Genomic DNA, 144,179 nt, shown 5'->3' with positions numbered 1-144,179 from the left:
AAAACAGTCCAGCAAAATCTGCCTTCCAAAAACTGTATGGCATTCCTTTCCTTTTGCGCCCTGCCGTGTGCCCGTACAGTGGTTTACAACCACATATGGGGTGTTTCTGTAAACTACTGAATCAGAGCCATAAATATTGAGTTTTGTTTGGATGTTAACCCTTGCTTTTTAACTGGAAAAAAAAATTAAATGGAAAATTTGCCAAAAAATTGCTGTTTTGGCACTGATTTTATTTTTTATTATTTACAACGTTCATCTGACAGGTTAGATCATGTGCTATTTTTATAGAGCAGGTTCTTACGGATGCGGCGATACCTAATATGTTTACTTTTTTTATTTATTTAGGTTTTGCACAATAATATAATTTTTGAAACAAAAATTCTCCATAGTCTGAGAGCCATAGTTTTTTGTTTTTTTTTGGGCGATTGTCTTATGTAGGGTATCATTTTTTGTGGGAGGAGGTGACGGTTAGATTGGCACCATTGTGGGGGGCATACGTCTTTTTGATCACTTGGTGTTGGTGGCGTAAGGTGACAAAACAAATGTTTATTTTAGCACAGTTTTTATTTTATTTTTTTGGTAGTGTTCACCTGAGGGGTTATGTCATATGATATTTTTATAGAGCAGTTCGTTATAGACGTAGTGATACCTAAAATGTATACTTTCTTTTATTTTTTTAAGTTTTACACAATAATATCATTTTTGAAACAAAAAAAATATCATGTTTTAGCATCTCCATAGTCTGAGAGTCATATTTTTTTTCGTTTTTGGGGGCGATTATCTTAGGTAAGGTTTAATTTTTGTGGGGTGAGATGACGGTTAGATTGGCACTATTTTGGGGGCATATGACTTTTTGATCGATTGCTATTACACTTTTTGCGATGTAAGGTGACACCGTTTTTTTTTTGTTTTTTTTTACGGTGTTCACCTCAGGGTTTAGGTCATGGGGTATTTTTATAGAGCAGGTTTTTACGGACGCGGCAATACCTAATATGTCTAGTTTTTTTTATTCTTTTTCTGTTTAACATAAAAAGCATTTTTGAAACAAAAAAAAATGTTTTAGTCTGAAAGCCATAGTTTTTTTATTTTTTGGGCCATTGTCTCATGTAGGGGCTCATTTTTTGCGGGATGAGGTGATGGTTTGATTGGTACTATTTTGGCATACATACGACTTTCTTGATTACTTTTATTACCTTTTTTGAGGAAGTAAGGTGGGCAAAATTTCAATTTAATCATAGTTACTATATTTTTTTTTTATAGCGTTCACTGTGCAGGGAAAGTAACATGACCCTTTTTATATATCAGGTCGTTACAGATGCGGTGATATCAAACATGTGTAGGAAATTTTATTTTTTTAATTTTTAATCAGTGATAAATGTGTTTTTTTTATTTTTACTTTTTTACCGCCCGCACCCTCCCCCGCACAGCCCCCCTGCACATCACAAAGAGGGCTGCAGGATGAGAGGTTAAACATAAAATAAAGTATTTTGAAGTTTCTGATCCGCAGGGATCAGAAACTTCCAAAAGCGCTGCAAACCGCAGGACTGAATTGACCTGAGGTTTGCAGCGATCGCCGATACGGGGAGGGACGGGGTCACAGGACCCACCTCAGCATTGACCCAGGGTGCCTGCTGATTGATTTCAGCAGGCACCCAGTTCCACCCACCGTCCACCTAAAGTACCAGGACATCACCTGTGTCCGTAACAGGTTAATGGGGAATACTAGGAATTGATAGCAATTTTATGTTTTGGTCAGAAAAGACAGATTTATGTGATAGATAGATAGCAGCAAGAATTCCTCCCAGAATAAGCTTCAATAAGCTTATTCACACACGCAACTTTTCAGTCCTCTTACTGGGACTTTTCTTTGTTTTTTCATTTAGATAGATAGATGGACAGGTAGATAGGAAATTCATAAAAGTGAAGTTTAAAATGTGCTTCTTCCTTGTTCATACAAATTGCAGAAATGGAGACATACAGTATGAGAAGCAGAGATGGATTGACAGAACAAATCATTTTCCAGTAAATGTCTGCTATAGGTATGAAAGGACAAGCATATTTTTCTGAGATACTTTACTATATGTGTTTAGTAAACACTGATCTGCATGATTTAATTTATGTGGGCAAACGTCAGAATTTCTGATTTATTATTTGGTTCAGTAATTTAATGTTACATTGCTGTTTGTGGCTTAACATATTGTTTGATAGAAAAGCAACACTGCATAAAAATATCATCCATACAACCTGAAAGTACTAACAGCTCTCAAGCCAAATACATGTCTTTTCAATTAAGATCATCCACGCTGAGGTATGAGACCATTTGCTATGCTGTAAGGAATCTAGATATTGCCCGGGGATCTTTCAGAAATCGTCAGCTGGAGATGCATTCAACTGGAAAATGCAGCTTGACTACAAATCTAAGTGTCTAAGATATTAAGTCGCTTTAAGTAAACTGTAAAGCAGCAATTTTGCATTTATTATCAGTTACAGAACGTCTGCCCTGGGGCACTTAACAGCGGCGTGATAAATGAACCAGTGCTTCAGACACAAAGACACACGAACAATACATTTGTCTCGATATGTTCCTAAATTCTGCAATTTACTCTTAAACACAAAAGTCCAGTCTCAGTAGCCAGGAGTCTGGTCAACAGAATCCTCACCCTGATACTTCTTACTCCCACCATGGAGAGTCTTGGCAAACAAGTGATCCCACACTCAGATATTCTGAGGAGCTGGACACGTGGCACGAACTGGCGCTCTACGCCTTGGAGGTGTTGGCCTGCCCCGCGCCAGCGTTTTGTCAGAGCGGGTATTTAGTGCTGCTGGGGGCATAATAACTGATAAGTGCATCTGCCTGTCAACTAAAAATGCTGACCGGTTGACTCTTCATTCTAAAAATGAACAAGGCCTGGATTGCCCCTGACTTCTCTACTCCACCAAAGGAAAGCGGCTAAACATAAAGGCACTCTAAATGTGGCTTTTATGGTGTATTGAATACACTGTATTCCTATGCACCCCTTCCACCACTAAAAAGGGTACATGGTTCAATGTCCCTTTTCTTGCCCTCCTCCTCCATCATATGGGTCACCAGCAGGCCCTCACCCATAATGTTTCAGAGGGTCACCAGCAAACCCTTGTCCATAATGTTTTAGAGGGTCACTAGAAGGCACTTGTTCTTAATGTTTTAGAGGGTCACCAGCAGGCCCTCACCTCTAATGTTTTAGATGGTCAGATCAGCAGCAGGCACTCACCCCTAATGTTTTAGAGGTTCAGCTCAGCAGCAGACCCTCACCCCTTATGTTTTAGATGGCCACACCAGCAGCAGGCCCTCGCCTGTGGGTGTATTGTAGTGCCAGTTCCTTGTAATTTTTGGCACCCCTTTCACTTAGTGCATAGGCTTTATGAGTGTAGAAGTCCCACTACCTGAACAATTGTACTACAATGTGAATGAGGCCCACTAGCAGGCCCTCGCCCTTAATGTTTTTGAGGGTCACATGCAGGCCCTCGCCAATAGTGTTTTTGAGTCACCAGCAGGCCCTCGCCCATAGTGTTTTTGAGAGTCACCAGCAGGCCCTCGCCCATAATGTTTTAGAGAGTTACAAGCAGGCCCTTGTTCTTAATGTTTTAGAGGGTCACCAGCAGGCCCTCACCCCTAATGTTTTAGATGGTCAGATCAGCAGCAGGCACTCACCCCTAATGTTTTAGAGGGTCAGCTCAGCAGCAGACCCTCACCCATTATGTTTTAGATGGCCACACCAGCAGCAGGCCCTAACCTGTGGGTGTATTGTAGTGCCGGTTCCTTGTAATTTTTGGCAGCCCTTTCACTTAGTGCATAGGCTTTATGAGTGTAGGAGTCCCACTACCTGAACAGTTGTACCACAATGTGAATGAGGCCCTCCTTTATGTGATATACAGGTTGTATTGGAGTACCTCTTCCTTGTAATTTTTGGCAGCACCTGCACTTTATATACAGGTAAATATGCATGACAGAATGTTTCCTAACAATGTTGCCTCTAAAATCTATTTTATCTTCGGTTTTGTGCGTATTATTGTCAGTCTGTAAAAGTGGCGTACTACTCAGACAACATCGTTCCCAGCAGCGACCTGGGAGTCCAAGATGCATCCAGACATCCTCCCCATGCTGTTCCTGAACCATTTCAGTGGTGTTTCCATCAATTTCTGACCTTTACCTGTGAACCAGACACACTCCCCTCTTCAGAGCAGGGGGTGCCTGGTTTAATGCTCGGGTTCTCCCATTGACTTGCATTGTGCTCAGGTGCTCGTTAGAGCACCCGAGCATTCCGAGGTGTTCTACTTGAGCACCCGAGCACTTTGGTGCACGATCAACACTAGAATGTACCTAATAACACACTGAGTTATTAGGGAATGTGAGAACAGGTTGTAATTTGTATTATGCAAGACGAAAAAGATTATTCCACCACCAGGCGCAAAACAGTAACAGTTACATGACAAGAATCTGCATAACTAATCATATGCTTAATAGTTGCAAGTCCAATTTATGTTAGGGATAATATTATCTATAAAATGATGGTAGTCTCACGTTTGAAGCTGTAGTGGATGGTGAGATATGGAGCCTGAAAGTCAAAAGTTCAAAACATTGTTACCCCCATCAGTATATGGATAGACAGACAGATTCTAGATAGATAGATAGATAGATAGATAGATATTTATGGGGGGGTTAAGCCTGCACAACCCTATGCAGGTGCACATTGCTATGGCAAAATACAGATACAAACGCAAAAATACAAATGCAATCGCACTCTGCAAACCAGCACTCTGCCCTGCCTTTATGCTGGATATTGAATAAGGCATTGGTGTACATTTTGGCCAAAGCGTAATAAGCCACTCACCACGTCATGGTCGCCTTCATTAGTGGTCCCTAACACTAGTTCCTACCTGTTATGGGCCACATAGATATTTAGCTTGACTGTAGCAGTTGAACAGCCATTTCAATATTGGACCTAACTCCAAACATATTACTTTTTTTATCAATAAGAGGCTGGGCACTCGCTATACCTGGAGTAAGTGGCACTTTAATTTTGAGAATAGTTATATAAGATAAAAAACATAAGGAACCATATGCAATGTTTAAAAACTCACAGTAAATGCAAATAAAAAACTCTCAATAAATGCAAATAACCTATATAAAATTAAGGTCTTACCAGACTTTGAAACAATGTTCTCCAATAGGACCTGATTTTTGGGAGGATCCATCTTAAATCTGTTCTTACTGCAGTGTAGCCTTCGATCTAATAATTGCAATGTAATTATTTATCACATAGAATTTCATGTGTTTTCGCAAGAAATGTTCGCATAAAAATTCTGTGGATATCCACCGTCAATATTCAAATCTTCTTAGAACCATATCAATCGATTAAATATTCAATTGCAATATTCGAGTCAAGCTGGAAAATCAACTTCACAACCAACACAATTACTTAAGTTATCCTTTATACGTTTATGCTTTCAGTCACATCCAGATCGGCAGATCCACTGAGGAAGGGGCCTCTTAGAGCCCCGAAACGTGTTTGGTTTGGATCCTCCTGTACAACACAAAGACCACCGCAGTCTACAGCCATTTTTTATATTCATGGAAAAAGATCGCAAATATATTTCAAGTTCGTGATATCCTAAGAACCGGAAATACGTATGAAGTCACTGGAGCCAGTTGGGAAAACATTCGTTTAAAGTGGATGTGGATAAAGATTACTGCAATCGAGACTTTTTCGACATTACAATAGAAACCAACACTTTCGATACCCTACATACCTCTGGTGAAACTTTTGACACTCACGTGAGTAAGCATGAGCGGGGGGCGTGGTGCAACTACCATGCGGGACGCCGTGGTCTATACACCGAAATCCGCCCGTGATTGACCTGGCTTGTGAGTAGACACACCGTATAGAGGATAACTAAAGTTATTGTGTTGGTTGTGAAGTCGATTGTCAAGCTTGACTCGAATATTGCAATTGAATATTTAATCGATTGATACAGTTCTAAGAACGTTTGAATATTGACGGTGGATATCCTCAGAATTTTTATGCAAACATTTCTTGCGAACATTGTTACCATTGTGAAAACGCATGAAATTCTATGTGATAAATAATTACATTGCGATTATTAGATCAAAGGCTACACTGCAGTAAGAACAGATTTAAGATGGATCCTCCCAAAAATCAGGTCCTATTAGAGGACATTTTTTTAAAGTCTGGCCAGACCTTAATTTTATATAGGTTATTTGCATTTATTGTAAGTTTTTTATTTGCATTCACTGTGAGTTTTTAAACATTGTATATGGTTCCTTATGTTTTTTATCGTATCTGACTATTCTTAAAATTAAAGTGCCACTTACTCCAGGTATAGCGAGTGCCCAGCCTCTTTTTGATATTTAGCTTTTTTATAGATTGGGTGAATCTGTTGGCTGAGAGCACCCATCCAGGAGACCTGACGCAGTAGTGCTACCTGTACAGTATTTTCAATCATATAACTTTTTTAGACCACAGATATTTGTTGATTTTAAGGCATCTGAGAAGCAGAGAAGAGAATATCCACTGGTGGCTGATTAATTAGCAATATGAGCTCAAACAATAAGTCAATAATGTCACCCTTAGTGCTCTCTACAAAGCCCTACACAGTAGAGTTGAGCGGACACCTGGATGTTCGGGTTGGCCGGTTCGGGACACGAACTTGACCCCGAACCCGAACCCCATTGAAGTCAATGGGGACCCGAACTTTTTGGGCACTAAAATGGCTCTAAAATAGTCCTGGAAATGGCTAGAGGGCTGCAAAAAGGCATCAAAATGTGCTTAAGAGCATGGCAACTGTTCTGCAAACAAATGTGGATAGGGAAATGACTTGAAATAACATAAAATACAGAAAAATTTAAAATAACAATCTGGATCTAGGAGTAAGAGGTTGAGGAGGCGGTGGATGGGTGGATGTGGCGGTGTAGGTTGACGTGGCGGTGAAGGTGGAAGCGGCGGTGAAGGAGAAATAGGTAGCCAACACTGATTTGTATTATTTATATTTTTTTAAATTGGGGTATCCCCCAAAATATTGGGACATATAACAAAATAAAACTAACAATAAGTGCACTTTAGTACAAGAATAGATGGTTGAGGCTGGTATAAATGTCTATTCTGCACAAGGTATGGACAAGTCCTGTGGGATCCATGCCTGGTTCATTTTAATAAACATAAGCTTGACCACATTGGCTGCGGTCTGTGATAATGCTCTCTGCCGTGCTAAACACACGTTCACACTATACACTGGCTGCAGGTCAGCACCTCCAAAGCTGCTAAAGCTTTTCCACATTTGGCCATGATAACCCTGCCTTCTCAGGTGCTGGCGGTGCACCAGCTGCGTTGGCAATCTCTTCCTCCTCCTCTGCCTTCGCCTTGTGCTTCCACTGTGCCCCCGCTGTCAGGTGGGAATGCCATCAGCAGCGTGCGCTTGTATTCGCGCATCTTCCGATCAGTAACAGATATTTTCACTAAATTTAGTTCCCTGTCAGCAATGCAGAGCAGGGGTTCATTCACGGCAAAAGGGGGTTCATGTCACTCAGCAATACAACAGAGGATTTTGAGAGATTTAGGCCCCTATCACCCAGGCACAGCAGAAGTTCATTCACGGCAAAAAGGGGTTCTTGTCACCCAGCAATAGAACAGAGGATTTTGAGAGATTTAGACCCCTGTCACCCAGGCACAGCAGGGGTTCATTCATGGCAAAAGGGGGTTCTTGTCACCCAGCAATAGAACAGAGGATTTTGAGAGATTTAGGCCCCTGTCACCCAGGCACAGCAGGGGTTCATTCACAGCAAAAGAAGGTTAATGTCACCCAGCAATACTCTCTTTAATAAACAGGGCTCAACGCGTTTCGGGGTGTACATAAAAGACCCCTTCCTCAGGAGCAGAATATTAAATGGTTTAATATTCTGCTCCTGAGGAAGGGGTCTTTTATGTACACCCCGAAATGCGTTGAGCCCTGTTTATTAAAGAGAGTGGAGAGAAGCCCTGGAATGTGTGTGCTGCCTTCAACCTCTGATACACTATAAGCGAACCTGGTCGGGGGTACTGTCTCAGGCGTCTTAAGGTTAACCGGTTTGACAGCTTCCCAGTGAAGTGAGTAGCAATTTTCCAAAGTGTGTGTTCATTTAAGATTTCATGTGCTGACTTCAACGTTTCAGATTCTTTAGGCAACCTTGGCCGGGGGGGTACTGTCTCTGGTGTCTTGAGTATAACCTGTTTGACAGCCCCCCAGTGAAGTGAGTAGCAACTTCTAAAGTGTGGGTGGCTTTATAATACTAATTCGCCATTCATGACATTAATGATTTTTAAAAGTACTATATAGAGATACAGTACAGACCAAAAGTTTTGACACACTTTCTCATTCAAAGAGTTTTCTTTATTTTCATGACTATGAAAATTGTAGATTCACACTGAAGGCATCAAAACTATGAATTAACACATATGGAATTATATACATAACAAAAAAGTGTGAAACAACTGAAAATATGTCATATTCTAGGTTCTTCAAAGTAGCCACCTTTTGTTTTGATTACTGCTCTGCACACTCTTGCCATTTTCTTGATGAGCTTCAAGAGGTAGTCACCTGAAATGGTCTTCCAACAGTCTTGAAGGAGTTCCCAGAGATGCTTGGCACTTGTTGGCCCTTTTGCCTTCACTCTGCGGTCCTGCTCACCCCAAACCATCTCGATTGGGTTCAGGTCCTGTGACTGTGGAGGCCAGGTCATCTGGCGCAGCACCCCATCACTCTCCTTCATGGTCAAATAGCCCTTACACAGCCTGGAGGTGTGTTTGGGGTCATTGTCCTGTTGAAAAATAAATGATAGTCCAACTAAACGCAAACCGGATGGAATAGCATGCCACTGCAAGATGCTGTGGTAGCCATGCTGGTTCAGTATGCTTTCAATTTTGAATAAATCCCCAACAGTGTCACCAGCAAAGCACCCCCACGCCATCACATCTCCTCCTCCATGCTTCACGGTGGGAACCAGGCATGTAGAGTCCATCCGTTCACCTTTTCTGCGTCACACAAAGACACGGTGGTTGGAACAAAAGATCTCAAATTTGGACTCATCAGACCAAAGCACAGATTTCCACTGGTCTAATGTCCATTCCTTGTGTTCTTTAGCTCAAACAAGTCTCTTCTGCTTGTTGCCTGTCCTTAGAAGTGGTTTCCTAGCAGATATTCTACCATGAAGGCCTGATTCACACAGTCTCCTCTTAACAGTTGTTCTAGAGATGTGTCTGCTGCTAGAACTCTGTGTGGCATTGACCTGGTCTCTAATCTGAGCTGCTGTTAACCTGCGATTTCTGAGGCTGGTGACTCGGATGAACTTATCCTCCGCAGCAGAGGTGACTCTTGGTCTTCCTTTCCTGGGGCATTCCGCATGTGAGCCAGTTTCTTTGTAGCGCTTGATGGTTTTGGTGACTGCACTTGGGGACACTTTCAAAGTTTTCCCAATTTTTCAGACTGATTGACCTTCATTTCTTAAAGTAATGATGGCCACTAGTTTTTCTTTACTTAGCTGCTTTTTTCTTGCCATAATACAAATTCTAACAGTCTATTCAGTAGGACTATCAGCTGTGTATCCACCTGACCTCCACAACGCAACTGATGGTCCCAACCCCATTTATAAGGCAAGAAATCCCACTTATTAAACCTGACAGGGCACACCTGTGAAGTGAAAACCATTTCAGGTGACTACCTCTTGAAGCTCATCAAGAGAATGCCAAGAGTGTGCAAAGCAGTAATCAAAGCAAAAGGTGGCTACTTTGAAGAACCTAGACTATGACATATTTTCAGTTGTTTCACACTTTTTTGTTATGCATATAATTCCACATGAGTTAATTCATAGTTTTGATGCCTTCAGTGTGAATCTACAATTTTCATAGTCATGAAAATAAAGAAAACTCTTTATTTGTGTGAAGGTTGTCCAAACTTTTGGTCTGTACTGTATATCAAGAAATTTTACTGATTCTTATCATTGATGTTTGTGGGGATTAGGCGCTTTCTGTGTAGCTGTTGACTAAGAAGGTCTTTAACACTATAGACCCAATCTTATATGTATATTTTTATTTTACTTTATTTTTCTGATGATTGAAGCGTTAGCCTATTGCTAACGCTATTTTTTAGCAGCCTCCCCTATTGTTTTTAGAGATCTATATATTAATAATTCACTAATAGTCCTATCACCATTGGCACCTTTTGAGTGGGATATTCCTTGTCTAAAGGTCTTCCTAACCTCCTTTTTTTGTTTTGTTTTGTTTCATGTCACTCAGCAATACAACAGAGGATTTTGAGAGATTTAGGCCCTTGTCACCCAGGCACAGCAGGGGTTCATTCGCGGCAAAAGGGGGTTCTTGTCACCCAGCAATAGAACAGAGGATTTTGAGAGATTTAGGCCCTTGTCACCCAGGCACAGCAGGGGTTCATTCGCGGCAAAAGGGGGTTCATGTCACCCAGCAATACAACAGAGGATTTTGAGAGGTTTAGGCCCCTGTCGCCCAGGCACAGCAGGGGTTCATTCACGGCAAAAGGGGGTTCATGTCACCCAGCAATACAACAGAGGATTTTGAGAGATTTAGGCCCCTGTCACCCAGGCACAGCAGGGGTTCATTCACGGCAAAAGGGGGTTCATGCCACCCAGCAATACAACGGAGGATTTTGAGAGATTTAGGCCCCTGTCATCCAGACATAGCAGGGGTTCATTCACGGCAAAAGGGGGTTCTTGTCACCCAGCAATAGAACAGAGGATTTTGAGAGATTTAGGCCCCTGTTACCCAGGCACAGCAGGGGTTCATTCACGGCAAAAGGGGGTTCATGTCACCCAGCAATAGAACAGAGGATTTTGAGAGATTTAGGCCCCTGTCACCCAGGCACAGCAAGGGTTCATTCACGGCAAAAGGGGGTTCATGTCACCCAGCAATACAACAGAGGATTTTGAGAGATTTAGGCCACTGTCACCCACGCACAGCAGAGGTTTGTATACGCCAAAAACGGTAAAATGTTGCCCGACAATTGAAAATAAGAATTTTTTCAATTTAGGGCACTAAAATTGGCACTTTTTTGCATTAAAATGGCTCTAAAATAGTCCTTGAAAAGGCTAGAGGGATGTAAAAGGCAGTAAAATGTGCTATGTCAACTACTCTGCAAATGTGGATAGGGAAATAACTTAAAATGAAATAAAATAACAAAAAATTACAAATTATTAACCTGCAACTCAGAGAAGGAGATGGATATGGAGTCGGAGGTTGAGGAGGCGGTGAATGTGGTGTTGTAGGTGGAGGCAGCAATGGAGGAAGAGGAGATAGCCAACAATGTTTTTTTTGTTTTTTTTTTTATTGGGGTAGGTAGCCCCCAAAATTATTGGGACGAATAAAAAAAAGAAAACAAAGAATCATTGGATTTGACTTGAGTACAAGAATGTATGTTTGATGGTGGTATAAATGTCTATTCTGCACAAGGTACAGACAAGTCTTGTGGGATCCAAGCCTGGTTCATTTTAATAAACACGAGCTTGTCCACGTTGGCTGTGGACAGGCGGCTGCGTCTGTCTGTAATGACGCCTCCTGCCATGCTAAATACACGTTCAGAGAGTACACTGGCTGCAGGGCAGGCCAGCACCTCCAAGGCATACAGGGCAAGCTCTGACCATGTGGACAATTTAGAGAGCCAGAAGTTGAATGGGGCAGAACCATCAGTTAGTACGTGTAGGCATGTGCACAGGTACTGTTCCACCATGTTGTTCAAATGCTGCCTCCTGCTAACATGCTCCACATCAGCAGTTGGGGCCGGTTGTTGCGGCGAGGTGACAAAGCTTTTCCACATGTCGGCCATGCTAACCGTGCCTTCTGACGTGCTGGTGCTGACATAGCTGCATTGGCGACCTCTTCCTCCTCCCCTGCCTTCGCCTTGTGCTTCCACTTGTCCCCCGGCGTCAGTCAGGAATGCTCTCAGGAGCGCGTCTACCAGCGTGCGCCTGTAGTCGCGCATCTTCCGATCACGCTCTAGTGAGGGAATTAAGGACAGCACATTGTCTTTGTAACGGGGATCCAGCAGGGTGGCCACCCAGTAGTCAGCACACGTTAAAATGTGGGCAACTCTGCAGTCGTTGCGCAGGCACTGCAGCATGTAGTCGCTCATGTGTGCCAGGCTGCCCAGAGGTAAGGACAAGCTGTCCTCTGTAGGAGGCGTATCGTCTGCGTTCTCCGTATCCCCCCAGCCACGCACCAGTGATGGGCCCGAGCAGCGTTGGATACCACCCCGCTGTGAACATGCTTCATCCCCATCCTCCTCCTCCTCATCCTCCAGTAGTGGGCCCTGGCTGGCGAAATTTGTACCTGGCCTCTGCTGTAGTAAAAAAAATCCTCTTTCTGAGCCACTTCTAAAAGACTGGCCTGAAAGTGTTAGAGATGACCCCTCTTCCTCCTCCTCGTCCTGGGCCACATCCTCTTCCATCATCGCCCTAAGTGTTTTCTCAAGGAGACATAGAAGTGGTATTGTAATGCTGATAACGGCGTCATCGCCACTGGCCATGTTGGTGGAGTACTCGAAACAGCGCAACAGGGCACACAGGTCTCGCATGGAGGCCCAGTCATTAGTGGTGAAGTGGTGCTGTTCCGCAGTGCGACTCACCCGTGCGTGCTGCAGCTGAAACTCCACTATGGCCTGCTGCTGCTCGCACAGTTTCTCCAGCATGTGCAAGGTGGAGTTCCACCTGGTGGGCACGTCGCATATGAGGCGGTGAGCGGGAAGGCCGAAGTTACGCGCAGACGGCCCGCACTTTATGGCGCAGACGGCCCGCACTTTATGCAGCAGCTCTGACATGTTGGGGTAGTTGTGAATGAATTTCTACACCATCAAATTCAGCACATGCGCCACGCAAGGGATGTGCGTCAAACCGGCTAGTCCCAGAGCTGCAACGAGATTACGCCCATTATCGCACACCACCAGGCCGGGCTTGAGGCCCACTGGCAGCAACCACTTGTCGGTGTGTTGTTCTATACCCCGCCACAACTCCTGCGCAGTGTGGAGCCTGTCCCCCAAACACATAGGTTTCAGAATGGCCTGCTGTTGTTTACCCCTGTCTGTGCTGAAGTTGGTGGTGAAGGTCTGTCGCTGACCAGATGAGGAGGTGGTAGAAGAGGAGGAGAAAGCCGAGTAGGAAGAGGAGGAAACAGGAGGCAAAGAATGATGCCCTGCGATCCTTGGCGGCGGAAGGACGTGCGCCAAAAAGCTCTCCGCCTGGGGCCCAGCCGCCACTACATTTACCCAGTTTGCAGTTAGGGAGATATAGCATCCCTGGCCGTGCTTACTAGTCCACATATCTGTGGTAAGGTGGACCTTGCCACAGATGGTGTTGCGCAGTGCACACTTGATTTTATCTGATACTTGGTTGTGCAGGGAGGGCACGGCTCTCCTGGAGAAGTAGTGGCGGCTGGGAACGACGTACTGTGGGACAGCAAGCGACATGAGCTGTTTAAAGTTGTCCGTCTCTACCAGCCTGAATGACAGCATTTCAAAGGCCAGCAGTTTAGAAATGCTGGCATTCAGGGCCAGGGATCAAGGGTGGCTAGGTGTGAATTTACGCTTTCTCTCAAAGGTATGTGAGATGGAGAGCTGAATGCTTCCGTGTGACATGGTTGAGATGCTTGGTGACGGAGGTGGGGGTGTTGGTGGTACATCCTCTGTTTGCTGGGCGGCAGGTGCCAACGTTCCTCCAGAGGCGGAGGAAGAGGCAGGGGCGGCAGCAGCAGAAGAGGCCGAGGCGGCAGCAGCAGAAGAGGTAGCAGGGGGAGCCTGAGTGAGTTCCTTGTTTTTAAGGTGTTTACTCCACTGCAGTTCATGCTTTGCATGCAGGTGCCTGGTCATGCAGGTTGTGCTAAGGTTCAGAACGTTAATGCCTCGCTTCAGGCTCTGATGGCACAGCGTGCAAACCACTCGGGTCTTGTCGTCAGCAAATTGTGTGAAGAAGTGCCATGCCAGGGAGCTCCTTGAAGCTGCCTTTGGTGTGCTCGGTCCCTGTTGACGGTGGCCAGTAGCAGGCGAACTGTTTTGGCGACGGCTGCTCTGCCTTTGCACCCTGCTCCCGCTTTTGCTACGCTGTTGGCTCGGTCTCACCACTGCCTCTTCCTCCAACCTCTGAAAGTCATTGGCACGACCTTCATTCCATGTGGGGTCTAGGACCTCATCGTCCCCTGCATCGTCTTCCACCCAGTCTTCCTCCCTGACCTCCTTTTCGGTCTTCACACTGCAGAAAGACGCAGCAGTTGGCACCTGTGTTTCGTCATCATCAGAGACGTGCTGAGGTGGTATTCCCATGTCCTCATCAGGAAACATAAGTGGTTGTGCGTGAGTGCATTCTATGTCTTCCACCCATGGGGAAGGGCTAGGTGGATGCCCTTGGGAAACCCTGCCAGCAGAGTCTTCAAACATCATAAGAGACTGCTGCATGACTTGAGGCTTAGACAGGTTCCCTGTATATGCACGTGGGTGATGTGAAAGACTGATGGGCATGTGTTTCAGGCGCCACCTGTGCGCTTTCTGCAGAAGACTGGGTGGGAGATAACGTGAACGTGCTGGATCCACTGTCGGCCACCCAATTGACTAGCGCCTGTACTTGCTCAGGCCTTACCATCCTTAGAACGGCATTAGGCCCGACCAAATATCGCTGTCGATTCTGGCGGCTTCTGGAACCTGAGGTAGTAGGTTCAGTAGGACGTGTAGCTGTGGCAGAACGGCCACGTCCTCTCCCTGCACCAGAGGCTCCACCAACACCACCACCACAACTATGACCGCGTCCCTTATAAGATAGCGTTCATAGCGTTCACAAAGCAAAGTAAAAAGTGGTTAAGTATGTTAAAAATAATTAACTGCCAATATAAACCCTAATGTAGGGTTTTGCACTCAATTATTATTATTTTTACTCTATATGACAGCGGTATTTGTGGCCAAAATGTGACACTCACTTATGCACATCTTATCCCAGATGTGAAGTATATCAGAGGCATTTTTCACCCCAGTAACCAAAAAGCCGTATTTCTGGCCTAAATGTGACAGTCACTTATGCTTGTCTAATCCCAGATGTGCAGTATATCACAGGCTTTTTTTCACCCCAGTAACCAAAAAGCCGTATTTCTGGCCTAAATGTGACAGTCACTTATGCTTGTCTAATCCCAGATGTGCAGTATATTAGAGGGTTTTTTCACCCCAGTAACCAAAAAGCCGTATTTCTGGCCTAAATGTGACAGTCAATTATGCTTGTCTAACACCAGATGTGCAGTATATTAGAGGCTTTTTTCACCCCAGTAACCAAAAAGCTGTATTTATGGCCTAAATGTGACAGTCGCTTATGCACGTTTAATCCCAGATGTGCAGTATATCAGAGGCTTTTTTCACCCCAGTATGCCAAAGCCGTATTTATGGCCTAAATGTGACAGTCACTTATGCACGTGTAATCCCAGATGTACAGTATATTAGAGGCTTTTTTCACCCCAGTAACCAAAAAAACGTATTTCTGGCCTAAATGTGACCGTCACTTATGCATGTCTATTCCTAAATGTGCAGTATATCAGAGGCTTTTTTCACCCCAGCATCCAAAAAGCTGTATTTTTGGCCAAAATGTGACAGTCACTTATGCTTGTCTAATCCCAGATGTGCAGTATATTAGAGGATTTTTTCATCCCAGTAATCAAAAAGCCGTATTTCTGGCCTAAATGTGACAGTCACTTATGCACGTGTAATCCCAGATGTGCAGTATATTAGAGGGTTTTTCCGCCCTAACCAAAAAACAGTATTTCTGTCCTAAATGTGACAGTCACTTATGCACGTGTAATCCCAAATGTGCAGTATACCAGAGGCTTTTTTCACCCCAGTATGCCAAAGCCGTATTTATGGCCTAAATGTGACAGTCGCTTATGCACATGTAATCCCAGATGTGCAATATATTAGAGGCTTTTTTCACCCCAGTAACCAAAAAGCCATATTTATGGCCTAAATGTGACAGTCACTTATGCTTGTGTAATCCCAGATGTGCAGAATATTAGAGGGTTTTTTCACCCTAACCAAAAAGCTGTATTTCTGTCCTAAATGAGACAGTCATTTATGCTTGTCTAATCCCATATGTGCAGTATATCAGAGGCTTTTTTCACCCCAGTATGTTAAAGCTGTATTTCTGGACTTGCAGATAGCCTGTGCTGGTGCACTATCGTTGCATAAAATGGCTGCCGATCATGTATTGATATTGACTAACTGAAGAAAAAAAAGTTTGTTTTTAGCAGTAGTTGGCTCAGGGCAGGGTAAAAAAATTGTGCACTGAACCCACAAAACACTTTTTCTGTAGATCGCTGAGTGCATAAACCAGTTCTTGATAAGATTGCTCCCTGATCTCTCCCTCACAGCAGCTGCAGCCTCTCCCTACACTAATCCGTGCAGAGTGACGGGCGGCGCTACGTGACTCCAGCTTAAATAGAGGCTGGGTCATATGCTGCAGTTGGCCAATCACAGCCATGCCAATAGTAGGCATGGCTGTGATGGCCTTTTGGGGCAAGTAGTATGACGCTTGTTGATTGGCTGCTGTGCAGCCTTTCAAAAAGCGCCAAGAAAGCGCCGAACACGAACCCAAACTTTTACATAAATGTTCGGGTTCTGGTCCGGGTGCCGAAAAACCTAAAGTTCGGTACGAACCTGAACTTTACAGTTCGGGTTTGCTCAACTCTACTCCACAGTGCTGCCCCCCCCCCCCCTTCCTACATTTCTTCCCTAATTTCTGTCTACTATCCTACTCATGCTCTACGTTCAGTCAATGATTATGACTAAGATCTACTATAATACACAGTTTTAGGCGCACTCTAAAACCACATCTTTTTAGGTTAGCCTATTGCATCCCCTGATCTAACTCTCCTCCCTTCACTGCGCCCCCCCCCCCCCCCATACTCTCCTATAACATCATTCTTTTGAGCCTTCTCCATCATCTATCAGTATCCATCACACCCCATGCACTCAGAAGCACTACAGATATTGGCTGGTGACTGGATCATGCAGTGTTATATCTACTCCTCTATTGTGTTAAGATGCCTGGACACTTGTACAAAACAAGCACATTTTATCTTCTGTGCCACCCCTATCTCCTCATAGATTGTAAGCTCTTGGGAACAGGGCCCTCATTCCTGATTTGATGTATTTTTCTGCATTACAGCTGCCATGTATAGTAGTGGACTCTGCCCAACTTACCATTTGTTTAAAAAATAGACTGTCTCTTTTCTTTTGGGACGTTTTCATGAAGTCAGTGTTTGGTCAGTGCTTGACCGGTGACTTTCATCAGTGATTGTTAGCCAAAACTAGAAGTGGGTCCAAAACATAGAACAGGTGCAAATCTTTCCATTATTGTAATGTAATGTGAATTCAAAAAATTTGAGAATTATTAAACTTATGCAGGCTAAGTGAAAAAATATATTTACTAAGTGTGATTAAATAAGAGATAACACAGACAAATCACATACAGAATAATAAAGAGTAAATTAACATCACTAGCCTAAATATGCAACATGCAATATGGGGTAGCACTCTGGTCGCCATTTCTTAGCATGTGGACGACACCCCAGGGTGTACAAGAGATATTTTCCTAACACCTTTACCTTCATATTCTTAGTGCTAACCACACATCTACTGGCACACACTAGGTACAATACTTTTTCATTAACTGATACAGTCTCTGAAATATCACACTTGGGCTACTTTCACACTTGCGGCAGTGTGATCCGGCAAGCAGTTCCGTCGTCGGAACTGCCTGCCAGATCCGCCGATCTGGATGTGACTGAAAGCATTTGTGAGACGCATCCGGATGCGGATTCCGTCTTACAAATGCATTGCAAGGACGGATCTGTCTCTCTGCTTGTCATGCGGACAGATAGATCCGTCTTGCATCTTTTTTAACATTTTTACCGGTCTGCGCATGAAAAACGCCGGATCCAGCATTCAGGCAAGTCTTAAGTTTTTTTGGCCGGAGATAAAACTGTAGCATGCTACGGTTTTCTCTTTTGCCTGATCAGTCAAAATGAATGAACTGAAGACATCCTGATGCATCCTGAATGGATTGTTCTCCATTCAGAATGCATGGAGATATACCTGATCAGTTCTTTTCCGGTATAGAGTCCCTGTGACGGAACTCTATGCCGGAAAAGAAAAACGCTAGTGTGAAAGTACCCTTACCATCCTTTACTACTTATATTTGTTAGGGCTCTTTCACACTTGCGTTGTCCGGATCCAGCGTGTACTCCATTTGCCGGAATTACACGCCGGATCCGGAAAAACGCAAGTGAAATAAAAGCATTTGAAGACGGAGCCGTCTTCAAAATGCATTCAGTGTTACTATGGCAGCCAGGACGCTATTAAAGTCCTGGTTGCCATAGTAGTAGTGGGGAGCGGGGGAGCAGTATACTTACAGTCCGTGCGGCTCCCGGGGCGCTCCAGAATGACGTCAGAGCGCCCCATGCGCATGGATGACGTGTCTGGCGATCCCCTCATCCATGCGTGTGGGGCGCCCTGACGTCACTCTGGAGCGCCCCGGGAGCCGCACGGACGGGAAGTATACTGCTCCCCCGCTCCCCACTACACTTTACCATGGCTGCCAGGACTTTAGCGTCCCGGCAGCCATGGTAACCATTCAGAAAAAGCTAATGCACTAGCAGAATGCATTAGGATAAAACTGATCAGGATTCTTCCAGCATAGAGCCCCGACGACGGAACTCTATGCCGGAAGAAAAGAACGCAAGTGTGAAAGAGCCCTTACAAATAAATTAATCTACTCTCTAATGCTAAAGTATTAGGGTACCAACATTTCTGAACATTTGTTAACACAAATGCCTTCTGATCATTGTAGACACTTGGGCTCTTTCTCTAGTGTCATAACTTAACTCTGCCTTAAAACGCTGATCTGTTTTCCAACTTATCAGAACCGCCCTCAACATCATAGGAGCTCTGTTGTCCACAATCTGCAAGCTCTAACTTCACAGAGTCTTACAGATTTTCATTCAAATCTGCTCAGTTCTACAACTTCCAAAATAACCTTGCTAGATTACCTACTACAGCTCCACTCACAGCTTATAGCAGATTTTCACAATACATGCAACCCTAACAATCCACCTGCAGATTATTAGTTCCAGCGAATGCCCGGGTTCCCATTCCGAGTGGCAGGTCCAAACTACTCTCTCACTCTTATCAACGATAAGCATATTTATATGCTCAAATCCCACTTTTGACACCAAGTGTAACGTAAAGTGAGTTCAGATTTGAGAATGAACAAACTTATGCAGGTTAAGTGAATAAAAATATTTAAGTGATATTTAAATCATATACGATAACACAGATGATTCACATACAGAATAATAAAAAGTAAATAAACATTGTTAGCCTAAATATGGGCTAGGGATCTGATTGATCATGCTATAACACATGGCTGTCTACCAAGTTATAACACATGACCGACACCCCAGTGTGTACAACAGATAGGGAAAATCAGCACAATGGGGGATGGGTACTACATTTACGAGGCACATCATTACACAGAATAGTAATAATAGAAGGGAACAGAATTAAAGGGACAGAAGCAATCAGTACGTTAAAAATAACCTTACAATACAATTATACTTTATCTCTGTGAAGGCTTCACTCCTGATTTTGGCTCACAATTGATCACTGATGGAAATCACTGACCAAACACCGATTGTGTGAAAGTGACCTTACATCTTAGTTGTAGCTGAGTTTGGTACTTTTTTTTTCTTTAGTTTTTTTTTATCTCCAAATTTCAAAGCCATTTTTCCCTCAACATAGCCATATGAGAGTTTGTTTTATGCAAGGAAAGTTGTATTTTTGTAACAGCACCATTTGGGGGTGCATCAGGTGAATTGTGTAACTTTAAAAAATGTGGGAGTTGAAAAGAAGCTTTGTGTAGCCATATTCTGACACCCATAACTTTTAAAGTTTTCAGCCAATGGAGTTTTGTGAGGGCTCAATTTTTTTTGTGAGGATAGCTATAGTTTTTATTGATACTATTTTGGGATACATGTGACCTTTTTCATTCAATTTTTTAGGGAGACAAGGTAACCAACCAAACAGACAATAAATCAGGAAAGGGAGTGCTTAGATTTTTTTTTTTTAGTTTTTACACTTTTTTTTAGCCCATTTAGGGGACTTGAACATGTGATCTTTTGATTGCTTGTGCTATAAAATGTAATACTCTCGTGTTTCTGTGTATAGTAATTCTGACAGACACATTAATACATCATGCCAAAGGCAGCCAGGATATGGCAGGCCTGGGGCCCATCAAAAGGCTCTGTACTGCCATGCCAAGAATTCCCCACCCTATAATTGCGTTCGCTCCCTCCCCGTCTATTGTCTATATGGTTATAACTGTCGTGATCAGAGTAATTAACTTCTATGAAAAAAAGCTTTAATCCACTAGGTTTTGTCACTCAGTCTCCAGACCTTGAGATATATCTGTGCGGGTGACTATGAAGTAACCTCTTTCTGATAAAGTAGGTCTGCTGTTAGTGGAAGCATCCAGAATCTGCCTCTCAAGAGCTACCACGCAAAAAGGACCAGGTGCTAGAGGGTTTTCCTCAGGATCTTCAGTTGTGCCATCTCCTCCAGACCCACAGCATGGGCACACCAGCCAAATCCAAATTCCTAAAAGCTGAAGAATCAGGGATTTCCAAGACAGGAGCTGCCCTGGATTGAATCAATATTTGAGATGTTGAAATGTGAAAGGAATAGTCAGAAGAGCCGTCTCCAGAGAATTGTGACATCTGTTGAATGAGTTGAAAATTTTATTGTGAAGGGACCTTATAACCATATTATAAGGGAAAATAATACAACCTACAGAATACCTAACTCAAACCCGAACTTCTGTGAAGAAGTTCGGGTTTGGGTTCCAAACATGCTGATTTTTCTCACGCGCGTGCAAAACGCATTACAATGTTTTGCACTCGCGCGGAAGAATCGCGCATGTTCCCGCAACGCACCCGCACCTTTTCCCGCAACGCCCGTATGAAACCAGCCTTATGATCAAGCCCAAAAGTGCTGCAGACTGACAAACAGGGAGGGAATAAATTATTCTTGTTTATTTTTAGCATTCATTTCTAGTTTTATTGTTCCTGTAAGAACAATAAACCTTCTGAAGAAAAAAAGTTCTTTGATAATTTTGCTACTGACATCTACCTTAGAAGTAGAATCCAATTCCTCTGTAAATTTTTCATCTAATTTGTAGGTGGACTCGAAAGCAGGAACCTAAATCACACATTTTTCACAGTTATGTTTGATTCATTCTTTTAAGTCCAGATGTCCAGGAACTATTTGGCAACATGGGAAGTAAAAACAATCTTTCCCTTTTGGGTTTATACAGTTCATCTGCAGTGTCCCAATACAAGGCAGTAGTACCCCAAAAAGTTTTTTTTTTTTTTTTTTTTTTTTTTTATGTGTGCATTTATATATGCTGCTTTAAGGTCAAAACTGTGATAAATGTTTATTGCTGTGTAGTCATTCATTTACATATAAATGCCCAGTATGGGGTAAACAGGTCGTAACCTCAATTAGGCTCTTAACCCACTTGCCATAAAGGGAGGAGAAATTAGGTTTACCTTAGGTCAATCTAGCTCTGCCTAGTCTGGTGAAACCTGCTCTGGACTGAACCAGCTAAAATTATACGCACTACACTACGTGCAGAATTATTAGGCAAATGAGTATTTTGACCACATCATCCTCTTTATGCATGTTGTCTTACTCCAAGCTGTATAGGCTCGAAAGCCTACTACCAATTAAGCATATTAGGTGATGTGCATCTCTGTAATGAGAAGGGGTGTGGTCTAATGACATCAACACCCTATATCAGGTGTGCATAATTATTAGGCAACTTCCTTTCCTTTGGCAAAATGGGTCAAAAGAAGGACTTGACAGGCTCAGAAAAGTCAAAAATTGTGAGATATCTTGCAGAGGGATGCAGCACTCTTAAAATTGCAAAGCTTCTGAAGCGTGATCATCGAACAATCAAGCGTTTCATTCAAAATAGTCAACAGGGTCGCAAGAAGCGTGTGGAAAAACCAAGGCGCAAAATAACTGCCCATGAACTGAGAAAAGTCAAGCGTGCAGCTACCAAGATGCCACTTGCCACCAGTTTGGCCATATTTCAGAGCTGCAACATCACTGGAGTGCCCAAAAGCACAAGGTGTGCAATACTCAGAGACATGGCCAAGGTAAGAAAGGCTGAAAGACGACCACCACTGAACAAGACACACAAGCTGAAACGTCAAGACTGGGCCAAGAAATATCTCAAGACTGATTTTTCTAAGGTTTTATGGACTGATGAAATGAGAGTGAGTCTTGATGGGCCAGATGGCTGGATTGGTAAAGGGCAGAGAGCTCCAGTCCGACTCAGACGCCAGCAAGGTGGAGGTGGAGTACTGGTTTGGGCTGGTATCATCAAAGATGAGCTTGTGGGGCCTTTTTGGGTTGAGGATGGAGTCAAGCTCAACTCCCAGTCCTACTGCCAGTTTCTGGAAGACACCTTCTTCAAGCAGTGGTACAGGAAGAAGTCTGCAAGGTAAGAAAAACATGATTTTCATGCAGGACAATGCTCCATCACACGTGTCCAAGTACTCCACAGCGTGGCTGGCAAGAAAGGGTATAAAAGAAGAAAATCTAATGACATGGCCTCCTTGTTCACCTGATCTGAACCCCATTGAGAACCTGTGGTCCATCATCAAATGTGAGATTTACAAGGAGGGAAAACAGTACACCTCTCTGAACAGTGTCTGGGAGGCTGTGGTTGCTGCTGCACGCAATGTTGATGGTGAACAGATCAAAACACTGACAGAATCCATGGATGGCAGGCTTTTGAGTGTCCTTGCAAAGAAAGGTGGCTATATTGGTCACTGATTTGTTTTTATTTTTGTTTTTGAATGTCAGAAATGTATATTTGTGAATGTTGAGATGTTATATTGGTTTCACTGGTAAAAATAAATAATTGAAATGGGTATATATTTGTTTTTTGTTAAGTTGCCTAATAATTATGTACAGTAATAGTCACCTGCACACACAGATATCCCCCTAAAATAATTAAAACTAAAAACAAACTAAAAACTACTTCCAAAAATATTCAGCTTTGATATTAATGAGTTTTTTGGGTTCATTGAGAACATGGTTGTTGTTCAATAATAAAATTAATCCTCAAAAATACAACTTGCCTAATAATTCTGCACTCCCTGTATATAGCAAGGTGGAGAACAGCTCTGGTGCTAATGCAAAGGAGTATGCAAGATGCCAAGGGGATGCGTGGTGACATCTGGAGAATTGCTGTCTGATCAGTACCACTAGCTTCCATAACAATGTGGCAAGGATTGCAGAATAGGAGAATGTGAATCTTAAATGTTATGGCAGCGATCAATGCCCGCCACTGTCCCGCTATACAGGGAAGGCACAGATGCCATATCTCTCACTCTTCTACTGCATCCGATGCCACCGGGTCCTATGTGTCTCCTGCCTGCAGTCCACAGCCTGTTCCAGCTGGTAAAGTTCCTCCCTTTGTACTCAGGATGCATGCACTCTTGCTCACTCTTAAAGGGCCAGCGTGCATGCCCTGATTTGTTCCAGACTATGACTGGCCACCTGTGGGTTTATAAGGCACTTTCCCTTGGAGGCAGGTACCTGAACTTTAGGTTATCTAGTGTATGAGTACAAAGTAAAGGTGTTCTCTTCATATTATATGCTAATGTACTGACATCTCCCTGTTTAACGACTCTGAGCTTACGCTGCCTGACCCATTGTTGCCTACCCTGATGTCACGGCTGTGTCATGGTCTGGTGTAGTGGACCATGACAATTTTGCTGTGCATGCTTGTTGCTGGTGGCAACATGTTGTTTTGCATGTTTTGACACTTCCCTTTTAAGTTGTGTGTCCCTTCTCATCCTGGTGTGTTCAGGGTTAATAATATAAGTGCTTGGTGGAGCTGAGTGTGGCCTCTGGCTCTTCTTATACTGTGTTGTGAGCCTGAAGGTCAGATGGTTGTTTGCCTGCATATGTGTAGGAGCTCTGCTCCTTTCTGGATGTCTAATCTTACCTGTGTGAGGACATCCTAGTTGGACATCGTTTGTCTCCCTTTGTCTTCTTTCCCTTCCTCACCTGTTATGTTGTTTGGTGTGGTTCATGTTGGGGTTTAGTTGTTTATGTCATGTCTGGTGTTCTATGTCAGGTCGGTTTGGTGTTGTGATCTGCATGGATGTTTGATATTTTCCCCAGTCTGTTGTTGAACCATAAGCCTGTATGCAGCGCTGCCTGGAGCTTCCATGCATCTGGTGTTTGCATGGAGGTCCGGGTAGTGGTTTGGCGCCGTCTTTTCATCTCTGCTGCAGCAGGTAAGTGTTGGTTGTTGCTAGTTTTCTGTTGTTGCACAGCCGCCCAGTTGCTGCATATGGTCTTTTCCCTTCTGTAACTAGGCCTGTGGGAGACTTCAATTTATCCGTGTCGTGGATGAATCGGCCGTCTCTTATTCCTGACTTCCATATTGCAGGGACCGATAGGGTTAGTAAGGCCCAGGCTCGAGAGTATGAGCCCCCCTACCATCGAGGGTGGCTCATACAGTCAGGTGGTCAGGGATAGGATTAGGGTGGCTGTAGTAGGTGACCTGCTCCCTATTCCTGTTTCGTGGCCTAGTATCAGTTCCCATTATACGGTGGGGGGTTTTCCCCACTCCCCACCATGACACCTGACCTCGGACTAGTTTTCTGGATTTGCATGAACTCTGCTCAGCTCAGACCTCTGCCTATTTCCTGACTATAAGTGACTTTGCACTGGTGTCTCTAGGTCAGCAGCCAACCATACCGGGACTACTGCAAAAAGTAGCAGCCCTGGTGGCTCCCCTGCAGTGATCCGTGTATAGGAGTTAAAGGGATTCTGTCACCTCGTTTTAGCTTATAGAGCTGCGGACATGCACGGCTAGATCGTCGCTAGCATGTCCGCAATATACCTGTCCCATAAAGCTGTGTCCTTTTATTTTGTTTAAAAAAATGATTTTAGAGATATGTAAATGACCCTGGAAATGACCTTGGTAAGGGGCTATACTAACCTTCTTGGAGACCAGCCACGCCCCCCTGTGAAGGAGCCCAGCACCGCCTGCGTCCTCCGAATCTCCTCCTTGCTCACAGTTAGATTGCTGTAATCTCGCGATGCGCTGGGCTCCTTCACAGGGGGGTGTGGCTGGGCTCCAAGAAGGTTAGTACGGCCCCTTGGGCTCCTAACCAGGGTCATTTACATATCTATAAAATCATTTTTTAAACAGAATAAAAGGACACAGCTTTATGGGACAGGTATATTGCAGACATGCTAGCGGCGATTTAGCCGTGCATGTCCGCAGCTTTATAAAACGAGGTGAGAGAATCCATTTAAAGGGTGAATATCGGAGGACTGGCAGATTAATGCCCTTAGGTCTAGCCCTAAGTCAAACCATTAAGTTGGCACAGTGGTTCCAGTGTCCATTAAGCTAAGCAAAATGTATTAGGCAAATTGTCATACAAACACTGATAACATTTTCTACAAAGTCTATTTCTTGATTTTATTTTATTTTGGCTTCTTTCCCCAGACATTGTGCTGCAAACAAATATAACAGTATATATATATATATATATATATATATATATATATATATATGTTATATAAGAAGCATCCCCCAAAAAGATACAGAATGACCAACATATGAGGCTGAGTCAAATGTTAATTAGAAGACCACCTTACTTACCTCAGTTAGCAGACAGCCTAGCCGTTGGCATAGACCTGGCTTTTAACTGGTCCGGAAATTATACCCCAGCATAAGCAAGCATCAATGATCTAGCTTCTTTCTGTTGTATGGCACATGGTTCTATAGAGGTCCCAATAGACACTGCATAAGGGAATGAACAGCACTATATCCATGTAGCCATAAAAGTACAAGTGATAAGAGGAGAGGGCACCATCTTGGTACAACTACATGCAAAGGGACAGGGATTTCTCTCTGTATACAGATTGGGGAAAAGAATATCTATAGTATATAGAAAGCTTCTTGTAATGGGCAATGGATGTGGACCCATTGTACCAACTAACCAATTTGAATTTGGGCTAATCCCTGGTTTTCACCCTTTAATCCCTATAGATGGATCTGGCCGCTACCTCTTGGAATAGTCCCGGTGTAGATGGCAGCTGACCCACATAAATCAGAGACACCAGTGCAAAGCACCAAGGGGTCGGGCAATACTTATAGTGGTTAAACAGGCAGAGGTCAGGGCAGACAGACTACATGCAATTCGGTGAAACTAATTCAAGGTTAGGGCAAGCAGCAAAGGCTCAGTATGGTAGACAGGCTAAAGTCACAGCAGGCAGCATAGTGTCAGAGTAAATTAATAGTCAGAAGTTTAGTACAAGGGAAGACAATCAGATTAACACACGTTCACTGGTAAACGAGGAACCTAAACTCTGGCAAGGAGTACCAGGGCAGTCCAGAATTTATAGCAGAAGCTGATCAATTGTGAACAAAGCTAATGCAGTAAAAGCAGAACAAACTACAAGGACAAGCCATGTAAGTAATGTTAGTTATTGCTTATTTAACACAACAATTACTATTCTGTATCTGGAGTGCTAGCTGGATCTGTTACAATTGTATTTACACATTTAGTTCAACTCTCTGGAGATTTTGCACTGTACAAATTAGTTTGCATGATTTAATATTGAAACAACGCCTCTCTCCTGCTGTTTGAACTGACTTAGTACAATCAGTGGCTTACATTATACATGACTGAGCTAAAGCTTTTCATTTTCCTCCTAAAGGCCATGTTTCAACTCATTATAAGAAGTGATTAAATCAATTTAAAATGAACTGTTAAATAATATGGCGGTTTCAAACCCCACTGTAATGCTTTAGTATTTTTTTAACTAATAAAATGGCAAAATGTAGCTTAGCATGTGGTTTACATTATAATACAGTATGTAACATGTAATACCCTAGAGGGCATTATCTGCAGGCAAGATATGACTAGTGATAGGAGACATTAGAGGTCCAAAGCCTAAACAATACTAGAATATTCTGCAGACATAGGATATTCTGCCTTAGGCCTCTTTCACACTACCGTTTTTTTTTTCCGTTTTGCGGTCCGTTTTTTGTGTTCTGTATACGGTCCGTATACGGAACCATTCATTTCAATGGTTCCGCAAAAAAAACGGAATGTGTTCCGTATGCATTCCGTTTCCGTTTTTCCGTTCCGTTGAAAGATAGAACATGTCCTATTATTGCCCGCAAATCACGGTCCGTGGCTCCATTCAAGTCAATGGGTCTGCAAAAAAAACAGAACACATACGGAAATGCATCTATTGAAAATGTTATGCCCAGCCCAATTTTTTCTATGTAATTACTGTATACTGTATATGCCATACGGAAAAACGAACGGAAACGGAACCACAACGGAAGCAAAAAAACGGAACAACGGATCCGTGAAAAACGGACCACAAAACACTGAAATGGACATAATGTAGTGTGAAAGAGGCCTTACTAGGATATTTTTTAAAGCTGTATAGAGAGCAGATGGCTGGCAGGAGATAAATAGTAGCATACACAAGCTTCAAGAACAGATACACAGGAGACACAGAAGTGATCAAGACTGCTTGTGAGCTGGAAGATGTTGCAGATTCCTGTGCATAGCTAGCTAGAAGTGGAGGTGAGTGACACTAGCCATAAAGTTGCACCATATCAGGGCAAAGATGAAGTTAAGTATTCCAGAAAAGTTGAGGCTGAGGAGCTGAGGGTTAGAAAGAAGCCTCCTAGCCCATGCATCCATATAGCAGCTAAGGCTAATAGTCAGACCTGTGATCAAGACCAGTCAGCATGTCACCTGTAAGCAACCCTGTGTGAGAGACTGCAATACTGTGTGTCACAAGGAGGCGCATTGGGACTGTGCACATTATACTGTACTAGGCCACATGAAAAGGAAGCCATGGTGATAACTTCATTGATGCCAGAGACCAAAGTCAGAGTTGCGATGCTCTTGTTAAATTTCCTTTTTTATTATTAAAACATTCTTCCACGTAATAAAAAAAAAAATTGTATTTGTATAAAATTGTCTGCAGTCTGACCGCTGGGCTACTCGTGTTGTATGTGTTGGACTACAAGTCCCAGCTGTATAGTACAATGACATTGCTAAAACACACAGGGTCTTCCCCCTACCTGTTTTTGTTCAATGCTCTGCAGACAGCAGACAAGTACACTCCTCCAGTCGTTGTCAGCTCTGTGTTAGCAGGGTGAGAAGTTTAGGGAGATTGGCCAGCAGATTGGGAAGTGCAGGGCTGTGGCTTGTCACTCCAACCAGCACAGCCTTCACATTGGCGTTCCGTGCACAGACAGACCTGCTCCGTTCTGCTCCCTCAGGCTTGTGCACGGAACATCATCAGAGCAGGGAAAGAAGCCGACATCACAGGTCATGTGATGCTCCGCTAACTAAGAGAAAGGGGCCACTGTAGATGAAGTAAGTGAATTGAAAACCCCTTACATTTCCTTAGTTAGAAACATACAAAGAACAAAAAAATAACTTGGATAACCCCTAATCCACTCCTAATTGTCATCGCACTGACTGGAGACACCTGACTGTATTTCACCTAAAATGATCTGCTAATCCTAAACGTTCACCTACGTATATTGGATTGTTTTCCTATTATTTTTGACCTATTAGTTTGTGATGTATTTTTAGGACTTCTGATGTAGTTTTAAGTCAAGCTTATGCAGAAATATAGAAAGCTTTAAAGGGTTAGCAAACTTTCAATCACCACTGTAGAAATATATATACGTAGATACATCTGTAAAATAAAGTGTAGGGATATGTATGAAATATAAACATGGTGACACATTGCAGCTTATAGATACTGTAGTTGGGTTTGCTACAGCCTATAAAGATGGGAGTCGACACAAAAAAACTACCAGTACTGATGAAAAGCTACAGCACGGGTACTTTATTTTTCATACAGTCCCTGAGAAATGAGGCCTAGTGGTGAAAAAAACCCATAATTGTAAATGAATGACAGCCTTGAAGCCTATACCAAAAAAAATGTAAAGCAATGCAAAAGAGAATCTCTTAAGCAATCCTGCCACAAAGTGCTTGGCCATTCTCACCTACAGTACAATAGACATAAGAGGCTATTTCGGCGCCCACTTGTATTGAATTCCTGGATTGTACATGTGGAGTTAGTATTTCTTGTTCTGATATGTCACAGATGATTGTGACAAAGCTGCTGAAGGATAATCAGCTCAGGCATAGACCGGCAATGTAATCACACCTTCAATCTAGAGGCTTCCAATTCAGCTTCCTGTTAGGGTCAAACAGGGCATCCTGATATCCATGTTCCATATGATTACTTGTCAGACCCTAAGACTATTATTATTTTCACTTCTCTGCTTTGGAGTTATTCCAGCTATGTGCTGTACAGAGTGCTAATGTGATTCACGAGCCATCGATAGACGTCTGTAGCTGCAGGCCATTCTACAATTTCAGATCCATTAAAGGAAGCAAGTCATCAAACGCCGTGTAAAACCATCTGCGCGGGATCATGGTGGAATAAGACAGAGCTGCATGTATGGTCGTTTCTGGTCTAGCTCTCACCCTCCATAGCTATTTATCACCCTTCCCCCCCATCTTGACAACTTCCAAAGACTCTATTATCAATCATTTTCAGCCTACCAGATCATAGCTGTGATATATGAGGCCCTCTGTATGTAATACTAGAGAAGAAGAAGCATAGTCAAGCCCCACTGATTTTGGGAAGCAAGAGCCTCCAAGTCAGCATACACTTGTTTAGTCCATACACAGGTCAGCATATCTGGGTAATATTCAGGCTCTGGGCAGACTATGTTTGAGCTCTATATTTGGCGTATACCCTGGGAAAAGCCAAATATATCCATAGGACTCCATTCACCTGAAGGAAACCAACAGAGTGATCTTTGTGCTGTGCTTTCCTATAGAAAGGGCCACCGCTAAACAACGTATACCGCGCAGACTGGAGTCAAAGGATGACGCGTTCCATTGTATGGCTATACAGTGACATATGTCGAAATCTCTCATCTGAACTATACATGTTATAATCTTCCAGGCTGTTCTGTATACATTACAAAATCTTCCTGGCCGTACTGTATACCTCTGGCAAATGGCTCAATGGATTGCGTTTGCTATAGTAAGATTAATTAGACATAATTAAATCTTGGTTGCCTATTTTCTTTAGACACTGAACCTAATGTTTTCTGAATCATATATAATAGTCGTTGTTATGGTATAGAACAGGCTGAGAAGGTAAAGGGGGGGGGGGGAGGGGGTGGAAAACTAATGTCAAGGGTGATAACAAACTTATTGCCAGAAGGGAACCTTGAGATCCAAGATTTGAAATGATGTTTAAGAAGAGGTAAATGATATAGGAAGATAAATTAAAACATAATTAAATCTTGGTTATCAATTCTTTTAGACCTTGAACATATTTTCTGAATAATGTATAATACATGCTATACTAGGAAAGGTTGCGATATTTGGTATAAAAGTAAGATGGCGACAGAGGGACACTCATTTCAGACCAAGAAATTCCTCGGAGACATATAGGTCCATGTTTTAATACATGTTTTAATGTGATTGATTTGTTATTCTAGGCCAGTGGTGGCGAGTGCCAGAGGTGGCACTCACAGCCCTCTCTATGGGCATCAGCACTCTGGAAAAAGTCTATGGTGTACCAATATGCCTTAGACTTTTCCTGCCATTCATCAGCTCAGGGTGTGATATGATTACCACAGGCAGTGCTATTATAGAGTGTATGCAGGTTATTATAGCTAAATGATAAAATACATGGAAGATATACTATATTGGTATTCAGGTTAAATTGCTGTGTTGGCACTTTGTGGTAAATAAGTGGGTTTTGGGTTGTAATTTGGACACTCGTCTCTAAAAGGTTCACGATCACTGTTCTAGGCTGTAGGGGTAACACACAGGTCTTTCTCTTTAATCAAACAAATATTCTGGCAGTTTTGTTCAGAAGACTCAAATACCATCAAGAGTCATCCCTTCTCATTCCCTTACCCTTAGAGGGAATTTTAAGGTCTAGGCCAAAAAGGAAAGATCCCTTTTGTTTAGGGATCGTACAAAAATTCTATCACGACAAATCTTGTTTCTTATCCACAAAAGGGTTGTCTGCTTTTTTTAAAATTTTGATGACGTATCCTGGGGACATGTCAATAATATCAGATTGGTCGACTCCCGTCACCCCCGCTGATGAGCTGTTTGAAGTGACCCCATCGCTCGTATGAGTGCTGCCTTCTCTTCACCGTTTACCTGCTCGCTGTCGCAATTGCAGTGAAGAGCAGTTGTCGTTACAATTATATTTCCCTTGAATAGGAAGGAGCCGACCCAATGAAGTGAATGGGGACGGTAGAGTTGTAATTACACCTCCTTGCCACTGCACTTGTGACAGTGAGCATGTAAATAGTGAAGAGAAGGCAGTGCTCGTACAAGTACTGCAGTCTCTTCAAACAGCTGACCATCAGGGGTGCCAGGAGTCAGCCCCCCGCTGATCTGATATGGAGGAGAGATCACCAATATAAAAAAAAAAAACGGACAACCCCTACAGCCATACACATGAGACAGCTGATCTCTGCTTATCCTCCCATACTTATAAACCTCTAGTGGGTAACAAAATGACGGTGCATTGAAATCCAACATGTCTTATTGTTCTCTCCCCATCAGTAGCCAAAGGGTGAGAGTCGAAAGGCCACCATACACATTAGAAGATTGTCCGAACGGTTGTGGCTAATACACATCTGTGTATGGCCAGCTTTAGACACACTTGAAACCCTGAAATCCACCACCTCTCTGATCAAATGCTTCAGTTGTGCTATTCCTTCCTACATGCTTTACACTACAGCCCCACATTTGTCTTATCTGAACACAACACTATTCAGGATGAATATGCATCTGGGGGCAGATCTACATGTTGTACAAAATATAATGATACAGGTACGTGGCGACATGTGCAGCCTGCTAGTTCCCATGACCAAACATGTCGGGATATGGGTATATGTGGCTAAAAAGTGATGGCGGCTGAAGAATGGAACCCAAGCAACTACCAGAATGTCCAGTCTCCTAGGATGCTGCTAGCATGGTGTCAGACGACTTGCAGCCATAGACTTGCGACCCATATGCATTCTGGACATCAGTATACTAGCAAAATAATTTAATTGAAACACTATAAAAATACATTTACACCAATAACATGAAAGAAAAAAAAAAAAAAAAACACATGATGTCAAGATACAGGTCATTTATATGTTCCAGGATGTTATTTCATACAATAATGCTTTCAGTTGTCTTGCTTCATAGGTAACAGTGTTCTTGCCAATGTGCATCTTCTCTTCTTCCAGTGGTTGCTCGATTATGGCTGGGGTGTTCTTGCCATAAACTGTCAAAGAAAAATAATAAGTTCACTGTATGGTATTGTTGTGATAGTATTTTACAAAAGTTTTATACCATTAATACATAAGTTTAGAAATGCTGATTTCTGCTAATTAAAAAGGCGGCATCAGCAACAGTACTCTGGGCCAGGTATCAAATAGTTCGATCCCATTCCGAGTAGCTACAGTAATATGTTTTACTGGTTGTTAGCCAAGAGTGTAGAGACAAGGCTCAAAGGGCATGTGCCTAGGTACTAGTGTTGGTGCGGATCTTATTTGTACCAGTAGAAAGGATTTTTTTCTATTCCATTACATGAGGGTGCACCAAACTGAATCTTTGCTCCAGGTTAAAAAATCCTAGCGTCATCTCTGCCCTTAGTTATTCTGGAGAGGTTATGTCACACACACCCTCCCTAAACTTATGCTAGTGGACAACATTTTTGAATCCCTAAAGAGAATTTAGGCTGGCGAGAGAGGGCCTCAAGTGGGTGCATTTTGTATCATTGAAAGGAGGTCTAGTTTTACCTCTTTAAAGGGGTTGTCTTATCTCATAATCTCATACACTACTGTCAGATAGGTACGGGTCCCACCTTCGGGACCTGCACCCATCTCTAGAACGGGACCCCTGCAGTGAACGGAGAACAGTCGTGTATGTGCGGCCCTCCTCTATTCATTTCTCTGGGAGTTGCGAATATAGCCGAGCAATGGCTCAGCTATATCGGTCAGTCCCATAGAGGTGAATGGATTAGTGGCAAAGCTTGTGTGGTGCACTCTCCATTCAGTCCTATGGGACGTCTGAAAATAGCTGGCTCTGCTATGTTTGGAACTCCCATAGAAATGAATGGAAAGCTCGGTGCGCCTTCGTTAACTTTGGGAGCCCCTGTCTAGAAATAGACGTGGGTCCCAGAAATGGGACCCGCACTTATCTGACATTGGTAGCATATCCTAGTGATATGCCACCAATGTCTCAGATGACATAACCCCTTTAAATTGTATTCTAAGTGATTCCTGATCCTTTACAAAATAGGTAAAACACATGTACGTCGGCTCCATGATCTGTGTTCACCTTTGCAACCCTGTCCCATAACCTTTTAAAACTTACTTTCACAATGTTCCAAAAACTGAATACATTCATAGATGACACTGTCCTGGAGCATGATCATGTGCTTTGACATGTTCTCCAGCAAGGATAGGAAGCACCTCTTTGCATAATACCATGTGTCTGTTCCAAGCTGTAAAGCAAATCAAGAGATATTGTCAAGAAAATCATTATGTACAGTACAAGCAGCTACCATATTGCTGTAAAAGAAGAAGAAGAACATGTACCTAAAAATTAGACCCCCTTTGCCAGATCAAACATTTATATTTATAAAATGCACAAAACGCATTTATAAAATGCTCCAAATTGAAGTATGATGAGACTGTTACACTATGAGCCCTCAGGCCAATCATAAAAAAATTGTAGTTAAAGGGATTCTGTCATCAGATTTAACCCCTCTACCTAAACATATGCTCATGTCCAGACTAATAAGAAGAATCATAAGCTGGCCTTATTAAACCTCACTGTGTTTCTATTTGCCCAAAAAACAGGTTTTTATAACCTGTCAATCACTTACTTAAGGTGCCCAAGGGGGGGTCCGTTAATACAGGGTGCCCAGCCACCCCCCCTCGCTGTCCGGTCCCAGCGCCGCCTTCCCCGTCTTCAGCATTGCTTATAGCAGTGTTTCCCAACCAGTGTGCCTCCAGCTGTTGCAAAACTACAACTCCCAGCATGCCCGCACAGCCAAAGGCTGTCCAGGTATGCTGGGAGTTGTAGTTTTGCAACAGCTGGAGGCACACTGGTTGGGAAACACTGGCTTATAGCACAGACCTGTCACTTACCAGTAGGAGGAGCGCCCGGCCGGTCACAGACATGTAAGTATAATGCTTCTAAAATTTCTAAGTAACCATGGCAGCCAGGACAGCAGTAGCGTCCTGGTTGCCATGGTTACCGTTCGGAGCCCCAGCGATTAAACTGGGACTCCGATCGGAACTCTCCACTGCCACCAATGAGGTGGGGGGGGGGGGGCGCACTGGCCACCAGTGAATTTAATACAGGTGAGGGAGGGAGGAGGGGCCGCACTGGCCACCAATGAATTTAATACAGGGGAGGGAGGGGGGGCCGCACTAGCCACCAATGAATTTAAAACTGGGGAGGTTGGGGGTCTGCCCCCTGCTGCCTGGCAGCACCTGATCTCTTACAGGGGGCTATAATACGCACAATTAACCCCTCAGGTGCGGCACCTCAGGGGTTAATTGTGCGGATCACAGCCCCCTGTAAGAGATCGGATGCTGCCAGGCAGCAGGGGGCAGTCATGTACACAGTTCTTAGTATATTCTAACTTGAAGCGTCCATAGAATATACTGTCGGATCTGAGTTTTCACGATGTGAAAACTCAGCTCTGAAAAAGCTGTATGCAGACGGATCTGCGGATCAGTCTGTGCTAAAGTAGCCTACGGACACGGATCACGGACGCAGATGGCAATCTTGTGTGCCTCCGTGTTTTTTCACAGACCCATTGACTTGAATGGGTCCGTGAACCGTTGTCCGTCCAAAAAATAGGACAGGTCATATTTCTTGGACAGACAGGAAACACGGATCACGGACGCGGATGACAAACGGTGCATTTTCCGAGTTTTCAACGGACCCATTGAAAGTCAATGGGTCCACAGAAAATCACGGAAAACGGAACAACGGACACGGATGTACACAATGGTCGTGTGCATGAGGCCTATTACTCATTTTTGGCTACAAAACCATTTTTTCCATTAGTCTTCATTAAAAATGTTCAGCCATTTCTGAGATACAAGAGTTAAAAATCAGTCTATTTGCTCCAATCATTTGATGGCTCATGTGTAGCTCTTATTTCTGATCGCCTAACTTCATAAACACTTAGAGCTCAGTGCTTACCAGAGTGTTTATGAGGTCAGGAGATCAGAGATAAGAACTACATATGAGCAGTCAGACGACAGGATTCAAAGAAAACATGAAGTAACTGTGACACTGGCAGTCTGTGCCCGTCGTGGTCTTGCTGTCCCGGGCAGGTGTGGATGTTGCTCTGCTTTCCCTGTGTGACTTAGGATTAGAGCTCTGTGAACTTTCCTTCAGCACTGAGAGAGTTAATGCTTCCCCCTGCCCCTGTCCAGATGCTGATTAAGTTGCTGATCAGTCTCCCTATTTAGCCGAGTTGTGGTTCTACCTCATCGCCTAAGCTTTGAGGTTATTCCTTGCTGGTAACCAGTGAAGGTGATCTCGTGTGGATATCAGTGTACCGAACCTTGCTTGTCTTCCGTTTCCGCTCCTTGCTGCCTGCCCCGACCTTGGAACTGTGACCTGGATTACACTTGTATTCAGACTACGCTTTTGCCTGTGTCCTTGGTGCTTCACACTTCTGATTCCTGTGGGTCAGCAGCCAACTACACCAGGACTACTCCAGGAGGTAGAAGCCTGGTTGGTTCCTTGCGGCAAAGTCCAGATCCCTGTACAGGGTTTAAAGGGTGAATACCAGGGAACCACCAGGACAATGCCCCTAGGCTTAGCCCAAAGCCAAACTGGTTAGTTGGCACAGTGGGTGCACACTCACTGTCTGTAACAGTGACAGCTTGTAACAGACTGATTTTTAACTCTTGTATCCCAGAAACGGCTGAACATTTTTAATAAAGACCAATTGAACCAAATTATTTGTAGCCAAAAATAAGTAAAATGCCAAAAGAAAAATGCCACAAAAGGTGTACATAACCTTTAAATAAGAGTGTCACTGTGGTTGGCCCAGCTGCCCATGAAGCTGGACCCCAAGTGATCTTGGCTGGTTTTTCATAAGACAGACTTTTCTAAAGCGGTATTTCCAACCTAGATATTTGATATATCCACAGAATGCGCCATAGACGTCTCACAGATGTTGGTTCCACCTCTGGCATCCACACCTGTGTACATACTGGGGGGGTCCCTTAACCCGCTTAGCGAAGCAACCATTCATTTTCCACCAGGATGCAGTGGTGGTCACTTCACCAGGTGGGGTAAGGGACCCCCAATCTTCACACAGGTGTAGATTTGAGAGGTAGAGCCTACATCTATCAGACATTCATGGCATATTCTGCATCCATAGAGTTCAATTATTTTATTAAAGAGCAGATAGCTTTACAGGACTATAAGAAAGAGAGAGGGACACACTTTATTTTTTATATTTACAAAAATGATATGATGTAAAAAAGTACAGCTTTTTACTTCCCTAATAGACTAAATGCCTGAGGTCTAGTTCATATATTTCGACTTGCCTTTTTGTTGTACGGCTCCAAGCTTTTGATAACTCGTGATATGCCAAATTCATAATTCCCTTTGGCGCAGTAAAGAGTTCTGCAGAAAAACAGAAAACACATAAATCATTAGGAAACGCTCTAAAAATACCAGATGCTGAGAAAAACTTTGCAAGGACCATACATAAAGCGTTCTTCTACAGTACATGATGAGTCTACTATTGTGGACAGTTTGTAGGAGCTGATGATGTATATGGTTTGGTTTGGAAATTCTATGTCAACTTCTTGCTTAGTATATTTTCTGTTAAACTGCAGATGTATGTTCTACAGACACGCCATCTAGAGGGGAAAAATATACAGCCTCCTATCTGCATGCATTGTTATACACCAACAGAGACAGGGGTCTGCATATGATCCCCCAAGGAGGTGGATGTGCATGTTAAAGGGGTCGTCTCACCTCAGTAAGTGGCATCTATTATGTAGAGACAGTTAATACAAGGCACTTCCTAAAGTATTGTGATTGTCCATATTGCTTCCTTTGCTGGCTTGATTCATTTTTTTCATCACATTGTACACTGCTCGTTTCCATGGTTACAGCGTGCTTGCACACTATAGGAAAAACCGCCGGACTCACTGGTGACTGGGACAGCTGGAGTGCGCATAGGCCATCACTTCTTCCTATAGTGTGCAATCACGACCACTGCTGCTGGATTGCCGAGTGGTCATAACCATGGAAATGAGCACTGTAAATTATGATGGGAAAATGAATGAAGCCAGCAAAGGAGGCAATATGGACAATCACAATACATCAGTAAGTGCCTTGTACTAATGTTGTCTACATGATGAATGCCATTTTCTGAAGTGAGACAACACCTTTAACATAGAAACATAGAATGTGTCGGCAGATAAGAACCATTTGGCCCATCTAGTCTGCCCAATATATCTGAATCCTATGAATAGTCCCTGGCCCTATCTTATATGAAGGATGGCCTTATGCCTATCCCATGCATGCTTAAACTCCTTCACTGTATTTGCAGCTACCACTTCTGCAGGAAGGCTATTCCATGCATCCACTACTCTCTCAGCAAAGTAATACTTCCTGATGTTACTTTTAAACCTTTGCCCCTCTAATTTAAAACTATGTCCTCTTGTAGCAGTTTTTCTTCTTTTAATTAGTCTTTCCTCTTTTACCGTATTGATTCCATTTATGTATTTAAAAGTTTCTATCATATCCCCTCTGTCTCGTCTTTCTTCCAAGCTATACATGTTAAGGTCCTTTAATCTTTCCTGGTAAGTTTTATCCTGCAATCCATGTACCAGTTTAGTAGCTCTTCTCTGAACTCTCTCCAAAGTATCAATATCCTTCTGGAGATATGGTCTCCAGTACTGAACACAATACTCCAAATGAGGTCTCACTAGTGCTCTGTAGAGCGGCATGAGCACCTCCCTCTGTCTACTGGTAATGCCTCTCCCTATGCACCCAAGCATTCTGCTAGCATTCCCTGCTGCTCTATGACATTGTCTGCCTACCTTTAAGTCTTCTGAAATAATGATCCCTAAATCCCTTTCCTCAGATACTGAGGTTAGGACTGTATCACTGATTCTATATTCTGCTCTTGGATTGTTACGCCCCAGGTGCATTATCTTGCACTTATCAACATTAAATTTTAGTTGCCAGATTTTTGACCATTCCTCTAGTTTTTCTAAATCCCTTTCCATTTGGTGTATCCCTCCAGGAACATCAACCCTGTTACAAATCTTTGTGCCATCAGCAAAAAGACACACCTTACCATTGAGGCCTTCTGCAATTTCACTGATAAAGATATTAAACAATATTGGTCCCAGAACAGATCCCTGAGGTACCCCACTGGTAACAAGACCTTGGTCTGAATATACTCCATTGACTACAACCCTCTGTTGTCTGTCCCTCAGCCACTGCCTAATCCATTCAACAATATGGGAGTCCAAGCACAAAGACTGCAATTTATTGATATGCCTTCTATGTGGGACAGTATCAAAAGCCTTACTAAAGTCTAGCTATGCGATGTCTACTGCACCTCCTCCATCTATTATTTTAGTCACCCAATCAAAAAGAAATCGATAAGATTCGTTTGACATGATCTCCCTGAAGTAAACCCATGCTGTTTTTCATCTTTCGATCCATGGGATTTTAGAAGTTCCACAATCCTCTCCTTAACTATGGTTTCCATTAATTTCCCCACTATTGATGTCAGGCTTACTGGCCTATAGTTGCCCGATTCCTCCTTACTACCTTTCTTGTGAATTGGCACAACATTTGCTAATTTCCAATCTTCTGGGACGACTCCTGTTGCCAGTGATTGGTTAAATAAATCTGTTAATGGTTTTGCTAGTTCACCGCTGAGCTCTTTTAATAGCTTTGGGTGTTTCCCATCAGGCCCCTGTGACTTATTTGTATTCATTTTAGACAGCTGACTTTGGTAAAGACACATGCATCAAAAGAATCATTAGTCTTCTTTCCTAACTGAGGTCCTTTTCCTTTAACCACTTCCCGACCACCCATTGACTATTAACGTCCTGGGCGGTCATGTTTATCTCTGAATGGACATTTTGGAAGATTGCAATTCAGAGATTGTCAGTGACAGCAGGGCACCCTAGACAGAAGGCAGAGAAGGTTCCTGGGTGTCCCTGCCTTCTAGATCGCTATATACACTATGCTGCTTCCTGTCCCAGCTGTCGGATCTTCCATACACTTCGATCAGCCCTGCACCGAGGCTGTACAGCGCTGCATTATGCTGTACAACCTCTCTGGGGGCTTTATTTCACATGTAACTGGGGCTACTATGTCAGCCTCAGTTAAAGGAGAAATCAATAGTAAAAAAAAAAAAAAAAAATATATATGAAGTTAAATGTCCCCCAGAGGTCTTGTATAACCTTATGAGGGACACAAAGTGTAAAAAAAAAAAAAAAAAAAAGTTTCTCATTTTAATTCCCCCCCCCCAAATCAGTTATTGAAAATTTTTTAAAAATAGAAGAAAAATTAAATACATTTTTGGTATCACAGTGTCCACATATGATCTACCCAATTAGATGAATACCATAAGAAATAAATAAACATTATGCCAAAACAGATTTTTTTAGTTAGCTCACCTCAATTGGCTCTACAAAAATATCACATGATCTACCCCATCAAATGAATGGTGTAAAAAAAAAAAAAGATGCCAAAACAGCTTTTTTTTGTCACCTCACAAAAAACATACTATCAAATCAATCAAAAAGTCATATGTACCATATGTACCAAAGTCATATGTGTAACAAGCCCTCACACAAGACTATAGCCAGAAAAATGAAAATAATAATATGGCTGTGAGAAAAAATATAATTAAATTGAAAAATATTACACCAAACAGCTTTTTTGTGACTTCACCTCCCAAAAGATTTTGATAAAAAGCAACCAGAAAGCCAAATGTACCTCAAATGGTGCCAATAAAAATCTACAGCTTATCCTACACACACCTAGTGTGCAGCTCATTAAACAAAAAATATAAAAGTTATCGCTCTTCAACTATGGCAGAAAAGTCCATGTTAGAAAATCCAGATGCCGCTCCTTCCCTTCTGAGCCCTGGCATATCCCCAAATAACAGTTTACGACCACAACTGAGGTCTTACTGTATTCAGGAGAAAATGGGTAGCAAATTGTGTGTGTGTGGGGGGTATTCTCCTGTTATCTTTTATGAAAAAGAAAGTTTGAGCCTAATGCACCATTTTCTTGTAAAAAAAAAAACATTTTCATGAAACATTTTCATGAAACACCTGTTGGGTCAAGTCCTCATTACACCCCTTAAAAATTCCTTGGGTTGTGTAGTTTACAAAATGTGGTCACTTTTGGGGGGTTTTCACTGTTGGGATACCTCAGGGTCTCTTCAAATGCAACATGGTGCCCAAAGACCGTTCCAAAAACCATATGGTGCTTCTTGCCTTCTGAGCCCATCTGAGTGCCCATACAGTGAGTGGTATACGACCACATATGGGGTGTTTCTGCAAACTGCAGAATCAGGGTAGTAAATATTGAGGTTTGTTTTGTTGTTAACCCTTGATGTGTTCCAGGAAAAAATTGATTAAAATGGAAAATCTACCCAAAAAAAAAGAGACATTTTGAAATTTCACCTCTATTTTGCTTTAATTCCTGTGGAATACCTAAAAGGTTAACAACATTTCAAAAATCAGTTTTGAATAGTTTGAGGGGTGTTTCCAAAATTGGGTCATTTATGGGTTGGTTCTATTATGTAAGCCCCACAAAGTGTCTTCAGAACTGCACTGGTCCTTAAAAAAAAAAGCTGACTTTGGAAATTTTCTTTAAAATTTCAAAAATTGGTTCTAAAATTCTAAACCTTTTAAAGTCCTAAAAAAATAAAGCCAATATAAAGTAGACACACGGGGAATGTTAAATAATGAATATTTTATGAGGTATCACGATCTGTCTTAAAAGCAGAGAGATTCAAATTTAGAAAAATGTTTTACATTTTTGTTAACTTTTGGATTTTGTTTTATAAATAAAGGTAAAACATATTGACTCAAATTTACCATTAACATGAAATACAATGTGTCACTAGAAAACAATCTCAGAATGGCTTGGATAAGTAAAAGCGTTCCAGAGTTATTACCACATAAAGTGACACATGTCAGATTTGCAAAATTCAGGCCTGGTCAGGAAGGGGGTAAATGGCCCCAGTCTGCAAGTGGTTAAAGAATATTAGCAGAATCTGGACAGGCTCTTGGAAAGTTGCACTTAGGCCTCAAACTGCCGGCCGTATGCACCACGCATCACGTATGTGGACCCATTCACTTGAATGGGTCCGCAATTCTGGAGATGCCGAACGGAGTCACAGAACGGAACACCGGAAGCACTATGGAGTGCTACGGAACGGACATACGGATAGCACACGGTGTGCTGTCTGCATTTTTTGCGGACCTATTGAAATGAATGGGTCCGCATCCTATCCACAAAAAAACGGAACGGACACAGAAACAAAATACGTTTGTGTGCATGAGGCCTAATTCAGTACAATCTGCATGTGATAGAGCGGGAGACACTGAGCAGATTAATATATAGTTTGATGGGAAAGAGTCAGCATAACTTGTCATTTATTGAAATTTCTACTTTTTTATGCTTAGCAGTCGTGGGCTTTCCTACTCACTGACTGACAGCTAACTCTATTCTCTACGCAGAGTTAGGTAGGTGTCATCAACCACATGACTTCCGAGCAGAAAAACAACAGAAATTTAAATTAAAGTAATAACATGTTTTTCTGAATCATTTCCCAGAAAAACTATACATCAATCTGCTCGGCTCCTCCTGGAGACTGCATTGCATTTAATGGTGACAGGTTCCCTTTACGGGGAAGAACTTCATGCTCACTTACCCAATAACTAAGTTCACGATACAAAGATGGTAAATTTTCTTATCTGGGTAGTCATAAGCAATCTGCTCTTCTTCTTTCTCTATCTTTCTCATAAATTCTTCGGCCTTGATGAACAAAGAACAGAAGGTTATACATAAAATCCTCTCGCCTGGTGACTGCTGTCCTCCACGAGGAGCTTAATCTGCATATCATCAAATGTTACAAATATATATAATATAGTCCTATAGAACGCTTTAAAAAATATGTCTAAAGATGTGCCAGTTATTATGTAAAGAACCAGTATTTATTCTTCCTGGCACCAATTATGTGTCCTGCATGTTCTTTTATACAGGGTGGCCCACGAAAATGTAGCCCAACTCCAGCGATAGTATGACAGGATGAATGAGCAAGTGGATTGTTTTTTTTTTTAAATACTGTGGGGGATTAGCTCTTCTTAGGGGGTCATTCTCACAGGTTACTTCGCCAGACACGGATATAATGTCCAAACAGTGCATTTATTGTGCAACACCAGCAACAACAAAATAATAAACACTCGCCTGTCCAGGCTCTAACTAAACAAATGGATCCCTGACTCACCTAAGTCCCTGTTCACACCCTGATGCTGCGGGTAGTGTTTGGGAGGTTTTCCTTGAGCTCATCCAGGGGATGTGGATTGTTAGCGGACACTTTCTGTTTTGAATTTCCCCACAGATGAAGATCACATGTGGAAAAAGTCTGGGGAAGGTGGCGGCCATAACCTTATGCTCACAGTTCGCTCCTCCGTAAACAGTTCATGAACCCGTGCCAGTGAGTTCCCTGGGGTGTCGCATGTTGCCCCAGGACATTTTTTCTTCTGGTATTAGTTGGTTGTAAAACTGTTCAAAGGTGTTCAGGTAAACTGCGGTATTCACAGGTGATTTGAAGAAAATTGGGCCCACTATTCATGTTCCTGACACTGCGCACCAAATGGCAATTTTCTAGTCATGAAGTGGTGTTTTAAGAGTCAAATGAGGATTTTCAGCGGACCAGTACCTCGTATTCTGGGAATTTACGTGACCTGATAAATGAAACCAAGCTTCATCCGTCATTAAGTACAGCAATGGGTCCAAATGTCTGTCAGCAGTCATAGTCAGCCCCCAGGTACAATAGTTTACACGTTTAGCTTTGTACTTTGGACGACTAAGACAGATTCACTATGTTTGATTTGGACATATTGGAGACGGGCTAATTTTTTCATGGGCCACCCTGTATTTTACATGATTTTGAGGATTGTATGTAAGATCTAATCAAGGTAATTCAGCAAACGTGTGTAAAGCTTTTGCTAATAAAGTTAAAAACATAGAGAGTGCATCCAGAAAAATCACTTACGCATTTTGAACTTCTAAGTGCCCTCCATGTTTTTAACATTGTTAGAATAAAGCTTCATCACGAACCTTTTTCCTACACATTTGCTGGATTACCTTCATTGGATGATTGACACGAGTTCTAAGCTTGCCTGGTGCCTCTTCCATGCCATCTGTTGGTTTAGTCTGGGAATTAGCTTTGTGTTTTTCAGTAACTCTTAATGTAAAGATCCACCTTTAACACTCATCTTGCTGTTTTCCATTTTCATTTACACGCAGTGTAGAAAAATATATGACTACATGGAAACCATCAAGCAGGATACCCGCTAATGATGGATTCATTTGTACTGGAATCTAAATATTGCATAACTCTTCTAACTGGTTCTTCGCACGTATACCTGTAGCAAGTATAAGGGATCCATAAACAGCAGCTTATCGACAGTTTCCAAGGAGCAACACAATTTCTTTTTGCAAGATACTATTTATATCGCAAAGGTTTTTAAGAAACCTTAAAAGATTTTAGATTTTACATATGATAGGCTGGACAAAGGAGGCAGTTAGTGGTCTCATCAGAACTTACCAGATCATTTTGGCTCGTCATGATGTAGGACACACATAGATTTGCAAGGACAATAGCGCTGACATTCAGGATCTGGAGAGGAAGACATATGTAATTTTTAGCTTTTTTGATAAATACAAAGGCTTTTATGAAGAAGTGTATGGCACATATATTCCAATGTCCTTTCTAATCTGAATAATGAAAGGATGACTATTGAGGACCTTGAATGAAGGTGGTGGAAAAGCATGTTCTCCGAAATAATATCCAACACACATTGGCAACATTAAGCATTACAGATCATATATGCAAACATTACAAGCCCATGCACCAACTATTAAAAACTATGGTAAGTGAGGCAGTATCCCCCAAGTAACACATCAGACCTATATACTATGTCCTATATGGTTTACAGCTCAACATAAAGCAATACACCAGCGGACGCCCTGGAATGCACACCCTTGACTGCCCCAATCTTTTTCTTTGCTGTCATTTGTTTACTATCAGGTGAAATCCTGGTTATACTTTCAATTTTGTCCAGCTAGTCTGGTTTTATTCCATTGTAGGCCTGCCGAAAAAAAACACTTATACATTATATGGCAGATTTACGAAACAGTCTAAAAGAAAAACTGTGTCTGTTGTCCATAGCTATCAATCATAGCACAGCCGGATCCTGGATGGGTGGTCACAACTATGGAAACAGTAGAGCGGGCTGTGCTGCACTGTTTCTATATGTGCCATATGGGTGAACAGGAGTTAGGGAAACAGTTTTGCATAGTGAGCGCCTCTATCTGCACCTCACAGGTTTCAGAAACAGGGTAGCTAGCTGTGCTATACTGTTTCCCTAACTCCTGCTTACTCGTATGAGAGATACAGAAACAGCAGAGCAAAGACCACTACGAGGTTTCAAGTAGTCTCACCCAACCCTAGCCACCACATCCAGGCGTTAGGATGAAAATACCCCGTTATATCTGCTTAGGAGAATGCTTGTGACAACCAATATGCCAGTGCACATTTATTAAAGCTTCTATGGGGATTGTCAGCTTTCCTGCATATGTAGCAAGTTATAGGGTAATTCAGACAGTAGAAAGGCATCATGCCGAGCTTCAGTCCAAGGAGGCCGTTCACAGTATGCACACGACCGTTGTGTGTTTTGCGGTCCGCAAATTGCGGATCCGCCAAACAAGGATGGTGTCAGCCATTGATATAACTGCCTATTCTTGCCCGCAAAATGGACAAGAATAGGACAGGTTATATTTTTTTGGGCGGACCACGGAACAGAGCAACGGATGCGGACAGCACACAGAGTGCTGTCCGCATCTTTTGCAGCCCTATTGAAGTGAATGGGTCCGCATCCAAGCCGCAAAAACTGTGGCTAGGATGCGGACCAAACAGGAGTCCACACAACCTTTAGGGTCCATGCACATGCCCGCAACTGTTTTGTGGTCTGCAAATTGTGGATCCGCACAACACGGACACTATGATGGAAATGCCTTTCCTTGTCCGTGGCTGCAGACAAGAATAGGTCATGTTCAAATTTTTTTTTGCGGGGCCGCGGAACAGAAGTGCGTATGCGGACAGCACATGGTGTTCTGTCCGCATCTTTTGTGGCCCCATTGAAAATTAATGGGTCCGCACCCGTTCTGCAAAATTGCGGAACTGATGCGGACCCATTTTGTGGACGTGTGAATGGACCCTTAGACTGGGTTTACCATAAGATGACGCATAAAAAGATGAAGACAAGGATAGGAACGTGTCCCTTGCTCGTGGGGCATTGCATGGTAAGGATGCATCCAGCACATCAAACGCACATTCATGGTAGTAAAACCACAGAGCAATAACAGAGAAAGGTGCAACCACTGACGCGTTTTAAACCACGGTAGGAAGCTGTAAGTGTCCCTCCTGACTTTTTGACTGCGCTGAGGATTTACCACAATGAAGCACTGAACATGAATCAGGATGTATCTATGTTGACATGTAACCAGTGGCATGTCCATATGTGCACCCCATATTTCATGATTTCCTATGGAAGATACAAGAGATTGGGCTGATGTGATTGCTACACACTTTTTCCGCTAATCACATTGACAGCTGTCACTGTATGCCTTAATTGTCCCCTGCTACTTGCGTTCCACATGTAATAACAATTCTGGAGCATCTATTCTTCTAACTCTATGTTTGCCATTCTTCTATTATTCCTACTAGAACTTTATGAATAAATTGCCAATAGTCTGTAATAAAGGTCCATCTGGGTGTTACCCATTTGGGACGTGTCCCTGCACAGTCTGACATTATCCAATCAGCGCTACCAGTGATAGACTGTGAAGAGAACACCCAGATGGACCTTTATTGCAGACTGCTTGCAATTGTTTCAGAAACTTCTTGCAGGAATAATAGAAGAATGGCACAACATACAGATCTGGCACAAGATACAGAAGAATTGATGTTTCAGAATTTTTACATGGGGAACGCAAGTAGTTGCTAAAACAGACATGTCAGGAGAGGTGACGGGTCCTCTGTTAACAATATGAAGGCTGAGAATGGAGGTCACTAGGGTTGGATACACAGTGAAAACGGCAGATTGGAGGCAAAGCAACACACTATAATAGAGGCAAACACTCAGAAACTCCATGCAACCAAAGCAATGGAAAAATGCATAAAAAGAGACAAACGCTCAGTTTACCGAAACTTTTCTCTTGCAAGGACATTCTTCAATGTTACACTGTCCCAGCTAAGACACACAGGAGAAAAACGGTGCAGAGGTGATGTGTACGCCTCAGTAATCAGCGAGGGAACAGAGCATTTGTCAAGAGTTCAAGAAATGCTTAGTTTATCAAATATTTGGTAAGAATCTAATTTAGCATTGTATTCATTGACCATCAAAGCTAAGGAAAAGTGCTGCATTTGCTTTACAGTATACCTGGCACTTCAAAATAAATGTGCCAGGTGCTGTGCCACATATCCCTAAACAAGGGTCTGAGCGCTGTCTCTCCTTGCCAGCTGAAGATGAGCTCAATAGAAAGTCTATTGAATCTGGCGTAAAAGAAAACTGGCTTAGTTGCCCATAGCAACCAATCAGATTCCACCTTTCATTTTTTTTCTTTCGAAGGAGCGCGGAAAAATGAGAGGTGGGATCTGATTGGTTGCTAAGGTCTACTAAGACAGTTGTACTTTATACCAGTTTTGATAAATCTCCCCCAGTGAGCTAAAGAGGAGAGACAGCGCAAGTCTAAGCACTTCTTAGTCATTGGTGGGGGTCTCCCACGCGGTCTTCCCCCTTTGGCTAGGGTTACATTGCGATTTTGGACGTCACAGGTGTCACAAGACCAAGGATCCCAGTGTAGCACTGCAGCCTTAGAAATCAATGGGTTTCCGTGCGCTTCCGGGTCCACCAAAGATGAGACATGCCCTATTCTCTACTGCCTCTTGCAAATCGGGACCCATTGAAGTCAATGGGTCTGCACGGGATGAAGGGTGCACAAGGCCTGTGTCCATGGTTTGCAGTCCGCAAAAAGAAAGTGATTGTGTGAATGGACCGCAAAGCAGCTTGGACATGCTCCTGTCAGACTGTGGGAAATGAGCACTACTCTACATGGGCAGAACCATGCCACTGCTTGTAGGCTATCATCTTACCTTTTTTCGTAAGCCACTAGAGAACTTCCATACAGTGACTGCACTATAACCTAATTAGTGATATCAGTGCACCGATGCAGACACTACTCACATTGTCATAGTGTTTTTTCACAATGGGCTCATAAAAGCCAATGGCCTCCTTGTACTTATTTTCTTGCATGAACAAGACATGGGCTACATTCAGTTTCCAGACATCATGCTCGTTACAAAACTCCACCGATTTACGGAAGATTTTCTCCACCATCTGATAGTTCTCCATGTTCCAGTATATTTTTGCCTGGGCCATTAAAACAGGAATATACCTAAATAAAATACAAAAGTATTATTAACATGAATATAGGATAGGGGATATGTGTCTGATTGGAGTGGATACAACAGTTGGGCCCCTCCGCGCTCCCTTGTTAAAATGGAGCAGTAGTCATGCACGCGCGCTGCCATTCCATTCACCTCTATGGGACTGTGGGGGATAGCGGAGTACTTGCTCTTGGCTATCTCTGTCAGCTCCCTACAGTTGAATGGAGACACACATCCTCATCTGTCACTCAATTCAAATAGGGAGCATGGGACCCTGTTCTCACGATCTGTGGGGACCCCAGCAGTCAGACCCCTGCTGATCAGACACATCCCCTATCCTGTGGATTGGAGATAAGTTGTCTTAATGGGACAACCCCTTTAATTATGATATCATGATGCAATAATTGAATCATCATAAGACACCATTATGATCTCATAATGTATTCATTATTCAGTCACACCAGGGGAAGCCATGATAAAGCGGTATTTGTACAGCGATACGTGTGGATCATCATACCCCACAGGGACTTCAGGCCATTACCACGCTCTCATGACATCATAATGCATTATAAAACACCTTATTACATAATAATGTATTAGGACATCATAATGTACTAAGTATGACATCATGAGAGACCATTATAACATCATAATTCTTTACTTCTTACTTTATAATGCATTAAAGTTTCGGTGTAAAGAGACAGGAGCAGACATTTTCCACAGTTTGTGGCAGTGCCAGGTGATACAATCTACACATTTACCACCACCCATTTGACATCAGCAGCACCTCTGGACCCTATATGGGCCATCTTTGGATACATTGACCCGACCAGTACACGGTGCACCCCAGGTAATAGGAAATTGCAGCAGGAATCAAGACTATCCTCCACACGTGGATCGACCCCACACCCCCACCGTTTAAGCTATTTCTTGAGAAAGTCTCCTTCTTAATGAAGATGGACTAGGTAGAGGCGTCTTCCAGGAAGGAGATCAATGTAAAGCAATTCTTTGCATGCTGGGAGAGCTTCCTAATCCCCCATAACTCATCCTTTCCCCTTCCCCTCTCCTTTCCCCCTCACCCCCCTTCTAAAAACCGACTGATGTCGGAAGGTTGACGTAATAGCTCCTATATACTACTCTGATTGTCTATGTTGGGACTTTTACCAAAGACTTGCTGTAAACGATGCTGTAAAGTACTACTTATCACATCACACTGTATGTACTTTTGTATTATGTCAACCTGAAATAAAAACATTTGAAAATATAATGCATTAAATATGAAGAAAAAAAAAACTAGTGGAGTTTCATTCGCCAATCTTAATCCATACTTCATTAGAGCAACATCGGACAAATTTATTAACAAATCTTTGGCTGTCCTTATGCCAGAAACCGAAATATACACCTGCTATGAGCAGGCAGATTTGCACTATAATTTGCACCAGGGATAGAAAATCTGTTGATCCACATGAGGCCTGGTGTCTCCTGCTGAACCCCACTCTCTTATTAAAAGTGGCATTGAAAATCTCAAATTATAGCTCAAATACGTGTTATAATTTGCAACTTTTCTATAGGTTGATCTCTAGAAGAGGAGCAAGATGATCACAGAGGTAAGAGGCATGGTAAGGGAGCCCCATGTTTCTTGCAAAAAAGTAAGAACTGTCATTTGGTCACAGGTTCTTCAGTCATGAAAAGGTCTGGAAATACGATTTCAAGTTCACAAAATTAAAATGCCCCCTTCTTTCAGAAGACAACAACGCCATGAAATCATCTTACTTTTCTAGGGCTTCATCATATTCACTCACAGCCTTTTTCACTGCTTCATCATCCCGGTTTAGTCTCGCTTCTTGTACCTTAATAATGTAAATTTAAAAAATTAACACACAACTTTTATAGAAAAAAAAGTTATCATTTTTATTTGAGGCGGGCCATAACACCCCACAATGAGAAAAATGGGTATTTTAAGACAGTTTCTGCTCCAGTGGATCTACTACCCACCTCACAGTCGTGACCAGACTGCATCCACTCACCGTCTTATAATAATAATTATCTTTATTTAGCGCCAACATATTCTGTGCTTTACAATTCAGGGGGTTCATGTACAAACAGACAAGTTAATAATTAGAACAAGAAGGAATGAGGGCCCTGTTCCCAAGACCTTATAATCTATGAGGACATAGGGGTGACACATTTGTGCAATGGTCCAGCCGTCGTGAGAAAATAGGGGAGCAGATATAAAGATGCATGAGCCAGTCGCCAGCCGATATCTGAAGTGCTTTTGGGTGCGGTGTAGAGTTTGGTGGAGGATCAGCTTCAGGAAATGATGATAAATGGGCTATATACTGTATAGAGAGGAGTTAGATCACGGGATGTGATAGGCCACCCTAAAAAGATGTGTTTTTAGGGAGCACCTAAAACGGTGTGTGTATTGGGACTTATCCTAATTTCTTGGGGTAGGGAATTCTAAAGAACTGGTGCAGCTCAGGAGAAGTCTTGGAGCCAGGAGTGAGAAGTTTGGATTATGGTGGATGTCAGTCGTAAATTGTTTGCAGAGTGTAGAGAATGGGTAGGGTGGTAGACAGAGATGAGGAAAGAGATGTAGGGGGGTGGAGAGCTTTGTGAGTGAGAATGAGGATTCTATACTGTATGAGCAACCAGTGCAATGACTGGCACAGGGCAGAGGCATCGGAGTAGCGGTTAGACAGATAGGTGACCCTGGCTACTGCATTAAGGATAGATTGGAAAGTCTGGTGAGGGGTAGGCCAATTAATTGTGAGTTACAGTTATCGAGTCGGGAATGGATTAGGGCAACAATGAGAGATTTTGTGGTTCCCATAGTGAGAAAGGGGATTCACATCTAGTCTTCACATCTAGCACTGAAACTGTGATGCCCGCAACCCCAATGGGCGGCCTGAAATTTGCCTTGCGTGTCTTTTGCCTTGTTTCTCATGAACCCTTCACCATACACGAACACTGTTCATACAGTCCCATTCACATATGGAACATCTGGCTACTGCAAGGTGACTATGAAGGGCATTATCAATGTCTGCCGCCGCATAACAATCAATCTAGAAAGACAGAATTACACCGTCTACCTGTTTTGTTCGCTTTCTCAGTTGTTCCGTGAGCATCCCAGCCAGTTTATCCAGCTTTAGGAAAGCCTAAAAAACAAAATCAGGTTAAAAAAAAAAAAAAGCACCATGGAAATTATAATATACATGGTATGTGAATACTGGATATGTGTATATTATTATAATAACCTGAGAAGCTTATTACAAAAGTATGTAACATACAGTACCTCATCTGGGGCTGTTTGGCATGTTATCAGGGCATCCAGAAACTCATACAAATACTGAAAAAAAGAAGATGAGAAATAATTACGATTAATTATTTATTTTCAATCTGCCCTAAGAGCGGGCCATCAACCTAGTATATTTTATATCACACATATATGGCTAAAGGATGGACATATGTTTATCGCCCAAACTAATAGTAGGACATATTTACTAATCCAGTCTAATATTTTAAACTATGACAGCCTAAAGATGCGTAAAAGTTAACACAGTAGCTCACGCTGTACGATAATGTGGTGCCTTTTGTCTAACTTTACACCTATTGGTTAGCTTACCTAGGGTTCATGCACATTACTGCATGGGCGTGGTGCCCGTATTGCAGCCAGAAAACAGCGGGTCCACAATACGCGGACACCGGCCGTATGCACTCTGTGGTGCGGACCCATTAAATTGTGTAGGTCCGTGATCCACCAGATACGACCGAAGATAGGACATCACCTATCTTTTGCGAAGCAGAGGCATGGATCGGAAGTCCACGGAAGGACTATGAAGCAGTTCTGTGGGCTTCCGATCTGTGCATCCACAAAAACATGGAACATGTTTTATCTTTGGCCATATCTTGCAGATTGCAGACCCGTTCAAGTCAATGGGTCCGCATCTGCAAACAGAGTGCAAATGGCCACAGACGATGCACTGCGGACCGCTATTTGCGGTCTGCAGAATGAGGACTGAGCAATTACACTAGTGTGCATAAGCATAAGTTAAAATTGGTGAACATTTTTGCATCATAAGCCATACCCCTTACTTCCAAACCATGCCCATTTTGCTATAAGCCATGTTCCATGTCTACTGAGGTCCAAAATCATGTCTAAAAAACATTGATGTGCAAAGCATGTATGCCTGGTTCTCAGCAGAGCAGAGTTGTGCCTGGTTTTCCCCTTCACTTTGTAGCCCCTATTGTACTTGTATATTGGAAGAACTTGGAGGCAGCATTCAGAGCGGCAATGGCACAGAAAAAAAACCCATAATCCTGTCATAGTTTTATGGGCTTCATTTTTACAGTGTTCCCTATGTGAAAAAAGTGACTTGTGCCCTTCAATCTTTGAGCCAGTACGATTACAGCGATACCACATTTATATAGCTTTTTCTTGTGTTTTAATACTTTAATAAAAAAATAAAAAAATAAAGACAATTTTATATATATATATATATATATATATATATATATAAATATATATATATATATACACACACACACACACACACACACACGGTATATATTTTACATTTAAGCCCCGAGACCTGAACGTGCAATCATTACACTGCTTCTCCCATACACTACTGTAATTTAATACAGTAGAGTATGGGATTTTCATGATGTTCCTGCAGGCTTACATACAGGCTCCAGCCTACTAACACCAAAGAACGGTTTCTCAGTACAGGAAAGCTATTCGGGGCAGCGTTGCCAGCCTCAGATGCTGTGGTCACAACTGACCATGGTATATGAAGGGTTAAATGTCTGATAGATGTTATCGCCGATAGCAAACATCAGCCCAGGTGTCTCTGTGCGATGGATGTCATGAAGGTGTTAAAAGCTGTGTGCCTCTAGATGATATTACAGATACAGCCAGGCTGAATTTATTACATACTTTTTGGCACAATGGAGAGATGTGCAGCATCTATAAGTATATAGCAACACTGGGGCACATTTATGCAGACCGGGGTTTTAGGCACAGGTGTTAATAAAGCCCTAAGCTGGAGGTGGTTCCACCTGGAACCAGCCCGTCCCCTTCCCCACCCATGCCACTTATTTAGACCTGGGGTGAGCTGGGTAAAGTTGCAGATTACTAGCTGTTGCGCCGCAATCTGCGACAGAAATACGCCTAATACAGGTGTATTTCAGCTTAATAAATGACCCCCACTGTGCTCACTTTAAGACACACTGTCTCAGTTTTACTAAGGGTGTGGATGGCATAAGCTTAGACAGGCTGTCTACACAAGCACAAGATCTATCACAGTGGCACAAGCTGGATGATAAATTACGTGCATGGATAGACACTTTTGTCTTTATATCAACTATTGGTTGGCTTACCTTGAGACAGAACTGTATACCAGAAATGTGGTGCAATAATAGTGCATAGTAGGCCAAGCCCCACCACTTTTTCACACAAGTTGGGAATACAGTTAGGTCCATATATATTTGGAAACTGACACAAATTTTGTTTTTATTACCTGTTTAGTAAAACATATTATAATTATATAATGGACATGGACATAAAGTCCAGACTTTTAGCTTTCATTTGAGGGTATCAACATTAAAATTGGATAAAGGGTTTAGGAGTTTCAGCTCCTCTACATGTGGCACCCTGTTTTTAAAAGGGACTAAAAGTAATCGGACAATTGACTGAAAGGTTGTTTTTATGGGCAGGTGTGGGCAATTCCTTCATTATTTCATTCTCAATTAAGCACATAAAAGGCCTGGAGTTGATTTGAGGTGTGGTGCTTGCATTTTGAAGATTTTGCTAAAAAGTAAACATGCGGTTAAAGGAGCTCTCTATGCAGGTGAAACAAGCCATTCTTTATCTGCGAAAACAGAAAAAAAACATCCGAAAAATTGCTACACTATATGGAGTAGCAAAATCTACAGTTTGGTACAGCCTCAGAAAGAAAGAAAGAAAGAAAGAAAACACTGGTGACCTCAACAATGCAAAAAGACCTGGATGCCCACGGAAGACAACAGTGGTGGATGATCACAGAATAATTACCATGGTGAAGAGAAACCCCTTCACAACAGCCAACCAAGTGAACAACACTCCCCAGGATATAGGAGTATCAATATCCAAATCTACCATAAAGAAAAGACTGCATGAAGGTAAATACAGAGGGTTCACTGCACGGTGCAAGCCACTCATAAGCCTCAAGAATAAGAAGGCTAGATTGGACTTTTCTAAAAATAAAAAATAAAAAATTTAAAAAAAAACAGCACACTTCTGGAAGAACATTCTTTTGACAGATGAAACCAAGATCAACCTCTCCCAGAATGATGGAAAGAAATAAGTATGACGACGGCATGGTACATGATCCAAAGCATACCACATCATCTGTAAAACACGGCGGAGGCAGTGTGATGGCTTGGGCATGCATGGCTGCCAGTGGCACTGGGTTCCTAGTGTTTACTGATGATGTGACACAGGACAGAAGCAGCCAGGTGAATTCTGGGTTTTTCAGAGACATACTGTGTGCTCACATCCAGCCAAACTGATTGGTCAGCGTTTCAAAATACAGATGGACAATGGCCCAAAACATAAAGCCAAAGCAACCCAGGAGTTAATTAAAGAAGTGGAATATTCTTGAATGGCCAAATCAGTCACCGGATCTGAACCCAATAAAGCATTTCACTTGTTAAAGACTAAACTTCAGACAGAAAGACCCACAAACAAACAGCAACTGAAAACCGCTGCAGTGAAGGCCGGCAGAGCATTAAAAAGGAGGAAACACAGCGTCTGGTGATGTCCATGATCTCAGGACTTCAGGCGGTCATTGCCAACAAAGGGTTTTCAACCAAGTATTAGAAATGACATTTTATTTACAATTATTTAATTTGTCCAATTACTTTTGAGCCCCTGAAATGAAGGGATTGAGTTTAAAAAATACTTTAGTTCCTCACATTTTTATGCAATCATTTTGTTCAACCCACTGAATTAAAGCTGAAAGTCTGGACTTCAACTGCATCTGAATTGTTTTGTTCAAAATTCATTGTGGTAATGTACAGAACAGACATTAGAAAAATGTTCTCTGTCCAAATATATATGGACCTAACTGTAAGAGTAGAAAAAAATAGTTGCCCCAAATGTTGCCAATATTGCACCAATTTTATGCAGATTCAAAGTGCAGACTCTATTAGAAATGTGTTTTCTCCGAACAGCTCTAGTCAGTGGTGAAGGAGAAAAAGTTGTTGTTTTTTTTTTGTTTGTTTGTGGAGATTCCAATTATGTATTTTTTTTCTGTTTGTTTATTTTTAAATGTAAAAATGGAAAGGGGGTAAAATAAATTTTTATATTTGGGTGATTTTTTTTGCATTTTTAGTCCCCTTAGCTGACTTGAATATGCAATCCTTTGGTCACTTCTTTCCATAGAATGAAATAGTATACTATTGCAATCTATGCAATTTTTACTGCCTGCCTATTAATTGTTACTGCAGGCAGTTCTTAACAGGCAGTTTACTATGACAGACCTGAGAGCATTAAAAAGGCCTGGGAGCCGCCTCCCTCTGTCTAATCTCCCAGATGCTGAGTTTGCTACTGACCGCGGCAACTGAGGGCTTAAATCGCCAGGATCAAAGTTATCTCTGATCCTGGTCATTGTGGCCAGGTGTCAGCTGCATTACACAGCCAGCAGGCGGTGTATTGGTTTCAGCTTGTGAGCTCGCTCCATATGTCCCTTTTGCATCTCAAACATACAGTCATGTCTGGGGTGATGAAGAGGTTAACCCATTGGCGCCAATAACTTATCTGCCTCCCAGCGCTGCAGGCTCACTATTCACTTAGGCCTCTTTCACACGACCGTATGGCTTTTTCAGTGTTTTGCGGTCCGTTTTAAACGGATCCGTTGTTCCGTTTTTTGTTTCCGTTCCGTTTTTCCGTATGGCATATACAGTAATTTCATAGAAAAAATTGGGCTGGGCATAACATTTTCAATAGATGGCTCCGCACAAAATGGAACGGATACGGAAGACATACGGATGCATTTCCCCATGTGTTCTGTTTTTTTTGCGGACCCATTGACTTGAATGGAGCCACGGAACGTGACTTGCAGGCAATAATAGATGTTCTATCTTTTAATGGAACGGAAAAACGTAAATACGGAAACGGAATGCATACGGAGTACATTCCGTTTTTTTTGCGGAACCATTGAAATGAATGGTTCCGTATACGGACCGTATACGGAACGCAAAAAACGGCGCGCAAAACGGAAAAATAAAACGGTCATGTGAAAGAGGCCTTACACTGTGGAAGGACAGGGGAACGAGCACACGCACAATCCAGAAGACAAGGAGTACGTATTCCTTTCTACATAGAAAAAATTACTTACAGGAGTAAGAAACTTGTAGGTCAGGTGATAATTTTCTGCCAGTACATCCGCTGCAAGGTCAAAATACTAAGGAGAGATAAGCAGTAGCGATACATGAATAGTCACTCACCACAGATGTATTAGACTGCTAACATGCATAAACTGGAAACTGTCTAAAATAACAGGTTTTATTGGCAACAGCATCACAGCACACAATATGAGTGTCAGTGAAATGGAGACTTTAGTGGCGTATATCTGGCGCAGATTCCATGTTAAGGCAGAATTGGCAACTTCTTCCCTACTCACGTTAGGTCTAAAAATGCGGGTGTGACATGAGCAGGGATGGGCAGTGCAGGGGCTTATTAAGATCGGCGCCTAAAACGTTGGTCTTAATAAATGTGCCCCTATATCTAGTTTCCATTAGCTTCCCTAGGACATAATAACTGAACAGGGACACATCAGAAACATTTTATCAGTGGGTGACCAGATGCATAGACCCCCCTCCAATCACTAGAAAAATAGGGCACTGCTAGAGTTTGCTTTCTCTGCTTCTAGGTTTTTTAAGCACAATTATCCTTTAAAAGGGTTGTCCAGCTTTTTACAAATGATAGCGTATCCTTATTATAGTCCATCAGTATCTAATCGGTGGGGGGTCCGACACCCAGCACCCCTGCTGATCCGCTGTTTTAGTGTACCTCCTTAATTGGAAGTCGGCGCCAGAAGTACACAGCTCCCTCCAATACACAGTGGACAGAGCTGTGTATTTCCACTGCAGAACAGTTGATTGTGGGGGCAGCGTGTCAGACTCCCAATAATCAGGACAGGACATCACTGGAAAAAGCTGGACAACCCTTTAAAATATACAGGTGTGTCCATAACCTGAGTGCAATGCCTGTATATGGGGAACTTATATGGATAGCAATGAATGGAGGGGAAGCTGCATCACAGACTGAATATTCACTGAGTGTGTAACAGGGCACTGCCCAAATTTATTCCAATAAGAGTCCATTCACACATCCGCAACTGTTTTGCGGTCCGCAAATTGCGCATCCGCAAAACACGGACACCAGCCATGTGATTTCCACATTTTGCAGACTGCACATGGCCGGCACTATAATAAAAAATGCCTTTTCTTGTCCCCGTCTGTGGACAAGAATAGGACATGTTCTATTTTTTTTGCATGGCCGCGGAACGGAATTGCAGATCCGGACAGCCCACAGTGTGCTGTCTGCATCTTTTGCAGCCCCCATTGAAAATGAATAGGTCTGCACCCGTTCCGCAATTGATGCGGAGCCATTTTGCGGACGTGTGAATGGACCCTAATAGAGATGTATTAGGAAATTACTAGTAAACCTATGTTCTAAAGATATTGTAATTGGAGACCAAGTACTGATAAAACAGATATTAACATAGTGACATATTTAAAGGGCATGTCCAACTCTGGTTTATATGTATAATAGTTTGTGGTCAGAAAGCATCACCTAGTTATAATTGGAAACATTTTCAGACCATATTCAGATACACCATGTCTCCTAATAAAGAAGAACTTAAAGATTAACGTGAATAGCCTGTAAACATTTGAAGGAAAAGAACACCACTGTCTGGACAGCACATACTGAATAATCCAGGAGAATCCATGGATAGAGCCTCATACCTCATACTTGCAGTATAAAAGTAAGAGATTTCCAAATGTCTCCGGAGGAAAAGGATTTTGTTGCAACAAAAACTGCAGTTTCTCAAAGCCTTCAGTGGGTTTGGCTTCCATGTTCATCAATGCTTGATTATGAAGAGTAACTGGGTCAAGTTCCTGTAAAAATCACATTATATCATCATCTGAGGAAACATCAGAAGAAACAGCTTACAGGAGCAGATAATTTATTACAGGGGTTTCCAGGAATAGAATATTGGTGACCTATCGTGAGGGCAGGTCATCAATATTTCACTCCCAGAAAACCCACTTTATGTGGCCATGCAGATTAGATGAATGTCGGCCAAACCCAACCGTGTGGATGGGGGTGTCCAGTCTCTTCCCAATTACAAGGTACAGTATTTGACCACCTCTATGAATGGTCTTCTGAACAACAGCTAAAAATAAATGAGCTATGACATTAATTAATTAATTTGGAATGATTTGTGGTTTTCTCCTTTCTCTATGCTAGATCTTTAGTTAGCTCTCCCAGAGCTGGTGTATGGGGACTAGCTTCCATCGACTGCACACAGAAAGTAGAGAAGAACCTGCTTCCTAACTTTCTCACATTCACTCAGAAGCAGTGCCAGGATCATAGAGGATATTACAGAGAAGTACTGACCTGTATGAATGTGAATGTAACACTTGGCCTGAGAAAAAAAAAACTGTCTATTTAGCTGAAGTTTCTCTGGTTGCATGTGTCGCACTCATTTTCTGCTCACTCCTCCCCTATTCATAGACCAAGTATTTTTTTTATTTACTTTTTTAAGCTAAAAAGACATGTAGGGGGAATTATGAATTCCCCCAAAGTAATTTTACAACAGAGAGGGGGGTGGGGAAGAAACAGCTGATAACTCTAGAACAAGGTATTTTTTCTCTGATATTATATATTACAAAGTTTCTTATGGTCACTTATACTATTGATTTATGCAAAGCTGTGTGAAATGTTTGTGACCAATTAAATGGGCGTTTATAAGTTGTCAAGAGTTCAGAGATAATGGCTACAGACTAAGCAGCTCTCTGATTAATTCTTTGGAAGGGAAACACCAGTCTGAAGAGATACTGAAAGTGAAATGTGTAGAGGAAAAACCATGGAAAATTTTTAATAAAGACCAATAAAAAAAAAAATTGCCCCAAATAAGTAGAATGCAATAAAAAATTTCCCCTAATGGTGTCCATAGCCTTTAAAAGTTTTAGGCTACTTTCACACTCGCGTTTTGATAGATCCGTTCAGATAATGCAACTGTCTGCATCGGTTCAGAACGGATCCGTTTGTATTATCTTTAACATAGCCAAGACCGATCTGTCTTGAACACCATTGAAAGTCAATGGAGGACACGGATCAGTTTTCTATTGTGCCAGATTGTGTCATAGAAAACGGATCCATCCCCATTGACTTACATTGTGTCAGAACGGATCAGTTTGGCTCAGTTTCGTCAGACGGACACCAAACCGTTGCAAGCAGTGTTTTGGTGTCCGCCTCATGAGGCAAACTGATGCATTCTGAGAGGATCCTTTTCCATTCAGAATGCATTAGGGCAAACTGATCCGTTTTGGCACGTTTGTGAGAGCCCTGAACGGAAAGCCAAAACGCGAGTGTCCGAGTGTAAAAGTAGACTTATTCTGTATTGTAATTAGGGGTTGAAGGTCATAACATTCATGATACAGTTGTCATTGTTTTTCTCAACATTTGCACTATATCAAGACCACAGTCTTACCTCCTCTGATCGAGGGGGCATGTCAGTCAGAGCTTCCTGAGCAGCTTCATCTAGAAGAATAAAGGAAATAGTACATACTGAGGGAATATACTTGTTTTATACTTTATAAATGATACCATGTTACAGACTAAGATCAAATGTGTTAGGCCTGCTTGAGCTTTAAAGGGAGTCTGCCATCACCAAAATCAGTTTTAAATTGACCACAAACCCAGGTAGGCTCCCCCGCCTCATGTTATAATCACTCCTTTATGTGGCAGGATCGGTGTTGCACTCTGGTAAAAAAAATATCCTAATTAGCTGGTAAGTGCACCAAGGATGGCTTGAGCCACTTGGCACACCACAGCTCCGCTGATTTCCCCTCCCAATGCTTCGTTGTCCTGCTAAACACTATGATGCGGCAGAAGCAGATCCACTTGTAACTGGTTCAATGGCGTTGTATTGTACGGATTCTGGGTTCAATACTAGGGACCAATCCAGAACTTCAATCTGCATCTTAGCCTAAACCTAGAGAGTTTCCTACTCCACAAGTGAGGCAATCATATCTGCCTATAGGACCGAAACGTCACGATGATGTGTTTTGGGATTGTCTTCTAGTAAAATCCCTAAAAAGCATTACCTACTGGAGTGCAACGTTCTTCCTCTGACAAATGAAAACTGACTTTGTTGATGACAGGCTCTGTCTAAACTGATCATCAAGGGGAAAGGTGGTGATGAGTGGAACAGGACTGATTCATTGCATGCATCTATGTCTTTCAGGAATACTAATGGTAGAAAATTCAAAACAGACGTGGACTCACAATTTTTTAACTGATACTCAATGGCAGCTTTTAGGTTAAATGCTTCAATCAGTGAAGTTTCATGCAGTACCAACGTGTTACCCACGCTGCGGACATCAATTCCTTCAGTTGTCATGCCAACGCCAAGCTCTGGAGGGTAACACAAAGAAATGATCAATGGAAAATAGCTGACGTCTCTCAACCGGCCTCCTTGGACTCTTATAGAACAATAAAATATAAGGGCTCATTCAGACGGTCGTATGCTGTCCGCAAAAAAACAGATTGCATTCCGTATTTTTGCTGATCCATAGACTTCAATAGGGCCATGTCCTGATTTTCACTGACAAGTATAGGACATGTTTCATTTTTTGGGTGAGCCGTGCAATGGAAAAAAAGGTCCCCCTAGAAATGAATGGGGCAGCATCTAATCCGCAAAAAAACGGATCCGCATTTTTGCGGACAGCATACGGCCGTCTGAATGAGCCCTAATGCTGATGGCACACCAAAGACACGTTTACACTGTTCACTATGACAGTGGCTTTCATTCCATTCACAAGAATAACAGTCATCACGAGAACTGTACTATGATGTATTTTCCATCTATTTTGTAGTTTTACTGTTACAACCTACCTGGATGCTCTCGAATTCCATGTTCTATTATATCTGAAATGTACTTTAAAGCAGGCACATATTGCTTCATGCTGTAGTAACATAAGGCAATGCTGTAGGATAAGTCTGTCAAAAAATAAAAAATATATATTATGAAAGATAATGAGGACAATACAAAGCAAATAAATGTAGAAAAGGTTTGTCTACTACAATGTGCCTGTTGAAGCCAAGCACATGGGTGAATGTAATATCACTGGTATTCAAGTCTGAAGCATTTATCGCCTGTCCACGTCATAGGCGATAGATTCTAGATCGATAAGAGTATAACTGCTAGGACCCCCATCCGTCACCAGGACTCCAGTCCCCTGGAGTATGAATGGAGTAGCAGTTGAGTATGCGCTCCGCCACTCCATTCAAAGTCTGCCGATCGGTTGGGGATACCCTTTATATATCAATAAAAAGAAATCACTACATCAGTACATCTGAATATATACTGTAGATTACCTGTTCTGCATGCAGAATAGAAATAAAGAAAAATCCAATAAAAAGGTACGAATTAAGCTATATCCACATCATAGGTAGTAGTAAAGAAGATGACTAAGAATTTATTAAAGTGATTCTCCAACCCCATTCATTTGCTTTACAACCAGCTTACAATGGTATAAAATACCAAATGGAGTAATACTCTCACCTTACAATCCTCTAGCACTCCCAGGCCTCTGCTTCCCTCTCTCTTTAGATTGGTGGGTGTCCTACCACTAGGACCCTCACTGATCATGAGAATGAGTCAACCGAAATAAACAGAGCAGTAACTATGGGAGTTCTGAAACGAATAGTTAGGGGTTAAACTTGCCACAACCGGAATACCCCTTTAATGGGCTCCAGCGATGATGTGGTGTGTCGACATCTGACCACTGCAGCCAATTACTGGCTGTAGCAGTGACATGTTGACACCACAGTGCTTGTCGGCAGCGGTCATAAGTCAAGATGACACAATATCATTGGAGCCATATAGAGAATGGAGGGGGACCAGCAAAAGCAAGCAATCGGTGAGTACTTTATTTTATGGCGTTGGCAACTGTAATGTCAAAAAAGATTTTATGTGGTTGGAAAACAACATTAAGTATGTGAATTTTTGTGCTTTTTATTCATAAAATCTGTTGCTTGTGAGCTATTTTGCGCACCTACATTGCGTCAAGCATATGCTGAAATAGTGGGGATAATTACATAACACCCCCCCCCTCCACAAAAAAAGTGATAGGCAAGGACAACATTATCTCAGTCACTCCCTCTGGCCATCCCAGCCTTCGGGCCGCCACAGATCTATCCAGTAGATAGATGATAACACGTTACTACCACAATACCCTTAATGCATTCAGACCCATCCCGGGGACAGGTTCTCATGATGTATGTGGTTTTTAATAATTTTTTTTTTTTTTATCAACTCAGAAATCCACACTGTAAATGTTCTAAAATAACAAAAAAGATTATAATCACCCTTTTTCTCCCCTGCCGCCTCCCGCTGTAGGAAGTATGGCTTCTTTTGTTATGTCAGCCCTGAATTTTTATTCCACACGGACGCCTCTTTTAAGGTGAACGCTAGGTACTTCCAGTACCCTGGGATGCTCAGCCCTATAGTTGTTCCTAATGGCCCATAACAAGCAGTTTGGCAAAACAGTAAAATGTACAAACTTTTTTTGGGCGCAAAATAACTTTTTTACCTTGTTTATATCCAACAACTTGCATGGCAGTTAGGAATTTTTTGCAGGCTTCTTCATATTGTCCTTCTTTGTACAGCAAACATCCCAAATTAATCTCACTATCTGGATCATCGGAAGGTATTTGTTCTACCAGGCTCTAGGAGACGATTGATGAAAGTTATGAATAAAAGTCCTGTTTCATTATGATCTTCGGGCAGTGACAGTCATCCATCAGCGTTCGTTTGCTCTGGCCTAATTACACAGGCGATGCAAACTTTGAATGAGCGAGAGAGGATTGCGACCGCACTCGTTCCTCCCTTATTCTCTTCCATGGAGGATCGGCAGCACATCATTGATTATCTGCCGATAAGTGACCGTTTGCTTGTTCATTGGCTGATTGATTATACGGGCCAGTTATTGGGAACAAGCGGTTGTGTTCCCAATAATTGGCCCGAAATTGTCCAGTCTAATACAGCCTTAAAAGTGTGCAGGGGCACAGCTCAAATTGATATCAACCATCTGTCAATTTTCTCATATATTTCTAGGAAGAATAACAGAGGAACGGCATAACGTGAGGGGTCTAAGAAAATATGTAGTAGCATGTAGAGTGCAAGTATTTAATAAAACAGACATGTCACAAGAGCTGACAGGTCCTCAGAATATTTACTGCACGTACATATATACTAACCAGTAGTAGGATTATTCCTAAAGAAAATCAGGTCAATAGGGGCAAATGCACACGATCAGGATCGCGTGTGGAAAATCCGCACCGTAGGTCGTGTATATTGTATTCTATGAGAATTGGAAATTTTCATGCACACGATGCAGATTTTTTCGGTGCGGATGTTGACCTACGGTGCAGATTTTATAACCCGCAGTATGTCAAGTTATTTTATTTTTCCTGAACGGGAGAGTAAAATCTGCATGCGGAAAATGCGCACCAATTGATGCGGATTGACCGCACGGATTTCCTTGCGAACACCTGCAAATTTCAGTGCGGATTGTCCGCACAAAAATCCTGAACGTGTGCATTTACCTTAACATTCAGGTAGTCGTACCCAAAGCAGGATTCAGATGAGGCCTTCTGGGGGCCAGAGTGGGGCTCAGCATTCTGGGCAATGATACAAAAAACAGCTGGAAATGAGAAATGTCTCCATTTCTCTAAATAAGGGTGTATTCACAGGACCGTATTATTGCTCCCTTTTTTTGCAGATTGCACGTGACCCATTCAGACAAGCCACATTATTATATAGAAAGTGCTATTTTTGTCCATTTTGCAGATAAGAATAGGAATTTTTCCAATAGAGCCTGTGGGATGCGCCTGTACCACATCTGTATTTTACGGATCCACCATTTACAGACCGCGAAAAGGGATATGGTCATGTGAATGCACCTTTAATTACAGATAGAATTTAATAAAGACCCAGTTCAATTCCTTTCATACTTTAGCTCCAGATAGGTCTTCTTCTCCATATTTAATGCAAGCTTGTAATTTCAACACCTAAGAGAAAAAAAAGAAGACACATAATCGCACTTGATTTATTTGAGTAGCATTTTATGACACGCTGTGTTACATGTCTATCCTGTTCAGGGGCCTGCAGGGTACAGCTGAGCGCAGTGATTGGCCAGAGCGGCACACGATCGGGTACCTGGGCGACTGCTGGGGACCAGAGAGGCAGGGCTTGAGTGGTGAGGGGAATAAACTGATGAGCATTGGTTACTGGTGAATATACTAGTAGGATTGCCCAAAGATCTGATGTGTATAGGGCCCCCAGCACCCCAACCATCTGCTCTTAGCAGGTGAAGCGGAAAAGAGGCATCGGAGATGTTTGATTTCAACATGACTGATCCCTTCCTTCTATGGTTTATTCTCTTCTCCCTATTTAAATACACAGGTATGCCGAGCCAAGCATGCAAGTTTATGAAGTAATCGGAAAAAATAGCAAATGGAAGTTCGGCCCACAGCTAAGACATGTATGTATGGCCAGCGAGACCGCTGCTAAACTGCTTATCAAGAAAGAGTGAGGTGACAACAGTCAAATAGTAGAAATTATTTATGGGTTATAATATGTAAAGATGAGACTAATGTTTTAAAGAGTATCGATCAGCAGGATCAATTCTATTGAACCAGGAATAATCTGCTTCTTTCATCATTATTCATGGTTCCATGTGGTGCCGTTACCAAGTATTTCAGATTTGTAGTAATCTGCAAATAAGGTCATTTTAGCAGAGAGGGGCCGGCCTGAGCCCTTGGAGCACCATACTGTCATCACCCCGCAGGCTCCAGCCACTCCTCCTCTTGACAGGGCCAGACATCTCGCTTGGCCCCATATTATTGTGCCTGCACAGATGTTCCGAGTATTGGCGTATGCGCAGAGGATCTGATTCCGCTTCCTATGCAGCGCAGATAGCTACTGTACATGCGCCGATGACATCGGCATACACCCAGAAGTAGAGGTGGCTGCTTCGGACAGAGAGTCAAGGAGAGCTGCTGGGTGGATCTGCTCAACTCCTCCTCCACTTCTTGTTGTACCCTGATGTCATTGGCGCATGCACAGTATCTGCACTGTTAAGGAAGCAGCAGTTAATCCTCTGCGCATGTGTGGATACCCAGACCGGCAGGTGCAAGAATACAGGGCATAGTGAGACGTCTGGCCCTGTCAAAGGGGAAGTGGCCAGAGCCGCGGGGTGGAGACAATATGGTGATCTTAGGACTCAGGCCAATCCCTTTGTGTTCTAATCACTCATTTGCACATAAATAAAGACACATATCCAGAGAACAGTGACATGTAGAACCAGAAATAAAATATTGTTTGAATCTGCTGGATCAACACTACCATGCAGTAAGCCTAGTTTAAAAGGGTTGACTTGACTGACAGAAGGTCTTTAAAGGGGTCTCTGGGAACGATGTAAAATAGCCGCCAACAACCAGTTCTAGAATGTGAGCAGGACTGGTTGCCTCAGCTTGCAGACCTGCCTGGGGGGGGGGGGCACCGCTCTACACATTATGCTCTGGTACTTGCATGTACAGTACTACACATTAGAGAGTGTTCCTGTCAGGCTGCTCAGCCATGATGTTATAATGTAGACAGGATTACATCCATAAAATCTATTGAAGTGCAGTGTAGTGTGTAGTGAAGCCCACCCCTTCACCCCCTAGGCGGCTCTGCAAGTGTAGGCAACAGGTCCCGCTCACATTCTAAGACAAGTTCCATTTTAAATTATTCTCCTGGAGAACCCCTTTAAGTTAGAGATGGTCAAAGTTGGAACATAAGGTGTGAAAGAACATGCAGATCCAATGCACTTACCTTGCTCTGATATGCAGGACTATCCAAGAGAAAAGTTGATTTCATGGCCTCTGGGTACATACACGCCTTGTATAAGGACTGGGCATGATATAGTTTGTACTCTTCAATTTCAGGGTTTATCTGCATGAGCTGTTCATAGCAATCTGCGGCATTGAAAAAGTCTTGCATTTGATAGTAACAGTATCCCAGTAGAGACAGGCCTGCCCTGGACTATAACACAATGTAATGACATATATACGTCAGATATATGATCACATGAAAAAATGATTAAAGGCATCAGAAAAACAGGAAGTTGAATCAAAGATGGCTTGTAATTCAAAGGTCATATCTCCGGAGTAGCATGGATATCTTTGACAACATTGATTACGGTATTTCATTACAATGGCACCAGGCATGCAGTGGGAGATCTTAGGTCTTGGCATTTGTGTGCGTATTACTTTGACATGTACCACCTACTGTACCTAACCAGTGTTGCAGACCAAGTACAACCCTTCGTGGCCAAAGTATTCATTAATGGTCTCCTTCAGTAGGATAATATGTGACCTGCCAGACTGCAAATTCTGTTCAGAAATGGTTTGAGGAACATGACAAAGAGTTCAATGTGTTGACTTTGCCACCCAATTCTCCAGATTTTAACCTAATATAGCATATGTGGGATGTGGTGAACATTGAGTCCAATTCATGGAGGCCTTACCTCACAAAATAAAGTGTCTGCAGTTCTAATATGTTAGTGCCATACCACAGGACATCTTTAGAGGTCTTGTGGAGTCCGTGCTTGAAAGAGTCAGAGCTATTCTGGTGGCACGAGGGGGCACAATCTTAGGCAGGTGAGTTAAATGCAATGTATGAATGGTGCATACTACAATGTCTGTTGTGATGGAATATCTTGAGTATTTAGCAGGCATGGCCATTCTAAACTAAGATATGCACAGTATTGCCAATTCTTTGCAAAGGTAGAGCTCTTCAGCAGCAGATGAGGGGGACACAATCTGGAGCACACCAATGTACACAAATGGTCCCTCAAGCAAACCCTGTCTCTTCTCTCCTGTGTAGGCCAATGAGCGTTCCCTATAGGCTTTATTACTAGGAGCAGTCAATGCAAAATGACAAAAAGATTTATCAAAACCAGTTCAAGGGAAAACCTGAGCAGTTACTAACCAACCAGATCCATGATCTCATGCCTTATTCCTTGTGATTTTGTGGCTTCCAAAAAATTTGGGTTGGGGCAGATAAAGCAAGAAAAAACATATGTAGAATGGAATAGTGTATGCATGTGCCACAGTGACAAAAGCCCTCAGTAGAAACTCTTGTAGGAATACTTCTTAGGGACATGGAAAAAAAAATCATGGTTAGAATAGTTATATCCTGGAGGTCTTATGGGGTGGGATATGTAGGAATGCAGGAAGGTGACATGTAGGCAGACGAGCAAGAGTTCCTATCACACACAGACCTTTAAAATATTGGAGCACTAAAGAATGAGGGGATGCCAAGACTTTCTCCAGACTCACTAATGAATCAGACTATGAAAATGACAAGCGTGCTGCGTGTCTCTCCAAAAAATGTGGATATCTGTCCATCAATAAAGCCAGGACACCACCCCAAGTAGTCTAGTAATGTGTAAAACCTATGGGCAACCAGCACTATGCAGGAAGAGGTCACTGGTCACCAAGGCCAAAGTGTAAATAATTAAGGGTGAGAGAGGTGGAGTGACTAGAAGAAGAAACAATGTCTTCCTGTCAGAGGTTTCCTTCATAGTTACATATGAAAGATTTTCACTGTTGGGGGATTTGAGTACTGCTCCCACAGAGCACATTGTCTCTCCTTGTTGCAGGAGATAGGAATCACAGAAAGTCAAGTCTGCCTCGATGCCATCTCCTAGAGCGAGGAGAGACTGCACTCTATGTGTGCGCTACTCTCTTCATGTTAGCGATCAGCAGCTGAGGTGCCATTAAAAAATAAAATTAAAAAATAACTGGGAAAAAAAACATAAAAACCAAACTGGAAAAAATGCATGCATGTTTGCCATGGTTTTCCTTATGGTTGAGGTTTTTACAGGTGAATAAACTGTGACAAAAATGTTTTGTCCTGTAATAGACCCAAATACATGGCATACCCATCCATATAGTATTAAAAATATTACCCGATATTGCTTCTGCAGTTCAATGCTGAGTATCTGAACCGCTTCTCCATATCTTCCTTCCTTTATCTGAGAAAGAAAAGGCACAATTAATACTATGACACCAGTCATCTATATGGGCTGCAATAAAAGCTTTGGTCAAATCTTATTTCCAACGTTCTGTACAAAGAGGTAGGTATGTATAAACCTGACCACAGACATTAAAGGGGTTGTGCAACGATGGAGGAGGGGGAGCTGACTGGACGTGTAAAGGGAAGCTTACTTACATGCTTCCTGGGGCTGTCTTCCCGCTCCTTCTTATCCAGGCCTGCGATGCTACTCTGGGTTCTCTCGCTGTAAATATCCGATTTGACGAAGCCTACAGCCAATCACTGGTGGCAGTGACCGGATCCCCTTGCATCAAGTGACCATTTGTCATGACGTTAGGGGATCTGGTCTCTACCGTGGGCAGTCATTGGCTGCAGAGATGTTAAACTGGAGGTCCAGAGGAGCATCGCAGGCCGGGAGGAGAAGGAGCAGGAAGTCAGCACCAGGAAGCAGGTAAGTAAGCTTCCCTTTACATATCTGGTAGATTCTTGCACAACTTCTTCTAAAGTGTATCAGTTGGGTCTCCTATGCCTATCTGAGGGCAGGAACCGCATTGAAGCCAAACTCTACCACAACGCTCACTTGCCACATTTACAACACTGCAGTGGCAATCTATTATTGCTAGACTCTGCTAAGGTATGAGGAAGGGGCGCTATCCTCTAAAACGTAGCAGTTACGGGTGGTCACTCTACAGTCTATCAGTTACATGGACTAAGTTTATCCACAGGATTTGTGGTCACTTAAAGGGGTTCTCCGGGAATTAAGAAAATGAAAATACTTAAATATTACTTCATTATAAAAAATATTCACAAATACCTTACATTAGTTATAATGGCTCGTTTTGTCTGGGGAGCATTTATTAATAAAAACAAAATGGCCACTGTCCTATTAATACACACAAAACTTGTCCTAATCACTTAATCACACAAGAGGAGAAGTTACTTCACAAGGCTGAGCTAAACAGCTGCCTCATCCTTCTCTCTGCTATCCTTGTCAGGGATTATGATCCTGAATACAGTTTACTATGGTCATCAGCTGAATCTCTGTAGGAATGGAGTTCATGAGGAGATGTGGCTAATGAGCAGCAGCACTTGTATGCAGTCTCCATTACCACAGTCTGTCCTGTCCGTCCTCTCTGTACTTCATATCTCCTCATGAACTCTATTCCTACAGAGATTCAGCTGAAGATCTTCTCATCTGTATTCAGGATCATAATCCCTGACAAGTAGGAGAGGAGGATAAGACGTCTCTTTACCTCAGTGTTGTGAAGTAAATTTTTGTGTGATTAGGACAGGCTTTGAATGCACTAATAGAACAGCGGCCATTTTGTTTCTCCTAATCATTGCTCCCTAGACAAAACAAGCCATTATAACTAATGAATGGCATTTCGGAATATATTTAGAATAAAGTAATATTTACGCATTTTCATTTTCTTAATTCCTGGAGAACCCCTTTAATTTGACTTTTTGTATCTGAAGACGAGAGTTGATGTAATGCATCACAGATATTGAATGGTGTATCATTTCTCACATGGATTTAACTCTTACTTATGGCATAAAATGTAGTAAAAAACTTTTTATATTTTTTTGTGTGATGATTTTGAAGCTCATATACGAGCCTATAAATTATGTTTTTAAATTTCGTACTATCAGGGATTTTTTAAATGGGTTTTGGACTGAAAATTGCTCATTTCTTATCCTGGCCTGCCATCTGGTGGCCAAAATAAAAATTGCAGCATGAACACTATGGGCCTCATCAACTATCGATGCCCCCATTGACCGCAGAGGGTGTCGGTAGGAAGGTTCTGAGGCATTTAGATGCCATGATCTCACTTGATCACGGCATCTAAAGCCTTTAATTACCGCGATCAACATTATTACCGGTCACGGTAATTAGCCCCAGGTCTCTCCTGTTTGAAACAGCATAGACTTGCTGGCCATGACACCTGCTGCATGTGCGAGCAGGCGCCATGTTCGCACTTTGCTCCAGCGCCATACATGTACAGTTCTGGCAGCGAACGGGTTAAAGGGGTTGTCCAGCCGTTAATTCTGATGACCAATTGTCTGATTGTCCCTATCTGATCGGTGGGGGTCCGGCAGGGAACCACCTGCTGAGCTCTCTGGATCCGGCATTTCCGGACGCTACCTAATGCACGCCGGCCCCCTTAACTATAGTGAGGACCGCTGGAGACCTGGCTACTACCTGGCAAATATGCTGAGAATTGGCTGGACAGAAACCTCTACACGGATTATAGTTAATGGGGCCGGTGGGCATTCAGGAACCGTCCTGCAATACCTGCAGGCTGTTCCTTGCCAGATCTCGTACCGTATACGTGAAACTAGCCTTAGTCAATGCGCGCCATGTGCTTTCTATGGAGCTACTGCAAAGGAACTGAGAGAGTCCGGTTTGCATGCATTTATCAGTGATCAATATACACTATACGGATAAATGTACTGCGACACCTTCTAAATCAGCTTCCGCTCTTCTGTACAAGAGTTTGGAGTGTCTGTGGGAATTTTTGCCCATTTTTTTCCAAAGGGCATTTCTGAGGTCAGACATGTGGTGCATGGAAGGGCCTGGATCACAATCTCTATTCTAGCTCATCCCAAAGACGTTAGATGGGGTTGAGGTCGGTCCTTCCACACCAAACTGACCCAACCATGTCTTTATGGACCTTGCTTTGTGCACTGGAGCACAGCCATGCTGGAACACAAAAGGGCGTCCCCCAAACTGTTCTCACAAGGTTGCTAGCATACAATTGTCCAAAATGTGTTGGTATCTCTTCACTTGAACCAAGGCCAGCGAACCCCAGAAAAACATCCCCATAACGTTATCCTTCCTCCACCGCTGCAGATCTCTGGTCTCCCCTATACGCTGCATGATCCAGTGACATGACGGATGGAAGACACGTCACTGCGGCCAGTCATTGGCTGCAGCATCCCCCAAGCAGAACAGCGCATCCCATGTGGGCAGAGTCTGGTATTGCAGCTAATTCCTGATTGAGGTCAATGGGACTGAGCTGAAAGACCAGACTCAACCTGTAAACAAGGGTGGCGCTGTTTACATAAAAACAATCCTATGCTACACATGGTTTAATTGACATATGTGATGATTTAGGGTCAGTTTTCGGATGATTTTTAGTGAAGACAGGGCTGGACACAAGAAGTCATAAACATGAAGCGAATGAACCCCTTCAATAAGGATGGAGAAGGCCTCATAACAACACCAGGCTGTACGATGCAGATCGATGCCGATTTCATGCAGTGATCGGGGTCTCTCACCAGTTTATAGATGGTTGCCGTGTACTCCCCGTCCTTGATCTGCTGGGCGGCCATTCCTCAAGGGATTTAAACGTCCACGGAATCCCCGATCTTCTATTCCGTTCACGGTTACTAAGGCCGCTCATACAGCTCCCTAGCAACCAAACGGAAGTCACTCCTTCTAACCACGCCTCTTTCGGCTGCTTTTCTTTTTTCTTTTTTTCCCCCAAGTACAATAAACTTTATTGAGAGTGACAATGCCCATTGCCTGCAGTTACTGTTGATAGGAGTCAATCTTCTCCGTGGCAACCAAACAGTAAGTTCTTATTGTCTCTGTTCCACCCGCGAACAACAGTCCTTAGTAGTTACTAAGCTGCTAATAGTCAGTGGTTGGTAGACGTGTAGTCGAGGGGACTGTCTGGAAGAGATTCAGGGGTGTACAAGTTGTATGAAGCCCCCCCCCCTCCTTGCTGTACAACTATTCACTTTTGTTATTGTACCCTTTTCATATAGAAAAGTTGAGTTTCTTCTGCAGACTTTGCTGGTTTTGCACTGTTCTCATTGAATTAACTTCACTCCATTCATGTATGTAGCTGCTTTCAAAATGCTGCTGGTTGCCATTGGAAACAGACAACAGTTCAGCTCCTCTCCGCAGTCAGTCATGTGATCTATCAGCTTCACACCAGACTGTTTAACTGACCGATGTCTCTTACTAACAGTTTATAGGAGGGGACATGTAAAGCTAAATTGTTAGCCTCCTGCCTGGCCTTTACCATAGAACACACCACCAACCTGCACACTTGAATCTCTCTTAGTACAGACTCCCCAGACCCTGCATTTAATACACAGCCCAGATGACCACACACACTCTGCCTTAACCCAAACCTCACATCAGATTGTGCGGTAATCCAAGCCCCACAGCTGACTTTACTTTAATTCTAAATCTAGACTAGGCTCCACCTTAATCCAGCCCTCAGACCAGACTTTCCATTAATCCAGACCTCAGACAGAACTTTACCTTATGCCTCTTGCACAGGATCGTATGCCCTCTGAGATATACGGTCCGTGAGCGGGCCATATGTCCCAAAGCGGCATTGATCGTGCGCACGGGAGTACACAACATCTTAGATTACAATGATGCTGTGCACGTCGGGCCGCCTGGTGTGCTATTGTCCTGCACTCATAAGATCATATGAGTGCGGGACAATAGCACCTGGGCGGCCCGACGTCCACAGCATAATTGTAATCTATGATGATGTGTGCTCCCGTGTGCACGATCAATGCCGCTTTGGGACATATGGCCCGCTCACGGACCGTATATCTTGGAGGGTATACAGTCGTGTGCAAGAGGCCTTAGCCTTTGTCGGGGCCAGACTGCGCCTTAGCCTTTGTCGGGGCCAGACTGCGCCTTAGCCTTTGTCGGGGCCAGACTGCGCCTTAGCCTTTGTCGGGGCCAGACTGCGCCTTAGCCTTTGTCGGGTCCAGACTGCGCCTTAGCCTTTGTCGGGGCCAGACTGCGCCTTAGCCTTTGTCGGGGCCAGACTGCGCCTTAGCCTTTGTCGGGGCCAGACTGCGCCTTAGCCTTTGTCGGGGCCAGACTGCGCCTTAGCCTTTGTCGGGGCCAGACTGCGCCTTAGCCTTTGTCGGGGCCAGACTGCGCCTTAGCCTTTGTCGGGGCCAGACTGCGCCTTAGCCTTTGTCCGCACCAAACTCCTCTTCCTTAATCCAAACTATCCTGTGTTATCTATATGTATAGGTGATATCTGTTATTGTAATCCTGCCAGTGATGATCATGACCAAGAAGTGGTGCCTGTTATTATACTTAGTGGCCAGTGTGCAAACTGCAGGATTTTAGGATTTTTCTTTTTATATATAGAAATTTTTAATAAAATCACCAAAAATAAAAAAAAGACATATAACATAAAAACTTGATTTAAACAAAAAGTAATTTTCTGATCCAACATAGGCCGACATTTACAAATACTGTCTAAAAGTTTCTAAAAGACCATTTCAGCTTCGACAGATAGTCTTAAATTGCAGCAGATTTATCACAGTAGCTGATACTGGATGATAAATATGGTGTGCCTATAGACTGTCCAGGGATGGGCAAACTTGGCCCTCCAGCTGTTTTAAAACTACAAATCCCATCACGCCCTGCTGTAGGCTGATAGCTGTAGGCAGAATGGGAATTATGGGATTTGTAGTTTTACAACAGCTGGAGGGCCAAGTTTGCCCATCCCTGGTCTAGTCTAACTTTAAACGTGCAGTTTCCCACCAAACCACAACCCTTTTCACAGAGCCACGCTTCCTCGTAGGACAATTCACAAAAAGGGTAGAAAAGTGACTATGGTGAAAAGCATGTATGGCAGATTTTTTATTTATTTTTTTGTATTTGCTCAGTAAATCTCCCCATTCTCTTTATATAGAACTGCTTTCTCCACCCCCGTTTCGCCCTGTTCCATGCACTGATGGGTCACTAGGAGCACCAGTGTGCATTCTTAGGACATTCTTCTGCCAGTCAGAATGTGATGCCATGTCATCACAATATGCCGTCACTTTGTTTGAATGGAATACCCTGTAGATAGAGTGCTTTTCCATTCGCTATACCAGGTTTCTTTGAGGCAGGAATGGGACTAGGGGTTCCCAAGCAGTGAAAACATTTCTCAGCTATTTTCCAGTGGTAGTGCGGTTCAGAATCACAGCATTAACACCTTACGGACCTTGCCATTTTTCACGTTAACCGCTTCCTGACTGCCCACTGTGTATATACGTCCTATGTGCACATGCCCCATGCAGATTATTATTATTTTTTTACAATTATTTATTATTAAAGCGCCATTCATTCCATAGCGCTGTACATATGAGAAGAGGTATACATACATAATACAGACAATTGCACTAAGCATAAACAAGACAAGTTACAAACTGGTACAGAAGGAGAGAGGGCCCTGCCCGTGAGGGCTTACAATCTACATGGTATGGGAGAAGGACACAGTAGGTGCAGGTGAAGTTGGTCATGGCGGTATAGAGGCAGCAGGGTCACTGGTTGTAGGCTTGTCTGAAGAGGTGGGTTTTCAGGTTTCTTTTGAAGGATTCCACTGTAGGTGAGAGTCTGATATGTTGGGGTAGCGAGTTCCAGAGTATGGAGGATGCACAGGAGAAATCTTGGAGGCGATTGTGGGAAGAGGTGATAAGAGGAGAGGAGAGAAGGAGGTCTTTTGAGGCTCGGAGATTGCGTGTGGGGATGTATCGGGAAAGTAGCTCAGAGATGTAGGGAGGCGACAGGTTATGGACGGCCTTGTATGTATTTGTTAGTATTTTGAACTGAATTTGCTGGGCAATGGGGAGCCAGTGAAGGGATTGGCAGAGGGGAGAGGCAGAGGAGTAATAGGGTGAGAGGTGAATTAGTCGGGCAGCAGAATTGAGTATAGATTGGAGGGGTGCGAGAGTGCTAGATGGAAGGCCACAGAGGAGAGTGTTGCAGTAGTCTAGGCGGGAGATGATGAGGGCATGCACAAGCATTTTCGTAGATTCAAAGTTAAGGAAAGCGCGGATGCGGGAGATGTTTTTGGGTTGGAGGTGGCAAGTGGTGGAAAGGGCTTGGCTGTGCTGTCGGAAGGAAAGGGCAGAGTCCAAGGTCACTCCAAGGCAGCGGACTTGGTTGACCGGGGATATTGTGCAGCCATTGATCGTGATAAATAGGTCTGTCAGGGGAGTTGAGCAAGATGGGGGAAAGATGATGAATTCTGTTTTATCCATGTTAAGTTTTAGAAAGCGAAAGGCGAAGAAGGATGATATAGAAGATAGACATTGTGGGATTCTTGATAGTAAGGTGGTGATGTCTGGACCAGAGAGGTAGATTTGTGTGTCATCAGCATAAGAGTGATACTGAAAGCCATGGGACTCTATGAGCTGTCCCAGGCCAAAAGTGGAGATAGAGAAGAGCAGGGGTCCTAGGACAGAGCCTTGCGGGACACCAACAGAGAGGGAATGAGACAAGGAGGTGGTGCGGGAGTGTGAGACACAAAATGTCCGTTCTGTGAGGTATGATGTGATCCAGGAGAGGGCCAGGTCAATGATGCCAAGAGATGAGAAAGTTTGCAACAGAAGGGAGTGGTCAACAGTGTCGAAGACAGGTCAAGGAGAAGGAGGACAGAGTATTGTTTATTGGTTTTGGCTGTTAGTAGGTCATTGGTGACTTTGGTAAGGGCAGTCTCAGTCGAGTGGTGGGGTCGGAAGCCAGACTGTAGGCGGTCAAAGAGGGAGCAGGAGGAGACGTGAGAGGACAGTTCTGAATGGACATGTTGTTCAAGTAGCTTTGAGGCATACGGAAGAAGTGATATGGGGCGATAACTGGACAAAGCAGATGGGTCAAGTGAAGGCTTTTTGAGGATGGGTGTAATGGTAACATGTTTAAAAGCAGAGGGGAAGACACGAGAGGTTAGTGATAGGTTAAAGAGATGAATTAGGGCTGGGATAAACACTGTGGTGAGGTTAGGGATGAGGTGGGATGGGATTGGGTCAAGTGCACAGGTGGTCAGATGAGATCTGGAGAGTAGAGTGGAGATTTTTTATTCTGTAATGGTGGAGAAGCGGGTTTTGGGAGAAGAGGACCGAGCAGTTGTGTAGAGGGTCCGTGGGGACTGTGTACTGAAGCTTTCTCTGATGTTGACTATTCTTTGTTTGAAGTATTTGGCAAAGTCCTCAGCTGAGATGAGAGGAGAGGTGGGGGCGCTGGGGGATGGAGAAGTGAGTTAAAAGTGTCAAAAAGGGCTGTGAGCCAGGGAAGATATGAGAGATGAGAAGTAGGCCTGTTTTGTATCAGCGAGTGAGGATTTGAATATGAGGAGGGATTGCTTGTATGCGGTGAAATGATCTTTAGAATGACCGGCGGAAGACCACTGTGATAGGCTGAAGGAGGAAGAGAGTGACAGGAGTTTAGAGGCGGCTGAGTGGCAGGTGTCAATAGGGATGTTAAAGTCACCCCTGAAGATAGTGGGGATGTCGGCAGAAAGAAAAAGTAGTAGCCAGGTGTTAAAGTGGTCAAGAAAGATGGTGGCTGGGCCTGGGGGGCGGTAAATGACGGCTACTTGAAGGTTGAAGGGAGAGTAGTTGTGAACAGAGTGTACTTCAAATGAGGTGAGCGTAATGGAGGGTGGCAGTGGAGTTGGGCTGTAAGAGCAGGTGTCTGATAGGAGAAGACCAACTACTCCACCATGTTTGCAGCCGGGGCGGGGGGTGTGAGTGAATTGAAATCCACTATATGAGAGTGCAGCAGGGGAGGAGGTGTCAGAGGGTGTCAGCAATGTTTCTGTGAGACCCAGAAAGAAAGTTTTTGAAAGATAAAAAGTTCATGAATGTAGGACAGTTTGTTACAGACAGAGTGTGTATTCCATAATGCTCCTGCAAGAGGAACCAAAGGAGCAGGGGTCAGAGGAATGGTTATTCGGTTTAAGGGGTTATAGAAGGAGATTTGTAGTGGGACATGGAGGTAATAGTGGGGATTTGCTGAGGGGGGCCTGGATTTGGAGAGATATCACCAGCAATAAGGTAGCACGTATATACACGTACAGGAATCACTTTCATCCCACTGCTGATCAGCGCTGGGATTAAAGCTCCTGCTCCTGCAATCTAGCAGGAGCAGGTTAGGTCCCGGCAAACAGACAGAGCAGGGACCCTGAGAAGAAGACAGGAGCAGTTTTTACCACTTCTGCCTTCTCCTGTGCCATCAGGAGAGCGCTGAACAAGCGCATGTTGCAGGTAGAAGGAAGCGGCAGAGCTCTTTTAGTCCCGGCGGTCACGTGACCGCCGGGGGTGTCTGGAGCAGGGGCAGGAGCACAGCTGCAGGGTCTAAGGAGACCCTGATCAGCTTTGCCTGTGTGTCATGCCCTGTGGGGATTCGCTCTGGTAGACAGGATAGGTGGACGCAGTATAAAGGCACCAAGCAGTTCTTAAGTCAAATAGTTCAGTGTTTATTCACACTCTTGGCAAGTTTGTAAACAAAGTCACATTCAACACAAAAAGTCACCTTTTGGTTTTGGTGTTAGTTTACACCCAGCTGGCAGTTCTGCCTTAAAGAGTCCATGAACATACTTTAGGCGGCCTGTTTCCCCTCACACTGGTCTCAGACCTCCAAGCCCAGCACAAGCCTCAGATCCCAATACAGAGATCCTTTCTGCTGAACCCAGCTGTCTTTTAAAGGCAGCTAGGTGTTGTTAAAACCCGGACTGGCACATGAGTCCAGTCCAGTGTTTGACCTCACCTGGCTGCTAATCAGTCCAGCAGCACACACTGGGAGGAAAATACCTGCCTCCCCATAGAGGCCCCAGTTACAGTGAAAACTCAAGTCAATGAGCTCCTGAGGGACATATTATGTGCCAAAAAGAAATTAAAATATAAGTTAAAAAAAAAAAATGCAGTTGCTAACAGAAATGAAATCATTGAGACTATCCTATGAAAGACATGAATGAGATCTTTGTGATAATAGAAATAATACACATATATAATATTAAATAAGGATTATATAATGATCAACAATATATACATATCCGAGAGACAATGACGCACAACTTTGTGTGTGTATGTGTGTGTGTAGGTATGTTTGCTTACATGTGTATGTATATGTATGTGCGTATACAAGTGCTTGTGTGGGTGTATATATATATATGTGTATTTATATACACATGTATATATGCCTGTATAAACTTTCTATGATAATGGTCCATATAAAATTAGAACCAGCAGAATTAGGATAGAGAATATTGAGAATATATATTTTCACTACATACATACATCCATCCTTATGCACATTTACTGTATTTGTATGTGATTTTACTATGTTTAATCCTGTGCAACTGGATGAGTCAATTTTTTATCTTTACTTTTATTCTTTTTATTTTAATCTTATTATTTTTATTTTTATATTTATTTTTATCTTTGTTATATTATATATTTTTTTTTTCACATTGATACCTACTCATGTTCATCTTACTTCTATTTATATTATTATGATTATTGCTATCACTATTTTAATTTTTCACATTTAGAGAAAACATTTTTATATATACCTTTAAATGTATAATTTTATATGTCTTATATATCTATCTATCCATCTATATTACTGCCCCTATTATCTGTGTCCCCTATGAGCCCATCCATCTTTTGCAGAGACCTATTGTTACTGCTACTACTGTTTTTATCATAGCATATAAGAATATAATGAGAATTATTGGTTTAATTCTCATATATATATATATATATACAGTTTTAGTACATTTAGACACAATCCATAAGATTTTCTGAAAGACAATTGGGGACCGATTGTGGTGATAACAATAATAATAACAACAATGTGCTAATCCCTTTGGCATAGACTGGCCAGCCCCAATTGCAAGTTTACACTCACCTCCGCTTCAGACCGGCAGCCTATACATATGATGGATATCAGGACCAGGCATCCAAATAAAGGCACACACAGGAATCACCCCACTACCTGTGAAACCTTTGAAACGGGAGCCCAGCATCCCGCAGGGCTATTATACTAGCTGAAATGGGATCACACTAGCACCAGCGCTTGCTACCGCTTCCAGTCCAGAGATCGAGCAGCGCTGGTGTTTTTCATATAACAGGCAGTATTGTATGAAGCAGCCGATACGGAGGATCGCTGCAAACAGGGAGAGCAGAGAGCTTGAGATGACTCTGGCTCTGTGTAGAACTCCGTGTGCTGGTGTCTCTCTGAGATACCAGCGCAAGAGAGCGCAGGTTTAATAAATTGTATCAAATGTATCAACCTAGAATAGGGAATAAGTATCTATATGTAGCGCCCAGTTTAGCGCAACTGTAGCCCACTCCTTCACATGTTAGATACAAGTATATACATATCCCAGTATCCTCTTCTAATGGACGTAATTGAAGGCTATCTAGGAGCCTCATTATACTAAACACGCCCCTCCTTATCTCTGTACCTCCCTCTGATTAACCCGCCAAAACAGTATTTTAAATGTTCTAATCACAAGCAAGTTTGCATTCTGTGAATTGTCCTGACGAAGGGGGCACTCCGCCCTTGAAACGCGTTGACCTAAATAAAAAATTCATTATAAAACCTGAAGACTCATCTATATGCCTGCAGCGCCGGATAGTGGTCTCCCACTTTTGTGTTTACGTGTATACTAATTGTTCCTGGAACTATCGAGACAGGAAGAGGCCCAGGCAGCAGCACGGCATCCCCTTAAAGCTGGTGGGGATAGATACCAGCCAAAGCATCTACAGCTGTTGTGACTCTTCACAACAGCATCTGGTAAGCGAATTACGCACTTAATATTATATTATTTATAAGACGATACCACACATGAGGCGCTGTGTTTTTTTTCTTCGTTTTTTTCTTCTTTTCTTGTCTATAACAGAAACTGTCACCATAGTCGCCCCGTTCTCTCAAACCTATACATGTTTTTTTTTATATATATATTTAAGAAATAAGTATTTTTTTTAAATTATATCTTTTTAATAATAAGTAGCTGTTTTCTTCCAAATTAAACCTAAATGAGAAAAAATAACTCTAAAAAACATTCTAATAAAAAGTCCTAAGTGTCAAGTAAAAAAAAAAAATCACAAATTATTTTGGTAGTCAAACTAATTAAAAAGCTGTGGTCACTAAACCACCACATGCACAAAATCACTAAAAGTTGCCAGGCCTTTTTGGGCCCAGTCATGAAGGGTTAAGGACCAGGCAATTTTTTGGGGGAAACTTGACATGTGTCACTTTATGTGGTGATAACGTTGGAATGCTTTTACTTTTCCAAGCCATTCTGAGTTTGTTTTCTCGTGACACATTGTACTTCATGATAGTGAAACATTTTAGTCAATATAATTCACCTTTATTTATTAAATACAAAATTTACAGAAAATTTGAAAAAATTAGCAATTTTCAAAATTTGCATTTATCTGCTTTTAAGGGCTGTTTCACACGAGGGAAGGCAGATAGTGATACATCATAAAACAGTTATTACTTTACATTTCCCATATGCCCTCTTTCATGTTTGCATCATTTTGTAAATGTAATTTTATTATTTAGGATCTTATTAAGCTTAGAATTTTAGAAGCAAATTTTTTAAATTTTTACATAAAGGACCACTTAAATTTTAAAGTCACTTTGTGGGGCTTACATAGTGGAAACCACCCATAAATGACCCCGTTGTAGAAACTACACGCCCACAAGCTATTTAAAACTGATTTTACAAACTTTGTTAACCCTTTGGGTGTTCCACAAGAATTAAAGGAAAAAGTAGATGACATTTTTAAATTTCAAGTTTTTTGCACATTTTCCATTTTAATTCTTTTCCTTTTCCCTGTAACCCATCAAGGGTTAACAGCCCAAAAAAAATCAATGTCTATTACCCCGGTTCTGTAGTTTACAGTGACACCCGTTATGTGGTCGTAAACTACTGTATGGGCACACGACAGGGCGCAGAAGGAAAGGAGAACCATATGGATTTTGGAGGGCAGATTTCACTGGGATAATTTTAAGTTGCCATATGACCTTTAAAGACCCCCTGATGCACCCCTAGAGTAGAAACTCCCAAAAAGTTACCCCATTTTGGAAACTATAGGATAAGGTGACACCTTTATTTGTACTATTTTGTGGTATACCGTATTTTTCGCCCCATAAGACGCACTTTTTCCCCCCAAAAGTGGAGGAAAAATGCCCCTGCGTCTTATGGGGCGAATGCTGCCATTTTACATCGCAGTCTGCGATGCATCAGCTGGACGGGGGAGGGAGGAGGGGCCGGTGTCATGCAAATGTTGCGGGGCTGGTGCAGTCACTGTACTCCGGCCCCACCGCTCACTCACTGCTTTATTGCCTAAACATTTTATAATAATAGTGTTCATTGAAGTTCCGATCCCCAGCCCCATCTGTACTACTTCTTACTAAATGTCCTGTAGCAGGCAGAGCAGGGCTTGCGGCCGGCCATAACTCACTGACGTCACGTGCCTGCGCCGCCTACTTTATGAATAAAGTAGGCGGCGCAGGCAAGTGACGTCAGTGAGTTACGGCCTGCCGGCCGCCCTGCTCTGCCTGCTACAGCACATTTAGTAAGTAGTACAGATGGGGCTGGGGATCGGAACTTCAATGAACGCTATTATTATAAAATGTTTAGGCAATAAAGCAGTGAGTAAGCGGTGGGGCCAGAGTACAGTGACTGCACCGGCCCCGCTGCATTTGCATAACACCGGCCCCTCCCACAGGATTACCGTAGCTCCGGTATATTAGGGCATCTGTGGATGCCACTATTATGGGGTGGGGGATATGTGGATGGCACTGTTATGGGGGGGGGAGATCTGTGGATGCCATTATTATGGGTTGGGGGATATGTGGATGGCACTGTTATGGGGTGGGGGATCTGTGGGTGACATATAGCAGTGCCATCCACAGATCCACCCCCCATAACAGTGCCATCCACAGATCACCCCCTCATAATAGTGCCATCCACAGATCACCCCCCCATAACAGTGCCATCCACAGATCACCTCCCTCCATAACAGTGCCATCCACAGATCACCTCCCCCCATAACAGTGCCATCCACAGATCACCTCCCCCCATAACAGTGCCACCCACAGATCACCTCCCCCCATAACAGTGCCACCCACAGATCACCTCCCCCCATAACAGTGCCATCCACAGATCACCTCCCCCCATAACAGTGCCATCCACAGATCACCTCCCCCCATAACAGTGCCATCCACAGATCCCCCATAGTAGTGTCATGCACAGACCACCATTACTTCAAAACCCACTAAAAGCACACCTTTTGGTTAAAAATATTTTTTTTCCTATTTTCCTCCTCAAAAACCTAGGTGCGTCTTATGGGCCAGTGCTTTGGGCGAAAAATATGGTATATGTCTTTTGAATGCTCTATTATTACACTTTTTGTGAGGCAAGGTAATCAAAAAATGGCTGTTCTAGCACAGTTTTAAACTTGTTTTGCTTTATACGGTGTTCACCTGACAGGTTAGATCATGTGCTATTTTTATAGAGCATGTTGTTATAGAGGCAACTATATCAAATATGTCTACTTTTAGTGTTATTTTGTTTCAGTTTTACATAATAAAGCAATTTTTGTGTCTCCTTTTTCTGAAAGCCATATTATTTATATTTTTCGGGCAATTATCTTATGTAGGGGCTCAGTTTTTGCGGCATGAGGTGATGTTTTGATTGGTGCTATTTTGGGGTACATATTACTTTTTGATTGTTTGGTATTACACTTTTTGTGATGAATGGTGACAAAAAATAGATTCTTTTTTTTTGGCACGGTTTTTATTTATTTATTAATTTTTTACGGTTTTCACCTTACAGGGTAAGTCATGTGATATTTTTATAGAGCAGGTTGTTACAGACCCGGCAATACCTACCATAATATGTATGTGGTTTTTTTTTTCATATATATATTTTGGTTTTAAACAATAAAAGCATTTTTGAAACAAAAAATGATGTTTTCATGTCTCCATTTTCTGAAAGCCATATCTTTTTTATATTTTGGGCGATTGTCTTAGTTAGAGTCTCATTTTTTGGTGGGATGAGATGACGATTTGATTGGTATTATTTTTGGGAATATAGAACTTTTTGATCACCTGGTATTACACTTTTAGTGATGAAAGGTGACCAAAAATGGCTTTTTTTAGCACAGTTTTTATTTAAAATTTTATTTTTTTATGGTGTTGAGAAGACAGGGTGGATCATGTGATATTTTTATAGAGCAGGTTGTTACGCACACGGCGATACCTAATATGTCAGATTTATTTTTTCTATTTTTTTACAATTTTATATGTTGCTTTTTATGGGAAGGTTTTTTTTTTTATTGTAAAAAAAACACTTTTATTTCACTTTTTTATTATTATTTTTTTTTTGTCCCACTATGGGACTTCAACATTACAGGGTCTGATCCCTGTTTCAGTACAGCACAATACATTGCATTGACTGTCAATGTATTACACAGTGTAATACACTGATAGTTTGCCTATGAGACCCAGCCAGCTCCCTGCACTGCCCCTGGTCCCCGCACTGCCGCTGCTGCTTCTCCCTATGCGCCGATGAAAACATCTGGTGTCGGGGGGGGGGGGGATTGTGGCAGGGGATGTCCTAATTTTAACTGTATCCGTGGCCTCAATTTTGTGGCTACAACCCGGACTGACATGATGGATTAGATGGCTTTTTCACTTCTTGTATTTCACATAATTTTTGTAATAAGTTTGTTGAAGATTTACTGTTTAGTGACATTCTTCAATCATTTCATCTGTTTTATATATTTAACAGTTTTTTTTTTATTATTGTCCTTCAGAATGCCCTGAGATGGTAAGTTAGCGGAAACCCCCAGAGATCCTGACCTGCCACAATGGGGACAGCGTCTTCCCTGGTGAGCCCTGGAGAGGTGATTGAAGATACTTATGGCGGAGGAGGGGGAGAAGCTTGTGAGATTCCTGTAGAAGTGAAGCCCAAGGCCCGTCTTCTCCGCAGTTCTTTCAGACGTGGGCCAAGGGTTATTGGAGCCAGTTTTAAATCCACTGCCTCAGTGGACCTGGAATATGCTGCAGAATATGAACGACTTAAGAAGGAGTATGAGATATTCCGGGTTAGCAAGAATAACGAGATTGCTTCCATGCAGAAGAAAGAGGTGAAACTGGATGAGGAGAATAAACGGCTGAGGGCAGAGTTACAGGTGTGTAAAGCGAATGGTTTATATGCATGTGATGGCTCTGGAATTTCAAATGCATTTATGCTGAGTTACGGCTGCTTCATATAGTGTCATTTATTTGTGGGGAAGGGGGGCAGCTTTGTGTTTACGATCCTCCATTTCAAACGTAAAATTTGACCACACATGTACACGTGGACAAAATAGTTGGTACCCTGCTGTTAAACAAAAACCCACAATGGTCACTGAAATAACTTAACTTGAAACTGAGAAAGGTAATAATTAATTAAAATCAGCTAATGAAATAAGACATAGCTTTTGAATTGTGGTTCAACAGAATAATAATAAAAATCAAACTGACCTGGACAAAAATAATGGTACCCCTAGAAAACATTTAAAATAATTTGACCATAGGGGCATGTTAAACTAAGATGTGTCCTGTAATTAGCATCACAGGTGTCTTTAAACTTGTAATCAGTCAGTCTGCCTATTTTAAAAGGTGAAAAGTAGTCACTGCTATTTGGCCACACTGAACATGGACCAAAGAAAGCTAGGGAGAGAGTTGTCTCAGAAGATTAGAAAGAAAATTATAGACAAACATGTTAAAGGTAAAGGCCATCTCCAAACTGCCTAATGTTCTTGTTACTACATTTGCACATATTATTCAGAAGTTTAAGGTCTACAGGACTGTAGCCAACCTCCCTGGACATGGCTGCAAGAGGAAAAGTGATGAAAAATTGAAGAGACTGATAATACGAATGGTAACCAAAGAGCCCAAAAACAAAGAGATTAGAGGTGAAATCCAAGGTCAAGGTACATCAGTATCAGATTACACCATCTGTCTCTGTCTTAGCCAAAGTAGACTTAATGAAAGACGACCAAGGAGGAAACCACTATTGAAAGCAAATCATAAAAATGCAAGACTGGAATTTACCAAAATGCACATTGACAAGCCACAAAGCTTTGAAAAGAATGTCCTTTGGACAGATGAGTCAAAACTGGAGCTTTTTGGCAAGTCACATCAGCTCTGTGTTCACACAAAAATGAAGTATACAAAGAAAAGAATATTGTACCTACTGTGTAACATGGAGGAGGCTCATTTGTGTTTTGGGTCTGCTTTGCTGCATCTTGCACAGGGTGTCTTGAATCTGTGCAGGGTACAATGAAATCTCAAGACTATCAAGGCATTCTAAAGCAAAATGTGCTGCCCAGTGTCAGAAAGCTTAATCTCAGTTGCAGGTCATGGATAATGACCCAAAACACACAGCTAAAAACATCCAAGAATGGCAGACAGCAAAGCACTGGGCTATTCTGAAGTGTCCTTCTATGAGCCCTGATCTAAATCCTATTGAACATCTGTGGAAGGAGCTGGGACATGCAGTCTGGAGAAGGCATCCTTCCAAACCTGAGACAGCTGGAGCGAGCAGTTTGCTCATGAAGAGTGAGCCAAAATACCTGTGGACAGGTGCAGAAGTATCATTGAGAGTTAGGCCCCATGCACACGGCCGTGTTTCACAGCCGTGTGCGGGCCGTGGAACCGCGGCCTGGATCCCGCCTGAGAGCAGGAGCGCACGGCGTCACTGGTTGCTATGACACCGTGCGCTCCCTGCTGCAGCCGCAATACAGTAATACACTGGTATGATCTATACCAGTGTATTACTGTACTGTGCCGGCAGCAGGGAGCGCACGGCGTCATAGCAAACAGTGACGCCGTGCGCTCCTGCTCTCAGGCGGGATCCAGGCCGCAGTTCCACGGCCGTGTGCATGGGGCCTTACAGAAATCACTTTATTGCAGTGATTGCCTCAAAAGGTTGTGCAACAAAATATTGCGTTAACCACTTCCAACTGGGCCATTTGCCCCTTTCCTAACCAGGCCTAATTTTGCAAAACTGACATATCTCACTTTATGTGGTAATAACTTTGGAACGCCTTTATTTATACAAGTCATTCAGAGATTGTTTTCTCGTGACACATTGTACTTCATGATAGTCATAAATTTGAGTCAAAATATTTCACCTTTATTTATGAAAAAATCCCAAATTTACCCCAAAATTTGAAAAATTCGCAATTTTCTAAATTTCAATTTCTCTGCTTTTAAAACAGAAAGTGATACCTCATAAAATATTTATTACTTAACATTCCCCATATGTCTACCTTATGTTGGCATCATTTTGGAAATGTCATTTTATTTTTTTAGGACGTTAGAAGGCTTAGAAGTTTAGAAGCAATTCTTCACATTTTTAAGAAATCTGCCAAAACCCACTTTTTAAGGACCGGTTCAGGTCTGAAGTCACTTTGTGGGGCTTACATGGTGGATACCCCCATAAATGACCCCATTGTAGAAACTACACCCCTCAAGGTATTCAAAACCGATTTTACAAACTTTGTTAACCCTTTAGGCGTTCCATAAGAATTAAAGGAAAATGGAGATCAAATTTTAAAATTTCACTTTTTTGGCAGATTTTCCATTTTAATCAATATTTTTTTTTTAACACATCGATGGTTAACAGCCAAACAAAACTCAATATATGTAGTATATATTGGAGGCATGGCGATCTCCATGCAGTCATGCACACCTGACCAGTTAGTATGCCCTGGAGGCTGGTTTTAAAGTCAGTATAAAACTGAGTCTGCTTATATAGCACCTACCAGTAGCCATTTGGCTCCAGGAGAAGTATATAGTGGGCTCAGCATGCATGTTGGTACTTGCATCCCTGGATCCGATGAAAACTGTAATGGTACCGGACAGGGTTAAAAGCAGAGTGTGCTTGGCGTGCATGCTGTACCTGCGCTCCCTGGACTTTGTGTGGCTGTCATGGCCCATAAAAGGTAGGAACTAGTGTTAGGGACCACTCATGAAGGCGACCTTGACGTGGTGAGTGGCTTATTACGCTTTGGCCAAAATGTACACCAATGCCTTATTCAACATCCAGCATAAAGGCAGGGCAGAGTGCTGGTTGCAGAGTGTGATTGCATTTTGTGTTTTTGCGTTTAAAACTCAATATTTATTACCCAGATTCTGCGGTTTACAGAAACACCCCACATGTGGTCATAAACTGCTGTATGGGCACACGGCAGGGCGCAGAAGAAAAGGAACTCCACATGGTTTTTAGATGCCATGTCCCATTTGAAGCCCCCTGATGCACCCTTACAGTAGAAACTCCCAAGAAGTGACCCCATTTTGGAAACTAGGGGATAAGGTGCCAGTTTTATTAGTACTATTTTTGGGTACATATGATTTTTTGATCATTCATTATAACACTTTATGGGGCAAGGTGACAAAAAAATTGGTTGTTTTAGCACAGTTTCTATTTATTTATTTTTACAGCGTTCACCTGAGGGGTTCAGTCAAGTGACATTTTTATAGAGCAGATTGTTACGGACGTGGCGATACCTAATATGTATACTTTTTCTCATTTATTAAAGTTTTACGCAATAATAGCATTTTTGAAACAAAAAATTATGTTTTAATGTGTCCATGTTCTGAGAGCTATAGTTTTTTTTATTTTTTGAGAGATTTTCTTATGTAGGGGCTCATTTTTTGTGGGATGAGGTGACTGTTTTATTGGTACCATTTTGTGGGACATACGCGTTTTTGATCACTTGGTGTTGCACCTTTTGTGATGTAAGGTGACAAAAATTGCTTGTTTTGACACAGTTTTATTTTTTTTATTTTTTATTTTTACGGTGTTCACCTGAGGGGTTAGCTCATGTGATATTTTTATAGAGCTGGTTTTTACGGACGCGGCAATACCTAATATGTATACTTTTTTTTATTTGTTTCACTTTAACACAATAATAGCATTTTTGAAACCAAAAAAATGATGTTTAGTGTCTCCATGTTCTAAGAGCTATATTTTTTTTTTTTTTTTGAGAGATTTTCTTATGTAGGGGCTCATTTTTTGCGGGATGAGGTGACGGTTTTATTGGTACCATTTTGTGGGACATACGCGTTTTTGATCACTTGGTGTTGCACCTTTTGTGATGTAAGGTGACAAAAATTGCTTGTTTTTATTTATTTATTTTTTTTTTTTACAGTGTTCACCCGAGGGGTTAGGTCATGTGATATTTCTATAGAGCTGGTTTTTACGGACGCAGCAAAACCAAATATGTCTATTTTATTTTATTTTTTCTATTTAAAATTTTTTTTTTTATTCCTTACTTGGGGACTTTTTTTTTTTACATGTGAAACTTTTTTTATTTGATTTTTTTCAACCCTTTTTTCACTCTCCGGTGAGCGCTGTGTATGCAGCGATCTAGAAGGCAGGGACACCTGGGCACTGTCCCTGCCTTCTCTCTGGTTTGCCCTGCTGTCACTGACAGCGGGCAACCAATCGTGCAGCTGCAGTTTCTGAACGGACGTTTTAAAACGTCCATTCAGAAATAGAGATCCACCCATAGGACGTTTATATCCTATGGGCGGACGGAAAGTGGTTAAAGTAGTTGTCCAAGTTATTTTTATTGATGAGCTTTCTGACACCCGGCACTCCTACCGATCAGCTGGGCCAGCACCATCTCAGACAGTGCCTACAGTACATCATCGCTGCTGGTCCACTTGAGGGCAGTGGATTTGCAGTGGCCCAAGAACATTTTTTCAAACGGCATACATATACTGTATAAACCACACCTCCGCTGTCAGTAACCGTGTGTGTAGATTGATGTACAGTGTCACTTATGACAACACACATAGGGGGGAATTGTCATGCGATCTGGCACATTGACCGTGAAAAACATGTCACATTCATCGTTTTGAATGCACCTAGAAGGAAGTAGAGGGGCCGGCTAATATATAACATGGAAAGTGGGTGTAGAGCTACCTGTTTTACTGGGCAGGTTGTAGTGAGAGCTTCTAGGTGTACTGGATGGGTACAAAACCAGGAGGAAGTGCCCTAAACCATAAATGCACATCTTCAGTTCAAGAACTCATGTGATACGTGCTGCACCCGACAGACCTCATGGACGAGATAGAGGCCCAACAGGTTTCTGTCTTAGAGACTGACATTTTACCAGAGAAAACACTTTGGCATATTGCCCGATTTTGTTCTTGTTTTTTTTTTATCGGATCTGCGACAGAGGCTCCATTGCAGATGTGACCCAAGCCTAAAGTTGGCACCAGTGGTATCTGGGTTTTTCGTTTCGGCAGATATAGTCATGTGCTTTCTGCATACATGCTTTTTCATTGGTGGTTTACATAGGGTGAATTAGTAGGAATACATTTCCATCTAATATGATTTTCTGTATTAGGCACTTCAGAAGACATACCAGAAGATCCTAAGAGAGAAGGAGAGTGCGGTTGAAGCCAAATACCAGGCTATGGAGAGAGCTGCTACCTTTGAACATGACAGAGATAAGGTGAAAAGACAGTTTAAGGTGAGCCACATTCTGCTGCCAGTATAGGGAGTCTGAAATGAGTGAAGTGGACCAAAATGGCAGCTGTAACACAATATAGGGCAGGTATGACATCTAGAATATGACCTAGGTATTATATCTAGAATTAAATGGGTTTCTGACCCTCAAGTTGAAGTCAGTAATTGCTAAGAATGTGTTTAACATAAAAAGGAAAGCCTCTAACCTGTTCACCAGCTCTTTGTTCCAGTGTGGAAGTGTGACATCCCTCTTGCCATCACTTGCACTGCTGCAGCAGTCATGTGTTGCTTGGGGAAATGTTACTGCAGAGTCCAATGTGTGGCTACAGTGGTTCATGTGACAGTGGGTGGGATGTCCCCACTTTTAATCGGACCTCAGATCAGACCCCCAATGTTTATCAGACCTCATATCAGACCTCCAATATTTATCAGACCTCCCAATATTAATCAGACCTCAGATCATACTCCCATTGTTACACCTGACCTTAGATCAGACATCCTAATGGTTATCAGACCTCATATCAAACCCCCAGTGATAATCAGAACTCAGATCAAACCTCCCAATGTTACTCAGACCTCCCAATGCTAATCTGACCACAAATCAGACCCCCAGTGTTAATCTGACCACAGATCAGACCCTCAATGTTAAAGGGGTTCTGCACTTTCAATTAACTGATGATCTATCCTCTGGATAGATCATCAGCTTCTGATCGGCGGGGGTCCGACACCCGGGACCCCCGCCGATCAGCTGTTTGAGAAGGCAGCGGCGCTCCAGCAGCGCCTCGGCCTTCTCACTGTTTACCGCCGGGCCGCCCGCCCACTGACGTCACGACTTGTATCAACTACAGTGGGCGCAGCTAAGCTCCGTTCAAGTGAACAGAGCTTAGCCGCGCCCACTGTAGTTGATACAAGTCGTGACGTCAGTGGGCGGGCGGCCCGGCGGTAAACAGTGAGAAGGCCGAGGCGCTGCTGGAGCGCCGCTGCCTTCTCAAACAGCTGATCGGCGGGGGTCCCGGGTGTCGGACCCCCGCCGATCAGAAGCTGATGATCTATCCAGAGGATAGATCATCAGTTAATTGAAAGTGCAGAACCCCTTTAATCAGGCCTTAGAACAGACCCCCATTATTAATCAGACCTCCGATCAGTCAGGATACAGCATTTCAGCGCCAGAAGAAGACCAGGGAGCGACGAGTAAAGCCAGCACCAGGGGCGCTATATTCACCACTCCCCTATACTAATGACCACTTTCATAATGGAAGCACACATTTTGGGTGAAAAAAAGTATGAAAAATACTGTATTTTATTTGAATCTGAGTATTTCACAAAACAATTTAACTGTAGCTGACACCTTTTATTTCTTGCTCCTACTACTTCTTTTACCAGTAAAGGACTTATCTAAAGACATTTTATGGCATACATACAGTATAATTTATATATGTATGATATGTGCAGGTCCCACCTCTGGGACCCACTCTTATCTCAAAAGTGGGGCTCCGACGTGAATGAAGAGCATGCTACACATGCGCGGTCGCCCTCTATTCACTGCTATGGACTTCCAAAAGTATAGAAGTATACAGTATATATGTATTAATATCATCTAATCCATGAAATGATTAGAACCTGACTGTAATAAGTCTTAACAGATCTTTAGAGAAACAAAAGAAAAAGAGATCCAGGATTTACTCAGAGCCAAAAGAGACCTTGAGGCCAAATTTCAAAGATTGCAAGCCCATGGAATGCAAGTGTTTGACCCTGGTGAATCGGATACTGATGACAATGACACTGAAGTGACGGGTAATTATTATTTTGGAGTTCTTTAGACTTGGCTGGTGACCTACAGTATGGATGCTTGGAGTGTGGATTTTAGCAGTGAGAACCTAGGAGTTACAATCTCTATTGATATATATATATTTTATATTGTATATAACTAAGTAAAGTCTACCTTCAGGCTGGTTTCAGATGGCTATAATGTAGATGTATTTCAGTATCCTTATTGTGGCCACATAATTCAGATTTAATTTCAGTTCATTTGAAAAAGGGGAAAATCTGGTTATTTAGCCAAATACGAATTATGGGACACATTTATTAAGACTGGCATTTTTCGATGCCGAACTTAATAATCCTCTGTGCAGTCGGTGGATGCACCAGAGTTATGTAGAGGTGCTGGCCTCTACATAACTTTGGCGTATCAGCCGCCGATTCTAAATATAAGACAGTTTTCTTGCTGTATTACATTTACACCATTTTCTAAGCTTAAACCAGGGGTAGAAAATGATGAATGATACGGGCCTGCTGCCCACACCACGCCCCGTTTTTAAACCTGGTGTAAGCGGGGAAGAAATTGTAGATTCTGCCACAACATAGCGCGCAACAGAATCTGCACCAGATATACGCAAAGAAAGTGGCGTATATCTGTTTGTAAATGACCCCCTATGTGTCCCATTACAGCTATCTGTCCACATGTAAACTAACACTCTCACTCTAGATGTGTCCCATCTACTGTTTGTACAGTGTAAAATGTGTCACTTAAAGGGAGCAAATGGTGAACTGACAGTTTTTTAAACATTTTAACTTTACAGCTATAGAGTTTGTCCGGTGTCAGCAGTAAACCAGACAACATAGGGCATCCTCCAGCATTAAAGAAGTGATCATTACTTACCAGGCAGATCTCACACCACCACTTTGTTTTTCTGGATCTGTTTGCCTGGCTACATCTAAGACCTTATGTCGACAACACTTGACCACTGCAGCCAATCACTGTCCTCTTTGGTGCACCACTGAGGCTAGCAAAGTGTTGTTAACGTGACATCACCACTGCAGCTAGGTAAACCGATCCCGGCTGGGAGAACACAGCAGTGGTGTGGGATCTGCCAGGTAACTAATGATCATGCCTTTATTGCTGGCAGATCTCCTTTGTTGTTCAATTTCCTCATGGAAGCGGAGAACCTCTTTAAAGACCAATCCTTGGGATAGGTCATCAATGTCTGATTGGTGGGGATCTGACTCCTGATGATCAGCAGTCTGAAGAGGCTGCAGCTTTCAGAAAAGTGCTGTGGCCTCTTCATTGCATATCAGTCTTAGTGCTGTACATTGTGTAGTGATTGATCTCGGTACTGCAGCTCAATCCCAATAACTCGAATGAGATTGAGCTGCAGAAATGCCATACAACCAATGGACGTGACGTCAGAAGGCAAGGATGAGACAGCATCAAGTACCACCGCCCTTTCCAACAACTGATCTGTAGGGGTGCTGAGAGTCGAACTCCTACCTATCAGATATTGATGACCTATCCTGATTATAGTGTAGAGTAAGGCCCCTGGCAGACGAGCGATACGGATTAGGTCCGGATGCATTCAGTTAAAAATGTGTGATTTTGCAAGCAAGTTCATTCAGTTTTTTTTAACAAATCTCTTTTTATTGAGAAATTTATGATAAAGAAGGACAAGCATACACTTATGTTATACAGAAAGATCAATAAGTACAGCAATCATATATAGTAATGCGGTGCCTCAGGGAACTGGGTTCCTGCATGACAAAGGCAAAGATAAGTACAGCATCAGAGGCAAATGCCTGACAACACAGGCGGCATGGAACACAATTCCTGACGTTAAGACATCGAGCAGATTCATTGGACACTGTATAACCAGACTCAGTAAAGGATAGAGTAACAACAGAAACAAGGGAGGGGGGGGGGGATGACCAAAAGCGTATTCTATTCTGAGGTAGCATAATCCTAAAGAGAATTAAAGGAGCTTTGAGTGTCTGGATACCCCAAATTAGTAATTGGGTTAAACCTTCATGTCCATCTGACTCTTTTCTGACATATGTGTTATCCACGGCTGCCATACTTTGAGGAAGGCGCTCCTGGTCTTATTTTCCCAACCGATCATCTCCTCCATACGGCATAGATACGCCATCTTCTCATACCACAACGCTATTGATGGGGGGTTCTCATCCCTCCACTTCAGGGGGATCAGGAGTTTAGCCGCAGTTATCATGTGGGTCGCTAGGCTCGTTTTTCTCGGTTTAAAACTCCCTTCTGGTAGCCAAAGTAATACTAGCGGGGCCGAAAGCTTAACCTTCTCAGGGCAAGTTCATTCAGTTTTGCCTGTGATTGCATTCCAGTTGTTCAGTTTTTATCGTGCAGGTGCAATGCGCATTGATGCGTTTTTCACGAGCGTGATAAAAAACGGAAGGTTTACAAACAACATCTCTTAGCAACCATCTGTGAAAAACGCATCGCATCTGCACTTGCTTTTCACGCAGCCCCATTCACTTCTATGGGGCCAGTGTTGCGTGAAAAACGCAGAATATAGAACATGCTGTGATTTTCAGCCAACGCACAAGTGATGCGTGAAAAACAACGCTCATGTACACAGACCCATTGAAATGAATGGGTCCGGATTCAGTGCGGGCGCAATGCGTTCGCATCACGCATTGCACCCGCGCGGAAAACTTGCTTGTGTGAAAGGGGCCTAAAAGGTGCAAAACCGCTTACAAAAGTTGCACATCTATAGCTACCGGTATAAAATTATTTATTAAGCAGACCAAGGTAAAAATGTAAAAGCATTGTATACAATACAACCATGTATTAGGACACATCCATATAATCACCAAGTCCTAAATTTGGAGAATTGTAAGCCACCAGAAAAGTGCATAAATCATAACATACAATAAACGTGGCATCAAAAATAATACAATACTCATCAAATAGAGGCAGGCATGGTGTGTAGGAAGACGCGCGTCTATTTGATGTTAACCTTTTTAACGTGTTATTATACAAAGTCCCGGGAACGCAGTGTGACTACTGGACCAGCGGAGCCTTAGGCAGCGAGCCATCCATGGGCAGTATGATGCAGCTTCAGCAGTCGTTTCGGGGCCCGGAGTTTGCTCACAGTTCTATTGATGTCGAAGGGCCATTTGCAAATGTAAACAGAGGTAAATTAACTTTACATAGAAGAAGTAATGCTTATTTAGTTAAGCACATTTGATGGCTCCATTTTTCCACACTTTGTAGATGATTGGGATGCAGCGGTGGCCAGCTTACTACAGGTCACACCTCTCTTCTCTCAGTCTTTGTGGAGCAATACTGTGCGCTGTTATCTGATAAACACGAAGGATACTCAGACTGAAGTGGACGTTTTCCTGAGGGTGAGAACACATAGAAAGTTGTAGAAAGCAGCTTTGATGAGAATGTGTTACTAGACCATAAACTACTGCTTGTTCTTGTAGGAACACTCTCCAAAGCTTCAGAGGATGTGTGAAACGTTGGGCTACTCCTTCCAGGTGGTGCATTTTCCCGAGGAATGTGAAAACTATTATGCTGCTGTGCGAAAGTGGGAAATTGAGAAAAGTTCCCTGGTGATCATATTTATGCGTTCCTCCTTCGATAGGTAAGGCGTGGAAAAATCTGAGGCTAAGAATGGCCGTGTCACTGGTCACTACCGGATTTGCATCCAGCCTACAATGGCGTATTGCTCAGCGTGCGGCAATTCACAAATAGATGTTGTGCATCAAAAACTGATATACAATGAAGTTCTTTAAAGGGGTTTTCCAAGAGTACAGTACTGGTGACCTATACTTAAGGGGGGGGGGTCTCACTCCCATTACCCCGTCAAACTGCAGGGGAAGAGGCCGTTGCGCTTTGATGAGTGATGCGGCCTCCTCACGGGTCACCAGGCACAGCTCCGTACGTTGTATAAAGGCTGTGCCTGGTATTGCAGCCCACCCCCATTCAATTGAATAGGACTAAGCTGCAAATAGGCCACGTGAGCGATGATTGTGACAATGTGCCTATAAAGAGGTCGCGGCGCCCTTCAGCAGTATACTATACAGCCTGTCCACTCTGAATCGCATTTCCATTTCATGAACCTCTTTTATAAAACATCCCTTTTTTTTCTAGCTATATCAAGTGATTGCCTTTCCAGGTCAGTTCAGTAACAGAGGTGGAGGATCCAACCAAATAACTGTTTTAATTAAGAAGTTTAATCCTTCCGTTTTTTTTTTGTTGTTGCTGGAAACAGGTGCTGGATTATTAGACTTTCTAGATTATCAAATGCAGAATTACCATTCTTTGAAGTTGTAGTAACCAGATCAAGTAGTCATAGTTCAGCTGAAAAAAATGAAATGTAGACTGGTGCTCTGGGCCAGAAATCTTTCTTCTTGGAGGTCCATGTACGTGGCCTGTATTGCCTGCAGACACGGGGCTTGACTACAGCAGTGTCCTTTAGGCCAGAGCAAATTTCAGTGTGGAATATATGAAAATTCTGCCTCTTGAACATTCCCGTACTGTGTCATTTCATTCCGTGGAGAGGACTTTTTTTTTATTAGAATTTTTGCATCGGTCTTGTAGGTCACGGTATATGAAGCTCACATCTAGTTTAGTGTTTTACCATTTGAGAACTTTCTGTTTAGTCTCAGTTCATTCATTTTAAGCCTTGTTCGCAGCGTACAATGCAGTTCTGTCTGGGAAGACTGTAAGGAAGCATTCCTGAAAAATACTGAGGGCAAGCCGAGAATTGTTTATCACAAAACGGAGGATGGCGCAGGAATCTCCGACTGCATCCAGCAGCTAATGGAGGAGGATCCGAATAAAGCAAATAAAACAAAGGTGAGAAATGTTTAAAGAGCACCTGTCAGCAGAATCAACTGGATTAGACCAGGCATACTGTCTTGTAGGGTTGACCCTGCCTCGTGAAAATTGGTTGTGGTGTTCCCAAGAAAAAAAATAAAAAAATGTCTTCATGCAAACGAGAGCTTCAGTGCACTGAGGGGAGTGGGCAGCACTGAAAAGCTAAGGTGCACTGAGTGGCTAGGAAGCCTTCAGTAGCATAAATAATAAGCGTTTTTTTCTTGGCAGTGCCGCAACCAATTTTCTGCTCCTTAATACCCTATCTATAAAAGGTGCATGTTTAGTCATATTAATGGCAGACTAGATGTGTAGTAGTTTATAGATTTCGTGGATTTGTAACTCTCTCTAAAAACTACAATTACCAGCATTTTTTACAATATGCATTTTTCAGATTATTGAGCACGATGGAGAGCCTGAAGAAGGGGCTTATAAAACCTACTGTCATCTAGAGCAAGTCATAAAACAGGTATGTAAGGTCTCATGCATGTTAAACAGTAAATAGGCATAAATGGGACAATTTGCTTGTGATCCAATCGGTATTGTGATACATTTTTAGAACTGCCTTATCTGTAATAAAGGTAATCCATGCGGACATCCCTGCCCACTATTGCTCATGTGTTAGAATTATTGGGCCTGTATGAATGAAAGGGACTTTGCCATCATACATGTGTAGGATACTGTATGTTGTAGATGGGGGTCCCACCTTTTGGACCTACACTTATTTTAACAAAAAGGCCCTTCGCCTGGAGAGGCGTCTGCCGCATCCAGGTGGTATATGAATAAAGGGGTTTTCTGTCTCCATTCACTTGTACAGCTGAATACCTTTAGTCACTTAACCCCCATAGAAGTGAATGACAAAAGTCACACATAGGCATCGCCTCATTCTTCATTCATTGTAGACATGGATGCAGTGGCTGTCTCACCAGGCAGGACATGGGGTCAAGTCTATAGAGGCAATTTCTACTTCTTGGATTTTCAACTGTCAGATATTTGTGACCTACACTGTGATGGGAACACCCCTTTAAATAAGATTGTACTGGTTAAAGGAGTTAGAAATTGTCAAATGTTTAATATACTTATTAAAATTTTGCACAGGTCGTGTGTTACACTAGGCTTTAATGTCCCTGCGGCCATGTCAACCAGTCTCTGCAGTGGATGTCACTGTAGCCAAAATATCATTGTGGTCTCTAGTGACTGCACAACAAAGATGCATGAAGTTAAGACATTATGGATAGTGTTGAGCGAACTTGTGGTTTCAAGTTCAGCATGCAAGGTTCGGGTTATCTAAGAATTCTATTATGGATTCCTCTACCATGGACCATAACTTCTGGTCCGTGGTAGCGGAATCCATAATGGTATTTGTACATAATCCGAACCCGAACCTTGTATGCCGAATTTGAAACCACAAGTTCTCTCAACACTAATTATGGACACAACATCAAGAAAGACCAGTTTACATACAGCAGGGAGTGGATAACACTTGTGTGTTATGATCAGGGTACTGAGACCTCTACTGATCTATGGAACGAAGAGGTTGCTGCACTCTCCTGAGCGCCATCCCAGCTCTCATCTGCTCTGTTTGTAGTGCTTAGTACAGACAGTGCACTTTGGCCGCATCCGTTGAGTTTAGCTCTATAATATTCAGCACGTCCTATCCAGTATAGTCAATAATTGCTTCAGATTAGCTGAGGATACTACAGCCAGCCTCTTTCAAGATTCAGCATTAGGGCTCATTCACACAGCCGTATGAATGAGTCCGCACCCGTTCTGCAATTTTATGGAACGGGTGCAGACCCATTCATTTCAATGGAACTGAACTACGGATGCGGCCCCACAAAAAATATAGAGCATGTCCTATTCTTTTCCACAATTGCGGTCGTGTGAATGGGCCCTTACTCTGGCATGTTCTTGGAATGTTTGAGATAATGTCCTGACAATTTTTTTTTTTTCATTGCAGGATTTGTTAGGTGTTGAGATCTCTGACCCTGATGCCAAAGATGATCCTGCAGTTCAAGAAGATGATGACTTTGGGGATGTTTTATGGGATGTCCATGATGAACAGGAGCAGATGGAGACTTTTCAGCATGCATCTCAGTCTACATGTGAGCTGGGGTTTGACAAAGTAAGTACAAATGGCTTAATGGGATATTACGGTCAAGTAAAGTGATCCCCTAGAGCAGGCATTCTCAAACTGCGGTCCTCCAGCTGTTGCAAAACTACAACTCCCAGCATGCCCGGACAGCCTACAGGTATCAGCCTACAGCACGGCATTGTGGGAGTTGTAGTTTTACAACAGCTGGAGGGCCGCAGTTTGAGGATGCCTGCCCTAGGGGATAACTATTAAATCAGAGGGGATTCTACTGCTGGGAGCCCCCCAGATTACAAGACTGGGATCCCATCACCACCACCCTCCAGGTGAACGAACTGGTCAGGCATGAATGTGGCTGCTCCATTAGCTTCTTTTTTAAATCATTTTTATTGCTTTTGTATTAAAGATTAATACAGAAAGAGAAGACAAAAATGAAACCGCACAAAATACAACAGTGCATAAAGAAGTCCCACAAGAATCCCTACCTCCCTCCACCCTGATCCCACCCCTCAGGGGCCATAGAACCAGTCCAAAGATATAAGAGGAAAGAAAAATATAAGATTAAATAAGAATTAGAGGTGCACAAAAAAATTCACATACGGAAGCCTGCACATTATATTACAGTAGGTCTCCCCAACCCACATGACTTATCTCCAACTATCCATACACTAACAGCCATCTCGTGACTGTCCCCTCCCTCTCCGTAAGGACACACAATTTGCTCAAATTTGCTCACAGTACCTCTCTTTAAATATACTCCGAATAATGACATTCATCCTGTTGAGATATTCCAGGAATGTTGGTGGAAGAGGTTGGATCCAGTACCTGGCTATCAACTTCCTGGCTTGGTAAAGCATCCGCTGTACCCCACGGTATAGCTGTCCGCTCATAGCCATATTAGTGAGAATACCCAACAACCATGCTTTAGGAAAAGCTGGAATAGAGATGCCAAATACTTCTCTAACACGAGAGATAACTGAATCCCAGAACCCTCTCAGTTTCTCCCATTCCCCATCATATGCAGTAGGTGTGCCCCAGCACCCCCACATCTTGGGCAATTGTCATCCACCCTCACTCCAATTCTGTGGAGAAATGCAGGAGTACGGTATACTCTGTGAAGCATACATAACCGAGACATCCCATGCTTTTCAGAAAGTGCAAGCTAAGGTATTAACGCTAAGACCTTTTCCCATTCCCCCTTGGTAATATGCCCAATGTTTGTCTCTCATTTTTGTTTAATCGACAAAGGAAAGCGGTCTTGGTAGGTCTGCGCCAAATAAGAGTAAGCGAAGGATATAAAGCTCTCTTTCACCGTGGAGCCAGATACTCCATTTAGTAGGACATCTGAGTGGCTGATATTGTTTTAAAGCATTAAAGATCGTATACCTCTTGTTGGCATCCCCCAAGCCCCGCATATTCCACACCACTACAGTAACCACTACTGCCATATCAACAGATCAGGCCATGACCTGAATATTGAAAGCAGCCCCTAATGAGTGCTACATACAATCCAATATGAAGGAGTCAAAGAATGACTAGCAAAGGCAATCCTGCTCATCACTAATAGTATGCCCCTGAGGAGGTCCCAACCCATAACAAAAAGAGAAAACCAAAGAGAACAAAACACAAACATTTTTCATGTCATGCGGAAAAGAGCGAACACCACATAGCCTAATGTAGGCATTAAAGGAACCCGCCTATACCCATAAACATAGTGCATAGTACCTCAATATTCCTGCACATGCCCAGAATAAAAGTATTGACATCCGGCATAGAAACAACTGTCACAAATCAACATGTATCCCCAGGTGCCTAGACACTATAATAGTAGGCCAATAAGAACAAGAAACAATGAAATACCAAAACTATAAAGAGCCTGCAAAACAATAGCATATTACTGTATATCATGCACAGTACTCAGATACAACCAGGCATTAATTACTGTCCATTCGTGGATTTATTGGCATCCAACCATTCAGAAGCCTGTGTTGTAGCATTCATAGTGACAAGTCGCAGTCAGGCAGGATAAAACATAGAATATGGGAGGTACAAGGCTCTCATACGCCACTTGAAACTGCACTCTTCTCTGTACGTCAGCTGAAAAATCTGTTAAGATGGAGATTTTTCCCGCCATAGGCCCCATCTCTCTTGCTTTGCGCAGAATAATGTACTTATCTGTATAATGTAATATTGGAATCAAGACTGGATGGAGGGGGGGTTTTCCTGGAGGCAGTGGCCTAGTTGGCACTCTGTGGGCCCTCTCAACATAAAAAGGGCAGTGAGAGAGTCTTTGCCAAACGTTGTTAACAACCAGGTCTCAAAAAACTCACCGCCCTCCATCTTCTCAGGAACTCCTATAACTCTCAAGTTGTTCCTGTGCAACCTGTTTTCTATAACATCCGCTTTAGCGGCCACCGCCACAAAGTTGTTGATCATTCTTTTCATATCCTGTTTCAGCAGTGGGACATGTTCCTCCAGCTCTTTCACCCTTCCCTCGACAGCACTGCAGATCATGCCTAATAAAGTTCACATCCTCCTTCACACCTCCCATAAGAGTGTTAAGGGTGGTCAAGGCCATATTACTCTGTGCCACTGCCGAAAAAAACGTCCTTAATTCTGTGAAGGGAACAGCAATAACCATAGAGGGCAGGGAGATTGCCAGGGGGAAAGTCGCCTCCAATGCAGATGACAGGCCCGATGGTTCGGTCTGGGCTTCCACCCCCGAAGGCACCATCTGATTCCCATGTGTCTGGAGCAGATTGCAATGTTGACTCCTGATCAGCCACTGAGGTAAATTTCCTGATATCGGCACCATGTTTACCATGTGGCCTAGGTGTAGCTGGGGCTCCATCTCCTCCAAGATCTTTCCTTGGCGGCTTCTCGGGAATGACGGGTCAGGGTGGTTCTCTATGGTAGAGGGGAACCTGTCACCACCAGACATCTGAGAAGCTCTGACGGACGTTCTTCAGAACTTCCTCCTTGAGGTTCCTTTTGTTTTGCTTTCGTTTTCTCATCTCGTTAGCCTCTCTCAGCTGTCATGTAGTTGCACTGATTGCATCCCTTTAAATCCCTTCCCATACTGCATCACTTTGCGGTTTGTACAACTTCCTGGAGTGTGTGCATGCTGGATGCTACTACTGAGTCTTCTACAGATAAGTTTTGTTCATTCATTTGTGTTTTCCTGTTTGCTGGATCCCAGGTGACCCTGACTCCCTCCGTATCAAGTGTTTCGAGCCGGTGGTCGTGTCCCCTCACTATTATAGGGTGTTCAGGTGTTATACAGTAGAGGAACGAGGATATGCGATCATCTACCATTGAGATTTTTGCATAGGCTGAGCAGTTAGGGAGAGAGCCAGGTCTGTTGCAGGGCTCTCCCTTTGGTTCCTTAGTTTTGGATCCAGTCAGTCGGATCCTTCATTTTGTGTCTTCTAGTTTTCTGTACACCTTCCGTGACAGAACCTCAGCACTAGCACCTGGTTTCAAAATGCGATAAAAAGTGAAAGATGTCACGGATTATGAAGTATAATCAGAGGGATCCCTTATCAGGCGCGTCCGCTCACATCCCCAGCCATGCTCTGCCCCTGCTCCATTCATTTCTAAGGAAGTTCCTGGAGATAGCCGAGTGCTTACTCAAGGCTTTATGGATGAGCTGAAAAGTTGCAACCACATGGGTGAAGTATTTTTCTTTCCACTCATTTTTTGTGAGAGTGCTGCCATTTTTCGTCTTGTATTGTCCTGGATTTGTTGCCGAATCCGTTGGTCTGCACCTATTTGGCCTGCTGTGCTGCCATAGTCGGGGACAGAATCTCTTTAACAGGAGTGCTCCTTTTTAGCAGTGGTAGTGATCTAAAAATTGATCAATCTGGGAAGAATTATTTTGCCCATGGCAGCTGAACCATCCAATGTTATACAATGTTATGCAAAATCTCTGAGGTTTTCTTTTATTATTTGTTATAAATGTCAATAATTCTGGTACAACGTGAAGTGAATAACAAGGTTGGCATCCCTTTGAGCTGTATAGGCGCTGGTTCATTTTATGCACCTTGTGACAGGTATAGTACTTAGATCACTATTAGTAGTTATTAACATTTTGGAAAGATTGACACTCAAGTCGCTTTAAAACTCAGTGCAAAGATTATAAATGGCAGGGGTGTAACTATAATTCATAGGGCCCCATAGCCAAACAAGATGGGTCCCCTTATCATCTAGTATAAGAAAATGAAAACAGCAGCATATATAGCAATAATTAAAGGTATGTATAATAGCACCACATACCACAACACCCACATTATAGAAAAAAATAACATCATATTGTTATTCCCCACAAAAAGGTCCAATGTTCTTGCACCTTATTGCCCCCCACCCCCCATAGCAAGAGCTTTGGCTGTAGTTATGCAAATGATAGATGGAAACCTTCCACTGCAGACCCGCATATTTATATAAATGTTTATTTTGCTGTATTTTCTGTCTATTGTGTTTTATTTTAGTACTATGATCGCTTGAATGATTTAGTAGCTGCTCCTGCCCCCATTCCCCCACTGCTAATATCAGGAGGACCCGGTTCTGGAAAATCTCTACTCCTTTCAAAGTGGTACGTTAGTTTCCAGGGCTTTCTGACGCATCAAACTAAAAGATATTTACTAGTGAATTTTTTGGTTTTTTTGTGTGTTCTTTTTAAAATTTGATTTAAAAAAAATCTAAAGTTTTTATAAAAAAATTCAGTTATTTGGCTATACAGTATATTTATTCAAATCTGAGTTCTGCCATTGATCTGTGTGTCTGGCATCATGGTGTGTTTAAAAAAATCAATAAAAATTGTGTGAAGGAAGTGACATAATATCGAAAACTAGAAGCTTCTTAAAGGGTACCTGTAATTTAAAAAATTAGGATTGTTGGAGGTTAGGGTGCTGAGATCCATACCGTTCGCTTAAACTAAGGTTCAGATTTTCAGCAGTTTTTTTAGGAGCAGAGCCAGTCAGAAACGAAGGGGCACAAAGCTTCTGCCCCCAGCACCTAGACCCCCGCCAATCATAATTTCTGACCTGTCGCTAGGACATGCCAAACTGACAGTTGGCCTATAAAAAAGATGTAAACCTAGAGGGCGCCCAAAGCAATGTATCATGAGACAATCCTTTTCAATAAGGTCAGGCTCACATACCCCTGGCAAACATCTAGGCTTTAAGGAGCATTTTAATAGGTTTTCCACCTATCTTTCCTAGTAGTTTCTGTGTTGTCCATAGACCACACATTTCACTAGCTGTTTAGTTGTCTTCTCATCAAAACTGATCTGCTTTGTTTGAATGGAGAAGATTTACCAGAAAAAACATATCTGAAACGTTGGACATTATAACGGCCTACTCTCACCATCAGCTGTAGGCCCAAGGAGAAAATATCCCATTAGTATGGATATAGGAAAAGCAGTCTTTTGTTATTTATGACCATAACGCAACCCTCTAGTCTCAAGCTTCCAGTCTTACATAATGTAGAACATCAGCCTCCTGTGGCCTCATGCATTGTAAGGAGGTTTTAAAGGTTTCAAAATGCTATTGTATATGACTTCTACAGAATCAGTATCGGCATTATCCTGGTCATCAGTACTGCTCCTAATGACAAGGTTTTATATGTGCAGGATCCAACTTCAGCAGAAACATTCACCAAACACTCTTATGTTGTATCATTTTGTTGGAAAACCAATGTCAACCAGCTCCGAGCCGGCTTTGATCATAAAGAGACTGACCCTGAAGGTAACGTTCCCTTTTTTATGTGCTTAGGATGTATAGCACAAAGATCACAGTTGAGTCGCTGTAAGGGTAAAGCCTGTTTTACACTGCCATTTTTAGATCCGGCAGGCTGTTCTGGCAGGGAATCTGTATTCTGTCAGTGCCAGAAGATACCACATCACCGTCATTATAATGGGGACCAGAGGAGATCTGGCCGCAACCCGGCAAGTATGTTTGCCGGGTTCTGGCCGGACCTCCGCCGCTCCCCATCATATTCATTGGGGCAGGTGGGTGTCAGGTAGCATCCGATAGTGCCGGATCCAAACATTTTCGTCAGGCTGTTCCAGCAGATGGTAAACGCTAGTGTGAAACTAGCCTAAGTTGTATATTTATCCACAGGACAGGGGATAACTATTAAATCATTGGGGGTCCTACCCGATTACCAGAATGGAGGCCTTGTGCCCCCTGCAGCTCCTCTGAGATGAACGGAGTGGCCGGTCGCACATGTCCGTTGCCGCTCTATTCATTTCTATGATCATTCCGGATATAGCCAAGTACAGCGCTCAGCTATCTCAGGAATTCCCATAGAAATGAATGGTGCGGCCATAAGCAAGCCAGGGGGGCTACAGGGTGTACGTGGCCCCTTTTTTCGTGATCTGTGGCGGTCCCAGCAGCAGTAGATCTAATAGTTATCTCCTATCCTGTGGATAGTGGATAATTTCAAACAACTGGAATACCCCTTTAAGTGGGGAAGAGAAAATCCTCCATAAAATCCACAAGTAATATACTACTGCAGATAAAGGCCTCATTCACACATCAGTGTTTTGGTCAGTGATTTCCATCAGTGATTGTGAGCCAAAACCAGGATTAGAGCCTCCACAGACATGAGGTATAAGGGCTCATTCAGACAGCCGTATACTGTCCGCAAAAATGCGGATCCGGATCAGTTCAGCATGTCTGCAGAAAAACTGATTGCTTTCCATTTTTTGGCTGACCCATAGACTTCAATGGGGCCATGTCCTGATTTTCACTGACAAGTATAGGACATGTTTCATTTGTTTTGGAATGGAAGGAAAGGGCCCTATAGAAGTGAATGGTTCAGCATCTAATCCGCAAAAAAAACAGATCTGCATTTTTGCGGACAGCATATGTCCGTCTGAATGAGCCCTAAGGGAAAGATCTGCACCTGGTCTGTGTTTAGAGCTGCACCTGGTTTTGGCTCAATCACGGATGGATATCACTGACCAAATAACTGAAGTGTGAATGAGGCCTAACTGTGGATCTGCTGCAAAACCCACAACTGCAAATCTCAAAACTATATGAAGTCCATAGTGGCAAATCTCCATGATTTGTTGCCGATCGCCATGCGGATGTGGTGCAGAAATTGCTTGCTGCAAACTGTTGAGTTGACTTAGAAAAGAACAGCATGAAAATGGCACACCAGTGAAGTGAGCACTCGGTGTTCAGTTTTGTGCAGGATCTAGAGCAGGGTGCACCACCAGCATCCCGGGAGCCGCATGCTTCTCACGATGCCATTCCTATATGGCCCTCACCATCTGGACATGGCAGTACTTGTCTGCATGTGTCAGGAGAATGGGATCCCATGTTCCTGTTTGGCACTCCACAAAAAGAGTATATGAGTTAGAGGTGGTCATCTATGGATGCGGTTCTCTCCATCGCAGTTTATGGGGGGGTTGTGAAATGCTAGACTGCATCTACAACACCCATATTCTACAACGGAAAGAACCACATACATGCATGGCCTCCTGCAAGTGCAAGCTGCGCCTATCGGACCATATTAGCACATATTTCTTATATGATATAAATGTCTCGGATAATGATGCCCCTTTACGTTTTTTTTTTATTGTGGCTCTTGGGACTGGTTCAGTATGACAATGTGGCCCTCAGAAAAGGTGGTGCCCCTGGTCTAGAGGTTGTATCTTCACAGGGTATCAGTTTTGCCCATAGTGTTTTTTTTGTGTGAACTGTTTGAATGAACTGAGATTCCAAGGTGTAGACTGATCATTTGGGGATTTAGGGCATTGCCAAAGGGATTTGTGGTAGGCACAGACCGTTGGACAATATGTACACTCTTTAAAGGTACAGTGCCTTGTGGGACTAGCTCAGCTGAATGTGTTTTACGTTTTACTTAGCGATCCATTGCTTCGTTTTGGAGAAAAAGTACTTTTAGTACTACATATCAAATAAGTAGTTAAGTGCACTGAGGGCGGGTCCAAGCCAGACCTGAATTGACAGAGCAAGGTTCCTGCATAGTCCTCTTGCCTGGCTCTATCAATCAAGAAGGAGAGGAAAAGGCTGGCAGAGGAAGCAGGGTGCACAGAGTGGCTTGGGCCTGCCCTCAGTGCACTTACCTGCTCATTTGCAGGGTAAACCAGCTTCCTGCTCTGCCAGGCAGATTACAGCGGCACTTTACTATTCGGGGAGGCAGTAAATGTACTAAGCGATGTTTACTCAAGAAAGAGCCACTAACGAGGACACAAAAGAGAGAGAAGTCTGCTAGGAAGAGAGATTTTCTGAATCTGCATTTTATTTTTTATGTGTGTTTATGCTGCATTACATTCATTTAGCTTTTTCACTTTTCACACACTCCTATATTTTAAGTAATTGGGGAGTTTTATTAAACAGTGTAAAAGAAAAACGGTCTTTGTTGCCCCTAGAAACCATTTACCGCCTAGGTTGCTATGGGCAACACAACCAGTTTTTCTTTCAGACAGTTTCATAAATCTCCCCCATTGTGTATACTATTATTGTAATGTTTATGTGATGTTTTTCTGGTGTAGCTTATGCAGCATTCCTGGTCAGTATCGTCACTTTCCATGGATCCGGGCAAGTTCTTGGAAGAATTTCCCCACTGGCTTGAGAAGCTTTCCATTCGCTATCAAGGCAACATCATCATCATAATTGACTCCATTGATCAAATAGAGGTATAGGTGAATGCCATAGTTTTACATGATTAGCGCCATCTATGGTTACAGTGGGAATTTTCAGTCGCTCGTGTTAAAGCAATTTTCCTGGACTTTGATATTGAGAAAGATAGATTTAGAAAGATTTTACTTTTGGCAACCAAATCAGATTACAGGGGTTGCAGAGTGTAAAGATATAAATGATCCTCAGGATAGGTTATCTATATCAGATTGGTGGGGGTCCAACTCCCGGAACCCCCCCCAATCAGCTGTTAGAAGGGGTCGCGGTGCTCGTGTAGGCTACTGTTTAACTGCACTCTGTCTAACTTGTGGTGGGTGGCAGTGTAATTACAACTACTCAGCCCATAAGTGAACAGGATGAACAGGTATAATTACACTCCTCCGCCACTAGATGGTGTGCAGTTAAACAGTGAAGATGACACAACACTCTCCCTCTTCAAACAGCTGACTGACAGGGGAGCCATGAGTCGGAACTCCCCGATCTGATATTGATGACCTATCCTGAGGATAGGTCATCAGTATACTAGCACAGTAAATGCCTCATTATAGGGGTCTGTTTAGGTAATAGTCTTACCATGAACCGCTGGATGTTGCCTTGGTCTCCAAGCCTTCCATATTAATTAAAGTGGGTTTTCCGATTTGCATCGACATCCTGTAAAATAATCCTTTATGAAGATAGTTGTAATTTTGTAATATATTTATTTTACCTTTATTGCTCCTAATATATACTCTGAGCTGTGGTCACCACGACCATGTCCATGCAGCTCTTTCTTATTTCCTGTGATGTTTTGTCCATGAGTGTGTTAGAGCAGCAACAGGGGCAGTAATAGGGGAGTGTCTATGTAACTAGCTGGGTGGGCGCAGCCATAAACTAGCTGGGCTTTGTTAGGGGCGGTGCTGGAGCTGTGGCAGAGAAAGAAGTGCATCATGGGTTTGGTTGGATCCAGCAACAGGAAGTGCTACATATAGGATGGAAAGAAACAAGAGGGGTTTGGTTAAATGGTGATATGGGTCAGGAGAGTCCGAATAAAAAAATAAAAACAAGGAGAAGATGTACTACACAAGTGTATCTGTTGTAAATTGTAGTAATCCTGGAAAACCCCTTTTAAGGGAGGTTTGTATAACTTCTATAATAATGAATTATTGCACCTTTTATGCACTGTGTACTTATGGAACTATTCCTATAATGACTATTTAACAGGTAATGAATGATTGTGCTGTCCTATAATACATATTAGTAAAGTATTAATCTTATAAAGCCGATTTTATATGTCTTCCAGCAATCGGAAAAGCACATGAAATGGCTAATTGATCCCTTACCAGTAAATGTTCGTGTAATTGTCTCTGTAAATGTTGAAACTTGTCCCCAAACCTGGAGGTAAGTTACTTCATAGCAGTTCTCTCCTGGTGTACTGGAAGCCTAGTTCTCGCTTCTGGAATTATAGTATCTTATCTATATTGTACAGCCTTTTTGCTAGGCCTATGCTGACTATATTGTGTCGTGTGTAAAAGACTCTGAATATTAAAAGAGAATAGCAAGCTCTGGGGACACTCCTATTTTCTGGATCAGTGGAGATAACAGGAATCCAGAAAAATTTAGAATGCAGAATAATTGTTACCAAATGTTCCAGAAGATATCACACATGTCAATACAAGTCTTTGAAGGGGGAGGGGGAGTGAGCAGCAGCATGAGTGAGATGGAACTCAAACAGAGACTAAAGAGACTATGTAAGGGTGCTAAATTTACAACCAAAACAGGTTTCACTTTCTCTGTAATGTCCTTCATGATCCTGGGACTGCTTTGGAGTGAGTAACAGAAAGTTAGGAAGCAGCTTCTCCTCTACTTTGAGATTGTTGACAGATATTATCTATGTGTTTGATTACAGATTGTGGCCAACTCTCCATCTGGATCCACTGAACCCAAAGGATGTGAAGTCTCTCATAAATGTTGAGTGCAGTGCAAAAAATATTTTGTTAACCAAAGAACAGGTATATGTTGGATGAATCCTGGGCTAACAAAGTCAGTCATCGTTGTTATATTTTGGCACTGAATTTGCGCACTATTATGGAAAGTAATCTTTTGTAACTTTTATGCGTTTGTTGTTTTTTCACATCGAAAGTGAAAGAAATGTGGATTATATATTTCAGTATTCCAGATTGCCCATCAGGTCTAAAAGTGGTGTAATAATATATAAGCATTGTGTCATTTGCTTGTTTTTTTTTCCAGGAGAGAAGACTGGAAAGACATTGTCGATCTGCTACAACCTGCAATCCTCTATATGTAACTTTGTTAGCTAAAATACTGATCTGGTAGGTGGAAACATATCTACTCTATTGAGGGTATGTGTCACCTGACTGAACTGTTAAAGGGTTTTTAATAGACACAATATCAGCAGGGCATGGTATAACTATCTGACCAATGGGGATTGAGCAGAATGCCACAAATCTCTACTAAATAAATGCATGCTGTCTATGGGACTGTTGCTGAAAATTTAGATTTTCTTAAAAAAAATAATTCTCAATGAATGGGAGAATATAAGCCAAGTAATTTATTAAATATGTGTATATTCCTAGATAAATGTGTGATGTTCTGTGTTTAAAGGGGTTCTCCAGCTTCAAAATACAAGTTCAAAAAATTGTAAAAGTTATAAAACAACAAAAACAGTACTGACCTCGTCTTTTTCTTGGTGTTCTAGTGGTTCTCCTGGTCTTTTGGATTACAGACACCCTGCATGTGACCACTGCAGGCAATCAGTGGCTGGTGCAGCGCTGAGCAGTGATGCCAGTAGAGTATGGCACGCAATCTCTGTGGCCGTTGATTGGCTGCAGTGGTCACATGCTAGGTGCATGTAAAGAAAGCAGAAGTGGCAGCACTGGATAACCTAGATAAAGAAAAAAAGGAATGCTTTTTTTTTCCGTTTATAACATTTACAGTCGTTATAATTTTTTTAGAAGTTGGATGACTCCTTTAATCAATAATTTTAGGATGCATTTACAATCTGGTCTTTCAGAGTGGATTCCAAACAGAAAATCTGTAGCATTTTACAGTACATTGCGTGGGGTGGGATTTTGAAAACCCCATCCTCAGTTAGTGAAAAACAAAAATGTGTGAAATTGAGGAATTGTGGATTGTAACTGTTCCCATTAAGGGAAAATTCAATTTGTAACGTAAATATGTGTTATGTGCAGGGCTGCAAACATGGGGGACGTTACAGATGTCTTGCAGCTTTGTCTACAGTGCCAGGATACAGTGTCCTTGTATCGACTTGCACTACACACAGTGCAGGAATTTCTGCCCACTGCAAAAGACAAGGAGCTCATGAGAGAGGTAAGAACGCCATAGTATAGGAGCTAAAGACTAATATAATTTCCTATGTATAATGATAAGTGCCTTTTACAGCAGGTTTTTATTCTAGATATACCATTTTGTTTCCTTCCTGTGGTCTCCATAAAGATAAGGTGTGTGTGTGTGTGTAGCTAGATAGATAACAATAATATTGAAAAAATAAATAAAAACTTTACATAAAGCAATAGGAAAAGCGATCACAAGAAGCTTTGTAATATATTTTATCAATAAGTAATGTTTATTTTATTCTGTTATCACCTGTTTATCTCACCCCTTGCCAATTGCTTTTCAATTTAAAAAAATGCTTTGAATTCCATCTTAAGATATGCAGCTCCACTGGAGTATCATATTGCACATGCCAATGCAAGTCTATGGATGGGGGGTGGGGGAGCATCAGCATGAGTAAGACAGGGCTCAAAAAGAAATACTAAAGAGACTGCACAGCTATATAGAAGATTTATATCTCAGCACAGATGCTAAATTCACAATCAGTACAGTTCAGTACTTCTCTTTAATGTCCTTCTGAGTGAGTAAGAGAAGGTTAGGACGCAGCTTCTCCTCTACTTTCTGTGTGCAGTGGATGGCAGCTAGTTTCACCCCACCATGTCTAAGAGATCTGCTGCAAACTAGATGTTCAGCTAAAAAATGCAATATACAAGTGATATAGTGGCCAGAAATAGTGCTATTCCTCATGTACACACGCTATACTATTGATTTATGCAAAGTTTGTTGAAAGGTTAGGTACCCTTTAACAATTTTGTACTACTTTAGATTATTCTTTGTAGCTACAAGCATTTGTCTGCAAAAATGTTTTGGTTTGGAAGTCTAAAGAGGTTGTCCAGAACTAGCAAGATGGCTGCCTTTTAGAAAAGGTTCAGTATGGTATTGCATCTCAGCCCCATCCAGTTCCATGGAGCTGAACTGTAGTATCAGGACAGATGTGAGGCAGTTTTTATAATCCTAGACAACCCCTTTAAAGGGTTACTCCCATCATATACATTTATGGCATGTCTCATAGGTGCAGGCCCCTCCAGTCCTGACAGTTCCTAGACAGCAATAGAAGGGTGGCTGAGACCCCCAATCACCCAGTAGTCCTGGGATAAACAGTACCATAAATGCTTGTTGGCCCTTTACCTGTGGGGCATTTAGGGTTTATCCTGTAGTTGTCCTGGGGTAGAAAATGGTTGCGTTTTTTCCCCCCACAAAAATAGCTCCACCACTTTCCACAGGTTGTGGGTGGTATTACAGCTCAGCCTCCTTCAGTTCAGTGGTGCTGAACTGCTATACCAGGTGGACAGGTGTGGGGCCGTTTTTGGAATAACGAAGTCATGTTTTTCTAATCCTTAAGGGGTTCTCCGGGCTTTTAATATTGATGGCCTATCCTCAGACACCCGGCACCCCCGCTAATCGGCTGTATGAAGGGAAGGCGCACGAGGTATGCACGTGCCCTCTCCCTCCTCTCTTCCTGCTTGCTGCTGTTTTGCCATAGACATAGCAGCAGGAAGAGAGAAGAGAGAAGGCATGCTGCATGCACCTTCATACACAGCCGATCGGTGTGGGTGCTGGGTGTCGGACCCCCGCCTATCTGATATTGATGACCTGTCCTGAGGGTAGGCCATCAATATTAAAAGCCCGGAGAACCCCTTTAGGGTACTCCCAATACTCATGGTATATATAGTATGATAAATGCTTGTTAGCTATTTACCTATGGGGCATTTATGGTATATTTTGTGTATATGCCATAAATGCCTATGGTAGGAATACCCTACTACGTCAAGTTTTCCTGATTCTTGGCTGAATAAATCTTTCAATGTAAGTGTCTCGATGTTTGCCTGGGCAGTTTCTTATTTAACAGTTCAGTAGACTTAGAACAGAGTTGTCACTGCTTGACATGTGAATGAATTGGGAACCTTCATGCATCCAGGACTGATCAATAGTCATTTTACTGATGTGAATTTTCACGTTCACAGCATCTTACAAGCTAAGACTATATTTTTTTATTTTTTTAAGTAGCAATAAAGTCCATATGTTGCCCTTGCCATTTTTCAGAAGAGAGTATAGGAATGGGAGTGGCCATGACAAATTTATCTTCATTTACGCCAACGAAGCCAGAAATCTATGGCAGTTCATAGCTGTTTAGGCACATTGGGTGCCGAAGTATGCGTCTAATTTATGACAAGGTCTGCACCTTATCAGAAATGAGGCGCATCCTGCTGCAGTGTGGGGGCTATCAAGACCAGCGCAGAAAGCCCCTTTGTGTTGACATCATTGCACTAAGGCCCCTATAGGGCCATGATGACGCATTAGCCAATATCACATTGCTATTTCCGCTGAAGTTCCACATCCATCACCTGGGTGGTGTCGTGAACCTTAAAATCGGCATCAGCAAAATGACTATTCATTGGAGAGTGCAAACTTTTAATTTCTGCCCCATGGAAGAGTTTATTAGTTATTTAGAGTTTGCGCTAATATGAATTCTGTAATACTCCATCTCATCTCGGTGTTAGCCTGTCTGTAAACTGTCCAGCAAGGTGAATGCAGGCAATGCGATACAGTAGAAGAAGGGCAGGGCATTCAGATTCTTTGTGCTACGTTACTGAAGTCATTGAGCATACTGATAAGACCTTTATTGTTCCTTAGATTTTGTGTCTGATCAGTGTAAGCCACAATGGAGTGAGTGAATATGAACTGATGGAGCTCTGCACTGGGCTGACCTGGCCAATATTGACATTTTTGGTTCATCACCTTCATAAGATGGTTGTACTTAGATATAGCTGTGGACTACTCCAGTTTCAACATCTTCAGGTATGTTCTTATGTTTCATCTGTCCTGATAAGCCTGTAAAGAGGGAAAGGTCATCAGTAAAGTTTAAAACCAGCAATATGATGTGAGGGTTGCATTTTTAGGATTCTCTGGGACAAAATCTGCGTGTTTGAAAGACTTTAGGAATTTTATAGAGAACTTGGGAGCATGTTTTTAGTTATGGAGACCTTCATCCTTTCAGTTAGTGACAATGCGAGTTTATTTGTATAGGCATGGGCATTTCCTAAGGTTATTGACTGCAGTTGTAGAAAGTGAAGACTATTGCCATCTTTCTTCATCCTCTCCCCAGGCATGGGAAGCGGCGAGACTGGAGTATATGCAAGGAGGGCACAATATTGTGTCCGAGTACCGAGAGAAACTCATTCAGTATTTCACAACACAGTTAAGGTAGTTATTATTATTATCATTATTATTGAAACTATTTTACCACCAGTCTTATGATGGGAATGAAATTCAATTCCTGAACTCTTGGAAATGGTATTTAATAATATAGCCTTGGGTATTTTATACTGATGTAATTAGACTAATGAAGTGGTTTGTCACATACCACCAGCAGAATGATACAGGATAGTGCTTTATATAGGATTTACCACAGCAGAATGATAGAAGATAGTGCTTCATATAGTATTTACCACCAACAGAATGATATAGGATAATGCTTCACATAGGATTTACCACCAGCAAAATTACATAAAATAGTGCTTCTTATAGGATTTACCTCCAGCAGAATAATAGAAACAATAAAAGCAAATCCTAACAACAGGCAACTTTCAAAACTGTCAAAACCAGCTATACTAGATGCTCAAGATGAAGTAAGTGATGTTAGGTCTAGGGTGTACAGCAGTTTGCAGTGTAGTACAGGTCCACAATACACAATATGAGAAAAAAATGTATGTTTTTCCTGGTAACATCAGAGACACAGTATGTGCCTGTTGCAGCTATAGGAAGAAAATGAAACTTTTGTACTCCACTGGATTGCTTTAAGTGTTACGTTTATTAAACAAGCGGGTATCCAGCAATTTACCTTCTTCAGAGAACCGGAATTACATATATAGATACGCAAGCAATAAACAATAATGTGTAAACGTGATGTGATACACAGAAACAAAAGTCAAACAAATAATCATATAAACATCCTATCTGAGCAGGGGTCAACCCTGGTTAACTGTAAGGTTATAGGCAGTTGTGCTTTCAGGGTATTTCTGCATAATAACGTATAACATTATGAAGAGACGTTGTCTGCTGGATCCTAGTAATTGGCTCCCAAAATCAACACGGTCCACATGGATTGGTGTATGAGTATTCGTTAAGGGGAATATTTGACAGCGTTAACATTATCTTTATACAAGGGAAGATTGATAAGGAGTAAGTGGAATTATCAAACAACAACACTTAAAGGGGTTCACCGGGAATTAGGAAAATGAAAATGCTTAAATATTACTTTATTATAAATATATTCCCAGATACCTTTCATTAGATATAATGGCTCGTTTTGTCTGTGGAGCAATCATTAGGAGAAATAAAATGTCCGCTGTCCTATTCGTACACAGAAAACCTGTCCTAATCACACAGGAAGCATTGCTACTTCAGAGCACTGAGGTAAACAGCTGCCTCGTCTTCTTCTATTATCCTGAATACAGTTTAATATGATCTTCAGCTAAACCTCTGTAGGAATGTGGTTCATGAGGAGACATGAAGTACAGAGAGGAGGGTGGGGGTGATGTGGATAATGCGCAGCAGCTCTTATATGGAGTCTCCATTACCACAGTCTGTCCTGTCCGTCCTCTCTGTACTTCATGTCTCCTCATGAATTCCATTCCCACAGAGATTCAGTTAAAGTTCTTATAATCTATATTCAGAATCATAACTCCTGACAAGTAGGAGAGGAGGATGAGACAGCTCTTTACCTCATTGCTCAGAAGTAACATGTCCTCCTGTGTGATTAGGACAGGTTTTGTGTGTATTAATAGGACAACGGCCATTTTGTTTCTCCTTAAACAAAATTAGCCATTATAAATAATAAAAGGTATTTGGGAATATATTTGCAATAAAGTAATATTTTAGTATTTTCATTTTCTAAATACCCGGAGAACCCCTTTAAAATGAGAGCAACAGAGGAACATTAGCAGCAGTAAAAGAAGTATCGTCCGCAGCATTACTAGCAGCAATTTTCTGGTCAATTTAAGACTCAATGAAGTTATTGCTTACCTGCATGAGCCACACTGTGTAGAGGAGATGAGGGAGGGCTGAAGCCCAGAAGAAAAGGTTGTGGTAAAGGGTTAACCACCCTAAGTAGTGCTTGTGGAGTGGGCACTGTGGCCCTAGGTGATGCCCTAAGGAGTTTGTGCCTTAAATAATGTATGCACATGTGGCGTTTATATCACGCCACACGTGGAACCTAGGAGGAGGAGGGCGGTCTAGTGGAGGAAGAGGGAGCACCCAAGATGGCAGCCGCAGCTTCTGGGGGGATCTGGGCATGCTCTGGCGCCGATGGTGGATGGAGGTCCTAAGGGAAGGACAAAAATGGCCACCGTAGTGCCGAATGGGTATGGCGTGTGGGCTGTGATGTGAGAAGGATAGATGAATGGAAAAGACGGGGTTATATATAGTGCTATAGTATGAAGTGTAATTGGATTATGTGCAGCGGTTGTGTAGAGCGGAGAAGCAAGGATTATGGAGCATTTATTACAAATAGGAGGGAGATAATGCAATAGAAGCTAAAGGAAAGAAAGATGGATAGAGAAAGGGGGAAAGTGGAGCTAGAAGAGAAGTAGATTAAGAGTAGAGATGGGAAGAAGAGAGAAAAGGAGGATGGAAAATAGGAAGGGGAATGAGAAGAATGAAATAGAGTAAAGTAAATGAGAAGTAATAGGAAAAATAGAAATAAACAAAGGAAACAAAATGACTAAAATAAAAATAAGAAAGATAAAAATAAATGAAAATAAAAATTGAGATAAAAATTAAAACAATAAAAAAATAAATTGAAATGGTTTGTGTGCTGTAGCAAATGAAACTGGAATAGGATGAAAGTATAGATGAATATAATTGTAAGTGAAAGAAAAGAAGGAGGGCAGAGCGGGGTGGAAGAAAATGGAAAAAGAATGAAATAGAAAATAAAATAGAGAAAAAGTGAGAAACTGATATAATGAAAAATTTGAATAGTGTAGTAAAAAGAATGAGGACAGGGGGATCGACAGGCTGGGATAGGATATAGTCACTGAAAGGATATAAGTTAAGTATGGCTCCATCCGGAAGGAGATGTCAATATCTCATCTGAAAATAGAGAATAGCAAGTTAGTATAATGTATAATAGTATACATAAGTGATTGGTAACATATAAAAAACATGATGGGATATATCAAGACATTATTACAGAGAAAAGTGTGCGTACAGGAGGGAAATGGCAGATAAATTCATTTGAAACCCCCCAAGATCGTATTCCCGATTTAAACCTTTGCGGTCCAAGGTCTGTAATTGGTGTATCCAGAAGGCCTCCCTGTTTTTGAGTATGCGAGAGATGTCACCTCCCCTTCTAGGGGCTTCTATTTGTTCTACTACTTGAAAGCATAGTTGGGCAATATTGTGACTTTGGAGATGAAGTGTGCTGGAATTGGTAGAAGTGTTTTCTTACAGTGGATTGTGGATTTGTGCTTACAGATTCTGTCCTAATGTTTTGTGTGGTTTCACCTACGTATGCAAATTCGCAGGGGCATTTTATCACATAGATGACATTTCAGGAATCACATGTGTAGAAGCCATGTATAGGATTTTCCAGTACGTGGGTGATATATCTTATCACCTTTTGTAACATGAGAACATTGCATATATTGTAGGCAAGAAAATGTTCCTCTGCATTGGGTCTTAAGGAATATCTGTCTAGGTAACTTAGTGTTTGAGCCCTCATCTGCTCGTACTAGAGTGTCCCTTAGGTTTTTAGGGCGTCTGTTACAAGGTAAGAGAGGGGAGGCAAAATCCTTTATGTGGGGGTAGGCTTGACGTAAGAGATGCCAATGTCTACGTAAGATATTTTGTACTTTGGCTGCAAAGGGATGGTAAGTGTGGACAAATAGGATCCTCTGGCCTTAGTATTTTTTCTTATTGGAATTCTTTGTTAGTCCATGTCTTATTATTTTATCTGGGTAGCCTCTGGCGTGGAATCTAGAGGTTATTTCGAGTAGCCTCTGTTTTTTGGCTGTTTCATCATACACAATTCTGGAAACTCTTTTAAACTGAGAGCACGGGAGGGATTTTTTCATGCTGTCAGGATGAAAACTGGAGTAATGTAATAAATTGTTGCGAACTGTTGGTTTTGTGTAGAGGTCAGTGTGTAGACTGCCATCTGCTTCTTTGTAAACTATTATGTCCATAAAATGTATGGATGAATTGCTTTGGTGTAGGGTGAACTGTAATTCTGGCCATACGGAATTGAGGGTGGAAGTAAATGTATGTAGTGATTCTACGGTACCATTCCAGATACAGAATACATAGTCGATGTATCTTTTCCAGACCAGAGCATGTTGTTGAAAAAGGGGGTTAGTATAAATGTGATCTTCCTCAAAGATGGCCATGTAGCAGTTAGCGTAGGATGGCGCCATGTGTGCCCCCATAGCGGTCCCTTGTTTCTGGACATACAAAGTGTCCTGAAACATAAGGTAATTCTCAGTTAAGACTAAGTGGAGAAGACCCATGCGTAGTGTGGTCACTTCAATGTTTGTGTCTGTGGTCTCAAGCAGTCTGGTGATGGCAGAAAGGTCTTTTGTATGTGTAATGGAGGTATAGAGGCTGACCACGTCGAGCGTGACCAAAATGGAGTCAGAGTGAACCTGTTTAAGATCCCTAATGATTTGCAGGAATGTAGATGTGTCAAGTAGGGATGATTTGGTGGTTTTAACCAGAGGCGTAAGTATTTTTTCTAGGAATACAGATATAGTCGGATGAGGAAACATTTGGGCGTCCAGGTGGTTTATTGAGACGTTTGTGGACTTTGGGTAGAGTGTATAGAACGGGATTATAGCATGGAGTTTTGTAAGATATGTGACTGTTTCCTGGTCAATAGTGCCCTTATGTAAGTGTGTATGTAGCACTTGTTTAATTTTTTGTGCAATTGTAGGTGTTGGGTCTCTTGGTAGACACTCATATACATTCATATAGCTCAATTGGCCATAGATTTCTTCTAAGTAGTCTTTTTTTTATCCATGACCACCAAAGCAATGCCTTTGTTGGCAGGTTTGATGGTTCGGTCTCTGTCCTTTTTAATGGTCTGTAACGCTTCACTTCCTTCCCGTATCATGTTGGATTGGCAGCTGAATTTGAAAGGGGTAAATTCCCTTGTATAGGGATAATTTTAACGCCGTCAAATATTCCCCTTAACAAATACACCAATCCATGTGGACAGTGTTGATTTTGGGAGCCAATTACTTGGATCCAGCAGACGACGTATCTTCCTAATGTTATCCAGAAATACTCTGAAAGCACAACTGCCTATAACCTTACAGTTAACCGGGGTTGTCCCCTGCTCAAATAGGATGTTTATATGATTATTTGTTTTTATATATATATATGTATATATATTATTGTTGACTTTTGTTTCTGTATATCACATCACGTTTACACATTATTGTTTATTGATTGTGTATCTATATATATCATTCCGGTTCTCTCAAGAAGGCAAATTGCCGAAAACGTTCAGTAATTTTTACTGGATACCTGCTTGTTTAATAAATGTAACACCTGAAGCAATCCAGTGGAGTACAGGAGTTTCATTCTCTTCCATTGCTACTCGGGCTGGGAACCGTCTCCTGCTTCCTGCATAATTTCTCAGTTGGAGTGTCACCTAACCTTTGAATAATTGTTGCAGCTATAGGCACAGTATTCAGGATCCAAATATACAGATCCTGAATACAGCCATCTACATGACGTGTAAGGCTCATACTACACAGCAACAGTTAAAGGGGTTATCTGGGAATTTGATATTGCTGACCTATCCTCCGTGAGCACCTAGGCCAGTGACATTACGTTCATCGGTCATGTGGCCTAGACGCAGCTCAGTCCCATTCTAGTGGAGAATATATACAATGTACAGCTCTGTGCTTGGTGGGCTGTGAGGAGCTACAACCGAGTGCTGCAGCTGACTGGTAGCACCGGAGCGCGGACTGTGAACGCTGCAGCTTCCTCAAACAGCTGATCTAGGGGACTCCGGGAAGTTGGACCCCCGTTGATCTCATATTGATGTCCTATTCTAAGGAAAGGAAATCAGTATGAAAATTCCAGAGAACCTCTTTTAAGTGCATTTTGAAGGGGAGCCAGAACAGCAACACTTAATGTGAAAATCCCAGAGAACCCCTTTAACGCCTCCAGGATACAGCCATTTTTCACCTTCAGGACCCAGCCTAATTTTGCAAATCTGACATATTTCACTTTATGTGGTGATAACTTTAAAACGCTTTTACTTATCCAAGCCATTCTGAGACAGTTTTTTTTTTTTTTTGTCACATATTGTACTTCATGACAGTGGTAAATTTGAGTAAAAAAAAAATCATTTTTATTTATAAAAAAAATACAAAATTTTCACAAAATTGGGAAAAATTCCCAATTTTTAAAATTTCCATTTCTGTGCTTTTAAAACCAATAATGATACCTCCTAAAATAGTTATTACGTTATAAGGCTTAGAAGTTTAGAAGCAAATCTTAAAATTTGAAGTCACGTTATAGAGCACATCAAGGTGGCATTGCTTCACAAACTGTTTGTGACTATGTAAGCTGCAAATACGTAACTTAAAGAGCATATATCAGCAGGATAAACTTTATTAAACCAGGCATAGTGCCTGGTAGGGTTGATCCTGCTGATTAAAATATCTGTCTTGTGAAAAAAAGTTGCAGTTTTCCCAAGAAAAAAGGCTTGTTGTACTCTTTATGCATATAACGCTTCAGGGCACTGATGTGTGGCCAACACTGGAAACCTAAGGAGCTGAGGTGCAGTAGGGGTCTAGGCCCTACGCCTCATTTGCATAACGCCAACAACTGGTTTTCACATGGCAGGATCAATCCTACCAGGTAGGATGGATGGTTTAATAGGGTTGATCCTGCCGACAGGGGTTGTTTAAAAGAACACCAAAACTTAGAAATGAATATTAGAAGCGACCCGAGAAAACAGGTCCTGTTGCAGACAGAAGTTTAGGAGGGCTCCTACACTCAGTTGTCTTACAGCCAGGCACAGATCTTTGAAAAGGAGGATAGAGCAATGGCATCTGGTGCAGATTTCAAGTAGAAAATTCCCCTTGACTACATTAGGGAGGTTATTTTCACATGAAGACAACATTTATTTAACAATAATTTCTTATGAGTCAAACATAAGGAAAATTTCCGCAGCAATTCCGCTACATGTGCAAGTAGCCTAAACTAGGAATTACAGCATTTAAAAAAAAAAAAAAATCTTTTAACGTTTTTTCATCATTTAGTGGCAGCAGACACAGTCTTTAGGATACCTACACATGGGTGCAGGTTTACTAACAGAAAATCCACACAGATTTCCGTGCATGATGTATTGCAGTTTTTGATTTGATGTATTTTTGATGCAGATCTCACCCTTCCATTGAAAAGGGTGAAATCTGCAGCAAAAATTGCAAACATAATTGACATGCCGCAGATTTCTAAATCCACACAGCAGGTCAATTTCCACATGGACGAAAGAAGAAAAGTGTATATAAGATTTGTCTAATCTCATACATGTTGCTGATACTGTACTACACTGTGGTTTTTCGACCTTAGAATCCACATGGAAAAATTCACGTAATCCACAACATGTGTAGGTAGCCTTAAAGAGCGCCTGTCACCACGAAATACAATCAATCTGCAGACCGCATATTATAGAGCGGGAGACGCTGAGCAGATTGATATATACAGTTTTATGGAAAGTTTTTTGTAACTTATACATTTCAACCTCCTCTCTACTCAGAGAATGATATCAATCACTGTAAAACTGAGGCCAGAAAAAGCAGAGATTTGAATCTATAAATTACAGGTTTTACAGAATATTTTCCTATAAAACTAGCTATCTGCTCAGCTCTTCCTTCTCTACGTACTGCATTTCATGATGACAGGTCCTCTTTAAGGGCTTAATGGTACAATTGTATTACTGCATTACCCACGTTGATCTGCTATTCTTAATCCTAGTCGGGACAGAGTGACGTGGCGGAGCGCCGATGAGCTTACGTGGTTATTCCAGCAACAAGGGGAGAAGCAGAAGCTCCACAGATGTCTCATGAACTTGTTTGTATCACAGAATCTTTACAAAAGGTTTGTCTTTTGGAGAACACGTCTGTCAGTGTAAATTATTCTGCCGTATAAGATCATTTCACCTTGTTTGACATAGATTTTACATCTGCTTCATGAAACACGTTTTATATATTTTCTTGGTTCTCAGGGGACATTTTGCTGAATTGCTCAATTACTGGCAACTTGTTGGGAAAGACAAGAACTCGATGGCCACAGAATACTTTGACGCTCTGAAGCAATATGAAAAAAGCTGTGAAGGAGAAGAGAGCATGACATGTTTGGCAGACCTGTATGAAACACTTGGGCGTTTTCTCAAGGACTTGGGTCTCCTTAGTCAGGTCTTGTGCTTTCTACTGTGAATCCAGTCATTTAGAAATGAGTAACCCATCAAGCTGCCTTCGTAGATTTTAAGACTTTTGGAGTAAAACTTTAAGGGGTTGTCTCCCCTCAAACATGGGCACTCCTAGATATTTGCCACCAAAGTGAAGAAGAGTGCACTGTGAATGTGCAGCCACCCTCTATTCATTTCTACAGGAGTATTGAAAATAGATGAGTGGTTCGTTGGGCAATTTTTGGAAGTCCCATTGAAACAAAGAGTGTGCCGCGCAAGCGTGGCCACCGCTCCATTTAGTTATATGGAACTGCCTAAAATAGCCAAGCCAGCGTTCAGCTACAGTATTTTCGCACTCCCGTAGAAACTAATGGAGGGTGGCCGAGCATACATGGTGCGCTCTTGTTCTAGAGATAGGTGTGGATCCTAGAGGTGGGACCCACATTCATCTGACATTGTTGGCATAGCCTACCGATATGCCACCAATATTTGAGGTGAGATAACCCCCTTTAAAGAGCATTTGTTGGCATGATCAACCCTATTAAAATAGACATAATAATTCCTATTAGGATTGATTATGCTGAGTCAAATGCCACCTGTCTTGTAGCAATCTGTTGCACTATTTTTCAGAAATTTGCGCTTTATTATTATTTATTACTAATAAGATGTTCGGAGCACCGAGGGACCATCCTTGCCCCTCAGAGCATCACTTTACTATCGCTGTTCTCCCTTAGCCAATTGCTTCCATTGAGTGACATGGCCAGACACCCTCCTTATCCTCTTGTCTGGCCCTGAAATCTCACACATGTGCTGGTGATAGTTCAGTTAGAGAATGTGCAGTAGATCCCATCTTGCTGTCGTCTCTAGTGGAAGCCAAACTGTGCGTTTCGGGGAGTTATCTCCCCTTCATCAGGTAAAAACTACATATAACCTATTGGTAATTGAAGCAGATATCTGCTTCAATTACCAATAGTTTATATAAGCAGTTTTTACCTGATGAAGGGGAGATAACTCCCCGAAACGCATTGTTTTATTCTGCTCAATAAATCATCAATAACCTGCATCATCCTGGATCGTCTGTCTGGTTCCTTGCGCCGAGGGATGTTCTCCTGTTTGTAAGCCCTTCCAAATCTTCTTAGGAACAACATCATCTGTGGCTGCATACCACCTTTCCTGGGATCCACTATATGGGGGCGCTTCTTTTCTTCTGTTTACTAACAGACTATGCCTGTACTACTGATCATTAGATATTAGTCAGATTGTGCAAAACATAATAGGTTTTAGATTTTTCTTGTTGTGGCGCCCCCTGGTGTTTTTTTATTGCCTCTCATAATGTCCACCTAATGTGCCCAGTGGAGGGTAAAAGTCACCACTTCTGCGGTTCTATTATTTATTGGCAGGCCTGCACAGTAGCACAATTCTACTGCCTGTGTTCAAAAGGAATTTGGCTGTAGGGTTGAGGACTAGACACATAATGTGAACGTTCTGAGAGGGAATCGGAAGAACACCAGGGGGCGCCATAACAAGTATGTAACAGCAGTATCTAAATACAAGAGATTATTATTTTTTTAATTGTTACAAATGTATTCTTTTTTTTTTTTTTGCAACTAGCACAGTCAGTCACAAGGTTTATTCATGGGACAAGCACTTTTAAATATATGCATCATATAGTAAACCTTCTCATGGAGACATATTGTGGCCACAGGTAGTTTTTCTTTGTCTCTGCCGGCTCTACAGTCTTTATTAGATGTGATGTTCTATATTGTTGTTCTCTTGCATGCTGTATTACTTACTTTTGTTTTATTGTATAGGCCGTGACACCTCTCCAGCGATCATTAGAGATCAGAGAGACTGTCCTCGATCCGGATCACCCCAGTGTGGCTCAGTCTCTGCACCAGCTGGCAGGGGTCTATGTGCAATCCAAGAAATTTGGAAATGCGGAACAGCTTTATAAACAGGCTCTAGAAATAAGTGAGAATGCCTATGGCAGTGAACACCTGAGAGTAGCCTGGGAGCTTGAGGCGTTAGCTGTGTTGTACCAGAAGCAGAACAAGTAAGAAAGCGGAGTAATAAACCCAACATACGCATGCAACTAAAGACATCACGCACTTCTACTAACAAACACGTGCATGCATTAATATAGTGTAGAAATCAATAGCTGAACAGTGATGGCCAGTTCGCGTTGTTCTCCCGCGAACACATGCGGGCTGCCATCTTTTCTCACAAGTCCGGCGAGGCACAGGTAAGCCCTTACCTGTGCCGCGAGCCAGTCTGAAACAAATGCGGGCAGCGGGAGCAGGCAGTTCCGAGAACAGCCCGATGAAGGCCCCCGGCGGCTGTTCTCGAAACTGCCTGCTCCCGGTGACTGCATTTGATTTCAGACCGGCTCGCGCACAGGCACAGGTAAGGGCTTACCTGTGCCTCACTGGACTTGTGAGAAAAGATGGCAGCCCGCATGTGTTCGCATGCGAACTGGCCATCACTGTAGCTGAACAGATTGACTTTAAAACCTGGATCTAACTATCTTACCTCCAGTTCCCCGCCCAGTGCAGCAGCCATTTTATTGAAGCCATTGTAATGTGAGCCTTGTCTGATTATTCTGTTTATTACAGGTATGAGCAAGCTGAACAACTGAGGAAAAGATCATTCAAAATTCGACAGAAGGCCGCAAGAAGGAAAGGGAGTGTGGTAAGGCTACCATTCATCTTCATGACACTGGCTGACTCTAGGCAGTTACTTTACATTAGATATTGATTATAGAGGGATTTCAAGTTAGAATTACTTGTTTTACTCCGGTATAAAAGATTTTTAAAAGCTTTGTCAATCATCTGGAAAATTGGGAGATTTATCAAACTAGTGTAAGGGTGAAAAGTGGTTTAGTTGGCCATAGCAACCAATCAGATTCCATCTTTCATTTTCCAAAGGAATTCTGAAAATGAAAGGCGAAATCTGATTGGTTGCTATTGGCAACTTGGCCAGTTTTCCTTTACACCACTTTTGATAAATCTCCTCCAATCTATACATGGTCTGAAAGTGTGTGTTTTTGTGCACCTTTATTGTATAAGATTGCAACATCCATAAGAAGGTCAGTGCTCCATATTTTGTGATGGCCTGGGAAATATAGGGGTTGTCCAATCCCATAACTCCATGTTTTGTTTTTTTGCAAATAGCTTCCAATGATCTAAAATAACTAAAGGAGTAGCACTTCACTAATCTTCTGGGGCTCCCATGGCTATTCTTCCCTGGTCTCACCCTCCAGTCTCAGTTCACCTGGCTCCAGCAATGATGTGTTGACACAACATGCAGCCACTCACTGTAAGCTGCCTAGTGTTGCTAGGGATTGGCTGCAGCAGTCAAGTGTCAGCAACCTACATCATCACTGGGGCTCAGTAAATGGAGAACGGCAGGGGACCAGGGAAGCATCGCCATGTGACCAGCAGAGGATTCATAAGATAATTATTACTCTTTCTCTTATTATATACCATTGTAAGCTGTCTAAAAAAATATGTTGTATGTTGGAATGGACCAACCCTTTTAAAAGAAAACCTTTGAAACCGTTCTACCATGAATTCTGAGTCCCGAGAATAAGACACGTGTAAGAGAATAAGAAGTGATAAAGACACGTACAGACAAAATCACTTACAGTTGCAAGAAAAAGTATGTGAACCCTTTGGAATGATCTGGATTTCTGCACAAATTGGTCATAAAATGTGATCTGATCTTCATCTAAGTCACAACAATAGACAATCACAGTCTGCTTAAACTAATAACACACAAAGAATTAAATGTTACCATGTTTTTATTGAACACACCATGTAAACATTCACAGTGCAAGTGGAAAAAGTATGTGAACCCTTGGATTTAATAACTGGTTGAACCTCCTTTGGCAGCAATAACTTCAACCATATCAAAAGACCGCTTAGCAGTAAATGTAAGTGAGGGAAGAATAATTATCATGCACTAGAACACCTTCCCAATAAAAATATACCTTTTATTAATAATGAACTAAAATCTGGCCTACAGCCGGACTACATATAACAGGAGAGTCAGCAAGACATACAATACATTACTATAATCAATGAGACAAGGGGTATACTTGTAGTACATGTGACAACATCCAATAAGGGAATCCTTGACATGTATATAGGAGACACCTGAGGAATCAATTGTGATACAATAAACGACAATTATAGCTCAATGATGACCTGATATTGGTGGTGCCATCATAAAACAAACAGTAATGCAATATGGTCAATTGACTCGACATATATTCCGCAGTTAGACACGGTTTGCTGAATTACTATGCATATATTCAGTGAAAATTCACGCTTTGCTGGGATACTAAAGAAAAGGTTTTGTGGTTACTCACGGTTTGCTGAGATACCAGTAGGTATAGAACTTAACGGTTTGCTGAGATGTCAGTGGGTGTAGTTCTCAATAGCCAGGTGGAGAACCAACACTGGTGAATGAAGCAATCAGATGGATATTTAACATTACTGATAACCAGGATGGTCCAGAGGCCGTAATATTAGTGCAGCTCAGAGACGTAATGTCCAATAGTCATTGAAATCCTATCCTACATGAATCCCTCTGTGACCCTAATTAAGCTCAGCCCAGGCACACCCCTTAAGGGTAGAGGTTCCCTGTCCTCGTGCCTAATCTGACTCTCCCTGTATGCCCCTATCCTCATTAACCAATAGTATATAACATAACAGACACACTAAAGAAGAACAAGAAAAAATTAAATAAAATCTCATTGATTATAGTAATGTATTGTATGTCTTGCTGACTCTCCTGTTATATGTAGTCCGGCTGTAGGCCAGATTTTAGTTCATTATTAATAAAAGGTATATTTTTATTGGGAAGGTGTTCTAGTGCATGAGCAATAACTTCAACCAAACATTTCCTGTAGTTGCAGATCAGACGTGCACAACGGTCAGGAGTAATTCTTGACCATTCCTCTTTCCAAAACTGTTTCAGTTCAGCAATACTCTTGGGATGTCTGGTGTGAATCGCTTTCTTGAGGTCATGCCACAGCATCTCAATTGGGTTGAGGTCAGGACTCTGACTGGGCCACTCCAGAAGGCATATTTTCTTCTGTTTAAGCCATTCTGTTGTTGTTACTTCTATGCTTTGGGTCGTTGTCCTGTTGCAACACCCATCTTCTGTTGAGCTTCAGCTGGTGGACAGATGGCCTTAAGTTCTCCTGCAAAATGTCTTGATAAACTTGGGAATTCATTTTTCCTTCGATGAAAGCGATCCGTCCAGGCCCTGACGCAGCAAAGCAGCCCCAAACCATGATGCCCCCACCACCATACATCACAGTTGGGATGAGGTTTCGATGTTGGTGTGCTGTGCCTCTTTTTTTCTCCACACATAGTGTTGTGTGTTTCTTCCAAACAACTCAACTTTGGTTTCATCTATCCACAGAATATGTTGCCAGTACTGTTGTGGAACATCCAGGTGCTCTTGTGCAAACTGTAAACGTCCAGCAATGTTTTTTTGGACAGCAGTGGCTTCCTTTGTGGTATCCTCCCATGAAATCCATTCTTGTTTAGTGTTTAACGTATCATAGATTCGCTAACAGGTATGTTAGCATATGCCAGAGACTTTTGTAAGTCTTTAGCTGACACTGTAGGATTCTTCTTCACCTCATTGAGCAGTCTGCGCTGTGCTCTTGCAGTCATCTTTACAGGACGGCCACTCCTTTCTCCATTTATAGACAATTTGTCTTACTGTGGACTGATGAACAGCAAGGCTTTTGGAGATACTTTTATAATCCTTTCCAGCTTTATGCAAGACAACAATTCTTAATCGTAGGTCTTCTGAGAGCTCTTTTGTTCGAGACATCATTCACATCAGGCAATGCTTTTTGTGAAAAGCAAACCCAGAACTGGTGTGTGTGTGTGTTTTTTTTTTTTTTTTTTTTTTTTTATAGGGCAGGGCAGCTGTAACCAACACCTCCAATATCATGTCATTGATTGGACTCCTCACTCCAATTAGCTCTTGGAGATGTCATTAGTCTAGGGGTTCACATACTTTTTCCACCTGCACTGTGAATGTTTACATGGTGTGTTCAGTAAAAACATGGTAACATTTAATTATTTGTGTGTTATTAGTTTAAGCAGACTGTGATTGTCTATTGTTGTGACTTAGATGAAGATCAGATCACATTTTATGACCAATTTGTGTAAAAATCCATATAGTTCCAAAGGGTTCACATACTTTTTCTTGCAACTGTACATAGTAAAAACAATCTCTCTGATCTGTGTTCACTGGGCAGACTCCTGTTGGCTTTCCTGGTGGCCACAGTCACATAGCCGATGTTTCTGTCAACTGTCGTAGCAGGACACAGCCCCATAGCTCACAACCAGTTATGATGGAATACAAAAGAGGTAGTCTCAGACAACCTTCCATACAAATACTTCATTGGAGCTTAAATCTCTTTTTTCTTTGCCTAGAACTTTATTGTTTAGTGCCTTCTGGCTCCTCTGAGATGCTTCCAGTGTGCAGTACGCATGACCATTGAACTCATTACTTAGGAATGTTGCTTACACAGATCGTTGGCAGTGTCGGATGTTTGTCTCCCGCCAATCTGATAATGATGAATTATCCTGAGGATAGGTCAATATCTGGAAACTGGACAACCCATTTAAATTACCTTTTACAATAACAATACTGGAATATGTTTTCTTTGAACTCTGCATTGAGCAATTCCTATGTTATTCCTCCTGGAAACATGTGAATAAATCCACAACTGATCATTGACATTACAAAGGGACATGTCCCCACACATAACAATGATAGTTCAGAAAACCTGATGCTGATTTATTTCATGGGGTATACAAGTAACTAGTAAAACAAGTGCTTCCCCTTTTCTAGAATCTCATGGCTGTCTTTTTTTCTGTTAGTATGGGTTTGCTCTGTTAAAGCGTCGTGCGCTTCAGCTGGAGGAACTAACACTGGGCAAAGACACTTCAGATAACGCAAGAACCCTGAACGAACTGGGAGTTTTATATTATTTGCAGAACAACCTAGAGTGAGTATAACTTGTATACATGTTGTGTATGTTGTAGTCTCTCGTCTTCATTTCTTATAGAGGTTTGACTATTGTGTCATTAACTTTGTCACATAGGGACTGATTATTTTTTCATTAATTTAATTTATCATGGTTAGAAAACCAGCTAAGATGAGAAAACTATAACATCTATCTTGATATTAAAATGCTGGTTCAGAAAACCATTAAAATGCCTGTTAAACTGCCCTTTTAGCTTGGGGAATACATGATTAATTACATTTATTTTAGTTGCATTATTTTATAATATTTGGCAGTGTTGAACATTCTAGTATGTAATAATTCACGCCATTCCTATTTCCACTGGATCTAAAAATTTGCCACATGCCATTTGACCTGTTGGTATGCTTTTGCATTAATGGAAACCCATATAGGCGCTGGGAGAACATTGAAATTCCATGCCGATGTTGCTTCTGCTCATATGCTGAACCAGGACCGCTGTTGGAGCAGATTGACAAATTTCATGTAGCTTGACCTTTAGGGCTGTTTCACAGGAACGGATGCCGTGCGTGACATCCGCTGCGTGAATGACAGCAAAGACCCGATGCGGACAGCAGAAGCACCGAGCATTAACATGATTGATAATGCTCCGTGCCTCTCTGTGATCTCTTTACTACAAAATCACAGTGACAACTTTATCTCACTGTGATTTCGTAGTAAAGAGATCACAGAGAGGCACGGAGCATTATCGGTCATGTTACTGCTCCGTGATTCTGCTGTCCGCATCGGGTCTTGGCTGTCATTCACGCAGCGGATGTCACGCACGGCATCCGCTCCTGTGAAATAGCCCTTACAGCGCCTATAGTTGTCTATGGATGACGGGTTATAGACTGTATTAATATGGTTTCCTTGTCGTTAAAGTGGTTTTCCAAGATTGTTTTTACCGATGACCTACCAACTGGATAGATCATCAGTATCTGATCGATGGTGGTCTGACACTTGAATGGGACTGATCTACAATACAACGCACAGCTGCTATACAATGTATGGCGCTGTGCTTGGTAAGCTGTGAAAAGACAGCGGCAGCAGGGTTCGCGGGTGTTGGACCCCCACCGATCAGATACTGATGACCTATCCAGAGGATTGGTCATCAGTAAAAATAAAAAGCTTGAGAAATCCTTTTAACCTGCTTTAGCTGAAATGAGCTTCAGCAGAGAATCAGCTAATGTATGTATAATAGGGACTTACATATATCTCAGTTCTCTAATAGGTTACTACAATCCAGAGGTAAGTCACCTGTGTAAGGTACTGTTGCGGTTATTAATATCTCTTTCTTTTGTATTTCTTATCTTTCTAGAACAGCAGAAATGTTTCTTAAGCGCTCCTTGGAAATGAGGGAACGCGTGCTTGGTCCAGAACATCCGGACTGTGCCCAGTCTTTAAATAATCTAGCAGCTCTCTATAATGAGAAGAAGCAGTACGACAAAGCAGAGGAACTGTATGAGAGAGCGTTAGACATCAGGAGGAGGGCGCTATCTCCAGACCACCCTTCACTGGCCTATACTGTGAAGCATCTTGCTGTGCTCCACAAAAGAAAGGTATAGTCTGTGTTCCGAGGACTTCATTGTAGGAGGTCATGGACCGTGGCAATCAAAGGGTTAACAGTGGAGATTGCAGCCTCCTTTGCCCCCGGATGTATAACAGGAGCTTGCTGTAAAAACCAAGGCTGTTAGTAACAGCCGGTTCTTAGAGCAGGATGCAGCACCAAAAGATGACACTGCAGACTGAGGACCTGCAATGGTGGTCGAACCTTAAAGACTATATACACCTTCTGAGACAATTTTTTGTTGTTGTTGCATATTACTAATTTTGGGCTGCAAATCATTTTTCTATTGGCCTTTATTAAAAATATTGAGCTATTCTGTCAAAAAGGGTCAACTGTTTTTCTAGCTGTGTGACTGGTACTTTTACTTTGTGCAGTCATCTAATAACCCTTATCTCTAAATTACTAAAAGGTTGTAAACACTTATTTAAGCCACATTCTTATCACTAAGATGAGAACTGAGCTATAATAAGTGTTTATAATGTCAGAGAGCAGAGATAAGGAGTCCGCCTGCTCTCCAGATGACGCAAAAGACAGAAAATCCACAGGCTGCCACTACAGCATGTCAGCTCTGCACAGAAAAAAGGATGCCATATTTCTAATAAAGACCAATTTAAAAAAATATTTTAGGTCAAAATGATGACCATTCAATAATAAAAAAAATTGCCCCCAAAGGTGTACAAAGATGGATGGCATGTTTTTACTACAGGCTTGGGTTTTTCTGATGCTTATCCAATGAAGTATGGTGCAGATATCTTGCTCAGTGCTTGCTTGCCTCTATATAAATGCTAACTCTTTATTGCATTTAATTTTATTGCATATTGGTAATGTACTCCTCTTGTACAGTCAGCCGGTGGTTGTCCTTTCTTAGCTTGTTTGGTGACCTTATACTTTCTGACTGAATAAATTGGGGACCCTCGCTAGTAGAGTTGGCTACACACAAAAAATCACTGTGAGCTATCTTCAACTACATCCCCATAATTGCAAGCTCAATGGCAAAGTCTGCATGTTGTTTACTATAAAGGGATTGAGATGAGCAGCTAACAGACACCCATGGCGCCGCTTATATCCTGACAAAACAATGGCCCAGATTTAGTAATCCTAAAGATGGAGTAAACTTAGACAGGCTGTCTAGACCCACACCAGATCTATCACAGAGGCTCAGGCCGGATGATGAATGTGGTGCAGGGATAGACGCTTTTATCTAGCTGTATACCAACTATTGGTTGGCTTACTTTAAGACATCTCTTTACACCAGAACTCTGGCACAATTTTGGCATAAAATGGGGTATCATAGACTCCACCCTTATCCCACAAAGCTCCATCTCTTTTCCGATACGCACACCCCTTGTCGAAAATATCAGAAAAAAAGTGTACAAACCATAGATACATCAAATGGCTCCAATTTACGCCACTTGATTTTAGTGCAGAGACATGTATGAAACAAGTTAAGGTTTACCTTGTCTGAAAGATTTTTTTATTTTTACATAAATCTGTAATCATTTATTGTTCATTAGGTTTCTACATATTTTTTTTATTTCCCTAGGGGAAGCTTGATAAGGCGGTGCCTCTTTATGAGCTGGCTGTGGAAATCCGTCAGAAGTCATTTGGCCCAAAACACCCCAGTGTTGCTACTGCGTTGGTGAATCTTGCAGTATTGTACTGTCAAATGGTAAGACTTGTGTGGTTTCCTGGTAGACTACTTATAGAAGACCTGTCATCTCTCCTGACATGTCCGTTTCTGAAATGTCTCCTTGAAATAACAATTCGATCTGGTGCTTATGGTCTGTGTTGTTCCTTTCCTCTTTTATTCCTTTTGGAAATGTATGGTTAAATTGACAAACTGGGTGTTGCTAATCCCCTTGTTAGAGGAACTTGTCTGTAGTCTCCCAATTATTTTGTGTCAAGCCCTTTAAACGAAAACCAAGTGACTTGTGTGGCATCCATTGCTGCATATTATTAACCTGACATTGGCCTGTGTAAATTTAGGACAATATAAGATATGCAATGTACTTAAAATGTACCTAAACGTTCCACTGCCATTTTTTGAAAGTGTTATAAAAATTATTTTTAGGGTTTTTCCAATATACTTAATTGCTATTCACTACTGGTCATAGAGAATCCGTAGACCTCAGCCATGTATGCAGTGTACAGATACTGATTTGTATTATCTGCGCTGCGGTGAGTGCCGATGATGGGAGGACATCTCCCTGCTCCAGCCTGTACCTTCCTCTGTCTTAGAATATCAAGTGCAGGATGTCCTGCCCTGCGATGTACTATGCAGAGGTTACAGCGAGGACAGGCAGGGATATGCTGTGCAGAGCTCCTGTCTGGCCTCATTGTGCTCCACTGGAACTCTCTGCATACTACATAGCAGGGCAAGGTATCCTGTACTGATGATCTATGGCAGAGATTTCAGCAGAAGGTGCAGGCTGGAGCAGGGAGATGTCCTCCAGTCATCAGCACTCACTTCATAGCATATAATACAAATCGGCATACGCATACCTGGCTGGAGGCCCGAACTTTAGGGGTCTCTTTTGGTGGTAAAACTAGAATATAAATAAATTAAGTATATTGGAAAATTATTTTTAGGGCGTTTCTAACACTTTCAAAAAGTTTTAGTTGAATGTTTAGGTACATTTAAAATTATGTAGGTTATAACTACCTATAAAAACTTTAAAATAGTGTTCAAAGAAACATATGCTTTTCCAGACATCAGGCCGTTTTATGCAGTAGAACACACTGTTATGTCACATGTATAAAGTGTCGCCGGGGCTGCTTGCTCTTGTTTTTTTCTACTGCTATATAGGTAAGCGACCCTCTGGTTCAAGAAATAAGTTGGAAAATTTACTGGATGGACAGCACACCTACATGGCGCTTTGCTTTTTCTCTTTTAGGCTGGTTTCACTCGAGCGAGTTAAATGCATTGAACTCGCAGCATGTGTCTGCGAGAGCTCCTTCCTGACCTACGTAGCAGTGATAGGATTGCATAGCATTATATTGATTTATAATACTATGGATCTCTTAACAGTTCTGGGATGTATTGTATAACACTGACAGCATTATGTCAGTGTTATACAATACATTCCAGAACTCTAAGGGTTACATAACATCATAAATCGTTCTAGAGCTACATAGGTCAGGAGCTCTCGCAGACATACACTCTGCCAGCTCACAGGCTCCTCTTCTGCCATTCAAGATGGCTGCACCACTTCTCAGACTACTTGATGAACATTGTGCCTTTGGTAGCCTAAGTCACTTCCTGCTTGTCCAGCCCTGCTCTTGGATTGGTCAGCACCGCTCATGTGAGCAGTGCTGGCCAATCCGAGGCCACAGGAAGTGTCTTGGACTACCAAATGCACAGTCTGAGTGGTGCAGCCACTATACATGGCAAAAGAGGAGCCTGGGAATTGGCAGATCTTCAGCTGAGACGATGACAAGCAGGGCAACATGTAAATGTTCTAGGCATTTCCCAGTTAATGTGAATGTTTGTTTGTTTTTTTTCTTTTTTTTTCTTGAACCGGACTGTCACCATAACAATGTCGGCACAATATAAATAATTTTTTAAAAGAGTTTGTGTGGAATGACATAAGGCTCCATATACTGTGTATTATGTTACCTGTTTTCATAATTTCAGAAAAAACAAGTGGAAGCCTTACCTCTATATGAGCGTGCCATGAAGATTTATGAAGACAGCCTTGGTCGAATGCACCCCAGAGTTGGAGAAACCCTGAAAAACCTTGCTTTATTAAGGTGGTGTTATTGTTTGATACATTTGTCATCTGTGAGATCTGATGTTTCTATACAAAATTCCTGAGATGGAAAAATGACTTTAGTCCAGCATCCTGTGATCAAGGTATAATGTAGATAATTAGTGCTTTTGTCACTTTTGGGTCATATGCTCATAAGGACATCCACTGTTAGGGCAGTGGACTTCATAGAGTGAGTCATGATGAAAAGCCGCTCTGTAAGGCCTCATGCACACGGCCGTGTTCGTATTGTGGCCCGCAAACAGCAGGTCCGCAACATGCGGGCATCGGCCTTGTGCTCCCCGCATCACAGATGCGGACGCATTCACTTGAATGCTACAGAAACACACTGAGCATGCTCGACCTAACAAAGGCTCAGAACTACAGGTCGATGCCATGGTAATTTATGAGGAAACTACTACTGAACTACTGAATGGTAAATATGTGAAATTTACACTATATTAGGTAATTATTGATGATGAATTAGCCTAAAACATAAGTTATATTTTTGGTAACCAGAATAAGAAGCTGTTCCCGCCTCAATTTATAAAGCACATCTTATAAACAGTAGTAATTCTCTTACTGGGCCATGTAGTGCATATCTTTCAAATATCGAGCACTTTGCAGAAGTTAATTTTGTGGTGTAAACTGGGTCTCTTGTCTTCTATGTGAAACATGACAAATCTGAAGGAGATTTTCATTTAGGACTATGAAGGCCTGTATTTACTAAAAGGTTTGCCATCTTGAAGAACAGTGTCTACCACCATGACTTGTTGTTGGATAAAGCCTTTCCCAAGTATGGTTATTGGTTTGGTTATAACCTCAGTCATAAAAAATATAAGTTGATTTCCTTATGTTTAACAGGTATGAAGAAGGGGATTTTGAAAAAGCAGCTGAGCTTTATAAAAGAGCAATGGAAATCAAAGAAGCAGACACATCTGTATTAGGCGCAAAGGCTCCTTCTGGCCATTCTTCTAGTGGAGGAGACACATACAGCCTCAGGAATACCTTACCAGTGAATGCATTTACTGAACCATGATATCACAGGAATGTAATGTCACCTAGAAAGGTAGATGATCTGAAACACAAGCCGGACCTCATCATCATAGGCACTACAGACATCAGCTATGCATCTCAGTTTCTATTATGTCCCAAGGACCGTCCTGTATCATTTCTTCAGTGCCTTCAAATGACACAATCAGTATTTGAATGAAGCCTTTCATCACAAAGAATTATGTGTGCGTGTGTGAACCAAAGAAAATATTTCAGTACCTGCCATGTAATGGTTTTTAGCAAATCCTAATATAAGCCAGGTTTCATGGTTATAAGAGAGCGAGGCATTTCCTTCTGAAGGGTTCTGATGTAGGACAATCTTTCCTGGGGAAGATATATCCAAGCCAGGTTTTCTGTGGAGGAAGAAGAGAGGGTGGAATATGGTGTTTTATCACCAAACCAAGTCGGGGTATTCAGAATGATTTGAAGGCTATCCAGGTTTGGGGCATCACTGTGTTGAACACTTTTGTGACAAAATGAGGAGTGGTTGCCAGGAAAGATGGTAGAACTGCAAACTAATAGTGACTAGATTCAAGCTTGGTATGTCAGGCATCTTGGGGTGTGGAGGTTTGTGTCCTTGATGGCCTTTGATGTGAGGAATTAGCCTTGCTCCATGGAGACATTTACTGTCCTCAATGGCTCTATCCAAAAACAAATCCACCTATACATAAGGGTTGAAATGCTTTAGGCCCAGCCCAGGATAGGCCAAACTGTTCCATCTTTTAAGACACAGCGAAAAGGTTGGATTAGAAGTCTTAAAACCTTTCTCCCAAAAGAACAGGAACAATTACTCCTTGAAAAAGAGAGTCCATAATTTATAGCATATGGGATATTTTTCCTTATATTATGTAACTGAACTGCTGCAGAAACTCTTCTTTGAAGAAGAAATAGTAAGCCAGAGATTAGACTAGATTAACATGAACTACTTAAAGGGTTTCTGTCACCCCAATTTTCGCTATTAAACAGGCTGACATTATAGAAGTGAAAATGTCACCTGAACTGAACTCTGCATTTCTTTTATTTAAGTATGCCTCCGTTTCCGTGTAATTTTAACTTTTATTATATACAAATGAGTTTCTAGGAGAAGGGGGGCATTGCACCTGCTCCTAGAGGCTCAGTTCGCCAACCTCATTTCCACGCCCTTCTGTCTTGATTGACAGGGCCAGGCCAGCGTTGGTTCTCCTGCTAGCCCCGTCTGCCGGCTTTCTCACTACGCCTGCACCGAATACTGAACTAGACTGCACAGGCGCGAGATTTACACGGCAGCTGGGGCCAGCAGGAGAACCAACGCTGGACTGGCCCTGTCAATCAAGACAGAAGGGCGTGGAAAGGAGGTTGGCGAACGGAGCCTCTAGGAGCAGGTGCAACCCCCCCGCTCTCCTTGAGGCTCATTTGTATATAATAAAAATTAAAATAATACGAAAACGGGAACATACTTAATCAAAAGAAATGCAGAGTTAAATTCAGGTGACATTTTCACATCTATATGAAAGGGGGTGACAGAAACCCTTTAAAGGGGTTTTCTGACTTTTTTATTTATACTGATGACCTAACCTCTGGATGGTTCATGAGTATGTGATTGGTGGGGGTCTGACACCCGGGGTCCCCAATGATCAGCTGTTTCAGACCCTAGACCAGTGACGACACCATCATCAGTCATGTGGCCTAAGCTCAGCTCAGCCCTATTCAAGTAAATGGGGCTGAGCTGCAATACCAAGCATAGCCGCTATACAATGTATAGCTTTGTGCTTGGTAAGCTGTGAAAAGACAGCGCCAATCAGATACTGTAGACCTATTCTGAGGTATATTCACACACTGCAAACATTTAAAAATTCTGAGACTGAAAAATCCATTCCATACATCTGAATGAGGCTGGTAGTGGATATCTGTAAGCCCTATTCAGATGAGCAAGAACAGGAAGGTTACAGAAGTGTCTGCAACAAATCTGTCACCTGTAAATCTACCCGTACAGTGCCAGGCACAATGTGTCTGTGATGCCAGAATGCCCCCTCCTTCATGGTCAGTCATAACTCTCACATGTTCCCTTCAGTGGTGCAGTCTCCTTTTCTCATTACATATGAGCGGCCTTTAGTCTTAGGGCTCTTTCAGACTAGCGTGTGCAGTCCGGAAATCACTCTCCATGCTGGACACTGCTAGTCTTGCAGAAGTGCATGGCATTATATATAATGCTGTGTGTCTCTGCTTGACCTTACTTCTACAGGATCATACAGACATAAAGTCGTCACTATGATTCTGTAGCAATAAGGTCATACAGAGGAACACAGCATTATAAAGCAGTATAATGCCATGCGCTCCTGCAAGACGAGCAGTGTCCAGAACGGAGGATCACTCTTACCCATAGAGCGCGATTTCCAGACTACGCTAGTGTGAACGAGCCCTTAGGAGGAAGAACTTGCCATCTGATCACTTCTGCAGGGGGAGATACAGTAAGCTGCATCTCAGTCCAAAGTTACAAGGGGCATACATGTATCCCCTCATATGGAACATTTTACCTGCTTCATGGATTTAACTCCTCCATAACCAGTATTCAGAGGTACTGCTATCAAAGCCAATGTGATTTCTAGACATTCCATATACTTGAACCTGAATTTGGATGGTGATGTTCTTACTGAGCAGCGGATTTTATTTCTAATGAAAAAGCTTTTCTATACTGTCTTGTATGCTACATTATATTTATTAGAAGTGAGATGATTTGTTACTTAAGCGGGACAGGTCCTCTGTCATGACTTGTCTATCTTAGGGAATTCTTGCATTTCCCATTAAATTAACATTTTCAATAATTTTTCCCCCATAACATTGTGCAATTGCTCCTAAAAAATGATAAATAAATTGACAACTGGATGTGTTACCATGAGCCTTATCAGAGGGGTGTGTCCCAACACATGTCTGCACTGATTGGATAGTGTCAGGGTATACAGGGACACCCACCCAACTGGTATCACCCAGTTGTCAATTTATTAATACATTTTAATGAGGAATGGGACAGGAGTTCTAAGCAAATCTGATCTAAAGTTATTTAATAAGGAATATAATAATTTACCAAAATAGACATGTCAGGAGAGCTGACAGGTCCTCCTTAGAGAGGATCAGTCATGACTTTTAAGAATGAAAACCTACGGTAATTCCCACAGTCCCGAGTATTTTGCCATTTTGATCTGATCCCCGGTTCCGGAGATATGGCCTCTGTTAGCTATGGGGCTGTATAGGCTAAGTGTGGTTTTCCAAGAGGGCGGCAACCGCATCTTTTCTCTAGATTGATTTGACGCTGTCCGCTATCATTGGACAGTGTCAGGGTGAGAGGAGGAGAGATGCAGTCGCCGCTCACCTTGGCAAACCACACTCTGTGATCATATAGAGTTCCATCTCTGGAAGGGGGAATCGGATCAAGAAAACCAAAATGGTTCAATTAGGTCAGGGAATCAGTTTTTATTTTTAAGTTATGACAGGTCCTTTAAGCCAAAAACACTTATTTTGTATTGTTTAAATAGTTCACTATTGTGGTTTTTTTTGTGTTTTTTATATATATACATTGCAAGTAAAGTTTTTAAATGAATGAAAATATGTCTGTGAAGTTCATGACTTTAACCAGTTTAACATTTTAGGCCATTCACCCTCCTTCCCGACCCTGCACATTTGTCGTTTTGTCACTACATGGGTCTTTTCCATTTGGTTATATAAATAATTTGTAGCCTGTTTATCTCATTTTTTTCATTTATAAAACTCTTTTTGAATGATGCCCTTTTCCATAACGCTTGTTATGAAAAAGGGCTTAGGTGGTCAGGGCTGGGCTAGAAACTACGTTGTGGCATGTGGTCACTTTTTTAAAATTATTTTAATTTTTTTTAGGGTACTTTCACACTGGCTTTTTTTCTATTCCAGCATAGAGTTCCGTCACAGGGGCTCTATACTGGAACAGAACAGATCAGTTTTATTCCCATGCATTCTGAATGGAGAGTAATCCGTTCAGGATGCATCAGGATGTCTTCAGTTCAGTCTTTTTGACTGTTCAGGACGGAGATAATACAGCAGCATGCTGCGGTTTTATCTCCGGTCACATCTGGCATTTTTTTCCATAGGAATGTATTAGTGCCGGATCCGGCATTCAATATACCGCAACGCCGGATCCATCCTTCCGGTCTGCGCATGCGCAGAACGAAAATAAATAAATGCCGGGTCAGTTTTTCCGGGCGAGACCGGAAAGACTGAACCGGCATTTCAATGCATTTCCGTCGTCGGGGCTCTATGCCGGAAGAATCCTGATCAGGATTATCCCCATGCATTCTGAATGGAGAGAAATCCGTTCAGGATGCATCAGGATGTCTTCAGTTCAGGACCGGAATGTTTTTTGGCCGGAGAAAATACCGCAGCATGCTGCGCTTTTTGCTCCGGCCAAAAATCCTGAACACTTGCCGCAAGGCCGGATCCGGAATTAATGCCCATTGAAAGGCATTAATGCGGATCCGACCTTAAGCTAAACGTCGTTTCGGCGCATTGCCGGTTCCGACGTTTAGCTTTTTCTGAATAGTTACCATGGCTGCCAGGACGCTAAAGTCCTGGCAGCCATGGTAAAGTGTAGTGGGGAGCGGGGGAGCAGTATACTTACCGTCCGTGCGGCTCCCGGGGCGCTTCAGAGTGACGTCAGGGCGCCCCACGCGCATGGATGACGTGATCGCATGGACACGTCATCCATGCGCATGGGGCGCTCTGACGTCATTCTGGAGCGCCCCGGGAGCCGCACGGACTGTAAGTATACTGCCCCCCCGCTCCCCACTACTACTATGGCAACCAGGACTTGAATAGCGTCCTGGCTGCCATAGTAACACTGAACGCATTTTGAAGACGGATCCGTCTTCAAATGCTTTCAGTTCACTTGTGTTTTTACGGATCCGGCGTGTAATTCCGGCAAATGGAGTAGACGCCGGATCCGGACAACGCAAGTGTGAAAGAGCCCTAAGATGGATCAGGATCCTGATCAGTCTTACAAATGCCATCAGTTGGCATACGTTTTGACGGATCCGGCAGGCAGTTCCAGTGATGGAACTGCTTGCCAGATCACTCTGCCGCAAGTGTGAAAGTACCCTTATCTGGTCTTTTTTATTTTACTAATTTTTGACCTTTTGGAGCGCATTTAAGATTACAATTTTTTTTATTGCTATTTTTGCCTGAAAATGGGTCTGATGTAGTAGTGCCAGTTACAGGGGGAATACAGCCCCCAGAGGCTTGACAAGGCTGTTGAGCCTCAGTGCAGATCTGATCGGAGTCTGTGAACTCCCAGTTGCTTGTACAATCATATGATCACTAGGACTGGAGTAGGAAAAGGGACATGCAGTTTCCTGATATGTATACTGTGGTGGAGAAGGCAGGGACAGTAAAAAACTAAAAGTTTATCCTTTTCTCTATGGGGTCTGGTTACCTGCTCCAGCAGCTACATGAGTAGCAAGGGATCTTCAGGAATGTCCTTGCAGAGATAAATGCAGACATATATAGTCAACGGGTGGTCGGCAAGTCGTTAATTGTACTTTTGAGAATAGTTTTAATATTGTAAAAAAAATTGTCAGGCAGGACAAAAATGTTTTAGAAAAGGGTACAGAATGGGTTAAAAAAATTAAAGCAGCATTACTCTCCTCACTGATTCCCTGTTGCTTGCTTTTCCGACACTTATAGGGGCCCCATTGGTCTTTGCTTCCTAGTTCTGTCTCTATACACAGGAAATGTGCATTCAGGCAGTCATTGGCCACAGCACTGACCAGGAAGTGGAGACCAGCGGAAACCCTATCAGAACAGCAGTGGTTGGGGATCAGTGAGGTGAGCAATACTTCTTTTCTTCTGGCCTCTTTTCTAAAAAATGGTTATTCTGAAAGTGAAGCTCTGGTTCAAGACAAAATTCATATTAAAGGGGTTGTCCAGGTTCAGAGCTGACCCCGGACATACTCCCATTTTCACCCAGGTATCCCCCCCTGACTTGAGCATCGGAGCAGTTCATGCTCCGGTGCTCTCCTTTGCCCTGCGCTAAATCGCACAGGGCAAAGGCATATTTAGGAGTTCCGGTGACATACCGGTGCTCTCTATGGGGCTGCCAGGAAGCCCGGTGAAGTCACCAGCACTGATGGGTGGGCTTTAGCGCTGCCCTAGCTAGTAAAATGGCTAGGGCAGCGCTAAAGCCCGCCCATCAGAGCCGGTGGCGTCACCGAACACACTGCCGGGCGGAAGTTTCTGCCCGGCAGTGTGTTATGATAAATAAAAGAGCCCTTGCCTCTGCGATTTAGCGCAGGGCAAGGGAGCGCATCTGAGCATGAGATGCTTCAAAGCTAGCCCCAGGGATGCTGCCAGGGTGAAAATAAGGGTATGTCCGGACAACCCCTTTAACTGGTGAAAAGACATTACATTTACATTGTGCCCTCCTTTTCAGCCACAAATCGGCCAAATACTAGGTTCCTCTTCTGTCATCCAAGATGGTCTTGCCACTTCTTAGACTACCTGATGCACACTGCATCGATAGTTCAAGATACTTACTGCTGTCCATGTGAGCAGCTTCGGCCAATCTGAGAGCAGTGCTGGATAAACAGGAAGAGTCTTGGACTACCAATGAAATGAATGTGAGAAGTGCCACAACGAACTTGGACACCAGTAGAGGGGCCTTGGATTTGGTGGATCTGTCTTGAACTGTTGGGCCAACAAAATCTAAGCTTTTAAACTTATCACCACTTAAACGGTAAACCAAACAAGAATTGGGGTAAAACCCAACCAGCAAGAGCTTCTGATGTGTTGGCATGCATTGAAGGTAAGCAACTGTTTTAATACTCAAAAATATAATTTCTAGAAAGAAAAAAAAAGAAATTCAGGAACAATTTACTTGAATATCCATGAGAGTGAATTCTATTGCAGAAGACCACAACGACTACATATATATTTAAATAATGCTTAATTTATTAGTACAGTGTAAGTACGACCTGATGGAGGACTAACTCCTTTAGTTCGATGTCAGAAGAGGAAAGCAGAACTAGGAGGCAGCATTACACTAGGACACATGGGAATGATAGACATGACTCGTAGCAATTGGGAACAATAACCATTAGATGGTACTACATCTTTTTCATTTGTGCCATGAGATCCTCCAGACTCTGATCTGTGTCCTCCACTGTAGTGCCTGATGTGGGTTTCTGTAAGAAGAACCAAAGAATGTTCAGAGGCAGGTGGACAGTTTTCAAATGTAGAATTGCATGCCTATTATTTGCACCCCTCCCATCCACCCGAAGCTGAAATTATTCTGTACTTTATTGTGGTCTCCAATCAAGTTTAATCTGTCCTTAATGGCTTCTGTCATCAGATACAGTGCAACAATACCTTATAGCCTGGGATGTGTGTGCTTAACAGTTGAACATCATGGTCTCCATCCCTGTACAGCGCGTGCGCTGAACAAGTTTCCACAAGATTTCTGGGCCAGGCATGAGTACATCTTTACTGCCTGGTCCTCTCAGTCAGTGGTGGGGGCGCAGCATGAAGGGTAGTGAGCAGAGCCTCTGGAGCAACAAGGTGCAACAGCATTGCCTTCATCGCTCCTAGGGGCTCATTTGCATATTTTCCCAAGAAGGCACGCAACTAGGAAGATGGGACCAAGACTATGGTGTTTAACTGTCATGCGCAGAACCTACTTTAAAGAGGGTGATCTGAGATGATATACTGTAATTATGGTGAAATGTACTAAACTATTACAAGGTGGTGGGATTTTTATTTCCAAAGCGAGTGAACATTAGCAAATTGGATGCCTTCAATCTGTCACTTTGGAAATGCTGTGAGATTTATGGGCAGCAGGAGAAACTGATCAGAGTGAATCCCCAATCATGATGTACTTAGGGCCCTTTCACACTTGCGTTGGCCGGTTCCGGCATAGAGTTCCGTCGTCGGGGCTCTATGCCGGAACATTCCTGATCAGGATTATCCTAATGCATTCTGAATGGAGAGAAATTCGTTCAGGATGCATCAGGATGTCTTCAGTTCAGGACCGGAACGTTTTTTGGCCGGAGAAAATACTGCAGCATGCAGTACTTTTTGCTCCGGCCAAAAATCCTGAACACTTGCCGCAAGGCCGGATCCGGAATGAATGCCCATTGATCCGGATCCGGCCTTAAGCTAAACGTCGTTTCGGCGCATTGCCGGATACGACGTTTAGCTTTTTCTGAATGGTTACCATGGCTGCCGGCACGCTAAAGTCCTGGCAGCCATGGTAAAGTGTAGCGGGGAGCGGGGGAGCAGCATACTTACCGTCCGTGCGGCTCCCGGGGCGCTCCAGAGTGACGTCAGGGCGCCCCAGGCGCATGGATGACGTGATCGCATTTACACGTCATCCATGCGCCTGGGGCGCTCTGACGTCATTCTGGAGCGCCCCGGGAGCCGCACGGACTGTAAGTATACTGCTCCCCCGCTCCCCGCTACTACTATGGCAACCAGGACTTTAATAGCGTCCTGGCTGCCATAGTAACACTGAAAGCATTTTGAAGACGGATCCGTCTTCAAATGCTTTCAGTACACTTGCGTTTTTCCGGATCCGGCGTGTAATTCCGGCAGGTGGAGGACACGCCGGATCCGGACAACGCAAGTGTGAAAGGGCCCTTAGTCATCATGCGGGCAGTCCCATCAGTTATTGACAGTCTTTGCCCTATCAGTGTACATACAAGGATAGGTGTTATGCTAATCTCAGATTTAGGGCTCATTCAGACGACCATATCTGTTTTGCGGTCTTCAAAACACGGATACCGGCCGTGTGTATTCCTCATTTTGCAGAACAGCCAGCCCTATGAAAGAAATGCCTATTCTTAGCCGCAAAAACGGAATGGAAGTACGCGTGCGGACAGCACACCAT

At 42.4% G+C, this 144,179-nt stretch overlaps 3 protein-coding genes across 7 annotated transcripts in view; 1 reads left to right on the top strand and 2 right to left on the bottom strand.

Moving 5' to 3' along the window:
• Positions 1-32,309: 32,309 nt before the first annotated feature.
• LOC122939210 (tetratricopeptide repeat protein 30A) lies at positions 32,310-71,821 on the bottom strand. Its single transcript, XM_044295245.1, has 19 exons — positions 71,691-71,821; positions 68,326-68,391; positions 66,186-66,395; positions 64,322-64,378; positions 62,899-63,034; positions 61,199-61,303; positions 60,590-60,718; positions 59,793-59,842; positions 58,042-58,194; positions 56,409-56,474; positions 51,323-51,376; positions 51,120-51,185; positions 49,801-49,877; positions 47,825-48,035; positions 44,125-44,196; positions 42,223-42,326; positions 36,842-36,920; positions 33,630-33,759; positions 32,310-32,535 (listed from the first exon to the last, which is right to left on the bottom strand). The coding sequence occupies exons 1-19, from the start codon at positions 71,742-71,744 to the stop codon at positions 32,399-32,401; spliced, it is 1,956 nt and encodes a 651-aa protein (XP_044151180.1). The 5' UTR covers positions 71,745-71,821; the 3' UTR covers positions 32,310-32,398.
• A 103-nt stretch (positions 71,822-71,924) lies between these two features.
• Positions 71,925-136,344, top strand: NPHP3 (nephrocystin 3). Of its 3 annotated transcripts, none has more exons than XM_044295832.1 (28): positions 71,925-71,985; positions 84,003-84,380; positions 89,598-89,723; positions 91,363-91,513; positions 94,505-94,657; positions 94,737-94,870; positions 94,952-95,112; positions 96,167-96,329; positions 96,742-96,816; positions 98,308-98,472; positions 102,927-103,030; positions 104,069-104,183; positions 106,961-107,104; positions 108,385-108,482; positions 108,991-109,093; positions 109,332-109,414; positions 110,294-110,432; positions 113,091-113,255; positions 113,563-113,660; positions 121,446-121,568; positions 121,696-121,885; positions 123,690-123,931; positions 124,491-124,566; positions 128,790-128,917; positions 130,251-130,491; positions 132,043-132,168; positions 134,134-134,249; positions 135,110-136,344. In XM_044295832.1, the coding sequence occupies exons 2-28, from the start codon at positions 84,057-84,059 to the stop codon at positions 135,282-135,284; spliced, it is 3,918 nt and encodes a 1,305-aa protein (XP_044151767.1). In that variant the 5' UTR covers positions 71,925-71,985; positions 84,003-84,056; the 3' UTR covers positions 135,285-136,344. The 3 variants fall into 3 exon arrangements, with proteins under 3 accessions (XP_044151767.1, XP_044151768.1, XP_044151769.1); XM_044295833.1 differs by lacking the exon at positions 71,925-71,985 and adding an exon at positions 79,866-79,965; XM_044295834.1 differs by lacking the exons at positions 71,925-71,985; positions 84,003-84,380; positions 89,598-89,723 and adding an exon at positions 90,721-91,000 and having other exon boundaries at positions 135,110-136,343.
• A 5,880-nt stretch (positions 136,345-142,224) lies between these two features.
• UBA5 (ubiquitin like modifier activating enzyme 5) overlaps positions 142,225-144,179 on the bottom strand; it is an 80,938-nt gene continuing 78,983 nt past the window's right edge. For all 3 annotated transcript variants that reach the window (XM_044295838.1, XM_044295837.1, XM_044295839.1), the window contains one exon: positions 142,225-142,479. In XM_044295838.1, coding sequence (XP_044151773.1) covers positions 142,402-142,479 — 78 coding nt within the window. In that variant the 3' untranslated portion in view covers positions 142,225-142,401. The remainder of the gene's footprint in view (positions 142,480-144,179) is intronic.

The sequence above is a fragment of the Bufo gargarizans genome, chromosome 5 (genome assembly GCF_014858855.1).
Source record: "Bufo gargarizans isolate SCDJY-AF-19 chromosome 5, ASM1485885v1, whole genome shotgun sequence".
NCBI classification, from domain to species: Eukaryota; Metazoa; Chordata; class Amphibia; order Anura; family Bufonidae; genus Bufo; species Bufo gargarizans.
The sequence above is the reverse complement of the archived record's forward strand: the minus strand, read 5'-3'. Positions and strand labels throughout refer to the sequence as shown.

Excerpts from the sequence above, each read along its gene's own strand:
- LOC122939210 (XM_044295245.1), bottom strand. The coding sequence starts at position 71,744 with ATGGCCGCCCAGCAGATCAAGGACGGGGAGTACACGGCAACCATCTAT. Across the intron at positions 51,186-51,322 it reads GCCAAACAGCCCCAGATGAG|GCTTTCCTAAAGCTGGATAA; the intron begins GTACTGTATGTT and ends TTTGTTTTTTAG. Across the intron at positions 42,327-44,124 it reads TGACGAGCCAAAATGATCTG|GCCGAAGAATTTATGAGAAA; the intron begins GTAAGTTCTGAT and ends TTGTTCATCAAG.
- NPHP3 (XM_044295832.1), top strand. The coding sequence starts at position 84,057 with ATGGGGACAGCGTCTTCCCTGGTGAGCCCTGGAGAGGTGATTGAAGAT. Across the intron at positions 109,094-109,331 it reads TTTTGTTAACCAAAGAACAG|GAGAGAAGACTGGAAAGACA; the intron begins GTATATGTTGGA and ends TTTTTTTTCCAG. Across the intron at positions 121,569-121,695 it reads TCACAGAATCTTTACAAAAG|GGGACATTTTGCTGAATTGC; the intron begins GTTTGTCTTTTG and ends CTTGGTTCTCAG.